The 144179-nt window shown below is 39.0% G+C and overlaps 1 protein-coding gene across 1 annotated transcript; it reads left to right on the top strand.

Annotated features, from left to right (window-relative positions):
- Nucleotides 1-44623: 44623 nt before the first annotated feature.
- On the top strand, nucleotides 44624-137359 carry LOC131402600 (phosphorylase b kinase regulatory subunit beta-like). The gene is given in 17 exon segments (XM_058537259.1): nucleotides 44624-44672; nucleotides 92655-92748; nucleotides 98185-98268; nucleotides 98748-98852; nucleotides 100003-100085; nucleotides 100283-100373; nucleotides 105458-105519; nucleotides 105604-105766; nucleotides 106890-106971; nucleotides 108887-108944; nucleotides 110057-110147; nucleotides 114191-114393; nucleotides 125563-125697; nucleotides 132762-132873; nucleotides 132875-132895; nucleotides 135596-135703; nucleotides 135817-137359. Coding segments are annotated over 17 exon segments (1530 nt in total). The 5' UTR covers nucleotides 44624-44664; the 3' UTR covers nucleotides 135847-137359.
- Nucleotides 137360-144179: the final 6820 nt, after the last annotated feature.

The raw sequence follows: 144179 nt of genomic DNA, 5'->3' as shown, positions 1-144179 counted from the left end.
GGCTGTCACAGTGGTCCTCCAGGGCGCAGGGTCTGGGAAGTCCCTCCTCAGGTTCCCTTCCTGCTGCCCTGCTCCTGGGAACATTCAGCATTGTTTGAGGAGGAGCTGAAGAAGATCCAGGACCACACTGTGTTGCAGGTGACGGAGGCTCAGCGCTGGGAGGACAGCTGGACATGCTCCATGCCACCGTCCAGGGCTTGTGCTGTGACCCCGTGTGAGCCCGCCACAGATAAAGGCTCCTCCTGTGTGGATCCAGCTTCTGTGGTTTACTCACTTACTGCTTCATTCACCCAGTCATTCCTTCACTCATTCCTTCACTCACTCACTCCTGCACTCATGTACTCATTCATGCATTCGTTCATTGTTTCACTCACTCATTCAGCCAATACGTTCTGGTCCCTGCCATGGGCCGAGCACTGTAACTTCACCAGTGAGTATGACCCCACGTGGTCCCTGCCCACCTGGAGCTCACATCCACTGTGTGACCTGAAAGAGGGCTGTCCCTCGGGTTAGCAGGGGTGATGAGCACCAGGAATCCGCTTCTGAAAGTAGAGGCCACCCATGCAAAGAAAAGAACGGAGAAAACCCATGCTTGGCACTTCATCGACAAAAAAAAATAATTAAAAGTTAAGAAAAATAAAGATATCCTACATTTAACAAAATGTGGGTTCTAATCACAAGTGTGCACTCATTCCTACAACCAATGAGAAGTAATCCAGAGTGGACTGGGTATTGTATCACATTCTTCCGGCCAATAACAGCATTTCAGTAAACATGTTCCAGGGCCTCATGATTTTCCTAAGGCCTCTGTGATCCTCCAACACTTAAATCTTTCTCCTTGGAAGCCTCTGTCCTGTCCCCCTCCTTGTCGAATGGCTCTTCCACTGTCCGGGGGCCTACCCTGCACGGCCACACGCGTCAGCGACTCTCCACGTTGTGTGGACAGGCTGCCCGCGTTCCTCCTGCAGCCTCGCGAGCTCCTGTTGCTTTGGCAAGGTTGGGGTTTTCCCTGGGTGATCAGCGGGCGTCCTTCTTTGCAGCGGTGTGCGTCTCCCCACGCTGCGTCTCCTCTGGCGACTCCGGGAGGCAGGCCTGTGTCCCCGTCTCACAGGTGAGGAAGCTCAAGTCCAGAAAGCTGGACAACCTGCTCCACGTCACAGCCAGCGTGCAGCCTCCGCAGAGTCTGGGCCCCAACGCAGACAAGGACATAGGGCGAGTGGTTTGTCTGCAGGTGAGGGAGGAGGCCCGAGGGAGGCCATGGGGAAGGGAGCCTGGAGGAGGAGCGCCAGGGCGGGGCCTGACGAGGGAGCACTGAGGTGAGCATCCATCCTAGTCCTGCTGGGAGACGAGATCCCACCCGGACTGGCTGTGTGCCCGTGGGTGGAGGGTTTACCCCGGGTCGTGAAGGCTTCTGTGCTGCAGGCTGGCACAGGCTCGCAGGAGAGGAAGCTCCCGCTGCAGGAGAGAGCCCTCAGGCAGTGGATGCAGGTGCTCCAGGGGGACACTGTGGGCCTGCCGGGGACTGGCTCCCGGGGACTGCAGGGACTCAAGTGGGCTGAGGGAACTGAAGGGCAGCAGCAGCAATGTCTGCAGCGGGGGTCTGCACACATGTCCCACACGTATGCCCCCAGAAAGGCTGCTCTGCATGGCATTTCTCCCCCCAGACGCGTAGTTGCCCCAAACCGCCCCTCCACTCCACACTCCCAACTCCTTTCCACTCGTCTCAGGTTACTAGAAATTCAGAATATTTTAGTTGGTGTTGGAGCCCAGAGACTTTTGTTTGTCCTGCCCATGTTCTAACATTGCTGGCTTTTTAAAGATCTCAGGGTTTTGACTCCAAAACAGCAAGATGATGAGGATCCCAGAGAGCTTTCTGGAAGCAAGACTTGATGCTTTGCAATACTGCCATCCCACCAGCTCTTCTCAAAATCCCTCCAGGACACAGACTCACAATCTTGGGTCCTCAGATTGCTGAAAGGATGCGCCTTCAGAAAGTGATCGGCGTGGGTCGGCAGGACGCACCGAATGGTTGAGTGAGGAATTCAGCCAATCCTCTTCCCGGAAAGCCATGATCACACCGGACGTGCTGTCAGAAAACAACCTCTGGGAAGAGACCGAAGACATACAACCAACTGAGGAGCATGTGAAGCTGAGGGAAGAACAGTGAGAGTCGTGGTGTTTTTGCCCAGGGCAGGTCCCGTCCCCACCCCCTCAGTGTGACGGCCCTGTGAGCGGCGCAAGCCTGAATGGGGGTGGCTTCACTGTCAGAGGTTGCCCACTTGATGTCGCCATGCGTGGGCAAAGCCCGGCCCCTAAGCATTTCTGGAAACAGTAGCCATCTCAGTGGCAAGCTGACGTGGAAGGTCAACTTTGCAGCCGCCTGAGGTTGGATCTAGAACAGAGCAGCGAATCAGCCAGGAAGGTGAGACGGACAACCACACAATGAGACAGACACAGCGGCCTTGATGGGCTGCACGTAACCCCAGGGGGTCTGGAAGGTGCTGTGCTTGTGCAGGCCTGTGCTCAATCAGGTGAGACCAGGAAGATGGGCATTGTGGGGATGCTTAGAGACCTGCCACCAGCCTAGGCCCTGCCCCCAGGGGTTGCTGCCTCCCAGGAAGTCCAAGTTGACTGAGGGGACAATGCCCAGCCCTGTCGAAGGTCCCTGTCCACTCTGGGGCTCCCATGGAGAGAGGCCTTCCCACCTGGAAACTTCTCCCCAGGTCTTCTTCAGAGGCTGAAACGAGGTGCTCTCAGAGCAGAGAAGACGGTGAGCAGTGAGGAGAGGCTCCTGAGGAGTCGGCCCTCCTGGGGAAGGAAGCAAATGAGCTGGGAGGGTGGAGTGGTCCCTGCCTGCTCTGGCCTCAGCCCCCTCAGTGTACATCTCCCTCCTGGAGGGGACAGGAGCCCAGGGAACCCGGGAGAGCACACCCGGGCCGCGATGAGCAACACTCCCAAGGAGGAGGATCTGAGCTCAACGCAGGATCAGCCCAGGTAGGAAGGGAGCCTTTCGCCACCAGGACACTCGAGTCAAGGTCAGCGTGCCCCTGCAGGGATGAGCTCCCTGCCTGTTCTATACGTCCCTGTGGACCACTGACTGCTTAGGGACTGGCTTCTGACCAGCAGACCCAGCACAAGTGACAGGACGACCCTTCCCAGATTCCATCACCGAGGCTGTCATTCTCTCTCACTCGCTCTCTTGTGTTCCCTCTTCCCTCTCCCCTTGCTCCCCTCTCTCAGTCTGTCTAACCCCTGGACCTGGGGACATACATGGACGTCCTGAGCTCCCCTATGCAGAGGCCCACGCAGAAGAAAACCAAGGGAGTGCCCTGGCCAACAGACAGAAAGGAGCCAGGCTCTCAGTGAAGCTGATCCTGACCGAGCCCACAGGAGTAAGCTTGACAGCACATCTCACCCTGGTCCAGCCTCAGTGGAGGCCACAGCCCCAACCTGGAAGTCGTCAGCTCTGTTGTGCAGGATTCCTGGTGTAACTCAGGACAAAGGCACCCTCAGCTGGCAGGATATTCAGCTGGGTATTATGGTGTGCCCAGGGAGCTGTTTGTAAGCTTAGATGTGTGACGGCTCCTGGAATGAAAAGCCCAAGGATAGAGGGGACTTGGCAGCATTAGTAACTGCGGATGCTTCTGGTTCCACTATCATAGGCTCAGCCTCTGGCTAGAGCAAACTTATACCTCTGTTTAAGAAACACACAATCATTAGCTCCTTTGAAATGAGAGTCAGCTTAAGTCAAGCAGAGAATGCAAGGTGGGCTGTTAAAGCTAGAAGGACCCTTAGTAATCACTGGGTCCAACCCCTTGGTAAGAGAGAATTATGGTTTGGCAATCTATGATCTCCTTTTCTCTGGGGACTTCTCACTGTGGTTATAGAGGCATCTGCCATGTTATTCCTTGAATGGAACCCTGATTACAGTTGATTGGTGCGAAGTGAGCCAATTAGAGTTTTTCTGTGGGAATTATGGAGCTGAAACATCTGTCCTCCTGTTGGGAGCTGGGCTTTATGACATTATACTTGGAAATTGTCCAGGGCTGCATAGTTTTCCCTCATGGGCCAGAGAGACAGAAGAAGTAATCCACATATAGAGAGAGGAGTTATGCAGATGTATAGCAAGGGACACGTCTGGGAGATGAAGAGAGAGTCTGCTGGGGACTCAGTGTGTCCTTAGAGCCAGTTGTTCCTGAGGCCAGACACATTCCTCTCACAGCTCTGGATTGCTGCCCTTGTCCCCATAAAACAGCTGAGGACCCCTGTGATAGGGCCCCCTATGTGTTTAAGCTGTTCCAGATCAGTTTCGGTCACTTGCAATCAAAACAGTCCAAACCAATAGGCTCCAAGTTTTAAAGAGGAGGAAAGTGATGCCGAGGAAGAAGGACGTATTTCACCATGTGACACCGGAGGCCCATTCTGTCCTGAGAGAAAGAGCGTTCTTGAAATCACAAAAGCATATGCCAAACTGTGGCTCATAATACTAAAGGCTGATTCAGAGGACTTGACAGTAAAAATTTCATCCAGAGAAAACCCATCTCTTCTGTCTGTTTTTGAGGGGGGGAGGGGAATCACAGGGAAACTGGCCTGACACGGAGGCTTCGACCTCCGTTCTGTCTGCCAGTCCCCCGTGGTCATCCCGCCGGCACAGGCTTTGGAGGAAGTGGAGTGGACCCTGGCGTTGTGGACGTGCATGTGGGGTCACCAAGAAGCTCGAGAGCCGATCAACACAGCACCTCTTTCACCCCCCAAAGCTGAGGCCCACGCCAAAAAGTGATTACAATTCTCTCCAGAATCAATTAAAAGAAAGCTATTTCCATTGTTCCCAGGCCCAAAATGGAAAACTGGGAAATTTCTTAGGTAGAGCCAAATGAATTTTTACAAAAGCTTTGAAGTATATTCATATTGCGAGGACACTTCTTATCAGCCAAAGGAAAATAGGCGCAGATCCTCTTAAAATAAAATGAAATTTATGGACACAGGATTATAGCTGCCCCAAGGTGCCAAAAATGCTATGTTTGTAGAACCCAAATCATTTAGACACCCTTCCAAATCCAAGTACTATGTTTTGCTTCCGATATTTATGCTGGACCTGTTACCCCACGCTCTCCGCTTCCTGCCTATGCAAAGTGACTGTGCATCAGGAAAGGCCATAATGTTTAAAATATTCTCAAGCAATTTCCTGCTTTATGGTAGGCATCCTCAGAAGTAAATGCCAGAAAGCCGTATAACAAATGCAAAATCCTTATGGTCTTCTGTGAAACTACTGCAGATGGGTAAACTGAGGCTAGTTGAAAACACTACACCTCAGTGGCTTAGCCAAGGAATAATAATGAAATCTGAAAACGTCGAATATATGTAGGAGCCTCTTTTGTGTCCTGTATAACACGCCCTAAGCTGGCCTCTGGCTTTAGCTGTGGCAGGTATCTCCTAAGTCGTTTTAGTGACCGCTTCAAGGACCCATCGCAGAGCTCCACCTGCCTTGTTAGGGTTCTTGGAGCCATACTCAGCCACAGGTGCCCCCAGCTAGGCTGGAACCAAGGCCTCCAGGGGTAACCCTCAAACAATTGCTGATAGGAGTTAAAAGATAAATTTCTCATCTTCTAGTCTTTTGAAGCAACAATACAGATGTGCATTTTATGTGATTTCCTAACAGAACTGAGCCTCAGTTGCCTACAGCAGTAACAATCTTAGCACACATTTTACTGGATTTTTCTCTTCTATATGACTCTCCCCATTCCTTCCTTGGAATCACCTCCCAAATAAACTGCCAGCACCCAAGTCCTTAACTGAGACTCCGCTTTTGCAGGATCCTAACTAAGGCAGTGTATAAATCTGTCTCCTTGTATTCATTAGCATATCATTTCAGACTAATTTCCTGCTCCTTGGTAAAATCCAGTTGCCCCAAAGACACACTTTCTTTATTATGTGCAGGTGCTCACTGTTTTGTTGCCTCCAAGTTCCAGGTGAAACTGTTCCGTACTCATAAAGGTCTCAAAATTCAACTGGCTAAGACTGTGCCACATGAACATTCGTCTGCTGCATGAACCATGACTCATGACCAATGGACATCCCATTGGTAATATTAACAGAAACAGCTACTTATTTAATGAGATCCTCCTCTGTGTCTTCTGCTCTATATATTTATTTGGAATGTCCCTGCAAGGTGGGCATTAACAATACCACTTTACAGATGATGTAGAGCCTTGCTTGGCCGATGAGTGGTAGCGCAGGCATCCAACCCAGATATGCATGGATCCAAAGTCCATGTTCTTTGTATGAATCTGGGATTTTTGAGTTTCCTCTACTTTCTTCTATAAACTTACCCTGTGTCCTATCTGGTTTTCAGTCGTTAGACCACCATTGGCCATTTGCCATAGTTAAGTGCACTAGAGAAGAGGAAATACCCTAACCTTTAGAGAGCTATTTGATACAGATCCGAGCTGACACGGACACCAAGGGATCTAAAACAGCATTGTGGCCTCTATTAGGGATTTATGCAGATCAGATGACAAATTGAATTTTGGCCCAAGTCCATCTGACAGTGTTTCCAATGGGTCCTCACACCTATCTTAAAGTTATTTTCCCAGTACACATATGCATAATCAGGATGGAGATCCTTAGCAGCTGGCAGAATCCTCATGTTGAGTCCCTGTTAATGTGGATTAAGAGATAGTATTGAAGGAAGGTCCAAGTGGAAGCCCTTAAAACTGTTCCTCCCTGGTCCTGGCCAAGATAGAATCATGACATCCCAGGAGGAATTGCATCACCCTCAAAGACTTTAAGAATGCAAAAGTGGTGGTCCCCATCATATCCTCATCTAGTTCACCTGTGTGAGTTTCAGCAAAAACCAGATAGGTTACAGCAGATGACAGTGAACTACCATAAACTTAACCAAATGATAGCTCTAATCATAGTTGCAATGCTTAATGTGGTATCTTACTGGAACAGATAAATATAGCCTTTGGTACTTGATATGCATTTATTGCATTTGTGAATGTGTTTTTTCAATCTCCATCCAAAAAGAGCTTCGAAAGCAGTTCACTTTTACATGACAAGGACAGCAATACACATTTCCCCATAGTCATCTTATTAGTAACTTATTTTAACTGGGGCTTGATAAATGTTTTTTGGGTAAATGAGTGGAAACACTGAACCCCAGAAGTATCCAAATTTCTAGAACTCAGGTCACTAGCTTGCTCTTGTCCTCAGGATCTATTTGTTTGCTCATCAGCTCAGCTTAAGAGAAAGATAGGACTTCACTTCAAAGTCCTTTCATTACAGAGTAATTATGGTTCAGGACATTTTTCTTTTCATTTTCTATTTTGACATAATTTTAGATGGAAAGGAAAGTTTTAAGAATAGTATGAAGAATCAAAACCACAATGAAATACCACTTCAAATGTACTAGGATGACTAAAATAAGAAAGAAAATAACAAGTGTTGGTGAGAATGTAGAGAAATTGGAACCCTCATACACTGTTGGTGGGAATGTGAAATAACACAGCCACTTTAGAAAACAGTCTGACAGTACCTCAAAAGGTTAAACATAGAGTTAGCATATGACCCAGCAGTTCCACCCCTAGGTATACACCCAGGAGAAATGACAACTTTGTCCACACAAAAACTTGTATATGAGTGTTCATAGAAGCATTATTCATAATAGACAAAAAGCAGAAACAATCCAAATTCCCATCAACTGATGAATGGCTAAACAGAATGTAATATATCCAAACAACAAACTATTATTTGGCAATAAAAAGAAATGCGTACTGATACGTGCTACAAATCTTGAAAACATCATGCTGAGTGAAAGAAGCCAGTCACAAAGGACTAGACATTGTATGATTCCATTTATATCCAATAACCAGAATAGGCAAATCTATAAAGACAAAAAGTAGATACATCTTTTGTGATAATGACAGCTTTGAAGAGTACAAGTCAGCTATTTGGTAGAAAATCTCTCAATTGAGTTTGTGTGATATTTCCTCATGATTATATTGAGGGGATGCGTTTTGGGCAGGAAGACCCCAGAAGGGCTATCGCATCCTTTTCAGTGCATCCTATTAAGAGGTGCATGACGTCAAGTTGTCCCATTACTGGTTGTGTTAATTCTGATCACTGGGTTAAGGAGTTGTCTACCAGGCTTCTTCACTGTGAATTTACTATTTTCCCTTTGTAATGATTAAGTATTTTACGGGGAGCTATTCTGAGGCTGTGTAAATAAACTTAGTATATGGCATTTTGGTTGTGGAAGCTGTTTGACGTCCTAGTCCAATCAGAAGGGAGGAAAGCTGGTCTGTCACAAACTCTTTACACCTGGCCCTTCTAGGAAGCAGGGCCAATTGGGCTCTGCACCACATTTAACCCTGCAAAAGAGTGGAATAAACACAACAAAAGGCCGCCTCTCCTCAGATAAGGGCTGGGCTTAAGAACTGGAAGACTGAGGAAGCTTTCTGCCTCCTTAGCCGCCGGGCACACACAGAGCTTGCCCTGCCTTCTTCCCACCTCCAGAGATCCCTTGCCCTTTTAGCAAATAACACAAACATGGGTGCTCACTCAGCAGGGACCCCGACTTTGACTACAGCAGACCAAGTAAAAATCATTGTCCCTGCAGTTAAACGCTTCTCTTCTAGATTGACAGAGATTGGAGGCTTGGCTGGTCACTTTGTCCTCTTGGTTTGTCCACCTTTAGGGAACCTCTTCCCCTGGTGAAGCCCTACACTTCCCTCAGCTCCTGGCCTAATGGGCATTTTCTCAGGGAGGACTTGCTGGACACTAGCGCCCCTCCAGGCAGGATTAGCTCTAGCTCCCCCTCATTTGTTCTCTCAACTCTTCCTTTCCCACTTGTACCTCCCCAGCAATGAACTAACTTCCAGTGTGATTGCCCAGCGGATGGCCAGCTCACTCCCCGGAACTGGCACTCCACAACGAGAACACTGTCTTGCTCCCTGCTGCAGCCCTTGTGCCAAGCACAGTGCCCACAAGTCAATGTTTGCAGATGGACGACGAATGAATAAGTGAATGACTGACAAGCACTTTGCCTTTCTTCCAGAATCAATTGCATGTTGTGGTAGGCTGAATAATGGTCCCCCTAGAGAGACCTAAGTCTTAATTCCTGGAAACTGTGAATGTTACTTTATATGGCTAACAGGGCTTTTCAGATGGGATCAAGTTAAGGCTCTTGAGATGGGGAGATTATCCTGGATTACCTGAGTGGGCCTGAAATACTCACAAGTGTCTTTATAAGAGGGAGAGAAGGGGATGTGAGGGTAGAAGCAGATGTTGGAGTGAGGCGGCCATGAGCCAAGGAATGTTGCAGCATCTCAAAACTGGAGCTGGGGGGCCGGCCCAGTGGCTTAGCGGTTGAGTGTTCGCGCTCCAAGTGGTCGAGCTCCACTACTGGCAGCCCAGGTTCGGATCCCGGGCGCTCACCGACGCACCGCTTGTCGGCCATGCTGAGGCCGTGTCCCACATACAGCAACTAGAAGGATGTGCAACTATGACATACAACTATCTACTGGGGCTTTGGGGAAAAAGAAAGGAGGAGGATTGGCAATAGATGTTAGCTCAGGGCCGGTCTTCATCAGCAAAAAGAGGAAGATTGGCATGGATGTTAGCTCAGGGCTGGTCTTCCTCACACACACACAAAAAAACAACAAACTGGAGGGGGCAGGGAATGGATTCTCCCCTGAAGCCTCAGAAGGAACCAGCCCCACTGATCCCTTATCTTAGCCCTTTAAGACCCATTTTGGACTTCTGACCTCCAGAACTGTAAAAGAATAAATCTGTATCATTTTAAGCCACTAAGTTTGTGGTAATTAGTTATAGCAGCAACAGGAAACTGATACACATGTCAAATATAACTGGGCAACTCACAGACATGCAACTAGTGTTGACATTGATGCTAATGTTAATGAGCCTGTCCTGTCTCTCTAAGATGCTCTTATTGGAGGTCAAAAATATATTTGACATTGTGATGATGCATCACATTATTAGCAAAGAATGAGCCCAGCAGAATTGCTAGAAAGAGAAAATAATCCATATGTGAGTAATATAGAGTTCAAAGAAATATTTTTTTAAGAACTTGTCTCAGCTTTCTTAACTCTGCTATTCAGAGGGAAGGCAGATCTAATTTACTAAAAGATAATATCAGGAATTCATAACTGCAGGTTTGTTAACTCCCACACAGGTACAGTGATCCTGTGATATAAGCGATACAAAGACTTCCCGGAATGCTATCAGATCCAGCCGGAAAGAAAAGAGCCTGTTAACTTTGTGCTAGGCTGGAGTTATGGAAGAGATTACGGATCTGTGTCTATGGCCAATCCAACGTGTGCTGTGCTCCGTGATTGGATCCATTTGCTATCTTCTTGGAATGAATCGGTAGGCACAGCTCATCTTGTGGAACCAGAAGGGAGGGTGTCTTTCAACAGAGCGAGGGAAAGGGGGTCAGTTCACAGACATTATCCGCAGTCCAGATAAGTTGCGGAGGCGTGACCCCTCAGGAGTGATCTTCGCTGACTCGAAAGTCTACGTAGCCGTGGTCTGAGAGGCCTAAGGGAGGCTTGGATAATTGAAATTTCTGTCCCTCCTTCCAGGAAAAGACGGTGTGAGGACTGAATGGATTGTGCTTTTGAAAACACTTGGTCGATGGGACCGCGAGCGAGAGACTCACGTTGCACTTCTGCCACTGGTGTGGGCTTGGGCTTTTCGGGATGGGGAGAGAGCGATCAGCCATCCGCCAGAAAGAAGGTCTCTGGGAAAGGGGCCTCTGGTCAGTGCTTTGGCGAGTGAGGTGCGCGGGGCGCAACATTTAAGGAGACACTGGCTCCCTGGTCGGGGCCTGGACTCTGGGGCCCAGGGGTAATGAGCAGCGTGGAGTTAGACTGCTTGCGCCCAAGGCCTGGCTCCATAGCCACCGGCTGAGTGACCTTGGGCAAGTTATTTGCGGGGCCCCAGCTACTTGTGAAAAATGGGCCTCATGATAGCAGCCGTCTCAGGGGGCCTCGGGGAGGTCAAATATCAGGTGCTTAGAGAAATATCTGGTATGTAGTGAGTGCTCAAATATTTTTAGTTACAATGACTTTGATTATCATTATCGTTAAGAGAAACGTGAGAGTATTTTAGACATTAAAACTTTGCAACCAACAAGAGGCAACAAAAGGAAGAGGACTGCACCCCCACAGTCATGGAGCCAGCTGAGCTTCCTGGAAAACGGGCAGAGGAAGATGCCCAGGAACCTGGGTGAAAAAGGATGAGTCTATCTCTTCACTCCTTTTATTCTACACCCCTCCCCGCCCCCACATTTGAAACCCAGTCACAAATGCCTTGTAATTTGCTGGGGTCTACCTTCCTTCCCAGCCATCAAGGGTTCTTCTTGGCTCTCCAATCCAGTGTTCTTAGAGCTTTACAATGCCTTTATTCTCCAGCCAGGGCGCTCTGCCTTTGAGATGTCATTACCCTGCGAGTAGCAGCTCCTGTGCCTACACAATGGGAGAGGCAATCAAGAGCACACAGATAAACCGTGGCTGCCAGCTCTACACGCTCAACAAGTCCTCTCTGTGGACAATTAGGGCCAAAAGATAAATATTGACACATAAGACTATTTCCTCATTTATTTTCTGTTGATTGTGTGGGCAATCTGATGGGGCAAAATTCCACTTTTCTGAAAACTAATTCTTGGCTAATAGAAACAAATAAAGTAAAGGCTTCATTTCCCATAATGGGTTGGGCAGGCCCATTGTGCTGAACTGCTAATCGGATTAAATGGACTCCTAGCTCTATTTGTAGCCACCAAGCTCCCTTGAACATTTTCCACATCTGAAGATTACCCATCATGGTGGATCTCTTGCTTTTGAAATCAAATGGAGAGAAGCAAGCAAAGGCTTGAAATTGCAGCAAAGCCCGATTCCAAGCAAAGTGCAGGATGAGGAAACATACATGCCCAACCCTTGCAATAAAGCAGACAAGCTGAGAAAGTCCTTCTAGCCAATGACTAGAAACCAATTTTCATCCTTATAAATATATATTTTTTCTTTTTTTAATTGAGGTAACATTGGTTTATAACATAAATTTCAGGTGTACATCATTATATTTCGATTTCTGTATAGACTACATCATGCTCACCACCTGAAGACTAATTACCATCGTACACTGCACACATTTTTCTAATTTTCTCTTTTAAAAAACCTGACAGTGACAGTCTTGAAAGTGTAAGCGTGCTTTGTGCATCTATGAGAAAACTAGAAGTCTTGCAAGAGTCGTTCTTATCCACCGTTCTGGGGGGCCATGCATCTGTCTGATTTTGCCAATTTATCTAGAAAATATTACAATTTAATCTGTGTTAATAAAAGACCAACAGAGTAACAACACCTGGGGTTTTATGTGTCTGGCTGGCTTCTATTAGCATTTAAATCTGCATCCATTACATTAGTTCCTTAAAACAAACACAAACATTTATGCGAGTGACAATTCAAGTTAGCCTTAGTCAGTCTTAAATAATGTCACTCAACTCGGCATTTGGACCGAAACCTGTGAATCATGAGGTATATTTTTGCTTACAGTCTGATAATTTTCAAAGCTATTGGCAACCTGGGAATTTTCCTTCCTTATCACCAGGGCTCAGCTAACTTCACTAAGACTAATCAGGCCAGGAATCATTCATTCAAGGATTGCACGATCATGTTTTTCTTTAGCTGTGACAGCTGCCTCAGCCACATTAGCAATGCAGATTAGCCAGCCTATTTAATAGGTTAATGCAGAACACGTGAAAATTGGGTTTAATCCCCAGTGAAATAATCTAACATTTTCACGTTTCTTGATGTTGGGATAGAGACATTGCTGGTGACTCAATTAGGTGTAATGTAGATCAAAGCAAATTTACCTTCTGGCTGAAACTTCCCAATAGTTTAGACAGAAGAATATAGCAAGGGTCCTTTACTAATTGGCGAATAACTGTAGGGAAAATTGCACTGGGAACATGTAGGATGTGATCAGAACTCTTTCGGCCTAGGACAGACAATTTGTGTATTTTGCAAACATCTGCATCTATCACTTTGCCGTGCCTCCAAATGATGCTGCAGCTTTGCGGGGATGCAAACACCTTGTACCAACCCATTCATCCTTCGGGCATAACTACCATAAATGGGAACACTCTCTCCCTCTCTTAATCTGCACCTTTTCCATCTCCTGTCCAGGAGTATCACAATTGTGTTCTGACTGGGCCTGCATTGTGAGGGGAGGAGAAAGAGAACGAGAGGGTGTCTAATGTTTTCATTCTGGCCAATAGCATATCAAATGCCCATCTCTTTCAATCATAAAGGGAAGGAAACAAAAAATTACATGCCCTCAGTTGCCAAATTATTTTTTGCCTTGACATCTTAATTCTTAATCCTTGTGTGTGGCAAATCAGTCTACTATAGGCAACCAATCAAGCAATTATTTCTAAATTATATTTGCCCAACTCACATTGATTGGCTATTCTTTTCTTATTGGGTTAGCTCATTAATTCTGAGCAGCTTGCTTATTATGCCTTCCTCATCATTTTCCTCCTGAGCCTATCTGCTCCAGCCAGCCTGCTGATGTTTCAAGACGCCATACAGGAGGAAAAAAAAAAACGACCAGTGATCTACGCATTGTCTCCTCTAGCAATTACAATTCACATTGCTGATTAACTTTGATGTGAAAACTAATGAGATAAGACAAGTTATCAAGGCGGACCTGATCATCATTCCATTTATACAGCATTTGCCACTGGTGAATGAGAAAAAAACTAATGAAGACGTATCTGACAGCAGGCTGAGCGGAGGCAGATTTTCGTTCGCCATCAGCAAGAGTTGTGCTCCCTTCTCATGGTCTATCTGAGACGCTTCAGAATTAGCTTAATAATGAAAACACTTCATCTAAATGGACACATGTTTACATTAAAATAACTACATGATAAATAGATGGCGGAGATTTTATGCCTTCTTGAGTCTAAACAACAAAGTAAAAATGTGTTCCAGTATTCACTAAATCATTCAGAGGAAAATTCAATTTAAGCTATTATACTTATCGCTGAGCGGGTGTCCCCTGTTTACAGGTAGCAAATGTCGGTTTTCAGAGGGCGGGGGAAGGGAAGCGATCTGGGCGGAACAGGAATGATTTACTTTGTGAAGATGGTAATGGGCAAATAAACAGAAGCACAATATTGGTGAAGCTAATGAACGTTGTTCACACGGTAATAACTTTGTGGTGGGGAGATCCACTGGAATGACATTTCTAGCTGTACATTTTTATAAGTTCTCTTCATTTTCCGACCTGAGACACTGGAGGTCTCTGCTTTCTCTTCATGTGTAAGTGTAGTTCCACTACCCTCTACATGTAACATGTATTACTTTTCAAAGAATAAATCCAAAGCATTTCTCTGCATAGATTCATAGTTTTTTTCCTAACAAATTAGCAAGGAAATGCAGATATTATGCAGGAAACGTAAATTTTCATTGGACACAGTTTTGGGGGTTTAGCATTAAATGTTAAGAAAAATATACATGTTATTAAATTGGTTAAATAGAGTGGTTACGTATGAGCTTCAATAAAATTCATAAGTATTCATATGGTTAAAAGGATTCTAACACATTTTTTAATCTCTGCAACATCTTTGTTATATTAGCCTTATAAGTATGAAAGGAAGTAGAACACTGATTATTTTTACAGATAACACTGCCTTCACAGTGAGTCATTTTGCTACTTTGGTAAATCATTCCCAAAAACATAAGAAAAGGAAAAATGTTCATTTTCCTAGAAAGAGCTTCCTTCTCTATAACATATACAAGTGTATTCTGTTTTTCATACATAAACATCATGGCATAATATTCCACTCAAACGTCATGGTTAAAACCAGAATGAAAAAGCAAAAATAAGTTGTGACATATCAAAGCATATCTTTAAAGGCTCCTTTTTTTGTTTTTAGTAGGCGGTAGTTTTTGTTTTCTTTAGTCAAATATGATTTGAAATATTTTAAGGCAACTGTCCACAAATATCATTTCCCGTTACATTTTTTAGACTTAAAAAAAGAAGAAATATAATAATATCAGCAACTATAATCAATTTCTCTCCCTTCCACTGTACTCATCCCCAGCCGTCACAAACAACAACAGCAAGAAAACAAAACAAAAAATTCACAAACCTACATTTCTTGAGGGGCCATACTAGAGAAACCTATTGCATCTGATGAAAGTTAATCACAAGTACTTTTTAAGGATGAGGAAACAAATTAGTACTCCAACGAGGGATTAAGTTTAAAAGCTCTTCTCAGAACCGAGGATAAATCCTATATATTAGAAGACACTGTAAAAGTACTTGCGTAAGAGCTAGAGGCACAAGTGGAAAGTTGACCCCCGAGATGGTGTGATGATGGAGTGCTAAGTTTATAAAATTCTCCCACAATGAATGGACCCTGTAAATACAGTGCCTACTAAACACAGAAGCAATTGTACTAGAAAACGGGTTTCCAATTTTGACTCAAGTGACAAAATTAAACCCATGTGAACAAGGGCTGACCCATTTCTTCTCTGGAACCCGTCTCCTCGCCCTCCCCTCCTGATGCACTGGCTTCTCTTTTAGCCCATCTCTTGAATTCTCTCCTGGCTATGTTTACCACTCAATTCTCATGTTAATTAGAGACATACACATCCTTATTAGTAACCCACGTTTTCATTAGCACAGCCCACCCGGCCAAATGAAAAACCCGGGAGTGTGTCTGCGTGTGAGCCAACAATGCAGAGATGGCCATATTCTTGAACACACATATTTAACATTCTTTCCTCCCTGGTGTAAATTTTCCCTTTCTATGTACCCTTATTACACTATCTCTAACATGGGTGGCAGATTCCTTTTTAGCCTATTTCTTTAACCTATTTTAATAAATAATTACAGGCAGCTACAGAATTTATTCATTCCAGAGGGCTACCTCCTTCACATTTTTTTCCAGAGGCACAGCTCAAGGAGACATGGTGATAATCAGGGGGCCTGGAATCCCGTCTACACAATGTCATTATGAGCTTCCATTTAAAATGAAAAATGTATATTACAGTTAAAAGCGATACAAGGTTAGCGCCTCTTCCCAGGGACTGTTTCACAACAAGGGACACTCTGGTTCCATATTCAGGAAAGGAGCTGGAGGAAAATGAAAGAAAATAGAAAGCACTACAAAATCTTTTTAAGATATTAACAAGCCCCTCATTGAGGGAAAAGAAAGACTCGTATCCTTTGTCTTTCCTACAACAGGGAATAATTATCTTTCATTGGGTTGTTTGAGAATTTTATTGCTAAACCAGTTAATCTACTTTGTTAGTGTAGTACTTGGGGCTTTATTTTTTTTCCTTTCATAAAAAAAAAAAAGAGATCTTATTTTATTTTTCACAATTTCTTCGATGTGCCCTAGGAGGTGTTATACTTTCCAGTGTATCGATTTAAATGCTCACAAAATAGGGTTTCCCTCTCAGGGCTGGAGTCCCATTCATCAGCCTTCAAGACCCTCATACTACAAACCTGGTTTTATAGCGCTGAGCCTGTAGCTGAATGTTTTTCTTCACTTCTTCAAAATGCCCCCGTAGAAGAGCACACTGGGTACATTTCACCCATCAACTTCACTTCTCCAAAATCAAGCTTTACCCCATCTTATTCAAGCAAACATTTAGAAGCATCTGAAACGGAAAACTTACTCCATAGCTTAGCTGCAGAGTGGGTTTGTAACATTTATCTTTGGAGGTCTGAAAATAAATTCCTTTAATAAGTGCTTGCTTGAAGTGTGTTGCTAAACAGTTCCTCCAATACATACCCTAAAATTTGTTAACTGAGCTCCCTCACCATAAATGATTTGATAATGGAAAAAAAAAAAAGCCTCGCTTTGAATTTATATATATTTCAGTCTTGACAAATGTTTTATTTAAAACAGTTACTGTGCACCTTTTGATTTGGAGTTTAAAGTAAATAATATTTGTACATCTGAAACATACTCAAGACAAATGAAAAGCCTCTAGATGCTTTTGTGTGAGATGTTGCAGGGCTCTACAATCTTAAAAGGACAACCTCAATTAAGCTCATTTTCATCTGGAAAAAAGTAGCAACTGAAAGCTGAATATATTAGATAATACATACTTGCCAAAGAGCATTCTCCTAGAGATTAAAAAAAAATTTTTTTACAGAAAGAAAGAAAAGGAAAAAAAAAGAGAAAAATATTTTGATAACCAACCCAAAGCTGGCCCTGAGTATCGCTCGATGCTAATTTTGTTTGAAACTGTTCAACTAACTCTGAATAGATATCCGTATTCAACAAAGACACAATTAATGGCAACGTTTCCTTCAGCCTCAAGACATCATAACAAGCTGCAAAGTACAAAAAGATTTTTATGGGAACTAATTTAAGGACAAAGGGTTGACCTCTCGCATTTCATTAACTAACCAGAGGGAGGAAAGGGAGAGTGGCCGTGCTCATCCTCGTTCATTTCAAGCAGCCAATTTCAAAATGCAAATTGCAATCTGCAGATGTTGGAGGCTGATATAGATATTTTTAAATATCATTTGCTCAATTTAAGGACATCAGACATTTGAATTTTGAGTAAAAATCAAAACCAATTTTGGGATTCGTTTTTGGTCGGGGAATGAATGTATTCATGGTGCATTGAAGGTCTTTAGGTTAGCTATGTTTTCAAGTGTCTAAAACTATTCTTGCAAACCATTAATTTTATATATTATTTCCAAAACCTTTTAATGGAGACGTTCCATTAAGCTCTACATTATTCCTGATTATTGTACCAAGTGAGAAGTGGTGTATTTTGAGTACAGAGTTGAGAAGGATAAAAGCAACCGTCCAAATCAGACACCTGATTCATGAATGTATTCAGAAATGATGTGCTCTGGACTCTGCAGTTTGCTTAAGGTGATACCTAAAATAAAATCTGAGAGGTTTGCCTTTACAAGACATTTACTGGGCATGAAAAAAGTTAAGTGCGTTACTCCTTTTAGAATTCTGACCTTTCCTACCTCCATTTTGGCTTTATTTTTTTTCTACAGCACTTTTCACTATCTGGCTTACTGTGTGTTTTATTTATTTATCTTTCTGTCTGTCCCCACTCTCCACTTACTAGAACATACGCTTCAGGAAAGCAAGGACTTTTAGCTGTTTTGACCACTGCTGAATCTCCAGTGTCTGTTCCTGTACTGTCCAATATGGTAGTCACTGGTCACATGTGGGCATTTAAATTTAATTTAAAATTTATTAATATTAAATAAAATTAAAAATTCAGTTCCTCAGTCACACTAGCCACATTTTATGTGCTCAACAATCACATGGGCTAGTGGCTCCTGTATCAGAATGTGCAGATATGGAACATTCCCATTGTGCATGGTACATAGTAGGATTTAATAAATATTTGTTGAAATTGAATTTGAAGGCCTGGAAAAGGCTATTTCCAGGGTTAAGAGATGTTCCCCTCATAGTCATGTGCTTAGATTGAGTCAGGAAAACATGGTTTACCAGAGAGTTCTCAGTGTGTTATCATATATTATTTCACATATTCCCTCAAAAAAGGTAGATGCGTGTTTTGTGGTTTTGCTGTGTTTTGTTTAGAGTAGAAAAGATCATTCAATTCACTTTATCATCTCTTCATATAGGATTTATGAGGTAGGTTCAAGAAGATAGCACCAATCTCATTTTCAGATGGGAAATGAAGGCTCCAGGAGAACCCGCCACCACGAGAGGTTGGAGAACATTGGAAGATGCCTGTCATGGGGCTCACGTCTTCTTGCTCAGACTGGAGTTTTCCTAACTAGTGCAGCCTTGCCCATGTGCACCTGTACATGTTTTGGGGAGGCACTTAGTGCTTCATTTAACTGAATTAAGCAATAACATTAAAAATAATTAAAATGGCTTGCACTCATTAATTATCATCATCACCACCACCATTTATTAAATTTGACTATGTGGTGGTCAATGTGTCGATTTTACACATATTCTCTCGTTTAGTCCTGACAATAGTCGTGTAATGTAGATTATGCTTTCCCAAATTTACACTCAAGGAAATGGAAGTTGTAAGGAGGGAGGGGTGAGGTGCAAGGAAGCCCTGTCATCCCATCTAGAAGAAGAGCATGAGGGACTTTGACCAGAACTGGGAGGGGCTGATAGCCACTCCTTGCGTTAGTGGCAAGAGTCTGCAGTCAAACTTACTCTGGTTAATATTTTCACTTCCTTTCACCTTAGGCCAGCTTGTCTTCCTTTCCCTTTATTGACTGGTCAATTTTATGGTACGATCAGACATACTGGTGTTGGATATGAGAAAAGACTAAAAAAGTACTTTTGGTGCCAAGATGTGGAAGAAAGCGAATATTCATTTGGAACCCTCTAAGGGTTTGTGGGTAGTGGTATACAGAGTATGATGCCCAGAGCACAAAAGAAGGGAGGCCAAAAGAGAATTAAGGCATCTTCCAGTTCTTCTACCTATGTTCCCACTGCTTGTTGTGGAGGCAGATTGTTAGGATGATGGGAAAACTTGAGTGGGGACAGTGGCACTTGCAATGGCAAGAGGGCTTTTGATTCATTTAAACCTTCACAAATGTATTCCCTTTGAGCTAGGCTCAAACTGTCCATGCTCCATCATACTAGAAGGCATTATAGCATCATTAGATCCAGATTAGTCTCTGTTTTCTTTACCATATTCTCAGTACCTCACAAGGGCAATGATTATAAAAAATGGGGGAAGGCAAAAATAGGGTGAGAACTCATTTAGAAATATAACTCTGAGGTCTTGAGTATCCAAACCCATACCCTTGACCAATGAACTGGACTTTTGGGTAGATATGGACAAAATGGATCCATAGATATGGGTATAGATATGGATAGATACAGAATGAATTGTCGTAAAAGTTACCTAGGAACATTTTCTCTTCATACCCAAAGGAAAAATTCAACCAGCAAAGGATGAGGGCTTGTGGGAACTTGGGATTCATGATTCCGGGGACCAAATCTCAGCTCCTGGAGATGTTAGCTTTTGGGATTGTTTCCAAATAAGGGCAGTAGAAAGGCTGAAATAATCTTGAGGACTCATAAAGAGGACAAATTGCAAAGTGGATGGACACGTGAGTGTGAATGTACATGCCCATGTGCACGCATACACACACACACACGCATACACGTAAATACCCACTTCTCCCATGGCCACATGTTCTAAGCTAAAAATTAGAACACCTTGTCATACCTGGTCAACAACCGATTTCCAGGCTGTTTGAGTGTGATTGACAGAGTAGGAAATAATGCTTGAATTTCTAGGTTGTGATAATGTTGGGAGCAGAATTTTAAAATCAAGGCAATCTCAGAAAATTGGGGATGTAGGGTTTCATAGATCCTATCCATTTGGGGGTTCATTTATACCTGGCTTTATTTCTAGTGAACTTGTGACTTCATGAATAGCAATTGACAAAATTTTTGCAAGAAAAAATATTAATAAGTATAATTAATAGGAAGTGTAATGACCCAATGGTCAAAATGAAATAAGCCTGAAAAAATAAAAATAAAAGTAAAAAGTTATCACAAGATGTAGGCTGAGTCCCGGAGAGAGTCAGTTGTGAAATATAAACCCAATCAAGAAGGAACAACAAAAACAAAACGGCCAAGTATCTAAAAGCCCATTTGGGGTTGTGTTTTAGGTGATATTCTGAAGTAGAAGGATTCCACTTTGGTTGAGGGTGCCACTGCTATGCTAGCTCAATGGGCAAGTTTATCATGTGTTTCTGTCCCGTTCGGCTTTGATCATCGCCAAGGCTTTCAGAAGTCATGCCACCTTCTCAAAGAATCTACCTTCTCCCTTCGCTCCAGACGTGTGCCGGGTTGTCCAAAGGTGGTGGCTTTCACAGAATGGGTCACGGAGGGCTGACAAGAATCTGGAGGACACAGAGAAGTTTTATTCCAAAGTAGGCAATGCGCGGCTGTCTCCTGGAAATAGGGGCTTACTGGATCGCTATGATGGGCCACAAGGACCATACCACATACCTGGCCCATTCCCTCAACTCTTCAGGCCTTGGCTGCAATCTAGCTCAGGGGGGTCCACCATCACCACACCAAATTTTAACTCCTCAACCCACTTTGGATCCCTCATTCTTTCTACTTTTTTCTTTTTTGCGAGGAAGACCGGCCCCAAGCTAACATCTATTGCCAATCTTCCTCCTTTTTTTCCCCAAAGCCCCAGTAGATAGTTATATGTCATAGTTGCACATCCTTCTAGTTGCTGTATGTGGGACGCCGTCTCAGCATGGCCGGAGAAGCGGTGCGTCGGTGCACGCCCGGGATCCAAACCCAGGCCTCCAGTAGCAGAGCATGCGCACTTAACCGCTAAGCCATGGGGCTGGTCCCTCTTTCTACTTTTATTCTTGGTATGTTTTACCCTCTAAGAGACTATGTACTTTATTTATTTCTGTTTGTCTACTTCCTGTCTTCCCTGCTGGGATGTAAACTCCACAGGGCAGAGATCTTTATCCATTTTGTTCATAGATACACCCCAGGTGCCTACAACAGTAACTGGCATATCCTAGGTACTCAATAAGTATTTGTTGAATGACTGGATAAACAAATTCCTTGTAACTCCCCGGAATGGCTTGTGGATGGTAAGCCTGTTCTGGAGTTCTCTCTTGGTTTCTTAGCCTCATGCTCTCTTGTCCCTTTGGTTTGTCCTTCCCTCTGTGTGATCAGATCATGGGCAACTTTTATCTTCTTTCCCAGGTCAGGAAAACTCTGCAAGTTATGCCTCTGAACTTTCTGTCACAGGCCATGACCATCAGTTCTCCTCTCTCCCTTCCTTCCTGTTATTCAGTAGGCAATATTTGTAGATCTGATTTAGAAGGACATGATTCCTCCCTAGGGACTGCAAGAAGATCCTGGGTTTCAAGTAAAAGATTTCAGTTATTAATACTATGGACTATTATCTCATCGCATTAGCTTTAGGCTACTCAGCCATAAGAAATAAAGAAATCTAGCCATTTATGACAGCATGGATGGACATTGAGGGTATTATGCAAAGTGAAATAAGTCAGAGGCAGAAGGTCAAATACCGTATGATCTCACTCATTAAGTAGTAGATAATAACAACAAACACGTAGAGACAGGGATTGGATTGGTGGTTACCAGAGGGGAAGTGCGGAGAGAGGAGGGCGAAAGGGATAATTTGGCACATACATTTGGTGATGGATTGTAATTAGTATTTGGGTGGTGAACATGAGAACATGACGGAATCCGTGCAGAAATAGAAGTATAATGAGGTACACCTGAAATTTATACAATGTTGTAAACCAATGTTACCACAATAAACAAACAAACAAACAAAAAACAGAAAAGATAAAGGAAATGTAGAAGAATTTCTACACAACGTTAACACATTTTAGTCAGAGACCATAAAAAACTATACATTATTTTAGTTCTTAGGCAGTATCTTAATTGGAATATGGAGGCAGATAGTTAGGCTTATCTGGTAGTAGAGTTTTACCAATTGATTTTCATAAAAGAATTAAAAAGCAAGGGAGTTGAATATAATTGCATAGACTGGATGACGCAGTATAAGTTGAGGTCGAGGATAGACAGGGAAGGAGATGAATGAAAGAAGGAATAGACTAGTGTGGAGAAAGCACAAGGATCAAGCCTGGTGTCTTGGCAAAGTTTAAGAACAAGGATGTTTGGAGTGATTGCACTTTTAAAAACCTGGAAGGACAAGTTTAGAAAGAAGAATGTCTGAATTTAATGGCAAGGAGTATGGTGTGGCCGTGGAAATAGGTGTTCAAATTGAAATGTTGATTATTGAAGGTAAGGGGTCAAGAAACTTAGAAGCCAAGGCAGTGGATATTGAAGTTATCCAGGACAATGGCAGAAACTGGGGAGGCACTCAAATTGTAAAAGCGTAACGGGAGTCACTCAGTAATTAGCAAGTGCCGAGGATAAGAAAGGGTGAAGGATGACACAGCTGGAGCTGGATGGCAGGATTCTCTGTGCAGGAATAATAGACAGGAAAGTGGGTTAATGAGTAAAAAGAATACTGACCCACCTTCAGACCTTAAGGCACATAGTCTACATGGAAGGGAATCTACTTAAGACAGATGCAGGTGAAGTAGCATCTCCAAAGGAGAATCAGATTTGAGGAAAATCAAGGAGCTGGAGGAGAGTTCAGTAAAGATGTGGCAGGAAATTCACAGGGCCGGGGGAACAGTTTTGGGGGAAGTGAAGCACAAAGAGGTTGGGTCTGGGCTGAGGAAACATGGAGTCATGTGGGAATGAGAGCATGGAAAATAATAAATGAAACATTTCAAACAATGATCAAGTGTGATAGGAATGAGATACACAGGGGGATTAGCAGGCCACAAGTTTTCTAGAAGAATTGGTTTTTGTACACCTTTGTAGTTGGGGAAGGAATCATGTCTTTCTAGAAGAAGACTTCAGACTCAATGCCAGCCCACCTAAGGAGGCAGACAACGGGGATTATTTTAGTTCTTAAACCTCTAACACATTGAATACTTTCCTTGTCCTGTGTCAATATTTTATAGTTAAAAAGATAAATTGTGAAATTTACTTGTAAATTTAATGTTTCTAAGTTTATATCTCTCTTCAGTAGTTCAAATGTGATGCTACAGTGGGAATAAAATTACATCCTAGATTTATTTGTCAACAAAACTAAACAAAAGAAGGACATTCAAAGAAGGCTAAGCAAACTTCTCCCACTAAATGTGTCCTGAGACAGCATTGAGGAATAGCAAGTGGTGTGCTCTTTGTGCCCATCAAGCACTCCATTAACTCTCCTCTCCCCTCCAGGTGCTGTGTTCCATCATCGCAAGGGTGTTGCACTAGCTCTACTTGGCCTCTTTTGCCTGGATGCTCCTTGAAGGACAGCAGCTCCTCCTCACCGTTAGGAACCTCAAAGTGGCCAACTATACCAGCACAAAAAGACTCAAGAAGAGGCTTCTGTATCCTTTTGGCTATGGGATCCCAGCTGTGATTGTGGCTGTGTCTGCAGGGCTCAACCCCCATGGATACGGCACACCTACACTGTGAGTGGGGTGCTGAACTCCTGCTGATGGGGAAATGTGTGTACACCTCTCTCCGCGGGAAACCAAGGGACAACAACAGGAAACTTTTTAAGACAATTATAATTATTAATATTGACATGCATAATATTAACAGCAGTGGTGCCAGCAGTTCTCACTTGCCGTTTCCTATGTCCAGGCTCCGTGGTAAACGCTTTGTATATAATATTCCATTTAATACTCAGTATCCGCATTTGAAGTAGGGCTTATTCCTGTGTCCCCACTTAACAGGGGAGGAAACAGAGACTCAGAGAGGTCGTGATTAGTTCTTGTTCAGTGAATTATGCCAGTATCAGATTTGCCTACTTCTGGAAGGTGTTCTCATTCAACTAAATTTTGCTGCATGCCTAAATAACTGTATTCACAACACGAAGCAAATTACTCATCTTCTTGGGCTTTTCCTCCTCTCATCAATATCAGAGAGTTAGGAGGAAATGGTTTATCATTTAAAGTGTAAGCAGGTGAGTTCCCTGAATTACCACTCAAGTGTAAACTATCATATAGATGGAATCATTAATTTCTGGGGTGTACAGAGTATTAGAGGTTATCTAAAATCTCATTCAGCCCCACCTCCCACGTACATTTTATACACGAAAAAGCAGCCTGAGTAGTGGTTGAAAATGTAATCATATTGAAATTCGGAGAAAGAAAACTCCTGTCTCAATACAAACAGAAATTAAATAAATTTCTCTGGATTAGTTACAGTGTTAGGAGGCCAATTCACTGATGTCAAGAAAGGTGCCTCTTCTTAAATCCTATCCACCCACGATAATGGCCTCAGCACTCTGAATACATGGTGCTTTCTAAATGTTTTAAAACTTAAAATTATTTTTTCTGATAAACGAGTATTTTTGTGTTGTTTTTAATCCCAAGTACGCTGTTAAATATATAGTGTTATGTGACAGTCTTTAGAAGCACTTGAAGTCCTCATCATTACTCTAAACATTCTTCGCACTCTGAGATTCTCCTCTGAATTAGCAAAAATCTGTGGATTCCTATTTCTATCTAACTATGTTGATAAACATTCTATTCTATTCTATTCAGAGCCTTTAATTATATTTGGGATTTCTTGTCTCCATTCTTGTGCTCTCTAGGTAATCTCTACATTAGTTCTCGCTGCAATTCTAATATATTTTGCATTCAGAATTTTCTTAAAATTTCATTGTGCTGTTCAAATTCAAAAACCAGCAAATGGTCTAGACCAAATTTACATCAAGTCAAACTGCCTATTACAATCTTTCCAGGTCCTTCATAACCCAGCCTCACTCCACTTATTCCCAGAATTTTTCACTCTACCTTACTGAATCGCCAGGCGACTACCTACCAGACATCATCCAACCACATTCCTGTCCCTCATGAACCTCGTGTGGCCGCTTTAGTTGAACACCTAATGCATCTCTAATTATGAATTATTTTGATGGGAAACATACTGCATACATTTTAGTATCCCTTAAGCATCTTACATTTATCCGAGGCAGTACTGAACAGTTCATATATATTTACTGATTCTTCTTTTTTCAGTTGCTGGTTCAACCTAACAGGAGGGTTTATCTGGAGTTTCATAGGTCCAGTCTCTGTGATCATCTTGGTGAGTATATAGTATATTTCTTTTCTCCTTAGGGTAAGATCAAAATAGATACCATAGGAACATGGTAAACTAATACACTAGCATCATTTAAAATTAAAGCATAGGGCCGGCCCGGTGGCTTGGCGGTTAAGCGCGCGTGCTACGCTACTGGCGGCCGGGGTTCGGATCCGGGCGCGCACCGAGGCACCGCTTCTCCGGCCACGCTGAGGCCACGTCCCACATACAGCAACTAGAAGGATGTGCAACTACGACATACAACTATCTACTGGGGCTTTGGGGGAAAAAAAAAGGAGGAAGATTGGCAATAGATGTTAGCTCAGAGCCGGTCTTCCTCAGCAAAAAGAGGAGGATTAGCACGGATGTTAGCTCAGGGCTGATCTCCCTCACAAAAAAAAAAAAATTAAAGCATATGTTTCAAGTGCCTGAATCTACAAGTCCACCTGAGCATTCAAATCTACTAAATATAAAACAGTGGATTAGGGGTTATTGAAAGATGTATATTAAAATTTCTTATTATGAATGTGAATGCACCAGTTTCTCCAGGAAATTCTGTTGATTTTGCTTTATATATTTTTGAAACTATGTTATTAGGTGCATTCAAGTTTAGAGTTTAACTTATAGATTGATGGTTGGTTTTATCAGTTTGGAACTTCTTGATCTCCAGTTTTCTCCCCAAAAGTCTATTTTGTATGATATGAATACACCTGCTAATTTTGGTTTGGTATTGCGTCATAGAATTTTTGTCGATCCCTTAAACTTTTGTCCTGTGTGTTTGTTTTATGGGTATCTCTTTTGAACAGCAGAAGCTTGGACTCAATTTTCAGAAAAACTGTGAATCTCTATTAATTTAAATTTTAAGCTATTCTATTTCATCAAACTTTATTATTCTTTGACTTCGCTAAAGTTATTCCTTAAGTGATAATTCTTAATTTTTGAGCAAATACATTTGACTTTGAGAACCTTAATACTTTTGCTATCTCCAGAACAATAAAAGTTCTTAAAATGCTTCAATTTGAGTCTAGTGTCTTATATGATGTTACTGTTCAGTATTTTTTTTCTACCCTGGTTACTATTGTTGTTTGATTATACTTTCTACAGTCTATGCTATTTAGAAACTTACTCAAATCTATTTCATTGCTTACCATTGCTTCTTAAATCCATCTCCTTCCTACTTATATTGGTTCTGTTAGCAAAATTCAGTCAATGGTACTTTCTAATTAGCAATATGTCTTTATTTTACCCTCACTCTTCAAGAAAGTTCAGCTATACACAATTCGAGGTGGACCATTTGAAGATCGTCCTTTGTGTTTCTGGCTTCAGCTGTTTCTGTTGAGGAGTTGGTTATCAGTATTCTTGTTATTCCATTTTAGACAATCCAATTCTTTGTGGTTGCTTTTAAGATCTCTTTGTCTTTGGTATTCTTAAATATTATTATTGTGTTCTAGTAGTAGATTTATTTTTATTTTTCCTCCTTGGAATTCTGTACTACTTGCATCTGTGAATGCATTGATTATTAATTCTAGAAAATTCTATGACCATTATTTCCTTGAATATTGACTCTCGTCAATTATCTCTCTTCTCTCCCTTTGGAAATTCTATTATTTAATATATGAATGAGAATTGGCAATGCAGTGCTATTTTAACAGAAAAACCCAGGGGCACCTCACCAAAACAAAGATTATGACTTGTTCATGCAAAGTTGGATGCGGTTCGGTGTCTCTCCTTGATAGCTCTCCTCTAATGATGTCTCAAGTATCTGGGATGCTTCCATCTTGTAACTGTACCATTTTGGAGTTTTCTCTTCCAGAGGACTTTTAAAAAATATGCTTTGCTACAGCAAAATATCATCAAAGGACAGATCCATGTTTGGAACAAGGAAGTCACTGCCCGTGAATCCTGTTGGCCTCTCTCAAGAGTCAGGCTGTCCCCCAGGACACTAGCTGCTCATGGGAATCATCAAGGGGAGTTTACACATTTCCAGAAATGCACAGAGATAGCTTTGCTATCATTTGATAGAATCCACATCTTCGTGTGCCTCTATATAACTATTTTATTTTTTAGTAGGCATTAATCTTTGAATCAAGGCTTTGTATATATATTGCACCTTGGTAGGAGCCAGCCTCAAATTTACACACACACCAATTTCTTTATAGGCACTACATAAGATTTTTATTAAGTCAGTGTAGCATACATTTAAAATTACATATTCACCAAAAGAAGTTAGAGAAAGCCAAATTAAAATTGCACTTAGGTATTTTTTCCTTGCAATGGTAGTTAAATTTGGGTCTCTTTTCTTTCAGAAACACAAAGAAAGACACCCAAGGGTCAACCCCTCTGCAGTTAAGTGACAAATTGTTAGCTGTAGGAAACAGTTACCTCTGAAAGATAATGCACTTATATTTTCAATTGCAATTTTATTGTATGTCATGATTTCTTTTTTCTTATCATACATACACCAATTTTTAAAAGGAGAGAGAATTTATTTGAAAATGTTCCAAAGTCAAATCTATGGTTTATAGATCTATCTCAATATTTCTCACTATTTTTATCTAATTATAGAATCATAACCCATGATAACAATGTTGAGGCTTTAGGAAAAGATTTAAAATATGATTCATATGTGTTTATCGAGATAGGAAATATCCACCAATCCATCCAGAGAGACTTTGGCCCAACCACCCAAACAAAAACCTCCAAAGGCTGATCCCACTTCTCCTCTTACCACACCAGGATCAGGTCCTCAGATCCATTCAAACTACAGCTTGGTGGTGTCCAGGCCTCAAAGACCCCCTCCACCTCCTCCTACATCCAGCCCACCACTCTAGTTTCCTGCCAACCACTGGCACCAGCACCTTCTCCCATTCAGACCGTGCTGCTCCCCCCACAACTCTCTCTGCCGGGAGCCACGTTCCACGTCCAGAGGCACAGTCCTGTGTCCAGCTTCTGGCGCTCATCTCAGTCCACTTCTGAGGCACCTCATTCACTTCTGCTGCAGCCCCATGTGCGCCATTGAGGTGCTGACTTTGAAGCCACAGGAAGTCCAGCATCTCATCCTTATTAAAGCTGCTGGGACAGCCTCTGCCTGAGAGAACATTCTGAGCTCCATCCTCCCATTTCCTCACCCCATTCCTCTGAATTATGGTGCCCCCCTTCCCACCAACATTTCCCCAGATTCAGCATGTTAAGTCAAGGGGCTTTGTGGAGCCTCTCCAGGTTGGGCAACAGCAGGTCCTGGGACTTGCTGGGTCACTGGAATGACCCAATACTGTATCTCTTTTTGAGGTGAGGAGAGGTGAGAGTTTGGTGTCAGGGGAGCCCATCCATAATTGATGTCCCTGAACTAGTCTGGCCTAGTTCTGGGTATCCTGATTGAATAGATACTGAGTGTTTTTTCCTCAGCATGAGTAGAGGTGTTAGTTCTATATGTACTAGGTTGCTGGCTCCTTCCTCGTGGCAGCCATGTTAAGTTTTACCTAGACATTTATGTGTAAACATTGCAACCATGTACCTTCTCTTTGTATTATTAAATATAAAATACCTCTATTCAGAATCTATTTTAGGGAGTGTGATGTACTTTGTAGATAAAATAAAAAGGCAAGGAATTGGAAATTAAACTAGTTGAAGTTAAACTGAGTGCTAAATTTTGGATTGAAAATAGATACCCAGATGTTACTTTTATATGATAAGCTAAATAAAAGAATAATCATTTTCTAACAGTTCCTTTAATTTAGATTAGACAAAAACAAAGTTTTATGCCCTTGAGTTTTGTCTTTACATAAAATAAGGTACTTGAGGACAATTCCCGGTCTGGTCAACCATCGTTTTTGCAATCAACACAGTGTTTACACTTAAGGGCCCCTGAAGTTACTCTCCATTGCGGTCCATTAGACCCTATTTCAGGTTGACAATGTCAAGACTGCATTGCTCCTTCACAATTCAGTTCCTTTGGTAGTTAGGTAGTTAATGACTTCCCATAGATGTAGGTGAAGCTTATAGGTCTCTTTTCCCTCAACCTAGGTATGAGATGATACACATTACAATGTGAGAAATAAAGCAAGCCTCAGACTGAATTTTGAAACTCAGCAAGCATTTATTAGCATGCAAACACCAGCACAGTCATACCACCTGTCTGTATTCCCCATAAAGTCCAGTTCCCTTTCTTTTTGGGTTCTCTGACAAGCAACTTGCATAGAAGGTTTACTCAAAGCAAAATGCAACAATATTATAGCAACAGAATTCAGGACCAGTGTGCCTGCAAAATATTTCTGGCCAATCCATGTACATTGTACAGCAGGCATTTCACCAATGCAAAATAATTAAAAAATAATAATTTCTAACATCCATTTTGTCAGTTAATAAATACTTTGGTGGCTGGAGATAGAGATCATTGAAACTAGAAGCAGCTACTTTTGAAGGGCTTTTGAATAGTCTTCCAGATGCTAACTCACTCTCCCTGGTGTATGTATTCTGCTTATAGTTTGCAGATTAAAGCTAATGTGTACATATATATCACACTGCCTATGGTGATGTATTTTAAGTAAAATAAATATAACATTCCATCCTAATACTTCAATATGTTTCCTTAAAAATAAAAACATCTTACATAACCAAAATGACATTATCACACCTAACAATATTTAATAATTTATTAATATTATGTAATACTCAGGCCATATTTAAATTTCTTTTATTGTCCCTTTCCAAGTGGTCTATTTGATTCAAGATCCAATCCCAACATGCTGTGTTAAATCCCTTGAGTCTCTTTCAGAGTTGCAGTACCTTTTGTGATGACATTCTGACTTGCTGAAGTTCCCCTAGTGGTCCTTTAGAATGTCTTATGTTGCTTGGTCCCTTTCTTGTGGTGGTGTTTTCCCTGTTCCTTCACACCCAGTAATCTGTGTAATCTAGGAGTCAAATCTAAAAGCTTTGTAAAATTCAATTTAAACATTTTTGTCAAAGTTAAACTCACAGGTCATGTTTAATACTTTACATTGTCTCAGATTGGGGGTCACAAATGTCTGGTAGTCCCACCAGTGGTGATATTAAATTTGGCCATAGGATTAAGGGGTTTTAAAGTCTGATTCTTCCATTGTAAAGTTATGTCTCTCTGCTTGTGACCAAAATTATTTGGTTGGAACTATGTGAATTGCCAGGTTCCCAGCAGCCATTTGCCTAATGCTGTTAACATGAATTGATAAGACTTAGCAGAATCAATAATCTCCTTAGGGCTTGAAATGTAGTTATATTTATAATTCTATCCCTTATTTCACAGTTGTTAGCTGAATTTCTTCTGTCAAGTAGACTTTCTCTTTTCAACTAGGGCTATTTAATTACTCTAGGCCTCAGTTTCTTCTGGAAAGTGAAAAAAACGTTAGCTCTTTCCTTTGCCTCTAGAGTTTGGAGGTAATTTACTGAGCAGATATCTGTCTCCAGAATTCTAATTGATTCTGCACAATGTGGCTGCTTTCTAATGCATGTCCTATAATTTATTTTTTTTATAATTCCCATTGTGCTTGTGCCAAAATGGCTATCTGGGAACAATTATTACGGTGTATTGCATTTCCTATTTGTTTCTTGTTGTTATGTAAAGTTCCCTTAGTAATCACTGCTCTTACTCTATTCATTGTATTCCTTGTAAGGATGTACTTGATTCATTTATTGTAATCTTTTCCTGCCAGGGTATTCCCATGGTGTTCCACAAGTTCTGTTGTGTTCAGATTATTTCATTTATAATGTATATTTGGTGCTGAATTGATTCCCACAAATTGGTCATGTTCCAATGCTAATATCCTGTTACTCACATTCTGCAATCACTAACACTCTCCTTGGGTACCTAAACAGATAATGGAACTCTCTTGCATGTGATCTCGGAAACAATTCATATGGCCAAAATTTGTTTAAGGATAAATACCAAAGATCTAGTACATCAGGCAGGAAATCCTCTCTTGAAAATTTTAGTTGGTTGTAAGACTGGCTTAGATTTGACAATACCTGGATTTGTTATTATGGGATCCCACTAATTCATCTTCTGGTGTTGTGCAGAACACTGAAATAATTTGATACAATAGTTAGGCCAGTGTAACACATGAAGTAGAGTGTGGTTTGAGAGATAAAGGACCCTGTGAAAGAAAATTACTTAACTCTCCATGTTGAAGAATTTTAAAATAAATTGCAGACAATGGAACAAAACCTCAATGAGAGGAGGGACCAGTGCTGAATCCCCAGAGTGAAGCCTCACACATAATGGAAACTGAACAAATGTTTCTTTTGTGTGTGTGTGTGTGTGTGTGAGGAAGACCAGCCCTGTGTTAACATCTGCCAATCCTCTTTTTTTTTTTTTTGCTGAGGAAGACTGGCCCTGGGCTAACGCCCGTGCCCATCTTCCTCCACTTTATATGGGACACCGCCACAGCGTGGCCTGCCAAGCGGTGTGTTGGTGCACGCCTGGGATCCGAACCGGCGAACCCAGGGCCGCCGCAGTGGAGCATGCGCACTTAACCGCTTGTGCCCCTGGGCTCGCCCCACAAATGTTTTTTGAATGAATTAATTTCAACTTGCTCATTTCTGTGGAAATCAAAGATCCTCTAAAGCAGCACAGATGAGAGTTGGAAAAATCTTCTTGTTGATCTCTCTCCACTGAGATTCTGTATTTTCTTCTATAGGAAAATGTGTCAAAGTTCTTTTGCCTTTCCTGTGGGCGTTTACAACACTAAAAGAAGACCTATTTCTTACCCTCCAATGTCAGTTTCTTACTGATATTATTACTAAATTTCAAGGTCACTTCAGAAATACTCGGCAGTAAAATAAAGGCACTACTTGAAGAAAACATCCTGATATCTGTCATTTCTCAGGTTCTGTTTCCCATATTTACATATCTAAAAACTCAGAAACGCAATTTTTTCTAATCACCTAGACATATTTAACCATGTATACTCACTAAAACTAGAGGAGACTGAAGTACCAATCACAATGTCAACAGAAATATATCTGCCAGTGGGACAGAGCGTTATTGACTAGTCCACATGGTTCCTCTCCTCCTTTTCCCCTACCAAAATCTACAGAAGGAGCTTCATGAGCAGGAAATTAGATGATTTTAATGGCATGTGCCACCATACCTGGTACCTGATATATCCATTTCCATGATAGTGGTTTGACTGCCAAATTATCACAAAGCTTTATGCTTGTCAGACCCCTTTGTCCTCTACAGAGTGCTAGAAGCCCAGCACTAGTCAAATTAGGCTCTTCAAATTCCCCTTTCATACATAACAAGCAGACTATTCCATTCATGTTTTTTTTTTTTTTTGAGGAAGATCAGCCCTGAGCTAACATCCATGCTAATACTTCTCTTTTTGCTGAGGAACACCGGCTCTGAGCTAACATCTGTTGCCAATCCTCCTCCTTTTTTTTTTCCCCAATGCCCCAGTAGATAGTTGTATGTCGTAGTTGCACATCCTTCTAGTTGCTGTATGTGGGACGCGGCCTCAGCATGGCCGGAGAAGCGGTGCGTCAGTGTGCGCCCAGGATCCGAACCCAGGCCGCCAGTAGCGGAGCGCGCGCACTTAACCGCTAAGCCACGGGGCCGGCCCTCCATTCTTGTTTATATATTCCTTTTTTTAAAAATAGCTAATGTTGGGGCCAGCCCCGTGGCCTGGTGGTTGAGTTTGGTGTGCCGTGCTTTGGCAGCCTAGGTTTGGTTCCTGGGCACAGACCTACACCACTCATAGGCGGACATGCTGTGGTTGTGAACCACATACAAAATAGAGGAAGAGTGGCATGCATGTTAGCTCAGGGTGAATCTTCCTCAGCAAAAAAAAAAAAAAAAAAAAAGTTAATGTCCATAAAATTGATTGGTTTTAAGCTTCCCAGTTATGACCATAACTAATCACTTAATCCTATCACCTCTGAGCTCTTACCTAGGTCGCTTTATTTGAATTTTAATTCTCTACCAAAAGATGTATAATCTTATCCTTTACTTTTTTCCCCCTGCTATATATAGAGAGAGCAGGGAATGCTGTTTTCCTCAACATTTTATTTTGAAATATTTCAAAATTACAGTAAGTTAAAAGAGTAGTACAATGAATTCTTGTGTATCTCTTACTTAGATTTGTAAGTTGCTAATAGTTTTCCAAACTAGCTTTATCTCCTTTCCCTCTCTCAATTTCTCTCTCTCCTCTTTAACACTACGAATTTTTTTCAATGCATAATAATTCAATAGCACTATTAATAGTTTGATGTCAAATTGTCCCAAATTTGAGCAGAGGGAGCCCCTTAAGACTATCTCCTTTATGCTTTTGACATGATCATATTCATCTGTTATATTTTAATTCCTCTTGATTTCATGTCTTAGAAGATTTCACCTTCAGGTTTGCTACTATTTTGCTTTCTCCCGCATGCATCTCCTACACATATGAATGATTTAGTAATTTGAAATAATTACTTGGTTTGTTCAATGTCTTTAGGGCAAGATTTTAAAATACATATATATATAAAATTTGATATTCTTATATTCCATGGTAAATTATGTCTTTTTAAGAAAAATTCTTCCTGTTAAGTTCGAAGACTAATATTGGAGATGGGAATAACGGACCTTAAATTGATGTTTGCTTCTTGGTGTAACTTTACCTGCAACATTCTACTCAACACCTCTTTCTTAGTGTTGACTGTCTTATGATATTATTTCTTATGGATTTTTAAATTAGATGAGTTGGAATTTAACATACCTTCAGAATTCTGAATCTGGCCAGAGATTCAAAAAATCAAAATACCATAGGGACTTTTAGATGAACAATCCAGTATTGTTCAGAAATGTTAAATTACAGGACTTCCTTAAAGATTTTTCCTGGTGTAAGAATACTTTAAAGTGCATACAATGTTCAATGCTTGCCATTTTTAATAGAATGGCTGATATGTATCACTTCTTAAGGAAACTATCACTTATTTATAGTTCTTTCTAAATATTTTCTATATGGGTCATTAATGTTTCCACTTTGAAATGGACAAAAATATTTTCCAGAACTGGGTTATTCTCATGACATAGAGATTTTAAAATCATTCATCTCATAAAATATTGTTTATTTCATAAAGCAAGATGTAGCTAAAAGGTGCAATGTTACTCTGAAGCTTTAAGGATAATTTCCCAAGCAATCCAGGCAGTCGCTTGCTCCAAAATCTCCCTAGGGGTAAAGAAGTTTTATTTCCATTACCAGCTCTTTTGTTAACCAACTTTATTGTGTTACCTTAGGCAAATTATTTGACCTCTTTGGGTTTACTTTCTGTATGTGAAAACCAAGAGAGTTTGGTTAGATGATTTCTAAAATCATCTTCAATTCTAAATTTCTGTGACTCTTTGGTAACAGATTTAAAATTTTATTATCTGAAGAGAGTAGTAAGAGAAGTACTTCCTTTTATTTGCAAATTCACCTGCAACAATCTTTTGCTAGATTGTATGGAGATAAGAGCCAGCAGCTGGGACCACAGAATGGCGGTAATTCACTTCTGCTAGCTCCTTCCTTATTTAGCCTTTTCTTACACATATTTTGCAAACACAAAATATTGCATATGCACAGCATTGCTGTGCTGAATAGTACAGACTCTGGTACAAATGTGGAGTAGAGGACAGATTGGAGATCAGGCGATAGTTCTTTTTTCCCTTCCAGAATTTTTAAATGCATTAAGGCTAGTTCACGCTACTGTCTCACATGGGAGCGACATTAGGACAAATGTGTTCCTTTGAGAGACATTGCTGGTTCTGTATTTCTGTGTTTCATCCTGCAATCCTATCTCTCTACCCCTCAAGTTTTACCATGTCCAATTATTTTCTAAGACATTGTAAAGGATTCAATACATTAATGACAATAGGCTTTCTCCTTGGAGCAGTGGCTCATTTGTTTTCAAATAAATTACTGGAGAAAATTTATTCAATTCAAAGGAGCAGTATTTCTTATGAACTTTCTGGAAAATATTCCTCAAAATGCTCCAACTTAGACATCCACTTACTGCTGGCTTAATGATCAAAAGGATCTGGAGAGCACAAAGCATTTTGAAGTTGAAGTGATTTAAATGCTTGTTCTGCCATATCCCTTGTTCTTGAATGTGTTCACTCACTTGCTGAATTTATAGAACCAATTTGGGAAAAGAACAATCTTTGTGCCTCCTCTGAAAAATTCCTTAAATTCCTTACAGTGAGAGTCAAAAGAAAATCTGAGTTGCTCTTAGTGAGACATTTCTTACATACTCAGCAGTAGTAAAAGTTTTGATTGTTCAGGTTTCAGAAAGAAAAATCACAAAATTTCCTTATCTCTTCTACCTTTAAAAACATAGTTTAGAGTACTGCACTAGATTAAAAAAAAAAAACAAAAAAATCCCACAATTAACTACAGGTTGAGTGCCGATTACATGAGCTCTATAATCAGACAGACCTGGATTCAAAGACTGGCTCAGATGTTTGCTAGCTCTCAGATTTTAGGTATTACCTTTAAGGAATCTGAATCTCAGTTTTTCATCTGTAAAAAGGGACTCAATGTTTAGTATTATAAATTTTAAACAAGATAGTACATGTAATATATTTAGCACAGCCCTTGGAACATATAAATGACCAGTAAAAATACCAACCATTATTAACTGGTTGGTAACCTTTTAATTTTATTTCTAAAAGTTGAGGGGTATTTTAAAAATGCAACTGGGGCCAGCCTGGTGGCTTAGTGGTTAATTTCTGCATGCTCTGCTTCAGCGTCCCAGGTTTGCTGGTTAGGATCCTGGGCATGGACCTACACCACTCATCAAGCCAAGCTGTGGCAGTGACCCACATACAAAATAGAGGAAGACTGGCACAGATGTTAGCTCAGGGCCAATGTTCCTCAACAACAACAAAAGCCACTAAAATACCGTTATAACTCCTCAAAGAAATGAAAGGTTCCTTGCTATCCTTAAATGCCCAGTCAGTGTTCGCATTTCCCCAATAGATTTATTCAAATTAGGATCAAAACAACACCCACACATTAAATTTGGTTGACATTTTTCTTTACAGTCTTCAATCTATTGGCTTCTCTCCTTGTTTTTTTTGTTTTTTCATTCTTTTCATTTGTTGAAGAAATCAGATCATTAGTTCTATAGTATTTCTCACATTCTTGTTTGTCTGGTTACAGCTGTCATAGTATTATTGAAAATGTAACTTAAAAAAATCTCAGGATTTAAAATTTAACACTACCCGGAAATTAAATAGTTAATTAAGCTAGACTCAACCAGATTGTAAATTCCATGAGGTCATGCTTTATTACTCTTTTGCATCCTAATGGGGCCTGATGATACAGTGCTAGGCTAATAATAAATACTTGTTATTTGATCAATTACTGAGAGAGATAATCCTGCATTTGACTCATATATGTTAACATTTATATTAGGGACGAAGCAAGAATTGGGAATTTAAGAATTAGGTCTTGCCATAATTTTGCTGTTTGTCACAAAAAAAGATCATTAAATATTTCTGAGCCTCACCTTACCAGTCTATAAAAGAGGGATGTTCTGCCTCATAGATTTGCTATGGGAATGAGAAAATGCATGAGTGGTAATATAAATTCTGGTTAAATAATAAGTGTTTTTCTTCTTGAATAAAAAGCATCAACACTGATATTTAATTTTAACGTCAGCATTTGAATAAAAGGCTGAATGGACTTGCTGATTGAAAAACCACCTTTATATTTAGAAAATGGAAAATGATTTTTCATACTCAGTTTCCATTTCTCTCATGGCCATTATAGTGCAGTTTTATATGCCACACTATAATTGGAGAGTGAACTTTCCCCTGATTCTCTCAGCAAGTGCAAATCCAGTTGAAATGATGATTGGCTTAGGTGACAAATGAGACAAAAGACTTTGGCTTATACACCCAGAGCTCCTGATTACACCAGGCTTGGAGCTCCTCCAAAAACAGTGAGGACTACTCTCCTGTCCAAATAAGGCAATCGAAGAATCATCAACTGATTCTTAATCAATGGCAAATTAAAATGAAACATCCATAGAAATAAATATGAATGCGTGTGAATACAAATGTCATTACAAAAAGTGTCATTCCAATGAATATTAAGGTAAATTTGTAATGAGGGTCATTTGAAGTAAAAACAATGTCATAATTTCAGTTTTAACAAAGGCTCAACAAATGCCTGGTGTCTGGGCACCTAACATATTTAATGGTTTGAAAAACAGCTTTTAAATTCTACTTAGCATTTATTTATGAAAATTTTGATTCACAATTAAGATATATATTGTGCTGGAAAAACTACAGTGAATGGCCAGGAGGCAACCTGGTTGCAGAATTGCAGGAATGTTGAACATACAAGGCCCCTCTGCTTGTGGATTTTAACTAGAGCTTTACATCTAACTCCTCTCATTGGTTTGGAGGGAAGGCCTTTTTAGTAAAGGAATAATGAGCCTCTCCTGCATGTACAAATAAGCCAGAGCAGTGGTCCTCATCCCAGGGAGACTATTTAAAAATACTAATATCTAGGGTTCACACGAGATCGATTACAAATCAGAATTTCTGGAGGGATGGTCCATGCATTTATTGCTGTTAGGTCAAAAAGCTAGAATTGGCTCCTTTTAATTTTGTCTTCAGTTAAAGATAGGAAGCTGGTGATAAAATTAATTTCGGGAAAACATATAACATTTGAAAATTACAATAGGTCAGGAAGGAAGCAAAATGAGGTGGCTGTTATATTCGTGCCCTCTGTGAGCACAATTACAGACCTCAGACTGAGCCACTGTGTAGGGTTTCAGCTCCTTGAAATTATTTCATGTGTTTATGCCTCTTTTTCTCATCTAGAGATTATTCTCTCCAAGATTAGTCAACTTTAAAGACTCTATAGACAATTTAGGTTTTCTAATGAGGTTTCTTTCTTGAGACAACTTTTATATGTGAAATATCTTAGGAAAATCATTTACTCAAAAAAATACTGATAAAAGATTTTTTTTTCCATGACTCACCATAATGAGTAGGCTTTCCGGTTAAAATAATCTGTTCCAAAATATCAATATGTTTTTGACAGATTTTTTTCCCTCAATAACTACTGAAAGAGTTTTAATGTGTAACCTGCTAGAAAGGAAGTTTTGTTTGGAAAATCTGTTTAATTTTCAAGAATGATTTATATTTGGGGGAGTGGAAGAAAAGGAAATGTTCTTAGTCCAACTTATTTCAAACTTCTCTAAGTTGTGGTTTTCTGGAAGTTAGCATATTTTTCCATTTATCCTACAGCTTTCATTAGTTTGACTCTCATAAGTCATTTATCTTACTGCCAGTATTAAAGTGAAAGGATGGATCAATTGATAAGGAAACACAATTTTTGAAGTTGGGAATTTTTGAACTTGAGAATTTTTGAAAAGACATGCAAATAAATATTCTATTAGTTTATTCTTTTGTGTTATTAGGTAATGATTAAGCTTCAATTGCTCTTTAAAAAATTATATAGCAATTAGTCCTTTTTCTTTTCTATTTCATTTACATTGTGTGCCCAACCATTTTTCATTATTGGTTTGGACTTAAACACAGTCTGTTAAAGGGATAAGACAGATGACTTCCCAAGGTCCTTCTAGACTTATATTTTGATAAACCTATGACTAAAATTAATCTTGGCCCCATCTTGGTGAGTTTAATTATTAATCTGCATAGCAGAGCTATAAGCACAACTTTGTCAGATTCAAACTATTAACAATATTTATAAAAATGGAACATTTATTGACTGCTTTGAACTCAGTGGCATCCGATCAGAAAATAGCTTCATCTATCACCAATGTCACACCTGATTTTTAGGCTTTCCCTTCTCCAGTATTTGATAGCATTTTTTTTTTTGGTGAGGAAGATGAGCCCTGAGCTAACATCTGTTGCCAATCCTTCTCTTTTTGCTGAGGAAGACTGGCCCTGAGCTAACATCCATGCCCATCTTCCTCTGCCACAGCATGGCTTGATAAGCGACGCATAGGTCTGTTCCCGGGATCCGAACCTGCGAACACTGGGCCGCAAAGCAGAGTGCATGAATTTAACCACTATGCCACGAGGCCGGCCCCCAGTATTTGATAGCCTTTTATACAGATCTTGTAGCTTGTTAGTCATTAACAGTTGTTAAAAAGTCCATTCTAAAGCAACAGTTTAATCTTGCTTCCAGTGTAAAGTTTTTTCCCTTTAGTTTCAGCCCTGACCCTGTTTTAAGATCAGTGATGTGGGCGGGGAGGGGGAGGTGTTAACTGTTCTTTCAATATCCTTACTTCAAATCCCCTTCCACTTCTCCGCTCACTCTGCTGTGCCTGGCTCTTCCAGCTTTCAAGTGGGGAGTGTGATGAGCAGTAAAGGGGTAGAAAGGGAGGCAGTAAGTACAGTGGTTAAGAGCATGGACTCTGGAATTAGATACCTGAGGTTAGAGCCTCTACCACTCACTGGCTTTGTGAGCTTGGTTATAATTCCATAGTGTCTCAGGTTCCTCATCTATGAAGTGCCAATAATGATTTTTTAATGACTATTTTAATAATGAGTTACGGTTGTGAGGATTGTATGAGTTCATTTATGTAAAGCATTTACTCGATCATTGTTAGTTGTTCTGCATATTCCTACTGGGTTTGCTATTACTGGGTACTGGTCTTTCTCCTGGGGCTGTGTTTCGGATGCAATTGCTCTCTACCTTGGCAGGTGTCCGTAGTTAGTTTTCTTTTGTGGGATGATTTGGTGGGTTTTCTGCCCTCCTCTCCCTCCACAGGCATCTCTGCACTGTAGTTTCCTGATGTTTGCAATGCACTTGCTGGCTGACACTTGCCAATATCCCTGTTCCGGCTCCTGCCCTAGCGCTAGACTCAGGAGGTTTTCTTCCATGGGCAGGCAGCAAAGATTGAACATGGGGAACCTCATGCACCCAGGCCCAGCTGGGGCGGGCTATTTCTCTTGCTGGTCTCTCTCTTGGCCCTGCCTTGCGGGCTGCCCCAGCTGCCTCTCACCTACAGATTCCTTGAGGGCCCTGAGTCTGGCCCCAGTCTGTATCTTCATGTATGCCTCCAAACACCTGGAGACAGATGTGAGAGCTTCCTAAAATACTCTCATAGAATGTGCCTACACATTTTTGCCATTCAGCAAACTTCCACCAGAGCAGTGAAATATCTCCTGCAGAAAACCATAATCTCTCTGGGTGATTCTCTTAGGGCTCCTGTTACTTGCGTCACTTTTAGGGGCAGCACACCACTCCCCTTTCCCACAGGACACCATGGCACTCTCTTCCTTCAATTCATTTCAAAGTCTCCTCTTCAGTGAGTCTCTATCCTTCCCCCTAAGTGGGCCACTGGGTGTGATGGTTGCAAGATCTCTTTGGCTCTGCCCTGAGGACGTGTTCAGAATGTAGGACGTTCATCAGGTTTTATCAGCTGTAGCTAACAAAGAGCAACCTATTTCACATCCTGCTGTAAGTGGTTCCGTCATACTTTCTGCTATTATTATTATTATTTTTTTTGTGTGAGGAAGATCAGCCCTGTGCTAACATCCATGCCAATCCTCCTCTTTTTGCTGAGGAAGACTGGCCCTGGGCTAACATCTGTGCTCATCTTCCTCCACTTTATATGGGACACCACCACAGCACCACCACTTGACTTGACAAGTGGTGCATCGGTTTGGGCCCGGGGTCCGAATCCAGGCCACCAGCAGCAGAGCGCGCGCACCTAACTGCTACGCCACAGGGCCAGCTCATCTTCTGTTATTATAAAGGCTGAATGATGTGGCAAATTAAATTCTAACATATCCGTGCTCCGACTGCCTGGAACCACATTTGTTTTTGCGTTGTTTATATTTACACAGATGTAAATAAGTGATTTCACTTGGCAAGATGTGATTCTTTTTATTATAGAACCTCTGCTATATGAGCAGAGGGAAATTATAAACTTTAAAAAGATCCCCTTAATCCCATGTACTTAAACATACATCATTCTTGTTAAATATAACTTAACAGTAGCTAATATAGTTAGGCTTGTCTTCGTTGTAAAAATCAAATATTTCATGCTGATAGCCATTATTTATAGTTTGAATCTAATGTTGTGATCATACCTCAGCCATGGTCAGAATAAACTAACCAGAGTGTGGTCATTTTTAATTTTAGTCATATGAGTTTCAAAATATAATTCTAGAGGAAAATTGAGAGGTCATCTGTCTAAGCTCAGTGCCGTCCAATAGAACGTTTTGTGAAAATGGAAATGTTCTGCACTGTCCAACACATGTGACTGCTGAGCACTGGAATTGTCACAATTGTGACCAAGGAACTGAATTTTTAATTATATTTAATTTTAATTCATTAAAATTTAAATTTAAATAGCCACATATGACTCATGGCTTCTGTATTGGACAACTCAGTTCTATCTTTATACAGATTTGGTTAAGTCTAAACTAAAAATTAAACAAGTCTTTTTTTTTTTCTTTCGTAAGACTGATTTTTGCCCATGGAAAATAAAAATAGAATTATTGAGTAACATGGAAATACATGTAGATTCCTCTGCCTTACATTACCTACTTTATCAAGCAGAATAATTTAAAGGAGAAAATCTGCACTGTCTTTTAACTATTAAAATGTTCCTAGGGGATGACATTTTAGTGTAATAAGCATAGAGGCAGCATTCCTTTAGGGATCTCCCATGACTCGTATTTGTGTAGAGATGTACAGTTCACAGCACATTATCTCATTTTTTTCCCCAGAAAGAATCCCTCTTGTTATTATCATTCTTATGGTAGAGGTGGGAGGCTGGGTATCCAGGAGCTAGAGTGACCTGCCAGGTGTCACGGCATGAGTGTGGGGGGAGAGTAGGGGAGGCTGGGCTCAGTTCACACAAAACGTTTCCTAAGGCCTCATTGTCTGTGGCAGGCACTGCTCTGTGTGAAGGATTCGGAGAGGAATAAAGTAAAGCTCTCCCGTCTTGGATGTTCTGGGTGCCCTCCTCTCTGTCTTCCGGTAGGAGGTTGGAGGGATGGGAGAGCGAGGCTGGCTCCTCTCTAGGGGGCTGTTAGCAGTGGTCTGCACCTGGGTGTCAGCAGCCCACCTCTCTTCCAAGCCTGTTGAGCCACTCTACCAGTGCCAGCTCCTCTGACTTGCACTTTGTCTCAAGGCTTGTCTGCATCCCGTCATATCTTGAAAACTCACCCCTTTCAAATAAGCCCTCCTCCTTGAATTATCTGGTGAATGTAATCTGCTTTTGGTTGGGACCCAGAGTGATATAGCCTCTCCTTCTCATTGAACTATTTCTCGTGGTGTATCTCCTCTCTCCTTGGCTTGGATGGAACATCACAAAAGGTATACTGAGACTAGCCTCACTGAGGCCTCTATTCCTGAATACCGGCTGATAAATGGAGTGCAACACTGTAGATTCCAGGGCTCCAAATGCCCAGGGTGCGGGGGGCCTCAACCCCACTGAAGATGATGCCTCTGTATCGAGCTGTGGTTTTAAATTGAGGCAGCATCCCTTGGTAAATCATTCCATTATGGTATACCTAACAGAAGAAATATTTAAATTCATCAGTGATCTGATAATGAATTCTGCTAACAGGTGTAACTTTGTGTATTGACTGGCCATAGAAGGATTTCATTTATAGAGTGGGTGCTCGGTAAATGACTTTGTGGATGACAAAGTTTAGATTTATTCTCAAGTTATGATGCATTACAAATACATATCAAGAAATGAACAGATATACTAATTAATTAAGAGGTCAATATATTAACATTATTTAATATATTATGTCCCAGATCGCATAATTATATTTTAACAGAGATTTATGAATCTTCACTTAGTATATCAAGAGGAGACAATTTTAGTCTCTCAAATAACGTCATTGAGGCGGCTGCCTATTTTATTCTAAATGATTCTTAGAGTATCTGCTATGTGCCAGACACTGTTGTGGGTACTAGGACTAAAGCAGTGACCAAGTAGATGCTGTCTGCATTTGGGGAGCTTATATTTTATTGGATCAGGTGTATACAAAAGGAATCATTTACAAATAATTGATGGATTGCAATTGTTGCATGGTAATATGGTTTTTGTTTCCTTTCCCTCTCCTCATCCCATACCCCCTCCTCCATGCTCCCTGGAGCCTGACTCATACTGAAACCAAGAAAACAGGGTTTTTGGAAATTTGAATCAAGAAGGAGACAAATATTCTTTGGCATAATAAAGTGCAGGAGACATACTAAAAGTGTGAATCTTGCTAGTGTGAAGAAGCTAATGGCTTTATATTGAGAATCTAAAAGACTGACCTCAGTGAAGATTTTTTTCCCTTCTCTTCTGCCTTCAGCAATGAAAATCTCTGGAACAATTTGGCAATGGAACATAAAGAAGCTGACAAAGAAGAGACCCAGTGAGAGACTATGAGGGTCTGGTTGAAGAGGGTGAGAGTGAGGAAAAAAGGCTATAAAGAGAATCATAGAGGCTGTGAGAGGAAGGAGGTAGAAAAGGGCCCTTGGCAGAAATATTGTTCTGCCTACATCTAGGTTGGCCATATGGGAATGCCATGAGTATCTAGAACACTGGAGGAGCTGGATATGGTAACCTGCTTTCAAGATAGTCCCCAGTGAGTCTAGCCCCCTGGTATTCATGTCCTTATGTGGTCTCCTCCCACACTGGAAAGGGCTGACCTGTGGAACTAAGAGAATATCGTGGAATGATTGAGTGTGTCTTGAGTCTGGGTCATGAGAGATGTGTGGCTTCTGCCTGGCTCTCTTGGCTCACTCTGTCGGGGAGAAGCCGGCTGCCATGTTGTGAAGACTCAAGCAGCTCTGTGGAGAGGCCCACAGGGGAGGAACTGAGGCCCCTCCAATAACCACGCAAACGAGCAATCTTGGAGGTGGAGCTTCCAGCCTCAGTCAAGCCTGCAAATGACTACAGCCTGGTCACGCTGATATCGTGACTGCTCAGGCTCTCATGAGACCCTGAGCAAGAAGCACCAGCTGGGCTTCTCTTGAATTCCTGACCCAATGACACTGTGAGTAATCAATCTATGTTGTTTTAAATCGCTGTGTATTAGGGTAATTAATTATGTGGCAAGAGATAACTAACATACTGAGAGATGAATGTGACAGAGTCCATTTCAAGTTTCCACTGCCTGATGGGTTCTGAGTGGAACTTGTTGCTCTAACCTGAGCTATTTGTTGGTTCTTTTGAATTCTGTGTGTCTGCTTGATTGGCTCAAAACAAGACTTTAGGACTATGAACTCTGCTACCCCACTCTTCCATAATAAAGGGTGTGGTGTTCAGGTTACTATTTTAAGTGCCGAAAGGAGAAACACAGGGTATGATGAAAGAATGTAACTCATTAACACAGTTTCTGTTTACTCGTAAGAGCACTACAGGTGTGAGAGGCTGAGTGATCTGAATAAAGCTGTGCTGTGTGCCTCTGTCAGAAGAGTCCTCAGCTTGACATTTTCCTGCTCTTAGTTCCTCAGGACCATTGACCTTTTCTTTTCTCTGTTAAAAAACATTTATTTTTAAAATCTATTTCTATTGTAATTTGGATCATATTTTTGCCTTTCTCCCCCTTTTAAAAACAACTTGGCTGCTCTCTCTTTTGATACTTGACTATTCTAAAACCCTCTCTCTGTATCCTACATTACAGCTTCATTTCAAAACCCAAATCCTTAAAATTGGCCTTGCTTAGCAAATTAACAATGACTTATGCCACAGTAGATACCTCGTTATGCTTTCTATTGTTTTGTGTAACAATTTGGCCATTGCATAAAAGGATATGTACCAATGATTTTGATAATTGAAATACCACCCCGAGTTTTCTTTTACGTGGAGAAAAGCCTGTTAAAATTAATTCATTAACAAAAACCCCATTGTATTCAGCAAGGCAATTTCAAGTAGAAAGATACCACTATCTCCCTTGCTCAGATGTTGCTATTTACATATTTAACATCCTGAACCAACTATGGAGATTTCAGTACTATTTAATCATTAGCATAAAGCAAGCCTGTGAACCAGATACATCTGCCTATCACTTTTATATATTTGACTCCTTTGCTCCTTTAACTTTGTCATCAGACTCTGAAATCTTCACTGGCTCTAGGCAGATTATATGAAGAATGTCAGCCTCTGGCGCCCTCTTGCTGAGAAATGCTCCTGGTGTTAGTCCTACTGGCAGCTCGGCTATAGTTTGTTTAGGGAAATCTGAAAGGATGAATCATTTTTCCATTTATTTGTGCAACGTGATTTGAATTCCTGAAACAATGTGACTCACTTCTTGCTCAGTTATAGGACTGAGTAACTGAGATAAATTCCTATTAAAGCAAATGTAAGACATTAAAAAAAAAACTTCTCAATAAAGCAATTAAATTCCTATTAAACTTTCGATTTGTTGGATACCATCATATGTTGGTATGATCACTTGTGTTACATGTATACATGATCACTTGTATTGGTAATAATTAATTGCCAAAATACCATTGACTAAATTGACTAAAGGGGAGCCGTCCATTCCGCATTTGTTATAGGTCCAGGATCCGGATCCGCCATTGCCAGGAAGTGTGTTCCTGTAGGATGGGTCATCAGACACCATCCAGTAATTCATCCTGGTGCCCATTCCTTCCCTGGCATCCCCCAGACAGTGATCTCCCTTGCCTGTTCTCTGCTGACATGTTATTTTCTTTCCTGAGGTCAGGAACAAATAATTGAGCGATCGTTGAACACTTACCATGAGCTGGAGTCTGAGAAATGGTAGCAGGACAGCACAGTGCATGTATAACCCGTGCCTACACTACACAAAGCTAGCAATAAAATTAGGCTAGCAACACATGGATTATTTCTCTGTGGAACCTCCAGCTGCCTCCAGGTATCCCCATCCCAACTATTTCTGGGAGTTCCCATAAATTCCCATAAGTGCTCCCATTCAGCTCACTCAGCCGCCGGGCAAACATTTTCCTTCCTTTATGCCAGACTCTGGGGGTATGTAGGCTGCCTGGTGCTGCCTGTCAGCGTGGGTGTAGGCTGCTGATGAACGTGTGGCTGTGAGGATGTTGCCCCTGCCACGTTGAGGCGAGCTGAGGTCACTGGGGCTTTGCTCTGTGGCTGGAAATGTCCCCAACACTGCTGGTGTGTTGGAGCTCAGGTTATGCCAAGGCTTCACTCTGTACTTTGATTTCTTAAGTCTGCACTGGCTTCTTCTCCAAGTGGGGAAAATTCCTACCTTTGTTTCATTGTCTCTCAAAGGTTCCAAAGCAGTGCTGATTTGGGTGCCCAATATTTCTCAGACCTCTGAGCTAGGCAGCTCTCCTCCATTTCTGTAAATGCTCCTCCCCTCAGGATCTGGCCCAGGTCCCTGGAGGGAGGGAAGGTGGGGCCCTAGGAGGAAGGGGAAGTCATAGAACAAGATGAGCCACACTCGCCTGATATTAGGCACTGATTGTGACGAGCCACACTCGCCTAATGTTACTCCTCTCACTCTTTACCCAGGACATTTTTAATAGAAGAAACAATGAGCTTCAGTTCTCTTTCTTTCTTTGCCTAAAGGCACCCGCCACCACCACCACCCCCGCCCCGCCCCTCGATTCCTTGTGGCTCTGATTTATCTGTTTGCCAGAAATGCTCAGACATGTCTGAGTCTAGGAAGAATGCAACTTAGGCTCAAGGGGGGTTCTCTCCATATTCATTAGTGGTGCCAAAGGTGATAGTGGGTGGTGGTGCCAGGTTAAGGGAAAGGAACATCTTTAGGTGGAAAATGCTGGCAGTCCTCATGCTTCTAAACTATTCTAGCAGTTGGTCTTGAAGGGAGAATACATCTCATGGAAACTCTGAGTATAGTTTCAAACGTTCTTGAATGTACCACGAGAGCATAATACTAAAAATTAGGTGCTCTAACACTATTCTGTTTCATTAAGTATTTCTACTGTGTAATGTGCTCAGCAAACCTTATGCAGAATTATTATGGAAAGCTCATTGTTTACAAATATTAAGGTTGCAAAAGACTGAAGAGTCACATGCCTATAATAAGTAAATAGGTGTTATCTAAAGAGAGATTAGCTTGACTAGCCAGAAATCTGCATAAAGACTTTTTTGTTTCTTCTATGTCTCTTGGTAATTATATTAAAATGCTCCTAGCACCTCCTCACCTCTGCCTCTAGCATTTTATGGTGTGATAATACAAACCTACCTCCTTCTGATATTTACAGTTAGGTACCTTGAAGGCAGTATTGCTCAGTGGAGGCAGCCTGCCTGATTTTGAATTCAGGTGTCCACTCTTTCTAGCTGAATCACCTTGACAAGTGGCCTTAGTCCGCTAAGCCTCAATTTCCTTATATATGAAATGGGATAGATAATACTGGTAGTACCTACTCATAGGTTGCAAGATTTCACTTAGATTAATAAAAGCTAGGACAGTACAGGACAGGTAGTAAAAGCTTGATAAACTTTTGTTCTTACTAAAACGAAATAAATGTTTTCTCACTAAAGTAAGTTTTTGTATGCCAGTTATTCCTCAATAAGGCTGTTCATAAAAGTGAGAGAAGAAAAAGTTAAATGAAAATTGTGTTACTAAAAGAAAATGCTAGCTTGACGCCTGAGAATTTTGAGACTTTTTTCAAAGGAAGGTAAAGTTCTGGGACAGACAGACAGGAGGGCTGTGCTTCCCGCAGCTCTTTGTGGAGGAAGGAGCGCCTGGGGACGCCATGAATTGGGGTCATAAAGTAATCCTTTGTGATGAATTGGAATCACCCCCTTACTCTGTTTTATCTGGGCCAGTACTGTCCAAAAGGTAGCCACTAGCCACATGTGGCCGTTTAGCACTTGAAATGTGGCTAATCTGAACTGAGATGTGGTGTCAGGATAAAATACACATGAGATACTATAGTCAATAACACTGTATTGCATATTTGAAGGTTGCTAAGAGAATAGATCTTAAAAGTCCTTATCACAAGGAAAAAAAATTATAACTGTGTGTAGTGACAGATGTTGACTTTTGTGGTGATCATTTTGCAATATATACAAATATCGAATCATTATGTTGTACACCTGAAACTAATATAATGTTATATGTCAATTATACCTCAATTAAAAAAATACATACCAGATTTTAGAGATTTAGTGTAAAAAAATGTAAAATAGTTTATTTGAAATTTTAAAATATTGATTACATGGTGAAATAATAATATTTTGGATATTTTTTAAAGGAAATATTTTATGAAAATTTATTTTTATCTGTTTCTTTTTACTTTTTAAACTGTGGCTGCTGGAAAATTTGAAATTATATATTTAGCTTGAATTATAGTTCTATAGGACAGTGCTACGATCCAGATACGTTTGTGCCTTTTCTTGGTGACCCAGGGATACACAGAAAGGACACAACTTCTGGAAGAAATGATACTGAGGCAGGTTACCTTTTTAATGTCACACCATTCCCATTATGTTTGTAAAATTTTTATATATCCAATACTCAAAAGACTGAACTCTGGATTCAGACATCATGGCTTCAAACCCAGACACCATCACTGAATATCTGTATGATCTTGGACAAATGTCTGAATCTCAGGGGTTTTTTTCCCCGTGAACCGTAGGGTGATATTAATACCCAGGTCTACAAACTCAGATGTGCAAGAAATACACATTTATTTTTCCATAACTGAAATTAATATCTATTATGAATGCCCAATCCATCTATTGGTGGGAACAATCTCAGTCGTTTCAGGAGTCACTTTGATACTGAACCTCTCAATCTCCAGTTCGTGTGCCCGATGCCCAGCAAGCCAAATACTGAGACATCAGTGCTTGGAGATGGAGAAAGATTTATTTGAATTGGCCGAAACGAGTAGGTGGGAGCCTGGGTTTGCTCAAATCCCCCTGCCCAAGAACAGAAAGCAGGGGGTTTTATAGAGCTAAAGGGCTGGGCAGGAGGAGCTTCAGGGAAGAAGGGCTCACTCCCAATACGCCCGGGGGCAATCTGACTTCTGGGCTCCACCAGCTGCTGAGGGCCAGCCATCTTGTGATCACAACCTCCCCAAAGACATTCTCTTTGTTCTGCAAAACAAGCTCATAAATCCTCTAGAAAACAAGCTCACAAATCCTCGAGACCCCTGAATCACCCCTCAAATTAAACAGGAAAAAATAGCAAATTGGCTTAACATGTACAGTATCCCTCAGGTACCTGGCTTCAACTTCCCCCTATATATTGAAATGTTCTTTTTCCTCTAAGTGGTGCTAAGGTAAGGCAGGGAGAGCACATGATCCTGGGTGTCATCATCTATCCCTGCTGGCATCAGCTGGGACATTCTCTCGCTGGGCTGGGGTTTAGTCACCAAGGCTGCTGTTTTTCCCTCATCCCAACTGCAAGGCCTTTTTGGGTACCCTATTTCTCTCTTCCACGTCAGACCCATTTTAGGATTTATGGAAAATGGTTATCCAGTTACAAAATGCCTCTTAATGCAGGTAGGTGCATTAAGAGGAATTAACAAGATGATCCATGTCAAGTGCTTAGCACAATGCCTGAACAAATTAAGCACCTAATAAAGGTAATTATTATTGTTAATGTTGATGCTGCTGTTCTTGTTCTCAGCCAATGTATGTTGGGTTTCCGTAGATCTAGTTGCCAGAAAAGAGGTGGGTGAGGTTACCATTTTCTTTTGCTCCTTTTTCAGTCACTAAGAGTGAGGAGAGAAACTAGATACACGTGGGGGGGGGGGGTGGGGACGGGACGGGACGGAGGCGGGAAACAAGACAAAACAAAACATTGGTCTCCGGTTACTCTTTGATGCTGATCAAGAGATTCGCAGCTAGGATTGGTGTTGGGAAGATATGTGCGGGTAGTGGGGTGAAGACTGGTAGATCTAACGTCGGAGGGTGCCATCTAATGGTAGAAATAACAATATCATAATTAAGCATCTCTGATATGCCAGTAACGTGATAGGTGGTGTGGAGCATTAGTCCATGCATTTGAAGTGAAATTTAGTCCATGCATTTGAAGAACTTACAACTGGATAAAAAAAAAATATGTGTCATGTTTCTAAAATGAGAGATGATGCTGGGTTGGAAGGCTGACTGTTTCTGTGTGGTCTCATATGGTGGTGATACCTTGGTGGGGATGTCCAAGCTCACGGTTAATGCTACAACTTCAGATAAACTCAATTTGTCAGTGCACTTTGAGCTAACTGGGATATCAGCAACTTATTCTTTCAAAAGAAGCTAACAAGTACTCAGAATGTTGATGTATTAATGTATAGTGGGGATATTCCTTTCAAGCGACGAGAACGTTCATGTAAAATTTAGCAACAGCTAATATCCAGTACAAGATAAAATGAATATTTTTTCAATTTTCATTAGTATTCATTTATTGATACATTCATTTTGTCGTCTGGTGGGTACTAGCTGACAATAAAATTTTACTTTAAATGTACAAAAGAATTCTTTAGCATTGAAAATTTTATCTACTAATTACATTTTTTAATATGCAGATTGGGAAAAAACTTCCAATATTAAGATTTTAGTAGTTAAAATATCTCAGATCAGCGTGAGGGAAACCGTTGTTTTATAAGACGCTAGTTTGAAAACCACTGCTACAAATTTTGAATGCCTTATTATCTTGATGCTTCCCTTCTATGCACTCACATTCATTAAGGGGTTAAGACTTGGTCTGATCTTTGGATGAGGTATTAGATTGGATTAGAATAAAGAAGTAGGACATAAGAGCTGGAGAGTGAAGAAAGTGCAGGAGAATGACGTCAGACAGACCTTTTACTAGAATGTAGAGGAGGATCAAGTGAGAGACTAACAGGAGAAAATGTTTGGAGGCTAGAACTGATAGGCTATATGGCCCTACTGTCTTGTATTAAATTGCACAGTGGCATGAGAGCGTGATATTTGTTGGAAGAAATGTAAACTAAAAGGCTCATAAATCTCCTAATAAGAATATTGGCATTTGGAGTGATAATTTCCACTTAACAATGGGATTTTGCTAAGATGTTAAATATGACATGTCATCTAATAAAATTTATTTAAAGATTTTTCCACCCCACAAACTCTATTTTCAAAATGTTAAAGTTATGGATGACAAAGGGGGCTTATTTTGTATTTAACTTCTGTCAGCACCTGTTAAAAGTCACTTTACAAGCAGTTCTTCGAGACACTGTTTAGAGAATCAGCTATTCTGAACTATGATGTGAACTATAAATATGTTTGATTTTAAACCCCCTTTGCCTCTCAAAGCTGTCTTTTTTGATGATAATTTAAGATGATGATTTAATAGGCTCTTTGAGGCAAAAGGTAGCATATGCCATTAACACATCTAGTGTAGAACTATTATCAAATCTTCTTGTTTCAATATTTCGTCCCCCATCTTCTATGAATCTCATTTTTTAACATCAAATTGAGTTACAGAATATTAGAACTGTAAGGGATCTAGGTTCACATAGTTGTGATCTCTTGGTTTTTCTGGAATTCTCTAAGGGATTGGAGGAATTATAATTCAAAGTAGTCTGTTTTTTCTAGCTGGTTCGTAGGGACTGGGCCAGTCTCATAACTTTGGCCAAAATCTCAACATTCTGCTATTTCTACAGTCAAACCCTTTTGTGTTCTTCTGACATCTTGTTTGTTTCACATAGTGACGCAAAAAGTGATTTCTTTATCTGGTCCCTTTTTATTAATTTGGATACTTAGTTTCGTAGAATCCATCATCCTACAAAAGAATAGAATATGGTATATATATTTTCATGTCATGACTTAAGTAAATGTAGCAATGCTGGTTCCTACCTTCGCTGTGTGTTCATCAGTGTGATGGTTAGTTGGATGTGTCGACTTGACTAGGCCACAGTACCCAGATATTTGATCAAAAACTAGTCTAGATGTTGCTGTGAAGGCACTTTATGATGAGAGCAACATTTAAATCAGTAGACTTAGAGTAAAGCAGATTACCCTCCAAAATGTGAGTGGCCTCACCCGTCACTATTGAAGGCCTTAAGGGAGAAAAGACCAACTTCCCAAGGAAGAGAGAATTCTGCGTGCAGTCTGCCTTCAGACTCCGGCTGCAACATCAACTCTTTCCTGGGCCTCCAGCCTGCAGGCCTAGACTGGCAGAAAAACAAATCTTGCAGATTTCATGCTTGCCAGCCTCTACAATTGGGTGAGCCAATTCCTTATAATAAATTTCTCTCTCTCGCTCTCTCTATTCTGTTTCTCAGGAGAACCCTGGCCAATACATTCAGTCAATCAGGATTAATGATCTACTCTGGCCAAAATTCATCTCTAATCCTACGTGTCAGAGTTTAAAGTGAAAGTAAGAGACTAGAGTCACATTTTATAGATGAGTGAATCAGTCTTCATGAGTAAAGAGAAGAAAAATGGAAATCCAGAAACAAAAAGAATTTACTTAACATGGTTTTATTATTGTCCAATAGCTCAATCCCTCAAATAGAAGATTTTACTGTATTAGAGATTGGTTACCATTGGGAGCAGATCCAGGTTTTGCTTGCATAGTTTGGGGAGCATTCTTTAAGAAGAGAATACAAAAGTACTACTACCTAATCAAGTATGAAGGTGAATATTTATTTAGGTTGAGAAGAGGAATCATAACAATTTACAAAAGTTTAAAAGCTGACCAATACTGTAAACAGAACAAATCCACAAAGAAAACATGTACTTGTTATTAATGAATTGCCCGATATACCTGTACATTACTTTTTTCCCCTTTATAGTTTTTTGGTGTGTATTTTTGGTTTCACTTCAGAATAAAAAGACAATTTAGTCCATAAATTTCAAACTGTGTTTCTCTTCTACTCCAACAAATTTCCATGCTAGACACTGTAAGATACATTCATGTGGCCTGCACCTTCACAATGTGTGAGTGTGCATAATCTTAATTGGAAAGAAGTATTTCTGAAGGTCTTTCCTATGCTGAGATCACGGGCATAACAATTATACATCGATGTGACCATAAGCCATTTAAGTACGTCCCACAATACCCAAACTAAATGTATTCCTCACTTAACTTTTCCTTACCAGAGTCTAAAAATGCCACAGCCGTTCCAATGCTACCCTACATGAGAGGACGTGTGATGGAGGGGAATTCAAAGTGGAAAGAGACAAAGGTCCTAAGATAAGATAAAATATCCTCATTTTATAGATTTTACGAAAACATACGATTATGTGACCATGGTCTTGGAAAGGCCCTGGGTAAATAAGAGACCCCAAAGCCTAAGCCTCTGACTACCATAGTTATATGACATTCTTCTCTTTTCCCACTTCTAAATAATTTTTCAAAGAATCACTTATTAATGTAAATTTATTAATATATTTTCATGCTACTGGGATTAATGTGTGAAATTTTCTATAATTAACTGTAAATATTTATACTGTGAGTGTGGGAAATACACATGAATAGGAAATGAAATATCTTTAAATCATAAATTTGCAATGAATATTTTAGAGCAGTGTAATTGAATCTTGCTTATAATTACGGTAGACATATAATAATAGCTCTTTTCAAAGAAAAGAGCTATTATTTTTCACCCTCAGAAGAACAGAGGAAAGGAACAAGAAAAAAGTGAAACAGGCCAGCTTTTATCAGGGGAGGCTGACTTCAGAAACAAAATATGTATTGGAGCCATTCGTAGTCAGAATTGATTTCAAAATGAAATTACCATTGGCTTTCAAATGGAAATTTCAGGGAGAAAACGTTAATAAAAATGTAACGGGTATAATGACAATCCTAATGATGATGACGTTGTGTGTGTGTTGTTAGATGAATGATTAGCATAATCTGTGACACTTTTTTTAGTCCATAAAGAGGTAGATGGAAATTGGTACTTATAGGATCATAATTGATTCACTCTTCCCTAGCTCATTAAAATGACTTTGCCATTATTTCTCAGTTCTCATCGTGTGATAGGGCCATGCATATATGGCGCAGAGAATCAGACTGACAGGAACTTTGTCAGTTCCAATTCTGCTTTCATTATTCACAGGACTAAAGACTCTCTCTATAAAATCAGTTATTTGGCATCTTCTCATTGATTCTGAAAGAGGTTTGTACATGAATATGCATAGGAATCTGTGGCAGGCTGGTGCATTGGTGGCCCCCCAAAAACTATGCCTCTCAGTACTAATGCCCTTGTGTAGCTCCCTTCCACAAGGGCTCTGGGCTTGGCTGTGTAACTGGCTGTGGTCAACGGACATTAGCAAATGTGACACAGTAGGGTTTGTTGAGGGCTTGCTCATTCAAGTTGTCCTCTTAGAAAACTCCATTTTGGAACCTAGATATCATAGCGTAAGGAAGTCCAGACTATATTGCTAGAGAGAGACACCATGTGGAATGGCCCTGGAGGATGAGACACATGTGAAGAGAGAGGCCAGTTGGAAGAAGACCAGGGTTCCCCAGCCTAGTTTCCAGTTGAACATAGCCGTACGGAGACGTCAGCTGACACTACATGGAATAGAACCACCAGACAACCCACAGAAATGTGAAAAACAGTACATCATTGTGGTTTTAAACCAATGAGTTTTGGTTTGTAAAGCAGCAATAATTAATGGAAACAGGATTATAGAAAGATTTTTTAAACCATCTCACTTGTATAGGAAAATCTGAAAGTGATTTGAATGAGAATTATAGAGACTTATAAAGTTGAATGCCCATAAAAATGACATTTATTTTGCACTTTACATATATAGCATTGTAATTTTAATAGCTAACATTTATTAAGTACTGACTATGTGTTAGTCATTACGCTAAGCAGTTTATATTTATCAGTTTATATTTATTAATTTTTAAAATCTATACAACAACCCTATGGGATAAGCACTGTATTTGTCCCCATGTTACAGATGAGACCTCATTGATGATAAATATTTTACCTAAAGTTTCACAGCTACCATACAGTGTGTGGAAGATACACAAAAGTATTATAAAATGCAGCCTGTACAAGCAATGGAATGTGCAGTCTTTAAAAAGGTCTACACCTATGAAATTACTATGAGATGATACTATTATAATGTATTGAACAGGGTGGTGTTAGTTAAAAGATCATAGTATTTTGAATCAGAATGACACAGATTTAAATGGTGGCTCTGCCACCAGCTTTGTGACCTTAAATAATTTATGTAAACTCTAAGCCTTGGTTTCCGTATCTATAAAATAGAGATTAAAAAATATCTCTTCCATGGCTGTTGAGAGTGTAACCTGGGCCGTGGAGCCAGCTTGTACCAACTTCTGCTGATCGTGCTCATGTTTTTCCAGATCATGTTCAGGGGCATCATTTGGGCAGCTTAAAATCAGCGTTGGTGGGAGTATTAACACCATGAAAATGTTAAAATCTCATCAGCCAAAGACTTCCAGCCTGTAGTCTGGCAAAATCTGACTTATTGACTGACGCACAGCAAGGGAGTGCAGTCGGAGGAACTGTGCTGGGTCACCTGACCAAGGGGGAGGAGAGGACGGGTCTATAAATGTTGGGTGCCTGCTGGAGGATTCCAAGGAGGGCCTATGGGAGGGGAGATCCATTCTGGGTTGGTTGCTGTTTCTGAGACAGGATTAGAGAACTGGGGATTAACGAGGGGTTGTGTGCCTCCATGAGGGTAGGAAGGTTTAGCAATTGGGAATCCAATTGTGAATAGCAAAGGGCGTCTGGGAGTGTCATTGGTGAGAAAGTAGTGATCACTCATAAAGGGGGCGTTATGACATTTTACACCCACCGAACCTTGGGATAAGCCATTTGTCCTCTTAACTTTGCAGCTGACTTTGTATGTTTGTCCTTCCAGCCTGATTCACAGCAGGGCTGACTTTTGTTTTTCAGTCCACGTTGATTTTTACTCTTACTGTCTCAGAAGGTCTTTCAAAAACCAGCAAACACTACAAATCAGGGCTTTTTATTTTTTCTGGAAACCCAGTTGTTAAACATTTACCAGCATATCACTACTTGCTTGTTCTCATATTTCTGTCCTTCATGGGAGATTCCTCTTTTTTTAAGATTCAGTGAACACAGTCAAGTCCCAAATGTATAACTAATGAAAGTCTAATATCCTCCCTAGGTATTTCTTAGAATCTCCAAGGAATAATTATGTTGCACAAATCCAGCCTATGAATTACTTACCCATTTCAGGGTTTCTCTGAGAATGTGTGAAGATTCTTGTCATAACTTCCTGACTAAAAAATGCTTAATAAAACATTTCTCCTCATAACATAGGAAGCCTTTCCTTTAAGAAAAAAATTCTATTTTTCACCTTAGTTTATAAGATTCTTAAAATCACTGAAAAATCCAGACTTTCTAGCTTCAACAAATTGGCACAGTGACTATATAGGTGAAAATGGGAATGGTTGAGTTATGCTTATTTGATTTTGTCCAGAACTTCTCTAACTGTACAAAGTGAATACAAGTTAGTCTACCTGTATAGGTGATATTGATGTGGAAATGACCATATCCAATGTATTTGTTCAAAGATGCAGATGCAATTGTTAGGCAAAATACAAACATCCACCAAAGAACTTTAGAGCACAATGTTTCAAAATGAAAAATTATTTCTCTTCTTTTCCCCTCAAACATTATACATTTTGGAAGGAAAACAAGTTGTCTCTATAATGGGTAGAAATTAAGGTAAAGAAGAACTATGACTCAGTGGAAGATGCACAGACTGTTGGAGTTGAAAGGGACCTTAAAGATCATCTTAAAATATTTGGATTACAAACTTGCTTCAGAATCTGAAGCCATGGATCTTCTTCCCAGAAAAAGGTATATGCCCTACCATGTGCACACATATGTATCACCATCACAGAATTTCAGTGTTCTTTGATCCCTTCAAACCCATTAATATATTCCAATCTAACGGAAAAATCTGGATCCGGTCTGTCCATTTTCCTTCATTTTATTCATCAAGTTATCCAGCCAAGGTGATGTATAGAAATAGTGGTAGATCTAGGATTACAAGTAATAACACTTGCCTTAATAGGCCGCCACCCATGTCTTCTCTCATCTTCTGCTTTCTCCCCTACCCCATCAGGAGACAGCTAACCTGCTTAGCTTCCAAGTCGCGTGACAGGAAATGGGGCTGAATAGGCCATACAGTAGGGTGGTTCAAAGCAGAGGTTTTGGAGTTGGGCAGTCTAGGCTCAAGGCCTGGCTTTGCTTCAGACTTTAGGTACAGTTCAACCTTTCTAACCTTCCATTTAATCATTGTAATGTGGAGAAAATAATTGAATCAAAGAATTATTGTCAAGATTGAGTGAGAATAATACATACAAACTGCTTAGTGCTTGTGTCTTCAAAAACTGGAGAAACAGACAGGCAGACACAGAGAACCACAACGCCCTGGAGCAGAAACCTATGAGCAGAAACCTCCTTGGGACTCAGTGTGGGGTGAGAAAACCTAAATGGTAACTGACGAATTGCTGGAGGCTCAGACAAGTCTGAAATGTACCACCTCCCGGGGGCCAGTCTTAAGGGGCCACGCCCACCTTTTCATGAGCTTTTCCTCCAGGAGCTCTACCGGGTTCTCACAGTGAAGATTGGAGAAAAATCCTATTTTGAAACATTTTGAAACACACCAGAGCATTCTGTTCTTCTTAAGAAGGCCTGCCCTGTGACCTCAATTCTCTGATGCGTCTAAGAAGAATTGCTGATGTTCAGTTTTTTCAGCTTCTTGCTTGTGATGCTGGAGTGATGACTTCCAAGCTCTTTACGTGCTGCACCGGAAAACGTGAGCCCTTTACAAGTCTTTTGATGGACATGTTTTTAGTTCTCTTGGGTAAATACCTAGAAGTGGAATTGCTTAATGAAGATTTTTAGTGTTCCTTTTTTTGGCAATGCATAATTATGACTATACTTAAGTATTGTATTTCAATTTTTTCTTGAAATCCACCAAGTAAATATGAATGTATAATTGGGCAATCGTTCTTAAAAAAACTACATTATCGTAGCATATCATTGTTTTGTTGTCAGCTTTGAGATGTGCTGCTAGAAATTGAATATTGAAGAGAGAAGGTCTCACCAAGGAACTTTATTGATTGTTTTTCTTTTTTTATGCTTTATCAAGAAGCCTCTTGTCTGTCCTTGGGTGATAGGCTAGTCATCAGTGAAGGTTGGAATGTATTCCTTTTCCTACCTGCCCCTCCATACCTATCCTTCTGACAAGGGCAGAGAAGTCTTAGCGTTCTAAGATCTGGGCATTGACTGTGGGAGTTTCAAGTGAGTTACCAGGAGCAGAGACTGGACCCACCTAGCAGCTCAGCCCAGGGCTGATGACCAGGTCAGGGTACCCCACCACCTGGGTATGAGTGCAGCATCTTCCCTAAACACCACATGGGGATAGTCCTGGGACCCTGATAAAGCTCTAGGGAATAACTGAGAACTCAGGGGACTGGGGGAGGGCCTCAGTCACCCATGATTTAGGGATAGAATTGGAGCCTTTTTTTTTTTTTTTTGGTGAGGAAGATTGGCCCTGAGCGAACATCTGCCAATCCTCCTCTTTTTTTTTGCTGAGGAAGACTGGCCCCGGCCTAACATCCACACCCATCTTCCTCTACTTTATGTGGGATGCCGCCACAGCATGGCATGACAAGCGGTACGTCGGTGCACACCCAGGATCCGAACCGGTGAACCCTGGGCCACTGCAGCAGAGCGCACGCACCTAACCGCTTGCGCCACCAGGCTGGCCCCTGGAGCCTATCTTTGTATCCCAAGCTAGTGACAAAGGGCATTTATGCCTGTTACATAACTAGTACTGATAAATGAAACAAATGTAGCAAATTATTTATATTAGAAAAGTTAACATATTAATATTATTCAAGTTATCCTTTTATATCCTTTATATCACTTTTACTTGTTTTTGTTCTACTATTTTTATAACAAGAGTATAGATCTGAGTGTCTTTGGGAATAATTTTGAATGTTAATTAATGGGAACTTTTATATTTTGCAGTTATGTTTATAAAATAATTTAAAATTTTAATGTAAGCAAAAATAAGTATATTCTGGATCATCTGATTGATCATTTATATCTGGGAATGGCCCTGTGATTTCTGTGGAGTGTGCATTTATTTTTATGACTTATGTTTTACCCAGTAACGGCCAAATGACATCACGATGTGCTGTATGGATGAAATTTTCACAGTAGTTTAAATTGGGAAAAGTGACTGGAGAATTGTCTTCTTACGTGTGTGATCGTATCATATTAACATTGCAAAAAATCGTATTGTAAAAATCTGTAATTTATTTACCCACCACTTGGAGAATTCTCTTTGTACTAAGAGTAATAATAAATATACAAAAGACTTTTTAATTAAATAGAGATTTTTACTTTTTAGTGTTGAATGTCAGCACTAGGTAATTGATTGATTCATCAAAAAATGATTGATAGTTTGAAAGAAATACACTATTTAAAAATAAGAGAACACAGAGGATTTTTAGGGCAGTGAAAATAATCTGTATGATATCACAATGATGGATATATGTCATTATACATCTGTCTAAACCCATAGAATGTGCAACACCAAGAGTGAACCTTAAGGTAAACTATGGACTTTGGGTGATTATGATGTGTCATGTAGGTTCATCTTTTCAGTAAAAAATGTACCATTCTGGGGTGTAGTGGTTAAGTGTGCACGCTCCACTGTGGCGGCCTGGGGTTTGGATCCCGGGCGCACACCGATGCACTGCTTGTCAAGCCGTGCTATGGCAGCGTCCCATATAAAGTAGAGGAAGATGGGCACAGATGTTAGCCCAGGGCCAGTCTCTCTCAGCAAAAAGAGGAGGATTGGCGACAGATGTTAGCTCAGGGCTAATCTTCCTCACACACACACAAAAAAAAACAAAGTACCATTCAGGTGAGAGAGGTTGATAATGGGGGAGGCTATGAATATGTGGGGGACGAGGTATATGAGAAATCTCTGTACCTCCCTCTCAGTTTTGTTGTAAACCTAAAACTGGTCTAAAAAAATAAAGTCTTTAAAAAATTTAAAACTTCCCCCTGCAAAAAATGACAATAATAACTCAAATGAGGGATCATCATGCTTAAAATCAAAAGAATCAAGTTGAGCATTAGTTATCTATTGCTGCATAACAAATTACCACAACCACAGCAGCTTTAAACAACCCACATTTATTATCTAACAGTTTCTGTGGGTCAGGAGTCTGAGCAGGTCTTTGATGTGTCCTCTGCTTAGGGTTTCACAAGGCTTTAGTCAATGCTTCTGCTTGACTACGTCTCATCTGGAGGCTTGACTGGGGAAGAGTTCATTTCCAGGCTCGCTCAGGTTGCTCACAGAGTTCATTTACTTGCAGTTGTAAGAGTCACGGCAACTTGTTTCTTTAAAGCCAGCAGTAGAGAGAGAGAGTCTCTGGCAAGATGGAATCCTATATGACATACTGTAACTGTGGTAGTGATGTCCCAGCACCTTTGCCGTATTCTTTTGGTTAGAAGAGAGTCACAGGTCCCACACTCAAGGGAAGGGGATTATACAAGGGTGTAATACCAGGAGGTGGGTGTCTGAGGCCACCTACAAGTCTGTCCGTCCCACAATAAATGAAGTGTAAAACTTGCAAATAATCTATTAACCCCAACAAGTGTCATTTATGTTCAGCAAAGCAATATCATCTATCATAAAACTAATATAATTAATAAAGTTTTTTTTTTTGTGATGAAGATCAGCCCTGTGCTAACATCTGCCAATCCTCCTCTTTTTTTGCTGAGGAAGACTGGCCCTGAGCTAACATCCGTGCCCATCTTCCTCCACTTTATATGGGACGCTGCCACAGCATGGCTTGCCAAGCGGTGCGTCCGTGTGTGCCCGGGATCCGAACTGGCGAACCCCGGGCCACTGCAGTGGAGTGCGCGCACTTAACCGCTTGCGCCACCGGGCGGGCCCCTAAGATAGTTTTATCACTGGTAATACGTGAGAATTTTTCTTCTTTAAAGAGAGATCTGTGTATTACTTAATCTAACCTGAAGAAACACTGTTTTCTTCAGAAGAAAAAGTTCTGTTACTGGGATGATCTATATAGTTATTCTTTAAATTAGCACCTATATAAAAATATTAGTTTTCTAGGGCTGCTGTAACAAAGTATGAACAAACTTGGTGGCTTAAAACAACAGATTTATTCTTTCAAAGTTCTGGAGGCTAGAAATCTGAAAGCGAGGGCCATGCTCCCTCTGAAGGCTCTAGGGTAGGATCTTTCCTAGATTTTGGTGGTTGCTGGAAATCCTTGGCATCCCTTGGCTTGTAGGGGCATCACTCCAATCTCTGCCTCTGTTGTCACCTGGCATTCTCCCTGTATGTTTCTGTGTGTCTTCTTTTCTTATAAGGACACTGGTCATATTGGATTATAGGGCTGATCTCTACTCCAGTATGACATAAGTTTCACTTAATTACACCTGCAACAACCTTGTTTCCAAATAAGGTCACATTCTGAGGTGCTGAGAAGGATATGAATATTAGGGGGACACTATTCTACTCAGACAACCCCTATAGTTTAGTAGTACTGGCACCACACGGTAGACCATTTCTGAAATAACTCTCAATGATCCCCACCTCCTGCTGTTCACCCCTTGTATGATCCCCTCATCTTTTGTGTGAACTGGATCTAGTGGCTTTCTTCTAACAAATAGAACAGACAAAAGAGGTGTCACTTTGAGATTAGGTTGTAAAAGTCTGTGATTTCGATCTTTCTTGCAGACTCTCCCTTTGGCTCTTCTTACTCGCTTGCTCTGATAAAGCAAGCTGTCATGTGGTGAGCTACCCTATGGAGATGCCTGCATGATAAAGAGCTGAAGACGGCATCTGGCCAACAGTCAGTGAGCAACTGAGGCCCTTAATCCGAGAGCTGGAGAGGACTAAATTCTGCCAACAGCCCCTCTCGAGCTTAGAAATAGTTCCACCACCAGTCATGTTTTAAGGTGACTGCAGACCCAGTTGACAGCTTGATTGCCTTCCAAGGTGATACTTGTGAGAGATCCAGAGCTGAAGGATCCAGCTAAGCTGTGCCTCGATTCCTGATTTGCAGAAATAGTGAGATAATACTGTTATATGGCACTCAATTTTGGGGTAATTTGTTACACTTCAATAGCTAACTAATATTCACCATTTCTTCTGTATCATTCTCAACAAATACAATAAAACTTGAGGCTACGTTTTACATTTTCTTTTATTTAAAAAAGTCAAGCAAGTACGGTCTAGTGTAGCTTAATATAGCATATCACTAACAGTGTCACTGTAAGCTTTCTATGGATGATTTAATAATAGATGAAATTCTTGCCTGTTATGAACTCTGAAGAAATTCCCAGGGATTTGATCATTAAGGTTTAATTAGAGTTGATGGGATTAATTATTATAGTCATATCAACAACATAATTGTGCTGTGTGTTTGCTTTTAACTGAAGTGCTGGTGTTTTTGTTCTGGACATCTGAAATAAATGGAAATTTATTTCAGTTTGGCCGTTTAGATTAGTTGAGTATTGGGCCAGCCCCATGGCTTAGCGGTTAAGTGCGCGCGCTCCGCTGCTGGCGGCCTGGGTTCGGATCCCGGGCGAGCACCGACGCACCGCTTCTCCGGCCATGCTGAGGCCGCGTCCCACATACAGCAACTAGAAGGATGTGCAACTATGACATACAACTATCTACTGGGGCTTTGGGGGAAAAATAAATAAATAAATAAAAATTAGATTAGTTGAGTATGGTTTTATTATTGTCTTCTGGTGGTTGGGTTTCTAATGAAACAATTAGCCATTCGACATACCACTCTTCTGTTTCTGTTTATTCTGAAAGAACCAGAAAAGCTAATTTTTTTAGCCAAGAAAAATTTTTTTTCTGTTTTCAATCCAAAGGCTACATAAACCTGCAATATAAAGCCTTGGGAAAAGGAGAATTGGATATAAATGAGTTCCATTTTGATTGTCTTCAATTATTCCATTGATATTAATACCTTTGAATGTAAAGACAATGGTAATGAATCTAGTGGTACACTAGGATGTTGAAAATAATTTTAAAGAAATTTCATTATAATTTTCCATTAATTGAATCATTAAAACTCTGTGCCATCAATTTTCCCTTTAAGTAATAAAGCATTGATTATTTAATTTTGAAAAATTTTAAGCATTTCTTTGGCCAATTAACCCAGATTTTTATGAATAATTTATTCAGAACATCTCTTTAAATAAGTGTCTGTAGCATTATTAGTTGAATTACTTCGTTTAATATTGAACTTGAATAGATTCTCAACCCATGGGTTGAGGTCCAAATATAAATGGACTTAGGAGAAGTCTTGTAGAATCGGGAGGAGAAAACTGAGAAGGATTCCTTGAATTTATATGGTGAGTTTTCTTTTAATTCAAAGCATTTTTTAACCTATCTAATCTTTTGTGAGACAGGTATTAATATGCAACTGGTTTATTATTACAACAAATTAATATAAGAACTAGAACTAAACAGCTGACATGACCCAACCCAAAATTGGTTGTGCCCATAATGGCAATTATCACATTTTTTCATCCTATTAGAGCCTTCCCAAGAGCTCCTATGACCTTCAATGTCATATTTCAATTTTATACCCATTGCAACAAAATAAATAAAATGTTGTTCCATTAATATTTATAATTTCTTTGAGACTGAATATTCTAGATATTTTAATTGCAATCAAATGGAAATTTCAGTGACACTACAGAAATAAGCTAATATTATATCCTATAGGTATATTATTTTTATATATAAAAAATAGGCCAATTTTTAATTTTCTGTTAAGTGTAATGCCCAAATAATAGTTATTACCTGTATTGCTTCTGTAAGCAAAGACAGACTAATCTCATTGGCCAAGTTGATTCATATGCCTATTCTCAGAGGTGAAGTGGTTGGGGGACTGGTAAGATGAGACCCACTCCTATCACAAGGACTGAAAGGGGTTAGGGGAGATCCTCCAAAGGAAGGTTGGGCTGCTGTGAGCAGGAGTGGAGAGGCAGTCAGGCAAGAACAATAGATCTCTACTGCAGGGCAGTAGAGGTTTACGTGCCTCTCGTATCAGGAAACAGGAAACGGGGCTGCAGATATAGAAACACAAAGACACTTGCTGAACATGCTGTTAAAGCCTCAGTGTGGGGAGTGGCAGGAAGCTGGCTGTGAGACTGACGACGGGAGAGCGGCTGTTGCGACGGGACAGTTCATCTTAATCAAAGACGAAAGCGAATTCGCCACATCAAGACCCCGCGTGTCAGTAACACATCTATCAATGTACAGAAGATGTCACATCCGACTGAAAGCAACTGAAGTTACATTACACCTCTTAAGAAATAAAAGCGGAGGGCGGGCTATTCCATGTTGAAATCACACCCACAATTATTCATTACTTAGATAATAACGACACATTTAGAACTTGTTCAGAGAGCAATTAACAAGCTGACTGTTCAGCCACATCCTAATCTATTTTATATAATGTGAATAAAACTAGTCAAACAGAAAAATTGATTAAGTGGGAAGCTCCTTTCTTCTCAGTTCTATTATGGTATTTATATGAATAAGTGGCTAAGAGGGTATAAAGCATCTGTATAGGAGTGTGTGTGTGTGTGTGTGTGTATCCATTATTGGTCTAGTTTTGTGATATATGTACTTCCATAATTAATAAAAATAAATAGAACTAAATATGAGCACAATTATAAATCTCATATATGTAATAGCACACTGAATAGTTGTTAAAGACTTTAAAATTTATAAGGAATGATTCATTTAAGAGATTCAAGAATAGTTTAATCAGCAGTTTGGATTGGTTGAGTGCCATAAAGAAGCAAAACATATCAAAATAGAGGCTGGCCCGGTGGCGCAGTGGTTAAGTGTGCACTCTCCGCTTCGGTGGCACGGGGTTTGCAGGTTCAGATCCGGGGCGTGCACTGAAGTGTTGCTTGTCAAGCCATGCTGTGGCGGCATCCCATATAAAGTAGAGGAAGATGGGCATGGATGTTAGCCCAAGGCCAATCTTCCTCAGCAAAAAGAGGAGGATTGGCATTGGATGCTAGCTCAGGGCCAGTCTTCCTCACACACACACACACACAAAATTAAAATAAGTTTTTTCCACTATCTTTTGCTTTAATTTTTTTAAAGCAAAAATATTGACTGCAAATATAGAAAACAGCGTCTACTAAAAGACTAGGGGAATTGTGAAATTTGGTACATGTTAATTTCCTGCCAATTTTCAGAATTATGTTCCTGAATTTTAATGGGCACGACAGAACTGGATTTGGTAAGATCAAGGTCTTATAGAAATTTGGAAATCAACAGAAATTTGATAAATGTTGCAGAATATAACAAAATATACATACAAATATAAAAATTATAATAAAAGGTTAAAAAGCATCTGCTTTCAAAGCAAACCATGGTGAAAAACCTGCACCAACAGATAATTCTTTTCCTGGATCATTTTCTTCAAGAAGCTTGCTGTGATGTTTTGATTTGTTGTGGCAGGTTCTTTCCTAAGTTTTTAAATCAAGCTCACTGCACCTCTATTCAAAGTACGTTGATCTGTTACCTACCACGTCCTGGGCATATTACATACATTTCCCAAAGAAGCGAGAAGAATTCAGACCTGCCTAACTCCAAACCCCATTTATAGTTTCTCAATCTGCTGTGATGCCTCACCTGTCACACATGTTGTGGGGTGTCATGGTTGTACCGCCCTGTTCCTGATGATACTCTGTTCACTCCTCCCTATCATGCATAGGGCCCCCATGGATCACTTTCAGCCACCTGATCTCTGGCCCCCTACATGGTTCCCAAAACTACAACATGAATCATGCTTCCTAATACTGAATCACCCTGGCTCCTTTAGTCTCACAGGAATCAGAAAACCTGTGTTAGTATTTCAGTTCTCTCATACTCGCTATGTGATCTTGGACAAATGGCTTAAGCTGTTAGTGCCTCAATCTTCATTCTTTTAATTCTTTTTTTTTTTATTGTGGTAACATTGGTTTATAACATTGTATAAATTTAAGGTGTATATCATTATACTTCTATTTCTGCATAGATTACATTATGTTCACCACCCAAATACTAATTATAATCCATCACCACACATATGTGCTCAATCCTCATTCTTTATTTCTCTCATTCACCCATGAGATTCTCTGACCCCTTCTCCCAGCTTTGTGGAATTTCTGATGATACCAATGAATTTGAACTCATTTTAAATTATCATGTATTTTCTGTCATTTTGTAATTCTTGTGTATTAGGTATGACTTTGCTCTGCAATTCTTGGGGAACAATAGACAACATTCTTTTTTTTTTTTTTTTTTACAACTTGAATGTGGATTTGAGCCCCCTACTTTTAGTCTAATATTTTTTTTTGTAGGGGATTGGTAGACAACTACCTCTCTTTAGGGTTGTGCAAATATTCGAGTGCGTGAAAAACGGAAGAAGACCCTGGTCCTTAGTCCATTGTGTTGGTTTTCATTTAATATTCCTTCTATCAAGTGCTGCTGTTGGAAAGAGCTGCTTCTCTACCATTATTCAGGCATGCTGCTCCAGAAGGACTCAGATGCCTTCACACAGGTTTTCTGTACTGACTTCAGGCTTCGTCACAGAGACTCTTTTCTCTGTGATGAAGAATCTCAGGACTTAGAGGCCAGGCTTCCACAGATGTCCAAAGGCTTTCAGTCCTCCCTAGTATCTGCCATTAGGACCGAGGGTTTGTGAATGTGCACCAGATATGAAAACCATAAAGTCCTCCTGTGCCTTCACTAGTCTCTCAGAAGCTATTCTTTCTTTTCTAGGATGAGCAATTTTCTAAAATTACTCCAAGCACAGCCTTCTTCCCCTCTCCCCACTGGGATTACTCAACCTAGTAACCACAGGTGCTTTGAGTCCCAAACAAAAGCCTAAAAAGGAGTTGTCTCCTGGATGCCAGACAATCTCCGTTTCTGCCTCTGAAACCCAAAGCTGTGAACAAGCCTGAACACTAAAGGAAATGGGAGTACAATGCTGGAAGTCCCTATTTCTAAGGGTCTGGGTAACTGTAATGAAATTAAAGTTGCATTTCCTGTGAGAGTCTCATAGAGGAGTGGGAATAAGACAGAAATTATTATCTCAATAAATTTTCCTGTAACATTGTTCTTCATGTATATTTTAGAAGGGTGTCAACTTAAAAATCTGGAGCAGGGATGGTGAATGCATGACTTTTGCAGCCACTGCTTTCTGTCTCATCTATGGCTGACATAGCTAATTAATCATTTCTACCAATGGTCTACACTTGCTTGTTAATTCTCAACATAATGGGTAAGACAGCCAGTACTAATGAATTTGAATCAGAAATTGAGATTCAAATACGCTTACCATCTGTTCCCTAAAGATTGTATAATGTGGAAAATTCTGGAATGTAACTATGATGCCAATGGGGTGGAGTGGAGTGGAAAGATGAAGGGTGGGGGAGAAGGAGAGAAGATTCAGAGAGGTCATATGGAGCAAGTACTCCATGGGAGCCCACCTTGAACCTGGAATTTGCTCTTTAGCCTTTGTTGTGAGCACCTGTGAATTGTGAGTCCATTCAAGAACAACCAGGTTTTGTGAGACAGATACATTCTAAAGAAACTGATTTATTAATCTCACAAATCACTTGGTTAAAAACGAAATTGCTAGATGAGAAGTCTGGAAAATACATGTTTAGTGGTCTACCTATTCTTTTACTGCAACAGAGACTTCATGTGAAATAAAATTAATATCAGAAAGTTAATAAAAATATTTAAAGAAAATAAAAAAGAGATGGATATTCCTAAAGCATAATGCCTTCAGGATAAGATAGTGTCATGGACCCATCTCTAAAATAGGAACATATGTGATGAACAGACCAGTGAACTAATGTTGTGGAAGGCTGGTATATTAGGGTTCTCCAGAGAAACAGAACCAATGGGTCATATATATAAAAAATAGATTAATGATGAGAAATTGGCTCACGTGATTACAGAGGCTGACAAGTCCCAAGATCTGCAGGGTGATCAGCAAGCTGGAGACCCGGGAGAGCTGATGCTGTAGTTCCAGTCTGAGGCTGAGGCCGGCAGGCGTTAGACCCAGGAAGAGCCGATGTTTCAGTTCGAGTCTGAAGGCGGGAAAAAGTTGAAGCCCAGCTTGAAGGCAGTCAGGTAGAGGAATTGTCTCTTCCCAGGGGAGGGTCATCATTTTTGTTCTCAGGCCTTCAACAGATTGGATGAGCCTGGCCCACTCACATTGGGGAGGGCAATGTGCTTTACTCAGACCAATTTAAATGTTAATCTCACCCCAGAACACTCACAGAAACTCCCAGAATAATGTTTGACCAAATATCTGGGCACCCAGTAGCCCAGTCAATTTGACACATAAAGTTAACCATCACACCTAGGAACTCTGTTTCCTGAAAGGGCTGAACTAGAGACAAAGGAATTTTTACCTTTTGGGTCTAGTTTTTAAAAATGTCATACAGACTGCAGGTTATTTTTTTTTTGTATTTATTTTTTTGTTTCCCTGAAAGGATTTTAATAGACTATTAAAATGCTAGATAAAATGCTATTAAAATGCTAGATTCACTAACATTACAATTACAAATGTTATTTCAGTGTGTTACTTATCCAGATAACTAATACTAATTTAATAAAAGCATATTCAATTCTAGTTCAGAAGATGACATTATCTAACCTAATTCCAAGAGGCAGCCTATTCAAAGCCTACAAACACCATTGCATTAATCATAGGTTTGCAACTTATTTACTTTATCCCATGTACATCTATCTAATTGATGTTATTTAATGTGTGTCAGAAATCCACACACAGACACTTGTATACACTCATTTAAATCTTGCAGTGAATTTTAAAGTAAAATTCCCCTGTAGAACTTTCCATGTATCTGTATTACTCCTTTATGACCATTTTTTCTTTTCTCCAATTTATTTGAATGTCAATTGAAAACTAACGTCAAGTACTTGGTAAGCATGACTAAGAGTTTTGGCTCTTTTTCCCCTTTATTTTCTAATGTGAAAGACAAGCAGCTGAGAGAAAACAGAACCAAATTTGGTTGGTGCTGATACCAAATTTCAACTATTTATACTCCACAGCTACCAACTAAACTTACTTTTAAGAAAATATTAACAACCTTAGCCACAATCTAAATTTGATTGTATCAGCAAACCTCATAAACTCTGAAATCACAACTAATTATAACAAGAGTTAAATCTAGTTTAGTGGGCATGTGAACATATAAAATAACAAAAATCACAAGATAACCGTTACTTTTTCCAATTCATTTCTGGAAAATGCATTATAAACACATTGCTTTTTCCCACAGGAACCTAAAATTGCAATTGCATTCCTGCTCAGTTACTCACCATCAAATAAGTCAAGATTGTAACTAGCAACATATTATAAAAGCAAAGATAAAATGATAAGCCTACAATAAACTTATTAATCAAATTATTTTATAAGTGCAATAAAATTAGAAAAATGTCTTCTCTGTATTTTTTGAGATTCTGCTCAAAAAATTCTACTCAACTTTAAAATGTTGGTAAGTCATTTAAAATTTAAAACACACACACACACCACACTAGAGTGGTCAAAGGAAACATATATACAACCCTATTGGGTGTCATTTTGTAACTTTCCTTGCAGTTCAACCTTCGACTTGAAAAAACAAACTGATACTGAACAAAGTTAAATAACTTGTCGAACATTACACAGCAAGTCAGAGTAAGAGTTGGGACTAAAATTCAGTCCTTCTAAATTTAGCTAATGTTCCTTCTATGTCAGGAAGGGAACACTTAGAGATACACTTTAAAAAATGGGTAAGACTGTGAGAAGAGAGAGCGTTCTGGGCTGAAGGAACCCCCAGAGCAGGGCCTCACGTATCGTGCAATCAGTGAAACCAGGCGATTTCTGAAATGTGGCAGGAAAATGAACTTGAGCTTATGAATGAGCAGAACCAACCATTCATTTGCTTTCCACAGGCGGTGCCGCAGAAGAGGAGCAAGACAGGTTAAGGGCGATGAATTATGACCGCTGCTCACGACTCCTGCTGCGTGGTCTTTGTAATTCATTTATTCAAATGCATTTGTTTAATAGCTGCTATATTCTACATACTGTGGGGAATATCAATGTAAAGACATGTTTTCTGACATTCAGAAATGGAAAAAACATAAAAAGTAAAGTTAACACACATTTGATATAGATAGAATCAAGATGCTAACTACAACAGCAACAAAACAGTTTACCAGTAATGTTGATCGCCTTCTTAGAATGTAGCTGGGCTTTGGGGACTGATTGGAATGGAGCAGGCAGCTTAAAAACTGTCCCGTGAAGTTTTACTGCTGGCTTGTTTCTGATCAATTTCCTTGTAGCAAGTAGAGACATTTTAAATTATGCTGTTAACCTTACTGTATGCTTGATATTATGTTTGTCGATTTAAAATTTAGACAGTGCAGCATTTAAACACTTAAAGGCATCATTGAGCACTTCAGTCATGGTGGGTGGAAGAGAGTTCCCATCTTACTCTTCTTCTCTTTGTTCTATCATTAGGCCTCTTCTCTACACTCACTTCAACCATGATGGACAGCTTTGAAAGGGAAATATTCAAAGAGGATTTGTTCAAGGGGAGACAGGCAGCCCCCCTAAGTCATATACAAACCGTGGCACAACACAGGACTTTCTTTAGCATAGCTGAGAGGTCTTCCTGCTGCTTTTCTTTCCCTCCTGAGCCTGGAGAAGATTTGTTAGACCTACCTTCTCTGGAAACCATAGACTAGACTAATTAGGTAAAGGTTATGGGAAATGAAGTTCAGGTGTCAATTAGGCAGACTTGAATAAGCAAAGTCTTGATTGTATTGGACAAAAAAGAAAATTGTGTCTGGTACTGTTTCCCAGTTGACAATTAAAATTATTCACATTTTCCACTATATCTTCCAAACACCCTCTATTTTTAACAAGAGGAATTTTTCTTTTTCTATTTTTAACAGGCTTTTCTACTATAATAGACCCTACTTCATAATTACTGAGTTTGTGCTACTATCTATTCATGTATTGGTTTTAGATAAACATAGACATACAGTAATTATCTTTTTTTAGGTAAATGACTAATAGTTCCATTTATGTTTTCTGATATATGAGAAATGTTGATTTTCTCTGATGCAAATCCTAGGTTTGCATGTGAATTGACCACATGCCGTATCCTTTTGTACATACGTAATACTGAAGTGTCCTCATTAGATGATCTTTTCTCTGTCTGGGATTAATATAACATAGTGATTTGAATCCTGGCTCTGCCTCTTGCTAGCTGTGACCTTAGGCCAGTTACTTAACATCCACGTGCCTCAATTTCTCCAATTAAAAATGGGGATGATATGTGCAACTATGACATCCAACTATCTACTGGGGCTTTGGGGAAAAAAATGAGGAGGATTGGCAATAGATGTTAGCTGAGAGCTGGTCTTCCTCAGCAAAAAGAGGAGGATTAGCATGGATGTTAGCTCAGGGCTGATCTTCCTCACAAAAAAAAAAAAAATGGGGATGATAGTAATAACAATTTCTCATAAATTTTTATAGGAATTAAGTGAGTTAACATTATAAAACATCTAAACAGTGCCAGACACATAAGTGCCATATGCATGTTTGTTAAATAAATAAAATACTTTTCCCTATTTTACATGTATATGCAAATACCTTTCTAACTCCAAATTTCTTTTCAACTAATAGACTATTTACCTTCTTTTCCTTCTCTTCTTCTTCCCACTATTCTCATATTAGGCTTTAGAGGAGAATAAAATAAGAAATTACCTGGAAAGATTGGCCTGTGTGTGCCACCTTTTCAAACCTGAAAATACAGATCGTATCAGCATACTTTGGAAGTATGTAACAGAAAATTCAGTTCAATCCCACTAGTTTAAATTGGCTCACAAAGTAACATAGAAAGGCAGGATGGGTTTCAGGGCTGGCTTAACACCATGAGTACAACTCCTTTTCTTTGCAGTTTCCTTGGTTTTGTTCCTTCTAGAGTGATGGGATTTCCTTAGGCTGATTTGCCTCTTGGTGGTAAAATGCCTTTTAGAGGTTCTAGGCTCCATATAATGGAGAAGATGCAAGTATTCTATTTTGCTTCTAAAAGCTAAGAAGCTTCTTATCAGAAACATCCAGAAAACCCTCCTTCATGACTCATTGGTCCTTATTAGGTTACAAGCTAATTCCTGAACCAATTTTTGAGGCTAGGGGACTACCACAAACTAATTGGATTAGCTGAACCAATCTCTAGCATGGGGAATGGGATTACTTTTAGATAAGTAAGGCCCAACTCTGGTGCCGGGGTCCATCAAATTTCTTTTAAAAACATTGGTAATTGGGGCCAGCCCTGTGGCTTGGTGGTTAGGTGCGCACACTCTGCTGCTGGCGGCCTGGATTCAGATCCCTGGCGAGCACGGACACACCGCTTGTCAGGCCATGCTGTGGCGGCATCCCATATAAAGAGGAGGAAGATGGGCACAGATGTTAGCTCAGGGCTGGTCTTCCTCAGCAAAAGAGGAGGATTGGCATGGATGTTAGCTCAGGGCCGTCCTTCCTCAGACACACACAAACACAATAAATAAATAAATAAATAAATTTAAAAACATTGGTGATGGTGCGAGGAGTAGATGCCTAAGCAAGAGTGGGATTGTGTTAGAAAAGAGGAAGGAGGAATAGATACCGTGTAGACAACCATGGTGTCTACTACACAGGTTATGTTCTCTAGAGGAGGAGATTAGAAATGCATCAGTGTCAGTAACAGATGTTGAAACGAGGAAACAGTTGTGGCTAGTGCATCTTCAAATTCCATCAAGTGGTCTTTTAACTTATACACATCTTTTTTGGGATTTGGTTATTAAGAACCAGGCATAATCAAGACAACATAATTAACCTTGTCTGTCCATGGTGCTGACTTTGGCATCAGAGCTACACAAATCTAACTGTAGTTTCTGGGTTTATTTTTTCAAAAAATTTAATCACAGTTTTGAGTGTTTTTATGTTAAAATAATTTTAAACTTGTAGAAAATTTGCAAGAATAGTACAATGAACTTTTTTTCTCTGAACCATTTGAAAGCAAGTTACTGACATAATGCCCATTACGCTCCAATACTTAATGTGTAATTGCAAAAGCAAGGACATGCTCCCACCTAAATACCATATAATCATCAAAATCAGGAAATTAACATTGCTACATTACTTCTAGATGGTTGCCTACCCCCTCATGTTTTGGCAGTTGTCCCAATAATATGCTTTATAGCAAAAAGATCCAGTCAAGGACCACATGTTGCATTTAATTGTCATTTCTTTTTAATCTCCTTCAATCTTGAATCTCAGTCATCCTTGACTTTCATGACCTTTACAGGCCAATTATTTGGTAGAATACTCCTCAATTTGGGTAGGTCTGATGTTTCCTTAGATTCAGATTATGTTATGTGGCAGGAATATCACAGAAACACAGAAGCGATGGTGTGTTCTTTTTATTGCATCCTATCAGGTGGTCTATGATTTTAATTTGTTCCATCATTGGTGATATTCAGTTTGAATCTTTGATTGAGGTGGTCTCTATAAGGTTTGTCCATTCAAAAGTTACTTGATTCTCTTTATAATTAATAAGTATTTGGGGAGAGTTTCTATGCAGAGGGTAGATTAGACTTCAGGACTAGCTTAATGCCATAATTATCTTTTTCTTTTTGCAATTTCTCTGGTTCTTTTAATATGTAAATATCTTATTCTTTGTCAAACTTTCACCCATTAATTTTAGTATCCATTGATATATTTTGGCTGAATTAATGGTATTATTATGATAATGGTTGCTAAATATTTGATTTTTCTGATTTAAGCATTCCTTCTATATTTACTAGTTTCCATTATAGTATAAGATTCTCTTCTCCCTATTTATTTATTTATTTTTATTTATATGGATTCACAAACTCCTATTTTATAAAATGGGCTGTAATTTGTTATTATTTATTTTGATGCTCGCACTGTTCTTGATTTGGTCAGTGGAAGTTCCTTTATATTGGCTTCTGTGTCAGTTTGACGTGTCCTTTTCATTCACTGAGTACTTTATTACTTTCTGGCTCAAAAAGATGTTCCAGACTCATCTTGTACTTTCCCAACTCCAGCCCCAGAATCAGACATTTCTCTAATGGGTGCTGCTTCTTTTAATGGAGAATGGTTTTAGAAACCAAGATTTGATTGCTAGATGTGCTCATTGTTATTGGGGTATCACTGTTCCTGGGATCTTTCAGTAGTCAGAGTAGAGAAAATATTTAAGTACAAACCAATATTTTGTTTCTCAATTCAGCATACCCCAAATCTAATTTTAGCTTTGTTAGAAGGATAATTCTCTTAATCATGTAGAGGATATTGGAATAACACACAAAATGCTTCCATGAAATGTCCAACTATTATTTTCATTTTTTTTTTTTGTGGTGAGGAAGATTAGTCCTGAGCTAACATCTGTTGCCAATACTCTTCTTTTTGCTGAGGAAGATTGGCCCTGGGCTAACATCTGTGCCCATCTTCCTCTACTTTATATGGGATGCCACCACAACATGGCTTGATAAGCTGTGCATAGGTCCGCCCCTGGGATTCGAACCTGTGAACCCTGGGCTGTTGAAGCGGAGCGTACAAACTTAACCACTACACCACTGGGCCAGCCCCAACTACTATTATTTTCTAATGGCTGCTATAACAAGTTACCAGAAACTTGGTGGTTTAAATAACGCAAATGTATTCTCTTACAGTTATGGAATCCAGAAGTACAAATCACTGGGCTAAGTCAAGATGTCGGCAGGGCTGATTCCTTCTGGAGGCTGTGGGGGGAGAATCTGTTTCCCTTTTCTAGAGGCCACCTGTATTCTTTGGCTCGTGGCCCATTCCTCCGTCTTCAAAGCTCATGCCTCTAATCTCTGCTTCCCTCTTCCAGTCTCTGCGTCTGGCTTGCTCTCTTTCTGCTCTGACTCCTCCTGCTTCACTCTTATTAGGACCCTTGTTGGCCTACCCAGATAATCGCCTCATCTCAAAATTCTTAATTTAATCACACCCACAAAGTTCCTTTTACCACGTAGGGTGGCATATTCACAAGTTCCAGGAATTAGGACATGAACGTCTTTGGAACCACTACCACACCAACACTCAGCTAATCAGTTTCAACTTTCTAACTACTTGTGTATAATAAATTTCACTTTTGAATTGCATTAATCAGGACACTTTCATTTGCAAGTGTTATTAAAAAAAACTCAATTTGGCTTAGACAAAAAAAGGGGCTTTATTGGTTCCCCTAAATGAAAGTCGCAGGGCTATGTTCCATAGACCCTGTTGTATCCAAGGGGTCAAAGATGTTGACAGGAATTTTTCTCTCCATCTTGCAGCTCTGCTTTCTTTTGTGTTTATTCTCAGCCCGGCTCTCATCTTCTGTGGGCAGGATGGCCTCTAGTAGCTCCTGGATTTATTCTTCCATTTTGGAACCCCAGGACATAGACAGATTTTTCCCCCTATAGTGTCAATAAAATCTAGTTAGTGAGTTTCATTGATCCAATTTTAATGGGACTCTGTAAATCAAAATGTTACCTGCTCTTACTGAAACTGCAACCATTTCGTATATTTTTAGTTTATTTACCACTTGATATATTATTAGCTTATTTGTTTATTTAAGGTTTGTCTCAACTTCTCCTCTTTTGCTCTATCCCCCTCCTTCTTTTTTCCTTCCCTTCTTTTTCAATATTCTCCTAATTTCAAAAAGAATCAGACAGTATACCTGTATAATTTTTGTTGTTTTTTAAGTTTCTCTTTTAACATTTTTTACTTGTTTTTGGAGATAAAACTAATTTAGCAATAAAATATGATTGTAAGGTTTATTGCAGTTGATAATTTAATTATTTAATGACTTATTAATTAACTAATTTGTTAATTATTAAATTTAATAAATTAGTTTTTGTTAAAATTATTTTTATAAAAATGCATTTAAGTAAATTGTTTAAAAAGTCCATTTCTTATCGTGTGTTAGTGAACCCTGAGGTAAGAAAAAAATGCATGGTTGCTAAAGATATTTAGAAATAAAAATATATGAAAAATATGTTTATATTAAAGAGGTTAAAAGCATCATATGCTGTTAGCAGTTTCTGTGGTGTTGATTTCTTTGGTTTTTGTGTTGCTGTTTTCTTTTGTTTCTATAATTGAAATATTTATGATGTGTAAATAGATTTGGGCCACCTGCTGATTTGAATAAATTAGATATAGTATCTTTACTTCTAGCTCTTTTTCAGGATTTTCTAGTATCAAATATCCTATTTTTTAAAAAAATAATTTTATTTATTTATTCCCCCCCCAAAGCCCCAGTAGATAGTTGTATGTCACAGCTGCACATCCTTCTAGTTGCTGTATGTGGGACGCGGCCTCAGCATGGCCGGAGAAGCGGTGCGTCGGTGTGCGCCCAGGATCCGAACCCGGCCAGCAGCGGAGTGTGTGCACTTAACTGCTAAGCCACGGGGCTGGCCCCTCAAATATCCTATTTATTTTCAGGAATAAGCACATGTCAAATTCAAACAAACCCAAGCTTATGTGAGTAATAAAACACACATTTTTAAAACTCAACTTTTCATAAAGTAAGCTTTCTTAACCTCTTCTAATATTCTTTTTTTTTTAATTTCAAAATCTGTATTGAACTTTTAATTTAATTTAACCACACCTTTTAAGTGTTTTAATGCTTCTTTAATCAGAATCTTTACTCCTTTGAGGGAGAGGGAAAGAGAAATGGACACATAGATGGAGCTTAATCAATACCTTTAGACTGATTGATATGCATATTATAAAGCTGAAGTCTGTTACTTAACAATGCCTCTTTAATTGAAGATCCATAACAAGAACTTGCCTTTTTCCTATTGTGGATATCCAATTGTTATTTGACAGACTGTGACTGTCATACTTGATGCATTGTAGTCTACAGATGCTATTATATTTTGCCTAATAAAAATAACACTTTTCTTTTGGTTTAGTGTAGAATCATTATATTGAAATAGTGGGACACAGAGGGAGTGTGCAATCACGAGGCAGCTTAATTTTCATCTCCCATTATTCTATACTACTTTTTCTGTGGGGCCAATTCTCCTCTTGCTCCATGGATAAACTTAAAGCTGGTTTCATAACTTTTCAGGTTACTTTTTGGTCCTGCGGACAATCTCAGGTCATTCAAATATTTATTTGCATGAAATAGAATTTTTAAGTTCATTGAAGTTAAAGATTCTCCCCTTCTTTAGATTGGCCACCAGCTGTGGAAAGAGGGGCCTAGTTAGCGTCTTTATTTCTCCACAGAGTGCTTCTCCTCCTTCCCCACTCTTGAGGTTGCCTCTCACTCTTTTTCTAGAGTTGAAAGAGGTGTGGGGAAGGCAGATATATTTATGGACACTACTTGTCTGGCACTGATTTGTGTTGGTTTCCTCTGGCCATGGCAGATGTGTAAAGTCAACTTTTACTGGCAAAAGTGTTCTGTGTGCCCTTTGGAGAGCACTGCACCTTCCCTCCTCCATCATTGGAGATACTGCACCTACCTTTCCCTGATGCTGAGGAATACATTTTCTGGCTGACTGTGTATAGCTCCTCCTTTAATTCTTACGAATTTAGAGGGTTTACTCCCTGCTGGATTATCTCATGTAGGAAAGCAATCTTCTTGAGCAGGACAACACCCAGGCCAATTGTCTCTTGTGTCAGGTACACATCGACTACAATGGAACAATCTCTCTTGATTCAGTCTTCAGAGAGATAGGCCAGCCATGGTCAGCCACCAGGCCAGGCAGATTTATCAGGCGTGAGTCTGATATCAGGCAGGTGTGATCTCCAAATTCCAGAGCAAATATCTCAAGCTTTCTGACTACGCCATCAATGCCCCTCTCCACAGGCTTCAGGGTGGTGTTAGTGCATGCATAGTGGGCCACAGCAACCTCCTTCCTCCTCCTAATCTCTTCTAATCTTTGCCTTCCCTTTTCTCTTCAATCTCATTTTTTTTTTTGGCTGGAGGTGACAGATTGGCTAAGGGGTCTGTGTGACCCCACATGATCCTGGGATGGGGGAGCAAAACAGTTTCTCAGATGCCTTATTTGCATATCCAAATCCTGCTTAGGATTTGATCCTGCTTTAACCTCCCTTTGGAATGTAGGACTGGTGCCATCTATTCTCCAAATCTGAGTTATCGAGTGCTATTTAAATCCTGTCACATTCAAAGAATCACTTACTAGTTACGAACATGATCCACTGCATTTTCCTGTTCAGGGGCCAGTTATTTGACAGCTGAAATGTGATGTGGGAAAATCTAAGTTATGATCGGGTTTTTTCTGCCTATTTGACTACTGAGTATTAAATTTTGTTTGTTTGTTTGTTTTGTTTTGTTTTGCTGAGGAAGATCAGCCCTGAGCTAACATCTGTTGCCAAGCCTCCTATTTTTGCTGAGGAAGATTGGCCCTGAGCTAACATCTGTGCCCATCTTCTTCCCTTTTATATGTGGGATGCCGCCACAGCCTGGCTTGGTAAGTGGTGAGTAGGTCCGCACTCGGGATCTGAACCCATGAACCCCGGGGCTGCTGAAGCGGAATGCGGGAACTTAACTCACCACCAGGCTGGCCCCCTGACTATTAAATTTTTGTTGCTCCAGTTCCTTCATTCATAATATTCCTACTTATCTCCTGGTGAGATTACAAGAATTATAGTAGTGTAAAGTGCCTGGAACTAATGTGGGGGAATCTAGTAGTTATCTGACATACATCCCATCATTTTTCTGCCAGGCAGCTATTATACAAGTGCTAACAAGTGATAATAATCTGTATCTTGTCAATGGAGAAATTGAGGCTAAAATGAATACTATTTTGGAATAACAGTGTATTAAACTTGGAATTTGGTTCCTAGAGCACTTACTTTCCAAAGTAGCTACAAAAGATCTGTAGGAGAAGAGAAAGAATAGCTTCATCCTCGAGTAAATATTTTTTACATCAAGTAGTCTGCTCGAATTTTAAGGCATTTGCAAAATAAGTGCTTGATCAAGTTCATTCTGCTCAACAATTAGCCTTATTGGTACTGTGGTTTCATTCATCAACAGTTTGTAAATAACAACAAAAACAGCTTGTTTAAAAAATCTTAAAATGCACAATTGTTAGCAATATTTATTAATGGACTACTAGGAAGCTGCAAAGAAAAATTGTCATTTTAACCATTACTTGAGTGAAAGGGGCAAATAGAATTATCGATGTACACTTGACTCCAAGATCAAGATAATCGCTTTTAAAAAAAAATATCTAGGTTAATATGTTGTGAAATTTGTACATTATTATTTCTAGAATTTGTCATTTTGTATCAAACATTTACATCTGTATACCTTTTAAGTGAGCCATTGTAACTGTAGAAATTTTTCCTTAAAAAAATAGTCAGATAAGTATGATGTGTGTGTGTGAGTTATTGCATTATTTTTTTAGTATAAAAAACCAGAAGGCTAAATGTCCATGGCTAGAGATTGAATAATAACCAGAATTTATGATATGATAAATATATATAATACAATATTATACAACCACTAAAAAGTGATGTATATCTTTATTTATTCACACTTAAATTGCTTCTCAATATATTGTTAATTGGGGAAATGTCTACAATGGATGTGGATAATATTATTCCATTATTGTAAAAAATAATATGAATATTTTTATACATACCTAGAAAATTCTGGAAGCATATGCACTTAAATTTTTGTAGTGGTTGCTTCTGAGTGGTGGAGTTCATCTACATATATATTTCTTTAATTGGGACTGAGCATTATGCTAGGAACTGGGGATACAGTGTAGAAAAAGAGGAAATTGTTGCTCTCAGAGTTTATATTCTAGATACTAAACCGAATAAAAGTAAACTAATTAAAATTATTACAGACTGAGGCAGAGAGTATTTTATACAGGCAATAGCTGTATCTTATAAATTTTGATATGTTCTATTTTAATTATTTCACAATATTTTGTTATTTCTCTTTTGATGTATTCAGGAACTGTGAGATATTGAGAACTGTGCTATTTAGTTTCCAAGTATTTGGGGATTTCCAGATATCTTTCTGTTATTGAATTCAAATTGAATTTCACTGTGGTCATAGAATATACTTTCTATAACTTGATTCACAGCTTTTTAAAATGATAAGTAGTAGATGGGAATTAATCCTATTGATTCAGCCTATTTTCTTCTTAAAACCTTCCCTAACTCTTCTGGCCTTCTTGCCAGCTTGCTTTCTTCTCTTAAATCATCAACAAATGTTTATTCTTTTCCCAGTGTTCATTCACCCAAGTAAATGGCTATATGTCCCTTTGGGGAAAGGCCTGGGAAAATCATCACCAGTATATAATGCAGGGTCTTCTTCCTAGGGGCCTGGCCATCTTTTCAGCCAATGGGTTCCAATTCTGATCCTGAAAATCAGCTCAGGTCTGGAAAATGAGCAAAAGATTGTAAATTTTTATTGGAGCAATCACCTTCAATGTGATGTGCTGTTCCTCCATTCTTGCTCCCCTCTCCCTAACATTAGAGACGTTAACAACACCTTGGTTGGCTGGCTGTCTATTTTGCTTTTTGGTTCACCATTCTCTATTTCCCCCCCACCCCAATGCCCCAGTAGACAGTTTGTATGTCATAGCTGCACATCCTTCTAGTTGCTGCATGTGGGACGTGGCCTCAGCATGGCTGGAGAAGAGGTGCGTCGGTGCGCGCTCGGATCCGAACCCGGGCCACCAGCAGCAGAGCGTGCGCACTTAACCGCTAAGCCACGGGGCTGGCCCTCAACCATTCTCTATTAACTGTCTCAACTCCTTGCAGGTCCAGTGGCCTTGGCTACCCCTCTGACCTTGCTGGTCCTCGTAGTAATTGTAGCCTTGTGGGTCCAGCAGTTGAGCATCACACCACCTGATCTCAATTACTTCAGGATCCCATCATCTCCTCAGATAAAACTAGCCCAGTTCCGTGAAGGTCTTTCCTGCCACCATACCTGGTCTGCGAGGAGAGCTGCCACTGAACTTTTCAGTGGTGCGGGCGCCCCTCTCACCAGCACATTCCTGATGGCCTTGGTGAACAGTGTGGACTCTGGGCCCTCCCATGGAACATAATCCTCTGGTAGTTCTTCTGCCCTCACATATTATTCCACTTCTCCCAGTGTCTCTATTCCTTTCTCTATTTTCTGCTAGGACAAATCAGGCATTTCCGCTTTGTTGACAGTGGCTGTCATTTTTTCCAGCCCTCTAAGAGTCATCCCAGCAGTGAATTGGCCTGGAGCCATTGCTAAGGTGCTAAATCCTGTGTCCCAAGAAAATGCCCCCATATCACTGAATTATTGCTTTTCCAGTCTTATAGTCTTCCTTCACTTGATCAAATACCTTCAAAACCCTGTGCTAGGAGTTCTCCCTTAGCTCCTGCTGGCAAATGCTGACTAATTCTTGCAACTCTTTAGGTATATCATCTCTTTCCTCTCTTATCTGATCCATTATGTATCCCATCCGGTTCTGCTGGGTTTTACCTCTGGTAGTTATCAGCCTGGTAGATCAAATAGGAAGTTCCTGAGAGGAGCACATAATGCTTTGTGAGGGAGAGGCCTCTGCAGCATGTTCTAGCAAGGCAGAAGTGATAGCTCTTATTAGGGAAGTGTGGACCACTTGTGTAAATCTGTAGGTCTCAGGGGTTGCAGAGTCAACATCCTCAGGGGCATCCATTCGGGATGTTTAAGGGCCTTAGGTTTTCCTACCAGGAAGCTGACTTTTACATAACACACCTGCCTTGGCTGAGCATTCCTACATCTCTGGGACTCTAAGACTAACAATTAAGTCTTTAGCTTACCGCTCAGCTATGTCTGTCTGCCCTTCTTCTATTTGAGATAAGGACATCCTGTGGGTTATTAGAGAGGACATAGTGCTTTCACATTTAACCCTTAACGGCTTGTTAACATCCCTTAGTCTCTCATTATCCTTCTGCAGTGTGTCAAAACAACTTGGCAATGACTAGGATCATTTTTCAAATGCCTATCATTGCACATGGCATAGCATTCTCCTCCACCGGGACATTTCCCCAGGTTTCTACAGTTGAAATTTTAACATTTGTGCTGCCACCTTGTGTCAAGGACAATCCGTGCCCACTCTACTAACCAGATGACATCCTATTCAACTGCCAGGTAGCAGGGTAACCAACCCAAATTTTGATCTTACTGCCTTTATCTTGGTTTACTCTTGGTACAGCTGAGCTTAGTTTGAGTCATCCAGGAAACAGACACCGAGATAGGGTTAAATGTAGAAGAAATTCATTAATTAGGGAAATGCCTGGCCTCCAGCATGGCCTCAATAAAACTGTGATGGTTTCAGAGCGCTGCTGGGGCCCTGAGTGAACTGACGCAGTTACACTGCCTGCAGGCAGAGATCTGAGAGGCCCATTCTCATGGCCATCGCGTATGCCAAATGCTAGAAGAAATAAGTTCTGGACATATTTTTATTTTGAAAGCTATACAAGTGATACTAATATATATGTCTAACTTAGATACAATGGTGAATAATGAAATGAAGAAGGTTCAAAGGTAGAAAAAAGTTAATCTTGGGTGACATCGATATTTTAGGGATGGTAAATTAGGAGTCACATGGAAAAAAAGAAGTGGCCAGAAAAGTCAGATCAAAACCAGAATAAAGTGGCCTCCAGCTATTTCTCTTCATCTCCATCACCCCCGGCCTATTTTCAACCATCATCGTCTTTACTTGAACTATTACAGTAGCCTCCTACGTGGCCTGTCCACACTATCCAACCTACCAATGTTTTCTCCTGACTGTAGCCAGGGTGGTCTTTAGTGAACTATTTATATCACGTCCTTCCTCAGTTTTCATCCTTTCTGCTTAGGGTAAAATCTAAAGTCTTAAAAATGGTCTGCATTACCTAGTTTCTACCTACCTTTCCAGCTCACCTTCTGCTATGCTCACCCCTGCTATCTATATTCCAATCACAATAGCTATCCTTTAATTCTTTGATTCACTTCCCTTGTGCCCTGGAGTCTTTATATATGTTGTTGTTTTTGTCTTGAAAGCTTTCTTTTCCTTTTCCATTCCATCCTCCTCCAACACAAAAGCCAAGGAAGGAAAGAGTATCAATAAGACGACAGCAATCAATTTTTTGTCAAAACCAGCTCAAAAGTCCAGTCATTCAAAACTGAGAAATTCCCATTGGGATTATTGATAAAAATGTCACTGGTTAAGTGGGCAATAATTATTTCAATGGCATAGAAGAAGTAGAAGGCACAGGGGAGTGGGCTGAAGGATAAATAAGAGGTCAGAAAGTGGAGACAATTATTATAGACTGTCTTTGAGAAGGTTAACTGAGAAGAGATAGAATGGTGTCTATCTAAGTAGGACATAGGGTCAAGAAAAGTTTGGTTTATTCGTTTGGTATTTGAGAGACTTGGGATAGTCACATATATATATCAGAGGAAAAAATCCAGTAGAAATGGAGATATGAAGAGAAATAAGAATAGGGTATCATTGATTAAGTACAATTCCTGGGAAGTAGGATTGGATAGGATCTAAAATAAAGATGAAGGATTTGCCTTGGGAGAAAGGCACCTACCCTTTCTGTTACCAAATTTGCGAAGAATCAGCCCAGACTTGGATTTTTTTCATGTCTTCTCCCTCTTCTCCCTCTTAACAGGAATCCTGGCATCTGTCTAAGAGCAAAAGGTTTGGTTCAACATACAGGTGGCACAACTTTGGGAAAGTCACTTAATACTCTGAGGCATGATTTTCTCATTTCTCATTACTCTACACATGTTTTAGGGTAATTTTGATGACCACGTGAGTGGTCTTTTGATGTAAAAACTCTTTTGAGAGCTATATAAATAAAGGGCAATATTATGACCATTGTCACTTCAGATGAGGGGGAAACTCTTATTTGCATTTCCTAGATAATTGATTTCCTAGATAATTGATTACTTTTGCCACCTCTCTTGATGAAGGTCTTTCTTCATTCTTAATGGGAGAAACATAGTTAAGAGAGAATAGTTTATAGGTCTCTAGAAAAAAACTACAAATTTGTAATCTGTGTGTGGTACAGAGCAGTTGGGCAAAATTGGCCTTTATATATCCAATTTTCTCACTAATAACAATTGATAGTGGGAAAAGACAAGTTTACAGATTTTTTAAATAGACTGTATTTTTTGGAGCAAGAGTTCACAGTAAAAGTGATGAGAAGGTGTAGAGATTTTCCATGTATTCCTTGTCCTGACATATGCATAGCCTCTTCCATTATCAACATCCTCTACCAGAGTGGTGCATTTGTTACAATTGATGAACCTATATCAACACATCATTATCACGCAAAGTCCATAGTTTACATTAGGGTTCACTCTTGGTGTTGTACATGCTGTGGGTTTTGGCAAATGTATAATGACATGCATCCACCATTGTAGTATCACACTGAATAGTTTCACTCCTGTAAAAATCCTCTGTGCTCAGGTTTATGCATTTTATATATAACTTGCTGGCACAGTTGTATCCTTCCTAGCTTCATAAGATCTCTGCCAAAGATGTTCTTGAAAACATTCAAGATTTACACTGAACATAGCTTCTTTTGGAGGGCTGCACACCAGTTTTTGCAGGGCCAGCCCCAGCATACAACAAACCCTGAGTCTTGCAGATGGGAGAGGAAAACCCTTCACCGCCTCATCTCATTGGAATTGTCTCCTCATTTTAAATTTTTGTTTCTGAGTTCCATACTTGCCTAGCACTCCCTCTATTGACAGAATTCATGAATTTCACATTTTCCCTGGGTTTGATTTTTTTCAATGGCCTTGTCCTGTGATTCCTTCTACTTGTCCTAGGGATGTAATGTTTACCCAACATCTTCATACCAAAAGAGAACTTATAATATGAATTAATACAGTGGTTTTCAGAGTTTTAAAAACAATGTAACTCTTTATTCAAACAAAATGTCAACACATAAAACTGACAAAATCATGAGATAGCTCTGTAAAAGAAGACGTACGGGAGAGGTAGAGACTCACCCACGCACCTCGTCTTCCAGGAAGTTTATAAGATCCTGTTCCAGAGGCTGCAGGATTCCATGGACGATGAAAATTTCTGCACTAGCTTATACTAACATGGTTATTTCATCACATGAATTAATGTATAGTGCTCCTAATTGAGAAATTAACATTTGTCTTATAAAGGGTCTCTTGGAAAGAATACAATGAAACTAATTAGAGAACATTTTAGACAGTGGTAAAAATATTTTAAGGCTGGTGGGCTATACCATTTAGCTTTTTTCAGTGTTTGTAAGATTGCTCTATCCCTTCAAAGAATTTGAGGACCTCCTTTTCTTGTTTAATTTTAAAATCAGATGGAGAAAGGAGATACTATTTCTTACTTCGATATCATAAGCCCTTCGTCTCCCAATAGTTTTTCTCTGATTGTGATTCTCTGCTTTGGTGTAGTAGACAGAGAATTAGATTTAGAGCTTGGAGACATGAGTTTAAGTCTTGGTTCTTCTATATGGTCCACAACTTCTGTCTAAGCTTCAGGGTTTTTTCTAAGTTGGGGAAGATTATGACTACATCCCCTGCTCCCCCAAAATGGGAAAGTCATATCTACAAATGCATGACTTTAGTGAGAGTGACTTAGAACAATGTACAAATAGGACAAGAAGTCTGATTTTCACTGTTAATCACAGAACAACGTTCATGCAAACATACACATACTCACACACATGCACAAATGCACGCACACATATGCATACGCCATCTTTCCAACACATTTTTACCACTGCCTATTCAGAGTGACCAGAGAGGGGTAACTTCAGATTTGATGCATCTCAAGAAGCACAATTTTTAAGGCTCTTTTATATGTGGAAAGAAAACTAGATTAGACATATCTACTTGGCTCATATCATGTTGACCAATTGATATCCAGGGAAGTTAATACCTGGATAGGTGGGTATTAGGATGGGATTCCTTTAATTAATATACACCCACCAGTCCATTCAGTAAAACCTACTTAGTGCAGCTGGTAGACAGAAAGGCCAGCAAGTGAGGCAGTTTCTCATATTTGACTCCTGTTTGTTTTGAAGTGACAACTTGAATGGCCAGCTGATATTCTACAGGGCCACTTTCATCCTGTAGCTTGTTGTGTATCCATTTTAATCAGTAGAGTCTTCAGGAAACGTGTGGAAATCATCTCAGTGGCACCTGCACTTTGCCTCATTCTCCTTCCGCACTGAAACTTCAGCCTGTTTTTACTGGCAGTGGAATACACTTGTTAATCTCTGCAAATGAAACAATTACATGTTTCAGGTTTGTTCTTCAACATCTTTACACTTTTCTTTTTTACATCTTTTTAAACAATAGCTATTACTAAAGTTACAATTATATTTTGATACATAATGCTTTGCACATCTCACATGATTATTGAGAAGATGGGGTGAAATATGGTCTGAGGAAGTGCTGTTGACCTAAGTAATCAGAGGGTGTGGAATTGGCAGCACGAGTGGGCAAAATATAGAATGATGGGTCAGAACTGAAAAGAAAATGACAGGGGGTTCATAGATGAGAAATGAGGTCTAGAAAAATTGAGATTCAGGAAGGCAAAGCACATCATGGAAATATAATAACATGTTGAAAAGAATGTGAATCTTTATAGACAGATAGGCCTTGTTTTGACTTTCTCTTCTGCCACTTATTATCTGTATGACCTTGGGCAATTAACATCCCTTGGTCTTAGGCTCTTTGACCAATATGGTGAAATGGGGATATCTATCTCAGAGTACTACTGTAAAAAATAAATGAGATAATACTTTATAAATATGTGCTTGTAAGTGAGTAGACACTCAATAAACACTAGTGTGGTAGCCAGCCTCTGAGATGGCACCCAATGACCCCACCTCCTGGTATTCACACGCTGGTGCAGTTCCTTCCTACACTGTGCCTGTGTTGGTCTGTGTGACAATCAAATACAGCAGAAGCGTCACTTCTGAGATTAAGTGATAAAAAGATTGCAGTTTCCATTTGAGGTTCTCTGTCTCTCTTGGTATTACTTGCCATGGCGGAAGCCACGTTGTGTGCAGTCCCAGAGAGGCCTAGGTGGCGAGGAACTGAAGCTTCCTGCCGATAGCTCTCTGCTTGAGCTTGGAAGCAGATCCTCCTGACCCAGTCAAGCCTCGGATAACTGCAGCCCCACCTGACACTCCGACTGCAGCCTGATGGAGAGACGATGAGCCAGAACCACTGAGCTAAGCTGCTGCCCACCCAAACTGTGAGATAATAAATACTTCTCTTTTAAGTCACTAAGTTTGGGTTAATTTGTTAAGCAGCAATCAATAACTAATACGTCTAGCTATATTTTGTTAGGATTTTTTTTTTTTGGTGAGGAAGACTAGCTCTGAGCTAACATCTGTTGCCAATCCTCCTCTTTTTTTTTTTTTTTTTTTTGCTGAGGAAGATTGGCCTTGGGCCAACATCTGTGCCCATCTTCCTCTACTTTACATGTGGGACGCCTGCCACAGCATGGCTTGATAAGCGGTGCACAGGTACACACCTGGGATCCGAATCTGTGAACCCCAGGCTGCTGAAGCAGTGTGCACGAACTTGACTACTACGCCCCTGGGCTGGCCCCATCTAGCTATTATTTTGAAGATCTGGGAAGTGAGGTTTAAAATGTAAACTAAGTTGGGGCTAGTGTGGGAGTGAGAATTTTAAGTGGATTCGGGAGTGAGAAGGAAATTTAAGCCCTGGTGTCCTAAGCCAGTTTGCAGTTTGTCATCTAGTGGAGGACTCTGAGGCAGGCCTTCCCAGCAGCTATGCTGTGACTGGGTGTGGCTATTTGGAGATATTGATTCTTCTCAGTCCTTGGGTGGTTTGGTGAGGTCTGGGGATGCTGGGTTCTTGGGGCCGGTCACCTCTGGTCTTGAGAAGGTTTCTTTCTTTATGCCTGGGTGCCATGCAGTATTATCATTTTCTATATGTGCCATCACGTGAAAACAGTCACACAGCACTGTCATTTACAAAGCTAGCCTCTTTGCTTTGAGTACAGAGATATGAGACAGACAATTTTATATAAAATGTGAATTGTGAAGGTTGGTCTAAGTCAGAAATTTTAAATCTGGGGTCCTCTGGTCCCCTAAGATCTATAAATGGGATTCAGAGATTCCATAAGCAACACAAAATTTTATGCATAATTGTGTGTGTCTGTTGCTGTGCCATCATGTGTGTTGATGCATTTTTCAGAGGACAAGTTTTATTCCTTTTAGCAGATTTTCAAAGAAGTCTGTAAACCAAAAGAGATTAAAGAGCACCAGATTACATGTTCGCCAAGGCCCTTTCCAGCTCTTAAATTTCTAGAATTCTAGATCTAATAGAATTGGGCTGTAGGAGATCTCTATCTGATTCAAGGTTATGCAGGGCACCTATAATTCTAGGATGGACCCTTTGGGACCAATTTTTGGGCTTGTTATGTTTTCTCATAATGTGAGATTAAGAGCATGAGCTGTGGATCCATACCACATGGGTTTGAACCTTCACTGAGTGACCTTGGGGAAGTGGCTCAATCTCTCTGTGCATCAGTTTCCTTAATGATACTAGCAGTTTTATCCTATGCAGGATAGCTGTGATGATTACGTGAGTTATCCCATGTCAAGTGCTTAGGACTGTGCCTGCCTAGCACATACTTGGTGCTCAATAACGTTTGTCATGATTATTATTATTGCTCCTGCCCCTGAATCCAAACTTCCTCCTAGCAGCTTGAATGCTTGGAACCAAGCTCAGATTAGGTCTTCCTGTATCCACAGCAGAACTGGGTTCTTGTGGCCCAGAGCTGCAACTCTGCTGTCCATGTCCCTTCTCTTGCTTGAGGAGATATGTCCCTAGAAGATGAGTGTCTCTGGGAGTTATCTGTTCATCTCGCCCTGACTTGGCAAGGACAGGTAGAGGCTGTTGTTCATCTCTATGGGTCTCAGATGTCTTCCATGTAAAATGAAAGGGCTGAACTATACGACTTCTAAGGTCTCTTTCAGTCATAATAATACATGAATTTATGAATAATAGAAAGAATGCACAAGTAAGTGACATTAGGGTGAAGTGGAGTGAAGGGTTACCAGTCCAATTGCATTTTCAAGCTTTAAAAAATTGCTCTGAACATTTAGATAAAAACTTGTCTTCCAAGGGTGTCTAGATATATATTACGTATGAAACAAATCTAGTTTCTGGAAAAATGAGAAATTTCTTAATAATTATGTTATTAAAATTTTATTCTAATTTGATACTAAATTCCATGTTCTGTGTCATGAGGATGTATCTATATCTATATATACACACTTCATCTAAATATATCTGTATGCAGCCACTATGTCAAATAAAAATGAAGTCATTATTCATGAACAAATTTAATTTGCTTTAAAACATTAATAATATTAAAATTAATATTTTCATCCAATAGTCTTACTTTTAATGTTTTTCTTTTTAAAAAGTAAAGCAACTGTTGTGGAAATGAAAGACTCAAATTGCTGAAAGTGCGGTAGAACCAATAATTAAAGTTTTAGGAAGGCAATTAAAGGATTCTAAGTAAAAAGGAATACTTCAGATTAAAGAGAGAGTTTCACCTTTCCTCTTGTCCGTATTATGGTTTAAAAAAAATAATGCCTCAAAACTGCCAGCAGAGGTCCTCAGTCCCATAGTTTATCAATTGTATTTACTGAACAATCTCTCTCCTCGTTGTATATAACAAACTGATTTCAAGGACTCATTTGTTTACTTCAAATAACTAATCATAATGAATGGCCTACAGGTTTAAACTATTAATGCAAAAGAATACATTTATATTAAAAATGCAATTAATATGTACAACAGTGCATAATGTGTTGGAAAACATACAGACATAAAAGAACTAGAGAATAAAAGTGCAAGTTACATGTTTTTAAATTGATGGTTTTTAGAAAAATTCAGCAGATAAAGGTGCAGAATGGTGAGGAAAAGAGTCAACTATTATGTGTGGGTATAATTTTTTTTTAATCTTTTCAGTTTTGTTCTTTTCTTGGTTTGAATTATTCTACTTCTGGGAGAAAAATAAAAGGATTCATATAGGATCTCCTCTAGGTAAAAATTCTGAATATTCTATATTTTTTTCATTAAAGATGAATTTTAAAGAGGAAATAAAACAATCAGATATAGAAATAAGTAGTGGGAGGTTATTCTATCTGAAATAATTAGATAAGGCTTTTTGAGTTGCCAGGCTTCCTCATCTCTGTTTCTTTTTTGGCTTTACACTGAGATATCCCTGTAAATTCTTTCAAAAAGAAGCAGTTAATAAGGTGACTGCCAGAGAAACTTGGGTATGCGTCTTGATAGAGCTTATTAGCTCCCTGGTGTTGCATTAGGGGTTAGTTGACAATATATGTGCAAAATATCAAAACTTTACATTTGATCATAAGAAGACAATTAAATTTCAAGGCAATGGCCAAGGCTCAGTCTCTCTGGGCCTCAGTTTCCTAATCTAATCTTCCTAATCAACTTCCTAATGCCTGGGGTGTGGTTGTGGTTATGGAGGGCCTGATTCAGGGAGTGGAGGCAGAAGGGTGTAACTAAATGATCTGACATAGACATAAATGCTAGGCAGATTAAGTAGGTATTATCTCATGGCCAAGAAGTAATATAATGGAAGTTAGATAAAGAAAAAGGAAAGATTCTAAAGAATGAAATTATGATAATCTCAAAGTAAAAGAAAAGAGAAAGACATTTCTGAGTCTTTTCATTCTTTTTAATTCTTCTTGAGTTTGCTTACGTTTTCTTTTTTTCTGATATTCTCTGCTCCCTACCTTTTTTTGTGGCCCCTGGCTGCCTTGAGAATTAGAGTCTTTTGAAATCAAACTAGAGACAAGCTAATGGAATATGGGAGACATTCTTAGCTTTTCTCAAGAGTTGATCTAGAAGACTCTATCTATGAAAACTAAACAGCCTTTTAATATTTTTTTTAAGGCTTCTGCAGAGAAGGGGTGGGTGGCACTTAATTAAATTCATGGTAGCTTCTAGAGCAAGTAAACATCTTTGGAGAAGGACTTGTTTATCTTCCTTCCTTCTATACCTTAACCAGCAAGAATGAACTGAGTGAGAAAGAATAACCAAAAGGAATGCTATTGTCATTTTTAATTTGTTTGTTGAGTGTGACTGTCCACTTTCTTTCTAAAAAGCAGGCTCTCAGATATTCTCAGTGCTACACAGAATGATTTGAGTAACTAATTTTCACGTGCATGATAATAAAATAGGCATAGACATGCATAGAGGTTTTCAGAGCTAGTTATCAAAGGCTTTGGTATACATAAAGATGTTTGGGGTATATGTAGTGTTTTATTAATTCAAATGTTGCATGTACATAGCACAGCATCTTTCCAGTGCATTAAAAATGCTGTTCAAGTGTATACATTTTATTAATCTGTCTTTTCCTTTCTCATAAAATTCTTTAAGTGCTACTCTTTGTTTGAGGCATTCCATTATACCCAATATTTCTACGAACCACCTCTGAATAGTAATAACTATCTCTAAAATATTTGTTGACAAAGTAAAATTATTATATAACATATTGCGAAGAGTTATAAGGAAACTCATAAACATATCTGTTTTATATACAAATTAGATCTTAAGAGCATATCCAACCATATTATAGAACCCTTAAAATAACATTTTGTTAGACTCAAGCTTTTATGTATTGTTTTGCAATTATACTCATATGCATTCTTAAATTCTCTCCATATAGAAAATGAATCTGTAAATTTCATGATTCACATTGGTAAATTATACTTTAATTCTTGGCTGTTATCCTAGTTTGGTGTTTTTCTGTGCCTTGATGAAGTTGTGGATTCCAGGGCAGATGGCATATTGCTGATATTAGCAAATTAATCATGTGCTCCAAGTTAGCATAGTCTCTTCCATTTTCTCCTCCTCCTTCACCATTTTCCAAACTATAAATGCATTGCTTAAAAATGTCTCTCTCTTTTTTTCCCCATGTTCCTTAGCCTTCAAGTTTTCCTCAACACGTATGGTATTCCGACTCAAACTCCTCAGCAGGTAGAACCTATTCAAATATGGGCTCAGCAGGAGCTCGTGAAGGTAAGTGATTCTGCCTCTTTCTGTCTACTTGTGGGAGTCCTGGAGCGTGATGACTAGACTTAGCTTACAGTCGGAAGGCATAGTTCATCTGATGCTGAGACAGGGTCACTAATCCAAAAGTCTTTCTACTTATCTTGAGAAACCTACTTTATCAGACATTTTTACTGAATAAACAGCTGCATTGTGGTGTATACATTATATTCATAGGTCTCATTGATTTTAACTCCTTGCTAAAATCTATTACTAACCTAGACTGAGCACTTAAATAACAAATTAGCCTTAATTTTAGTAGTTGTGTGTAAAATGAAGCTTTCCATTTGATTTGATTATTTTCCCTTTTATTAACTGTTAAAGAAACCTTCTTATCTAAATATTTATGTATTGGTAATAACTGCTTCCCTTTTTCCCTTGCCTTACTATTTGGAGTCTGAAGTAATTGCTACCCCTTCGGTTTGCTGAGTCTCAGAGTACTTATAAAGTAACATCTGCGTTTGTCTTTGATGCAGTTACATACCTATTTGGAGTGGATTAAAAGGTGACTTTTGAGGCCTTTGCATGCACTGCTCTGCAGGTGGATGCAGAAGTGCCTGTGTTAGGAATATTCCTGCTCATTAGGGATGGAAAATTGTTGACTTGCACTGGTTATTTATAAAGTACCACTTTTATTTGGTAATTATTCAATACAGGAACAAACTCCGCAGTGTTTGGTGGAGTTGTTTATAGTCGTCTCTCTCAACTGATCAAGATTAAGTCGATTAGATTGACATAAATGTGTGTGGTCAAAGCCCTGATGCTATGACAAAGAATGAAAGCTTAGAAAAGTGAGGTGCACATTGCATGGGAAAGTGCAAGGCCTTAGAGTTGCTGCCAGTCAGACTGGACCTTACCCATTGGCAACAAAACCAGAACCTGGGTGTCAGGTCACCCAGAGCACCAGCTCTTCAAGAGCCCTTAAACCTCCTCTAACAAATTTAGAGCTCTTTTTTTTTCCCAATTAGAGAGATAAGGCTAAAAATGCAAGAATCCCTGGCGTGTGTAACACTTTAAAATCACACCAAGATATAAATGATGGAAAGCTGGTTTTTATGGTAGAAAAGGGTAAATGAGACCAAGAAGGAACTGATGAGCCACAAGATAAGAAAAGGAGGCAGCATGGGAGGGGCACAAATCTAAGGCTCTAACACTAAGCACTTATCCTTCAGGTGCAGGCTGTATTTGCTGATATACTTTTAGGGTCTCTCACTGAAAGCTGCAGAAAATGAAAACAAAGGTTATTATTCTTTATTCTTATTATTGATAAACATGCTCTCATGAAAAAACAGAAAAAATCTGTTTTTTCAGGCCTAATTTATAGTAGCAACTTTTTTTTATTATTATTATTGAGGTCTTACTGGCTTATAACATTGTGTAAATTTCAGGTGTACATCATTATATTTCATTTTCTGTATAGACTGCGTCATGCTCACCACCAATAGTCTAGTTTTTATCCGTCATCATACATGTGTGCTCCTTTATCCCTTTCGCCCTCCCCCACCCCCTCCTCTTTAGCAACCTTTTTTGTTGGTGAGTTTGTATTCTACCAGACAACATGCAGTCAAGATTTAAAAGACCAACATGGGGCCAGCCTGGTGGCGCAAGCAGTTAAGTGTGTGCGCTCTGCTGCAGCGGCCCGGGGTTTGCCGGTTCAGACCCCGGGCGCACACCGACGCACCGCTTGTCAGGCCATGCTGTGGCGGCGTCCCATATAAAGTGGAGGAAGATGGGCATGGATGTTAGCCCAGAGCCAGTCTTCCTCAGCAAAAAGAGGAGGATTGGCAGATGTTAGCACACGGCTGATCTCCTCACAATCAATCAATCAATCAATAAAAAAAAACAAAAACCCAATATGGCTCCAAATGACTTGAATGTGACATTTTATTCATTCATTTATCAGTGAACACCTCCTATGTGCAGAGCACTATGTGCGGCACTCAGATAAAATGACTCTGTCCCTGTTCTCGGTGTCTAGTTGTATGATAGAAAAAATAGTTTATTACAGTCCACTTTGATATATGCTATAACGTACATTTGTACAAGGTTCTGTGGAATCACAGAGGCGGTAGGAAGCATTTCTTTACAGAGTAAGGTGAAGACTTATAACATGTTCCTGATTTATTTTATATTTTGTTGTTTTAAAGATGGTGTTAACCAATGATTTACAGTTTGGGTGTGTGGCATGGCTAAAAACACAGATTTGTGACCAAGAGCTCAGCTTCCCGGTACACGTGTCGGGGCGGAAGAGTCTCTGTGGCTACAGTCTCTGTGTTCCAAGCTAGCTGCTCTTTGGGAGTCATCCCCTAAGATATACTGCCTAGTATACTGCTTCTCATAAGTCTACCTTTTAAAAGTGTTCCCTCAAATCTTAGTTAATCACATATTCTTACGCCAGTGGCTCATTCTGTTCTGAGAAGCTGCACCCGTCTCCATCCCACTGAAGAGAATGTGAGGGCCGACAGCGAAGAGCAGGGCTTTTACTGTGTGTGGTTAATGTTTCATGATGTGGTAACTGTGGTGTGATCTGCCTCATGCGAGATCTGAATAAATGCAGATCTGGAATGAAGTATTTCTGTACTTCTGGGTGGTTTGGTCCCTACTGTATGTTTCAGTGCATTAAATGGTGTGAATGTGTTCAATGTGGGGACAGTATTATCTGCACCCTGAAATGCAGGGGGCATTCCATATCTGATTACTTAATTGTCATAGACTTGCTGTACCATGGTTCAGAAATTTAAGGAAAATCCTTTTACTAATAGAGTAGTATTTAATAGAGTAGTATTTAAAGGAATACTACTAATAGAGTAGTATTATATACTACTACTACTATATTATATTATAATACTACTAATAGAGTAGTATTTAATAGAGTAGTATTTAAAGGAAAACTACCTAGATGAGTACGTTTTAACTTGTGCATGGTTGATTAATACAATCACTTGTCTGAAAGAAGTCTAAAGACATACATGTATTTCTGAAAAATTGAAAATATTTGAGGGAAAGGGGGTTCCATCTAGTGTTATGTACTGTAGATTCAGGGAAGCTATACAAATGATGCTTATAGAGTACTCTTTCTGGGCAGTTGACTTTGTCTGAAACTACTGCTGTTCCAGAATCAATATTCACACGGCACGTGTGGCTCAGGAGGACATTCAGTTCATTCATTCCTCCATCAAGCTATATGGTAGGCACAGTGCCGACTCAGGGGATGCTGTTCTCTAGGAACATATAGTGCAGAAGGATAAGGAAACACAGAGCTAACTCTGACATAGACGTGTGCGCCTTCACAGAATGAACAGAGAGCTTTGGTGATGACAGTAATTTTGTATATGATCAGGTTGATATTTGAAACCAGTTCAAATCATAATCAGTAGATTGTGTAGAGACAGTTGATTTGATTTTCCATTTAGGAAAATTTAGGTTAGATTTCTACCTCTCATCAAATACAAAAATAAATTCTAGATAGATTAAAAATTTAAAAATTTTTTAAAAAAATGATTTAAATATAAAATCACTAGAAGAAAAAATAGGAGAACAGTTTATAACTGTTGGGAGGGGAAGTCCATTCTTAGAATAATACCAGTGTCAAAAAATCATTAAGGAAATGATTGACAAATTTAACTAAACATAGCTGAAGATAGCATAAGCAACCTAGCACATCAAAGATGCTTTAGAAATTTCCTAGTAGAAAAATGTTTAGATTGAAATACCATGTGCTGAAATGATGTTTGACGTACTATGCAGTTCTTCTCACATTTCATAACAGCGTTGAAGATGAGCAAACTGGGAAAAATATTTGATACAAAGGATAATATTCTTAATATACCAAGGTCTCTTACAAATCAAAAAAAATAACAAATACCCAGTAGAGAAGGAAACAAATGAAAGAAGTTATAGAACATACAAATAGCCATTAAATATATGGGAAAATAGTCAACCACAAAATATTTGAATACAGTAGTTTAAAACTAAAATGAAGTATCATTTTGACCCAAGAGAGTGACAAAAAGGACTTATGCACTGTTAATGTCAGTATAAATTGGTCCATTACTTCTAGAGGGTGACCAACTTGGCATTACGTTTCAAAGAGAATGTATATCAAAGAGAAAAAATAATATTGTACTGTTCAAAGGTGTTTACTGAATTAGTTTTGAGATAAAATATTGGGAGCTGCCTTCACCGGGGAATAGGTGTTAAACAGGATAAAGAGGCTTCTTGACTGGATTAAGTGCTCAGCTCTGGCACTGAATAACTTGTAGTTCATTCCAAGTCTTTCTGCTTTTACCTTACAGAAATTCTAAGTTTCTGCTCCACAGTGGCACCTTTCCCTTTTTCTGATACTTCTACAGATATTTTTCCAGTCTTTATATTTCTTCAATCATTTCAACATTGAAATGTAGAGTAAATGCATGGGCTCAATTTACCATCTTGAAACTGAAACACCACAGTATTAAGTTTAAAAAAATGGAACACCAAATAGATTATGCAGTATATGAACCCATTCATGTAAATATTTAACTATGTACTTTTAAAAATCTGTAACCCTGGGGCCGGCCCGGTGGCGCAAGCGGCTAAGTGCGCGCACTCTGCTGCGGCGGCCCGGGGTTCGCCGGTTCGGATCCCGGGCGCGCACCGACGCACCACTTGGCAAGCCATGCTGTGGCGGCGTCCCATATAAAGTAGAGAAGGATGGGCACGGATGTTAGCCCAGGGCCAGTCTTCCTCAGCAAAAAGAGGAGGATTGGCAGATGTTAGCTCAGGGCCGATCTTCCTCAAAAAAAAAAAAAAAATCTGTAACCCTATCTTATACTTTGGTGTTTCTTAGGGATCACACAATAAATTACGTTCCTTTCAACATACACGAAGTGAAATAGTAGTTGCCTAAGGGGTTGTGAGAGTAAATAGGACCATTCACCTGTAGCATACGGCTTAAATTTTTCATAAAATTCCTCTGATCAGAAAAATCAATAAAGACAATTTCCATTTGGTGGGAAATACTTGAGGGTGGGAATCTATTAGGAGATGTGTGGCCCTGTTTTTTTAAAACTTGAAATAGCCAGATTTTTTATCACACAGAAAGCGTTTGTCTCTGTATTCTTTTGTGAATCAGACAGAGCTGTGCAAGTTGTACATTTATGATAGCATAAGAACAATATCAAATTTTAGGATGTTGCTAAGTGGATCTGCAGAAGCTTTGCTCTTAAATCTCTCAGGGCCCCAGAATCTAAGTGGACATCATTGGCTAGCTTGTTTTCCTACAAGTTCACTGAATAAGATTTCCCTGGCCTCTTTTTCTCTAGAAAGATCAGAAATTAGCAGGGCAATAGTCAGGGGGGAAAAGGGGCAACAAAAGAACAGCATGGATTCTTGCCTGACTCTGATTCACAAATTTATATCTTACAGGCTTATTTCCATCTGGGTATCAGTGAAAAGTTAGGACTCTCCGGAAGGCCAGATAGGCCCATTGGCTGCCTCGGGACATCAAAGGTGCTCATGCATTTTCCTTGTAGAGCAGTGTTCAGGTTATAATACCACGGACTGAAATGATGTTTGACCTGCTATGCATCCATGCTCACATTTCATTCTATACTTGGGCTAATTACCTGAATTATTATTTTCTACAAGTAAATCTTATTATTTGTCTTGTATGATATTACAGAAGTCTTCTAGGAATGAATAAGCATCTCACTGCTATGTTATTTTTAAGCGTTGTAAGATATTTGACTATAACAGTATTTACTCAAACAGAGGCTTTTTCCATCATAGTAGAGGTGGACTACTTTAAGTTTATTAGCATACTGATCCAATCAAGAAACTTTAAACTTTCTTAATATTATGTGAATTTCACAACATATTATTTGCTTATTCAAGATTAAACATCAGTTTTAATTTTTATTAGGACTTAAGCTTTACCTTTGCCTTTGGTCTGTTTTGTATTTATTTATTTTTTTAATTATCTCTTACAGATTTATCGCATTTTAGGAAAGACTGTGGTTTGTTATCCTATCATCTTCAACCTAAGTGATTTCTACATGTCTCAAGATGTTTTACTGCTGATAGATGATATAAAGGTCAGAGCACCTTTTTGCTGAAATGGGATGACTTTGTTTCTACTGATTTTATCCTATGTTGTTAACTTGAGTGCTCCTGGGCATCTGTGACACTGGGTTAACACAGTGTACAATGTGAAAGTAAAACATCTGCTTTGGGAGAAAGAGTTAAATTACTTGTAGCATTATAATAACAGACAGAGTCTGTTTTATATAAAGTTGTATGACTTTGCTTGATATACCTTTCTACAAATGGAAGGAAAGGATCTAGTTTGTAAAAGCAGAGCGGGAACAGTTTTGGAAACCATGTTCATACGACAGCAATAGTATATCTCTTTTTGAACAAAAATTGAGTTAGCAAAATGATTTTATTTGTGAAGAATGCCAAGTAAAACCTCAGCTAACTCATAACGCTCAGTCAGTTAAAATCTCCTCTACCCCCTTTTCCGTTTGCAGAGTAGAGAAGCTTAGAGTCATGGTTCAGAGCATGAAGTCTGGAGCCAGATTGCATTTGCTTAATCTTGGCTGCACTATTTACCAGCTGTGTGATCTTGGGCAAGTTACTTGACTTCTCTGTGTCCCTGTTTTCTTATCTGTATAACTGAATAATAATAGGGCTGTTCTGAGGATTAAATGACTTAAGATATGCACTCAGAGTAGTGCCTGGCACATGGTGAAGTGTTATGTGAGTCTTTGGTATGATGATGATGATGACAGCAATAGAAATTGAGTCAAATCGAGAACTCTCTGCACATTTCTGATGGTCTGTATAGATTCAGTCCAATCTCTTCTACCCACTGTAATATAAATCCGCAGTAATGTGGAGTGAGAATTAATCTTCTGAATAATAACCCTGGGTTGATTTTTCCTCCCTGGGACCATTTATTAGGCCACCAACAAAAAAGCAGCCTTAAAATATGTATGATCTGATTAATTTTAAGAACAAAGTGTAAGATCAGAAGGGTTTCTATCTTAACTTGTATGTATTCGTTCCTTTATACTTGTATGTATCAGAACATTTCTGCCCCTAGGTAGTTTATATTATCCAGGGTTTGATTGTGAATTGTCTTGATATATGAGTTTTGTTGGCTCTTTGCCACTAAAGGTTAAGTATCCTGATCAGCTCATGTACTGTGCTATTACATCCTACTTCATTCTTATGTTTTCATAGAATGCACTACAGTTCATTAAGCAATATTGGAAAATGCATGGACGTCCCATTTTCCTTGTTCTCATCCGGGAAGACAATATAAGGTAGGTTGATGAAAGAAATGAGGTCTCACCGCCATTAACACTGTGAACCTTTTGGAAGCAGGGCCTCCTAGTATTTTTTGTCTCCCTCTCAGTGTGTGGCAGAGTGCTTTGCATATGTACAGTGGCACTTAGTATTAGCTTATTTACTTCTCATTGTTATTAATGTGCACGTTTTGTTTATCTGTTTATATTTTTAGAGGTAGCCGATTCAACCCCATATTAGATATGCTGGCAGCCTTCAAAAAAGGAATGGTTGGAGGAGTCAAAGTTCCTGTTGATCGTCTACAGGTAATCTTCTGAATTTCAGGGTTTCTGTTTTCAGGACAATTAATCTACAGATACAGCTGTTTTTAAATATATGTTCTATTTAAGATTTTTGTCGTAAGGTTTTATTCTGTACCTACCTTCCTATTCCTGTTGTCACCACCCTGTTTATCTGACTCCTCCAGTCAGATTCTTGAACAATTGCAGTCGTTTCCTAACCAGAATCTTAGACTTTAATAGCTCATCTCTAACCTCAGTTTTGCATTTGAGGAAGTTGGAGTCCAGAGTGGTGAAGTGACTGGCTGTATAATCTTGGGCTGGTAGGTAGAGATCAGGTAGCCTGACTCTGGTCCAGTGCTCTTGTCCCTGCTCCGTAGTAACATCCAACCTGGAGATAATCCTTCTTCCATCTAGAACCTCACAGCGTTATCTTCACAGCTGCTGATAACAGAAGCCCTTTGTGGTTCCCTGTTAGCCATAACAGCTTCTCTGCCCACAGTTATCTCCTACTAAACACTCTTTGTCCTTCTGCCAATACAAATTAATTAACTGTATTCTGAACTTTGTGAGGTTCTGCCCCTCTGCTCATGCTGTTTCCTTCTTTCAAGATCTCTGGGCTTTGAAGTCTTACCAAAGTTTAAGGGCCAGTTCTACAATATCACCCAGACCAGGCACGACACTTCTCTTCTTTAACATCTTTTTATGACCTTTAACATAAACTACTCAGATTGTAGACCATCATGGACTTAAATGCCTTATTTCCTATAAAAAATTGTGATCATCCCATACAATCTTTCATGTAGTAGGTGTTTGATATTGAGTAAGACAGAGGAAAATTTATATAGAGAGACTTACGTAGTGATGTTATAAATGGCATGTTTGTATACTCATTTACTAGTGCTTGTATTTTGCATATTTGATTGATTTTTATCTAAGCTTTTTATCTTTTCCCCCTTATTTTCTATTGCTTTGCCTTTTTGTAATGCTTCCTGGGGCAATTTCTTTGATATTTATCATGCAGCTCCTCTATTAAGTTTTGTATTTTGGCTATCATGTTTTCAATTTTCCCTTTTCATAGTATCGTGTTCTTATTTTCTGGATGTTATATTTTATCTTATATTTCTGAGAATATTAACTAGACAGTTTTTGAAATTTTCTTCTCCACATTATCTCCTTCAGGTTTATTTTCTCTATTTTTGGGGGGTTAGTCTTTCATGTTGGAGGCATATGTCAGATGTGTGGTAATCTTTAGCTATCCATTCATTTTTAAGAGTGAAAGAGTAAAAAGTTTATTGGAAGTTGTGTGTTTGGGAATAAGGATTCTTGTCATGAATTCATTTATAATTATAAGGTGGTCTGGTGGCAAGGGCCCTTTTTGTTGGGGGAAACCCCAGTGCCAATATCTGGAGATTTTTTTCTCCTGGACTCTTTAGTTTCCCCAGAAAATGAACATCTAACCTCCAACCTGAAGGGCATACATTTTGCTTCCATGTCCTGAGAACAAGATGGAGGAAGGGAGCCAGGGGGTCCCACTGTGCTGTATTACAGTCTTTCACTTAATCCATTGTTTAATCTTTATATCTCCTGCTCTCTGCTGTGCCCTATACTCATGAGTACAGAATCTTTAATCAGAGAATAATCCTCTTTTCATCTTGCAAAACTGAAACTCTACACCCACCAAACAACAACCCCTCCTCCCCCCACCCCAGCCTCTATCTTCTCTTGAATATAGCAATGAAAATGGCACCTATATGTTTCTTTTGGATTTTCTTTCAAGCCCTTTCAAATTTCTTTGGCCCATGATCCACAGTCTCACTCGTCACTGGGCCTCAGCCTCACTTCCCAGCTTCATCAGCCAGGACGTCTTTCCACGCAGGTCATTCTCAGCCCTGCCCTCCCCTCCCCAAGTATACTGCATACTTGAAAATATCGGAATGTAATTGGAATTTTTTTCCTGCTGATGCTGTTACTCTATTCTAGAGTTGCCTTTTTCTTTTTTTTTCCTTCTAGAGTTGACTTCTTCTTTTTTTTTTCCCTTCTCTCTAAGTCATACTTTAATTTTATAACTTAGGTCAATGTCACCTCTTTAGTGAAGTCTGCAAGACTGAAATTAATTTCTCCTTCCACTGTCCTTCTATGGCATTTTACTTGAACCTTTGCTGTAGCTCTTATTTTATTTTATTTATGTATTTTTTTGTGAGGAAGATCAGCCCTTAGCTAACATCCGTGCTAATCCTCCTCTTTTTGCTGAGGAAAACCGGCTCTGAGCTAACATCTATTGCCAATCCTCCTTCTTTTTTTTTTTTCCCCAAAGCCCCAGTGGATAGTTGTATGTCATAGTTGCACATCCTTCTAGTTGCTGTATGTGGGACGCGGCCTCAGCATGGCCGGAGAAGCAGTGCGTTGGTGCACGCCCGAGATCCGAACCCGGGCCGCCAGTAGCGGAGCGCACACTTAACCGCTAAGCCACGGGGCTGGCCCTGTAGCTCTTATTTTAGGCGTAGCTAGTTTCTTATGTCTGCTTCTCTCTGTGGATTGAAAACTCTTTCAGGCCAAGCTTTATTCATCTCTGTATTCCCAGAGTAATCTGCTCACTATTATTCTCTCTGTAGACAATGTGTAAATATTGGTTCATTGACTCAACAAACATTTATTGAGCTCCCTCTAGGCACTGGGGATATAGTGGTAAAAAAAATATGCAAGGTACTTGATCTCATGGGACTTATTCTAGTGGGGGAGCCAAACTGAAAACAAAGCCAGGTAGGGATGCAGAATGATGGGATAGAGTGCAGTCGGAGGTGGGATGTTCAGTTGGAAAGGACCTGATGGGATATAATTGAGTATCACAGAGCAGGATAACTTTTTGAATATTATATTGCATTTGCCACATATATTACAATATTAAGTTATTTAACTACCATCAGGACTAAGGTATTAATGCCTAGCAAATTTTTTTATGAAACTAATTTAGGAGCCTCTGCAACCAATTGAATTTTTTTTTTATCGAAAGCTCTAGAGACTATTAATGGAATTTAGCATTTGTCTATTAACTCAGATTAAACATTTACTTTATGGACTGAATTAGGATATAAGTGGGTAGGCTAATAAAAATAGAAAATATTAAATCAAAAATTTTTTATGTTTTCGATATTAGCTATTGGCTTTGAGAATTAAATAATTCTTGATTCTTCTCTTTCTTTCATGCCCGACATTACAATTCTATTATCAAATCCGGTTTTCTCTATCCTCAGATTATATCCAGAGTCTAACCATTTCCCATCACTTCTAGCACTAACATCATGATCCAAGCTACCGTCATCTCTTACCTAGATTTTTATACTAGTTGCCTAAATTCCTACTGGCCATAAGCCAGTGGTCTTTGTACTGTCCATGGCATGGACCTTCTTCTCTGACCTCATCTTTCTACCACTCTCCCTCTGTCTACCCTGCTTCAACCACACTGTCCTCCTTACTGCTCCTAAAACATACCAAGCATGGTACTGCCTCAGAGCCTTTGCACTTGCTGTTCCTCAGCCCTGCGTACTCTTCCCTCAGATCCATATCATTGACTACAGTCCTTCCTTCAGTCTCTACTTACATTTCTCCCTATTAGAGAAGTCTTTTCTGATCACCTATATAAAATGGCAAATCTGCCTCCTCCTACTCCCCTGCCCCAGCACTCCCCATCCCCTACCTTTCCTATTTCTACTTGCACTTATCATCATTTTATATAACATATTTAGGTTTCTGTTTGTTTGTTTATTGTCTGCTTCCTACACACACCTAAGGTCGATTTCAAGAGGGCAAGAATTTTGTGTATTTTGTACACGCTGTATCCTCAATACCCAGTATAGTGCCTGGCATATGGTAGGTGTTCAATAAATATTTGTCTAAATATTCATCTAAATTAGTTAACTAGAAAGCAGGATGTGTAGATGTGAGCCTCCATCTTAGGAAGTATCACTCAACAGACTTTTATCGTGCTCAGCACTGCTCTCCACCCAGGCACAGACTGCACTCAGACCCTGGCTGTGGCTGGGCCACATAAGAATGTGCGCGTCAGTTGCATGTTTGGCCTTTCTCCCTCAGACTCTGCAAGGAGGCTTTAGCATGATGGCTAGTAACACTTCCATCCTGTGATTTGGAGTGGGTATTTGTTGATGATCCATTTGGTTTACGGGTTTCCACTCGAGGAGCAGGCAGCACAGCTCTGGTGGTTAGCCGACAAGAGCAGCATTCCCTGTGTCCTGTTGCTTCACATTTGAAACGAACAGTGAGAAAACAGAGAAAGTAATATATGTAAGGCAATTTTGATTGAAGAATTGCCTTATTTTTAAAATAATAATTTATGGCCTGTTTTTTATGTAGTACATTTCTCAATTTTATCTGACAATTCATCAGATAATTAGAAGTGACACATATTGCTAAAAATCATTGTGGGTTATCATTCATTTAGACTTTTCACCATGAACCACTAACAAACAAAAAGTGTGTTTGAATTTGGTCTCATTTGGTACGATCAACCTATAATCAGGAAGTAATGCAAAATAAAATGACCAAATATTGGTTGCCAGGATGTAGAGAAGCCCTGGCCTAGATAGTCAACATCTTCATGATCCTGAAAGATGGAGACTTGGCAGTATCCCATCATTGAATGACCCTGAAATATATTATAGTAGCAGAATAGAAAGTGCAATTTCACATTGTCTTTTCCCAAAACAATTTTAGTATTTCATATTTTTTGAATTTCAAACTATTTTTCAACATTTTGATGGGTACTGAATTTTAATTCCAGCTTAAAAATAAATACCCACAATTCTAAGAACAGAGAGAAAATACAGTTCATCTCACATTCACTTTCCTATTTATTATGACTCATGAACTTATAGCTTGATGTGTATGTTCTACTTCAGGGAGTTTTTTTGTATGTGAAAACCTGTCTGATTTTAGAATGCTCGTTTAAGAACTTACTTAAGAATTATGTATATTTTATAAGTAGACTCTTCTTTTTGAAGCATTATGTACTTACAGACAAGTTGATGCACAGATCCTAAGGGTATGGCTTGATGAATTTAAGAGTTGTGAATCTTTTCTCAATCACATTTCAGACGCTGATATCTGGAGCTGTGGTGGAACAGCTTGACTTCCTACGAATCAGTGACACAGAACAGTAAGTCCCTTTGAGTTATTACTATGTTTCTTGAGATTACATTAGAAATGCAGGAAATCTGAAACTTCTTCTTTTAAATACTAGGCTTCTGGAATGTAAGAGTTTTGAGGAATTAGAACTTCCCAGACATTCAAAAGTCATACGACAAAGCAGCGCGGCCAGTGCTCCTGAACTGGAACAGCAGTCGGATGTCGTGGTTACTGAATGGAAAAACAAACCCACCCATGAGATTCTTCAAAAGCTGAATGTGAGGAAGATGCAGTTCCCACATGGCCCTGAGTGAGGCTGGCAGAGCAGGAACTCACAGGGGCAAGCCGTGTTTCTTTTTGTCCTCTCAGAGAAGGTAGCAATCAGCCTGGAGGTGGATGGCCTATCTATACCCAGGGCAATAAAGAGAGGTTGTTCTCTCTAACATTAGCGAGGGTGTTTTACAGATGCTGAAGGAGTGGGGATGAGTCGGGTTGTCTTGGGTATGAAAGTATTGTATGGACCATTAAAGAAGTTAAATCAGTGATAGTTGCCTTTGGGATTTCCATATTTCTCGCTCAGTGCCTTTTTCCCAGCCTGGATCCTCTCTCCTGACCCGTATTTAGGACTAATACTTGCTTTAAGTCTCGGCAGTCACTGAGGAAAGCAAGTCTATGACCACGTCCATGTGAACATTATGTTAGCAACCTAATAGTGTACCTTCCCTAAGGTTATTTGCATTTTAGAAGAGGAGGGGTGGGGGTAGTAGTACTTATCCAAGGAAATGAAATTCTAAGCACGGTGATGTCTTGTTGGGCCATACAAATTTGAGTATATAGGCTAAATATATATCCTGCCAGACATCCTCAGTCTTTGTTATTGATCGATATTATCTATAGATCTGCATAAGCATAAAGATGATATAGAGGCATAAAGCACATAGCACAGTGCCCTAACATATAATAAGCACTCTACACATGTCCCCTCCTTTCATCCATCTCTTCACAATGGGTGGATAGCAACATGGTCTCCCGTTTATGATTAAGTAAAGTCAAGAAGGGAGTGGTTAAATGAAGTGGCCAAATCTCTCAGAGAGTGGCAGAATCAATATTAAGGCTTGTAGACACCATATTTTCTATCTATTGCTTATCTTGTTTCCTGGAAAATTTGATATACCTCAGGAAGCCAGCTTGTCTACCCTCTGTCTTCAAGATATCTAGGATAAATATTTGTATAATGTCATCTTATGCTTGTTGAGTATATCAGTGACATTTTATCTTTCCTCAGTTCCAAAGCAGAATATTTCCTCTCTGCATCATGTGGTTTCATGAATAGTTACCCCTGTGATTAGTAACTTTTGTACCCATTCCATTCCAGTTATTCACAGTGATTTATTTTTTCAGGACTGCAATTGTTTGGCTAGCCAAGCCATCCTGCTGGGTATACTAGTCAAAAGAGAAGGCCCCAACTTCATCACAAAAAAAGGTAAGAGTTCATGTCTAAGAGAACCTTCTTAAATAATAAGACCTCTCTATTCTTGAACATATATCAAATATGCATAATGAACATCCACTAAAATGTTACAAGTTATTTTCTCCTTCATTAAGCCCTTTTTTTTTTTTTTTTGCTTTTAAATGGAAAATGTTCATTCATACCCCTAGAGTGGAATAGACTGATGTCTGAACTCCTAATTGCCTTTGTGCAGTGATGCTTGATTGTTTTTCTGATTGTCTGAATGGAGTTGGAGCCTGGATTCTGCTTGTGACTGTTAACCTCTGATAACTCCATAGTTGTTTATCCCCAGTTTCTGTCTCTAGTTTTATTTTCTGTGTGTTTTCAAAAACAGTATTGAATCATTATAGCTATGAAGATTAGCTCCCTCATGGTCTGCAGCAGTCGTTTGGAATGGAACATGGTGTTTAATAGAACAGTGCTTTAAAGATTGTTAACAAAAATAAATTGTTGCTAATCGTATCCATGTCCACTCTGCATTAAGGATGAAACCCAATTATTCCTGAAATCCACACTTGTATATTGAGTCACTACTCTAAGGAAGTCTTGAATTCTACATCATGGTCTGCTTCTGGCATGTTATAATACAGAATAATGTAGAATACATTTCAAGTACTTAACATCTAGCTACTTGAAGTTTTTGGCTCATCTGAAAGTCTTCTGTCCAGAGAGGCATGTTGATTTGGTTAGAATTGGAAATTGAGCCAGCATTCTAAACAGCAATGTAATTAATAAGATTTATAGTTTTGATAGTAAACTAAACAATATTATTTATTCAAATAAGGTCTACTTAGTTTTTGCATTATTATAGCTAAGAGATAACCTTCTTGTGTATTACACATGTGAATTGAATAGTTTTAATTCTGTTAACTGATTAAAGGCAGAAGAACTCTAAGCAAATTTCCAATAGAATCTCTCATGTTTGTAATTAGTCTTGAAACTATAAGTATAAGCAGAATCCCAATTATATTGAGGACATTCATTGAAATTTATACTTTAACTAAAACAATAGGATTTTTAAAAAGCAAACATTTCATTAGGAACCTAGAATTCAGAATGGTTATTTTAGTAGTGCTTTAAGATAAAACAAAATTTATATAAAATACTTTACAATGAAAATGCTGAGAGATATTTTTAAACCATTTTTCTAAACTTGGGGATAATACTCATCTTTTACTTAGATATTTGAAAGACTTTAAATGTTTTAAATCTGTAAAACTTTATGATACATTGAAAATCGTAAACATCTAACAGAATCTGAATATAATTTTATCCAATTTGTTATAAAGCTATAAAAATAAGTTCAGGGGAAAATGATAAAGATCTTGTTCTTTACCCTTGTTTCTTTTTTGGTGCTTTGTCCTGTCACATTGTTAATTTATTAACAAACCAGTCATGAGGCCAGGTCGCATGTAAATCGCTGCCAAAGAATGAAGCCCAGTGATGTCTTTTGAGCACTGGGGTATGTTAGCGTGATCATGCATGTAACAGTCTCCATAAAATTTTGTTGAACAAACAAATCAAGAATCATATATATTCAGAGTCTACAGTATTTGTTCAATTTTTTATTTTCTGCAGTAAATTAAAATAACATTTTTATTTGTTAAAAACTTAGCTTGCATATTAATTAAGAAAAGAATAAATTTCCACAAGTAGAGTACTCACCAAAATCATATACTCAAACTAAATAGTAACTAGGGCTGGGGACATTCACATTATATATACAGGTTACATAATATGTCAGGTAGTTCAGAATGTTAATGGATGGATGTATCAGCTCTAGTGGAACAAAATGAAAATTCAAGGGTGATTTTTTTTAAAGGAGAATAAATGTTATGCATTTAATTAAAAGCTTTTTTCAACAAAGACTCTATTATCCAATGTCTAGGTACCATTTCTGATCACATTGAGAGAGTCTATAGAAGAGCTGGCAGCAAAAAGCTTTGGTTCGTATTAGTGTCCTTGTCATTATGTTTTATTTTTTGTGTTGTCATATTTAATAGCCTAAAGATGATGGACCAATCTTAAAGATAATTATTCATCCTAATTTTTACTTTTAAACTCCGAGGTAATGGCACAGTGACTCTGTCTACTTTCTAAGGATCTTATCATGGCTCTCTCAAGATATTTAAAAAATGTCTGGGAATAAAGACTTCTATTGGAATAGAACCTGGAGAGTATTCACTGGAACCATATGTTAATGACTCTTTCCTACCCTGCACCCGCTCTGTCCCAGCAAGGTGCTTTAGGTTCTAATTTGTATTCAGGAAACCTGTTCTGTTATAGAAGGCCATGAAAAGAGACCAATGGTTCATTTAATCATAAGCAAAAAATAATATACTTAGAAGGTAGTTCTCTTACCATTTAAGTTGACTGAATCCCAGTGACTGTAGTTGCTTCATAAATAACTGATATGTTCCGCAAAGGTAGTCTCTTCCTAGAGATTGAAAAAAAATTATGTAGGTTGCGATAAAATTGTTGAAATTCACAATTGGATAGTTATGCCTAAATGCATGGTCTTCTGCACTTGAAAGCAGTTCTAACAGTTTTACTAGCAGAATCTAATATTTTGAAAGTAAGAGTATATATATTTTTTAAATGACCCATTATTATCTAATTTTGAAAAAAAAGTCTGAAACAGTGTAATAAGAAACTCCCTTAACCTCAGTGAGCCTCAGGTTTCTAATCTCTGAAGTAAGAGGATTAGACAAAATAATCTCTTATTTTTGTTTCAACTCTAAGATTTATAGTAATACCATTCCAACCTAGAAGAAATAATGTAATCATCCTGTGGTTAAATCTCAAATTTTCACTGTAAATTCTTAGCACAGTAAGGCACGGAAGCTGATAGATGTTTTTCAGCCAGTAAATTTCAAATGTCGTCTATAATCATATTTTTGTCTAAGCAAACCTATTTTTGCTTTATGTATTATATTTGCATTTTAGATAAATCATTAACGAGCAGACATTTAGAGTGATGTTATGTTTAAAAGAACAGACTCCTGGAAGTTTTATTCACTGTATTTTCCCTTTTATGGCTTTCCACTGACACACCCAGGTTGGCGGTGCGCTATGGGGCTGCATTCACCCAGAAATTTTCTTCCTCTATAGCCCCACACATTACTACTTTTCTGGTACATGGGAAACAGGTAACATGCACAGAATGTGGAAACTCAAGCTGCTTGAAACATGTGGGCTTATTTGCATTGTGAGGGTTAAACGTGTTTTTTGGTCTCACAGTGTGTGGGTGAAACCTTGTCTAAAAGAAGGAAGTGTTTGTTCCACTAACTTTACCAGATATTGACTGAATTTTCTACTAGTCCTTCTATGTTGAGATTACGGAATATAAATGTTTTTTATAGGTCAGCTTCCGTGGATATCCTGAAATATAAGGAAACAGTTTTAAACCTACATTTTTATTGTATTTTCTCCATCTAAAAGTTCCACACGAATTTTTACTTTTGAGGGGAAAAAATGTCTTATGTGTTGCATGTGCTGCGCTTCAAAAAAATCTGTTCTCCCTACAGTCTGAGACTTTCAGAAATGTAAAAATAGCAGTGTGAATTCTTTCTTCCAACATTTTGGGTTTATCAAGAAAAAAAATATTGGTATTTCATTGTATCACTTCTTAAAATTGAATATGAGTGAGTTCCCTAATCCAGGGATTTGGTTATCTAGACACCAAAAGAAACATGATTTAAAGTGGTTATAGAAAAAGATGTCATGTACCAGTGACAGACTTAATGAATTTTTTAACGCAAAATCAGAATATTCAGTTCCTCCTCCGGTCCCACTCCCCATGAAAGGGATAGTTAGGCTCTATTTTCTTTCCTTATAAATTGATAATGGCATGAATAATGCTGGTGGCAGAGGTGAGGATGAGGGACCCCTCCCTAATTCTGGAGTTTTCTGCTGCAGGGTCCACTGTCTTCAGCTCAGTGTTTCCTCCACATTATTACATGAGGACCTAATTGAGTATGTTCTTAAGTCTCCCCATTCAGGGCCCCTATTCATTCATCGTCTTTTAGATTTGTCACCCTCTGGCCTGCTTTCTTCTTGACCCCAGGTCGGTTGTGCGCCGTGCAGCAAGTCTTTTAAGTCAAGTAGTGGACAGTCTGGCCCCACCCGTTACTAATGTTTTAGTGCAGGGCAAACAGGCAAGTATCGGATTTTCAGACTCTTACTCGGTCACAGTCACAAAGGTTTCTGGGTGAGACCCTGGCTTTAAATCTGGCAGCGTCAGTGTATTGGCCTCTCACAGGCACGTTAGCAGCGGCTCAGGCGTTTCTACAAAAGGCTCCTTTTCCAAGCAAAATTTAGTCTTAAAGATGCGCAGATACTAAATAGACCATCCCTTTTTCCTGCTGCACCTTAGAGCTTTAATTTTCAACTCCTCTATTAACTTGAGATCAGTGAAGATGCTAATTAAGCAAATGGACTAATACTTACTGAAGTACTCCAGACATGTATAGGAGCAAAGACGGGTCACTAGTGAAGGGCACATTTCCCTCCTGCTCCACATGAGATTCCTCACCCCCTTAGAAATGCACTGACTCCCCAGATCCCTAACCCCCTGGGCCGCCTCTCCCTCGCGCTCCTCCCCTCACACCAAGGCCAGCTCTTGTCTGCTCCTCCTTGCAGAGCCATCTCCACCTGGCAGTTCTTCTCTCCTCTGGGTTCTCCCAACAGGCCTGTGACACGTCTCACGATCTGCCCTGGGTCCCAGTTCATTTGGATGTGTGTCTCTCACCCCAGGGTACGCTGTGGACCCCTGGCAGTCAGGGCCCAGGTCTTGTCCAGCACCGGTCCCAGTATGCCCAGCACGAGGCCTTGGAATAGGCACTTGGTGAATGTGTGTTGGATTGAGCCTGTGCATGTGTGTATGCAGAGTGGGGTGTGGCTGTCATTTTTTGTTTTGTTTTCTATAAGCTCTAATTACCTGGCTGAGTCATCATTTGGTTGGAATGAAAACCTGTTTGCTTTCTTTCTCTTCTTCAGGAATATGTGTGCTTTACTGTGTCTTCCTAACAGATAAGCTAGGGATCTAATAAGCTTTAATAACATGAAATACTTTAACCCTCTTTAATGGAATCAACCCATTGCTCATATTTCAGGGCTCTTAATTCATTAAAAGGGAAAGTATTTCATCCTGATATCCAGCTTTTGAAATGTTAGAATAAGCTATTTATTTTATCCTGTAATATTTAATTATAATGAAAAAATGATTATACTAATAAAAAACTCCTGAGAAAAAGTTAAATCATTTTCACATGTTATTTTCTGTTTTCTGCAAATTATTAAAAGGTAGAATTTTCATCCTCATTCATCAGCTAAATAGACCAGAGCACAGGAGGTCACTTACCCAGTACCTTTTCTCGCTACAGTCCTTACCTCCAGCTGCAGAGTGTTGTATTGGTGCCCTGGATGAGCCACCTCTGAAAGAAAGTAAATAGGCTCTAGGAAGCTGTTGTTTCTTGGATTTTAGGCCCCTGTAGTATGTTTGAAAATATAGTGAATTCTACCACGTATGATCATATGAGAAGGCTTTGGAGATCTTTGGGGTCTCTGGCACCTGACACTTGGGGAGGGAGTAGGTTAGAGTTGTCATGTCCATTGTGTACACTATCTAGAGGGGCTTGCAGCCTGTGATCTCGAGACTCTGCTCCCCACATCCTGGAAGCCTTGGAGCCTGTCCTGAGGCTGTGGCTGGACAATTGCCCATCAGACTAGCACATCTCCCAAGAAGACAGTCACTTAGGGAGCTGGGTAGGCCTGGGAGGCTGACAGCGCTGCTTCAGGTGCATGAAGTCCATTCACTGACTGCGTCTTACCCCTTTACAAAAAAGAAACGAGAATGGAGCATTCAAAGTTTGCATTTGCTCATTAATGAAATGCCACCCTGAGAATTGAAGTAATATTGTTCCTGCAAAGCACTTTCAGATCACCTCAAGCTCTCTGGAATGAAAGAGTGGTTTAGAAATGCCACCCTGAGAATTGAAGTAATAGTGTTCCTGCAAAGCACTTTCAGATCACCTCAAGCTCTCTGGAATGAAAGAGTGGTTTAGAAATGCCACCCTGAGAATTGAAGTAATATTGTTCCTGCAAAGCACTTTCAGATCACCTCAAGCTCTCTGGAATGAAAGAGTGGTTTAGTCATCATTGCTTTCAGAGTCAATGATGTGTCTTCTGTTTGTTTTCTTCTTTACACACTGACATGTTAATAAAAGTAATTGCACTTGGACTAACAGGTTGGTACCACTTGATATAATAAACCAGTAGTTCTCAATTTTCACTCCTTCACAAAACGAGGGCAAAAGACCCCATGTTCTGCTCTCTCCCCTCATCTCCGAAAACACAAGGGCCCTTTGATCTGCTCTTCTTTTTCCTGCTTCTTATAAACATGTACTGTACATGGAAGAGAGAGGGAGAGAGAGAAGAGAGATTATGAGGAGGAAGGAAGGGCCAGAGACTCTTCTGGGAGGCAAAATCTAAGGACAGAGGAGAGGGAGAGACCGGGGTATTCCTCTTGCCAGCTTCAGCTGCCCTTGCTGCTTCGAATGTTCGTTGCCATTTCCCTCTGTGCTTCCTTGTTTCCCAGGCTCATAGGAGCGCGTTTCTTCTCCTCCACAGGTGAGAGATACATCAACAAGCATTTTAGCACCCCCTAGGTGCCTAGCACTATGCCAGGAAAAGTGGGGCTACACTACAACTATGTGACCTCACGCTTGCCTTTGAAAACCTCACAGTGTTGTTAAAGAACAGAAAGTTTCACATGAGAAACTATAAAAGAAGCAAAAAATATACTCTCAAATACTAAATTGTGTAGACTGTGCAGTAAAGTATTTAATGTATTCTGGTTTCTCTGGGGAGTTTCTACTACTAAAGTTATTCAGAATAATTTTACCTTAATAGTTATTTATATTCCTTTCCTGCTTTTATCTACTCACCTCCACTCCCCTAACTGGGACCCTCACCTGCCCTTATATTTTAGACCAGACTCTGAACCATCATGAACTCCAGTGGGAGTCGTGCTTTGAAAGCCATTTTAATAAATAGCAGGAGCAGTTATTCTACCTAATTCCCTAGCTTGCACAGAGTCATTTCAGCCTGCCAGTCATCCTGAGCCTTGAATTTCTTTCTTTTATCTTTTAGCAGCTAGGAAGTTTTTCCAATAAAATTCTGCCACTTGTAGGTGACTCTGCGTGCCTTTGGGCATGAAGAAGAGGTGATCTCTAATCCTTTGTCTCCAAGAGTGATTAAGAACATCATCTATTACGAGTGTAATACCCACGATGAGAGGGAAGCGGTCCTTCAGCAAGAGCTGGTCATCCATATTGGTTGGGTCATCTCCGATAACCCTGAGTTATTCAGTGGCATGCTGAAAAGACGAATTGGGTGAGTAAAGTGCTCTGTGTTTGCATAAAGAGGACGGTTCAAGCTGTCCCCTAACAGGTCTCAGCCTCTCCGGGTGACGTGCTGCCCCAGGTCTGGTAGGTATTAAGGAAAGTGTGTCTTTTCCCTAAGTCACAGGTGGTGTCTGGAGAAATGAAGAAATGAATACCAGTGCCCGGAAAGAATCCTCCTGTCTGGTTAACACCCATGTTGGATGTGGTGAAGTAACTCGGTCTCTGGTAAAATCAAACTCCAGGGATTTTAAACAGCCGTGTCATGTTAAAAACAAACAAACAAACAAACAAACAAAAAAACCACTAAGCATAATACTTGTAAAAATTCCTGTAAATAAAGTGGATAAGCCTTAAGAATGATTTTTCAGTAAAAAGAGTGTCAGGAGGACACACAGATAAAAATTTGATCCTTTTAAGAATATTCTGCTGTGTCCATATTCTACCAGAGTCTATTTTTAATCATAAAAATCATAAGTGTTCTGTTTGGAGAAGAAATTCAAAGTAAGGCTCTTGTGATCTTGAATTTTCTTAATCAAGAGTTTTGTGAGACCATGTGGTCAGGCGAGTTGACCCAACTTGGGCATTCAGGAGAGCTTCTCATCTCAGTGACCTAGGACAGATGACTGACCCTCTGCCCTCACTTTCATCCCAGCCCATTGTTTTCTGTGACATGAAATGAGATAGTCTGTCTAAAAAGCCTGTCACAACCAAATAAAGTGTACATGTTTCTTTTCTTTTTTAAATATATTTTTGATTGTACAAGTGTCACGTGAATATGTTCTAATTGTAAAAGAGTGAAACGATACCTGAGCATATAGAGTAAACTAACATGTGGTCATTGGGGTGTTCCTCAAGTGTTTGGAAAGAAGATATAGTCTCTGTTGGGCACAAATACGGGTGAATGTGTGTGAATGTGAGTAAGTATCACTTGCTAATTGTACAATGGGATCATCAGTATCTTTACTATTTCTGTTCTGCCTGATCCTCGATTGCCGATCAAGTCTTAAAATTTTCTCATTATATTTATAGATGTTAGTTTCTCTTTGCATTTTTGTCAGTTTTGCTTTATATATTTTAAAGCTTCCCTTTTGTCCATGTTATTTTATAGTTTTTATCACTATATCTGTGTGTCATTTATTGCTTTGCAACTTGAATTCTTAAAAAATTTTTTTTAATTTCAAACATCTGCAAAATAGAGATATAGAGATATATCTGCATATAGAGAATAGTGTAGTAAAGCCCTGTGTGCCCATACTGTCACCCAGCTCCACCACTGTCATCATATGACAATCTTATTTCACTCCTCCCCCCACACACATACCCTCTAGATTTAAAGCAAACCCATCGTGTCATTTAATCTGTAAATACTTCAGTGTGTATGTCTAAAAGTTAAGGCCTTTTTATATAACCATGAGACCATTACAATGCATAAAATATAACAACTGAATTATTTTCTGTCTGATATTACTGCCGTGCCTGCTTTCTTTTTCCGTCATTATTAGCTTGGTATACTGTCTTCCATCCCTTTACCTTCAATGTTCTTTTTTCATTTTGTATAGGTATATATTATATACTCAGCATTTATGCTGTATTTATTTTCAATCCACTCTGAGGTTATCTTTTTTTTTTTGAGGAAGACCAGCCCTGAGCTAACATCTGTCGCCAATCCTCCTGTTTTTGTTAAGGAAGATTGGCCCTGGGCTAACATCCGTGCCCAGCTTCCTCTACTTTATATGGGACGCCGCCACAGCATGGCTTGACAAGCAGTTCCTCGGTGCATGGCTGGGATCCGAAGCTGCAAACCCCAGGCTGCCACAGCGGAGCGCGCGCACCTAATCGCTGCACCACTGGGCCGGCCTCCTCAGATTATCTTTTAATAGAAATATATATTTTACATTTGTGCCATTTCTTATTATTTTGACTTATTCCTGCCATTTTATTTTATGTTTTCTATTTACCATGCTTTCTTGTTACTTTTTTCCTTTCTTCTTTATTGTTGGATTGATTTTCTTTTCATTTCTTAGTTTTAATTTTGCATGTGAGTATGAAGCACTTTATGAAAAATGATTACCCGTTTTTTTCCTTCAAAAAATTACATATAAAAAACTAGTTGCTTATTTGGCAGTATCTGCATACCTCTTGTTTCTACAACTCTCATTTTAGGAATTTGGACGTGTTTTACAGCAATCTTCATTTCAGCATTGTCTGAAATAGTGAAACACTGGGAACAACCCAGATATCCATCAGTAGGAAACAGTTTAAATAAATTGTTATAGCCATACAGTAAAATGCTGTGCAACCATTACAAGAAACAAGATGAAGTCTATATACTGACAGTTATAAATGTCCAAGATAAATTAAGTGAAAAAAGTGAGTTGCAAATGTATTGTTCCATTTTTTATAAAAGAACAATAATAATACTGTACATCTATATGTGCAATACATGTGTGGAAAAATATCTGAAAAATATACATAAATGGAATCAGTTATTTTCCCTAGGAGATTTCTACTTTATAAGTTATATTTTTCAGTTTTAGTTGAGATTATTTTTTAAACTATTTGCCTGATTTCAGTGGCAGTCATGCATCACTTAACGACAGAGATACGTTCTGAGAAACGTATCATTAGGCAGTTTGGTCATTGTGCAAACATAGAGTGTACTCACACAAACCTGGATGGTATAGCCTACTACACATCTAGGCTGTATGGTACTAATCTTATGGGACCACTGTCCTAAATGAGATCTGTCATTGACCAAAATGTCATTATGCGGCACATGACTGTATCGTATATTTCAGGTGAATTTCCTATTCTTTATCTTCTCTTTCTTTTGATCGAGAAGTGAATTCACTCTGCCTAGAACTTTACCTTCATTTTTATCCCTTAAAATTGCTCTTTTCAAAGATTTAGAAGTATTCGAATCAATTATAAGAACTTTGAATTGTACCGTGATTTGTTTGATCTCTGATCTAATATTTTCAACTCCAGCCTCTTGACTACATATGAGGATACAGAAATGGGTCTTCCATGTGAGTTGTCTCTAAATGAAAAGGAATATGATTCTCCATATCCATCCAGGGTATTAAAAGTACTCTGTTGTCACAGACTCAGGCATTTCTCTGAGGCTAACTGAGAAGTGTAGGTTATAACTCTTCCAAAGTACATTCTTTGTAGTAAACGTTCTATTCAGGAGAGCCTCTTTGTGATAGTCATCCTTGCAGAGGTTTAAACAAAGCCTTAGATTAAAAGTTAACAGTTTCTCAGTATTTTACAATGCTGTGTTTTTCAGCCCCTTGTAGTTTTTCCTTTACTACTTATTCAGCATTTTAGGCTGATTTATGTTCCCTCAAAAATCCAGTGTAATTTTCTTTCTTGAATTCAAATCTGACCTGAAGCTTCCTTCTCTTCGAATGAAGTATGTTTAGTTTCTTCTAAAAATAGTTTTCTTCCCTTTTTTGTATCTGCTACTCTATATGTTCAGTGCCTTCCATGAGAAATAATAAACTCTTTTCCTTAAACTGTGTTCACCCAAAATAAAAATGCCAGGACAGCAACATGTGACTTTATTTAACGAAAGCAAAAACCTCCTGATGAAGAAATTTGCCATGAAACTTTAATTATTCACTGTCCTGAAACTTATCCTGGAAGTAATTGTGGCATTATGTTCCCATTGTGAGTATTAACAGTGTCCCTGCCCAACTCATTATGTGTATTTCCTCTTATGCAGGAAGGTCAGCTCTAAACACTGGAACCTTTTTGGTTGGGGAAGAGTCTAATTTTTTTTAATAAGGAGTAATGTATTTAAGACATTTACTTCTGGTAAGGCTAGGGACTAGATCTTATCTTCCTGTCTGTATCAGGGTCTGGCTCACAGCAGTTGCTCAATAAAATTTGCCAGATTGTTTAATACATAGGTTGTAAGCAGGTTCAGGTAGCTTGCCTTGAGCTAGTGATAGGGAATTTAGGAAAAACAAAAGACAGCATGTCTTGTACTCATTAGAGAAAGAAATAAAGGACTTTTAATTTTGATGAATGCACTTGATTTGTACAAGTCATGACCTTCAGGAAATGATCGAGTTAAACAGGGCCTTCTTTATATGAAAATCCAGTCATACATGAAGAAGATAAAAGGATGTGGCACTTTTTTCCATTCGTTTATTAATGGAATAGTGCAGATAATCATATCAGAGTATGCAAGTTGTCTTATAAATGGAACCTCTCTGAGCAGCATTCCCAGTAAGGATCTCAGGGGGTACACATATGAACAACCACGAACACATGGTTATTACACTCAGAAGTTTACTCTGGGAGACTATTTCCTCCTCCTTTTCCTCCATCAGCATAACCACAATTATTATTTATTGAACACCTATTATATGCTAGGCAATGTGCTGAAAATGCTTCACATATATTATCTCATTTACTCTGTACAACAGCTTTGAGGTAGGCACTAGGACTCTCATTTTAAAGTAAACAAACTGAGATTCAGAGAGCTCAGATGGCCTGTCTTAGTCAAACCAGTAAATGAAAGAACTGGGGTTTATACCAGGTCTGCCTGACTTTGGAGTACTTTGTACGTACTTTGTACGTGTCCGTTCACTTGTGTATACTGCTGCTGTTTTCTCAGGTAAACAGGCCTTACTGTTTATTTCTAAAACTTTATGACCTTTGTGGTGCCTTCTACATGATGTCAACTTATAACCTGTTTTGTATTCAAGTATTCGTGTAGCACCTATGATGTGCATTGGCTCCCGGTGTTTTTTTTGTCTTGTGTTTGTCAGTCCTCCAGTCTAGGATCAGCATTGTACGGTGCAAGGCACACTGGGGAGCCTGAGTAGTTACAAGTTAACAAACAAAGGGAAATGAGATTTTGCCCCTTTTATTCATCATGAGACCACGGAAATGGGGATAATTTGGACCTGATTCTAAGTTGGCCCCTTGCACACTGCAAGATATATATTAAGATACTATGAAAATTCAGTGAAGTTAAGTAACTTGCCCAAGGTCACAAGACTGAGAACCAGGATTTAGACCCAGGGTGAATGACTCCAGAGTTCATGCTGCCCCACCCCCTCTTTCAGCTCCCTTCTGTCAAATAGGGAGGCTTTCCCTGCTCTGGCCTCCTCGTTGGGTCATGGGGATTCTGGGTAAGGAATGTGAAGATGTTTTCCAAAGGATAATGCTTCAGCAGTATTGCTGTGACATTCGATAGTTTGAGCTCCTGTCTTGTGGCTTTTGGAGAACGAGTACCTCTGGGGATTTCTTTTCCACACCACAAATCCCAAGAAGGAGGAACCTCCCCCCATTCCAGCAAACACACACGCAGTCACTCTTGTCTTCCAGTCCTAGGCTTGCAAAGACCCTCTGCTCCCACAAGAGACGTTCATCCTGGAGGCATCTCTTTCCGCTGTGGTTGTGTCTCATTTAGGGCCCAGTGGAATGATCCCCAAGCATTTCATACAGAAACCTTAATTCAAAACCCTTTTGGATTCTCTGACGTGGTCTTTCCCCTCCATCGCCTGGTGGGACCTCATAAGATGCATGTCCTTACACCTGTGCCCACAGCGCTCCTCCACCACGCTAACAAAGAGGTGTTGGAACCCTGTTTCTACTCTACAGATGTTGGACAGTTTCAGAGAAATGCCGTTATCCTGCCCGTGGGGCTTATGATAGTGTCCCTCTGAAAAGGAGAAAGATATTTTTGTATCTTTTTAATGTATTTTTATTGCATTTCATCCTTAATAAATTTTACTCAGACCTCAGCTCCTTAAGTGAATGGCTTCCTTGCATGTTAGTCTACTGCCAGCAGCAAACACATACTCAGTATGTTTCTTTATAAAATTTACCTTGAATTAGTCCCTGGAAGGTTTTAGTTTGCTTAAAATTGATGAGCAGATTATTCATTTATAGAGTCCTTGAATGTCAAATTTCTTATACATTGTTAAACTTGTTGCTCTAGAAAGTTACCCCTTTGTGTATTGTAGTGATTGTAGCATGATTTTAAAAGAAAGGAGGGAGGAGATTTATAGAAAACATTCTTTTTTTACTTCCTTATAGGTTAAAGCATTTTAGACTTATTTATATCTGACTTTTTACTGTTGTTTCCCTCTTTTAAATGTTGATTATGAGTAAAGAGATTGATACCTCAGTCAGCTTTTAACACTATGTTCCTCCTGAAATGCCAACATTCACTAGGCTGAATGGACATAAGAAGTAAGAACTTTTGTCTTAGTTGTGGTACATCTTGCCCAGAATTCCCTTGCACTATGTATACTTTTATCTCTGTTTTAACCTCTCTCTCTGAGGTTTTTGGATTTTTAAAATTTATTTATTTACATCACCCACTGCCTCAGTTGCTTTAAACCAATACGACCACGTGTCTTTTCGATTTTTCAAAGGTTAATCCTGCCAATGCAATTTCTTCAACATTCCTGTTATCAGGCACTCCAGCGAGTGAAATTGACCTGCTCACAGGAATGGAATTCTAGTCTGATAATGATGTGATTTTCCGTCTCATTATTGATTTGTGCTCCAGCTCGCATGTTGAAATAGATCAAGTTCCTGACAGGCCCATTGCTGTAAAGACCGCCAATCAACTGTTTTCTGCACTGGGTCTGTCAGTCAGGCCTTAGTGGGAGATAACCCCTGAGGGTATATGTTATCAAGCCTTTTTCATCTCTGCTTTCCATACTTCCAGGACATCCTCTGTTAGGAATTATGATCCAGCCGTGTCTTGTCTTCTAATACCCACAACTTCATCTGTGGATCACACATCCAATGCTTAGAGAAGGCCTGTGTTACAGGTACTATGACTATAACATTGCTTGTGCAGTAAAGGAAAGAGGAGATCACTGCAGCCCTGAGTTCATGAGCGTGGTTTGATACTCATTCAAAGGTCTTTGCTTTTGACATTTGATGTGAGGTAAGGAAGTGAGGTGATGGGGCTCTCATACCTCTATTCTGTTGTGATTAGATCAGGGGTAGAGTGGGGGACTCGTTCTCTGGTTACCAAACAGGAAGCTCAGTTTGCCTTATCAAATTGTCTCCCTCTCTGTATTAATATGAATCAAGCAAGAAAGTCCCTTCTTGCAGCTTTCACATCCCCTATTATATGGCTTAGTAAAATGCTTCCACAGAGAGTTATTCATTCACTTGTTTAACAGCAAACTTGGCAAATACTTCTTGGTACCTTGAAATAGCCTCAAAATGATTACTAAAAAAATTGTGTCTTGCTTGGATCAGTTATTCTTTATGGCATTTTTTCAGAAAATGACAGCCGTTCTGGTTTATGAATGATGTCAGATTTCGGTCTACTTTATTTTATATTTGACTGCTTGATTAGGGCATGTTGGAAAGAAAAATGCCAGTACCTACACAATATGCTTCCTAACCTCATAAGGATAAGCTTATTCCCAGGACTGCGTAGGAATGCTAGTACCCCTCTTCAGACTCTTTGAGCAGCGCTGAGGACTTCATCGTCCTCAAGTCAAACCATGATACATACAATGGTTGATCTGGTCATTCCTGTGTATCTGCCACTTTCTCATTTGCTTATTGGCAAGTCGAGCACATCCCTGGTTCTTTAGACAGACTGAATTTATAAGGCTCTGGTCCAAGGATAACCTTCATTCTTTTGACCTTCCACATTTGCTTGCTTTCTGTCTTTCCCCATTTTGCACTAAGGGCTTTTCCATTGGAATTGTCAAACCAGGTTTGGTGACTTTGTCGTTGGGAATGAGAGTAAGAAGTCAGATTTTCCCATGCAAAGGAATTAATGCCCTTTTGTATTAGTAGTTCTAAAAACGGATAAAATGTCTTTGACTTTCTTAACTGTGGTAATACTCTTCGTAACTTACTTTCTCTAAGTCTCTACGACTGCTGTATAGTATAGTATAGTTTATGTCTAAGGCTATTTTGCTGTTTTTATTTCAGTTTTTTGAAGAATTCCAAGCTAAAAAGATTAGTTTGGCAATACTTTTGAATGAATAAATGTATTTTAATAATCTGATAAGTTATATTCATTTGTGCTTGAATGAATGAAAAACAGTTATATTTCTTGGGTTGCTGTTGAGTACAGTGTTTTCTATAATTTGCTCAAAGAATTGCTGAGATTTTATAGACAGAAGGAAGAAGCCTGAGGGGAAATTTTTAAATCTCCCACTATCTTTCTTTATGATACTAAAGATTTTAAAAGCTAAATGTAATACACGATGCTTAGTTTTAATAACTCAGGTTTGGGAGGACTTTAAAAAGTAAGCATTTTAAAAATGAGAAAGTGACTTATTTTAGAAGAAGATGCCTCCTGAAGTCAAACAGATGTGGCACTTGATTAATTAACTCCAAGACTTGAGTTAAAAAATTGTATTACCTTCCTCCACCCTGAGTCTGAGAAGTCAAATAAAGGGAGTTTGCTAACATTTTAATGACTCTATGATTTCAAAAGCCTTTTAACATAGTCTTATTTGTTCCTCAAAATAATTCCATAAAATGAGCTGAACAAGTAATAGTAACATTCCCATTTGAAAAATAACTTGCCAATGGGGCATAGTTGGTAAGTGACTGAATTGGTATTCAAGTCTTTTATTGTTTTTGCTTTTCATTATGAAAATTTTTAAATGTGTAATAATATAATAATTTGGTAAATTCTCATATGCCCATTATGTAAATGGGTATAAGCAGTGGTTAGTAATTTACATTTGCCATATTTGCTTCATTGTTTTTTGCTGTAGATTATAAAGCAAATTCCAGACATTATGACTTTTACCCCTCAATATTTTAGTAAGTATATATCTCTAAAAAGGGACTTTTTCTTAATAATCACAATACCATTATTACACCCAAGAAAATTAGCAATAATTCCTTAATAACACCTGATACTCAATTCTTATTCAGATTTCTCTGGTTGTCCCAAAATGATTTTTTAAAAAAAATCAGGATCCCAAACAAGGCCCACACATGGTGTTAGTTGTTATGTCTCTTAAGTCACTTTTAATCTAGAACATTACTCCCTACCCCCTCTTTTCTTTTCATGCCATTGGCTTATTGAGGAGACCGAAAGGCAATTCTTTAGATTTTAATTTGATATTCCTTCTATTATACTAAGCTGCCTTGAATATTAATTTTAAATGTTAAAGAAAGAAAATAATAAATAGACGACAACTCTGTCTAACCTGTAAAATTAAAAATAGAATTTTTTTATTTAAAGAGAGGTCCGTGGAGCAGTTTATTATAATTGAAATGTTTCTTTAACAGCTAATTTCATAAGCAACTTTAACATCAAAGCATCCAAGGTAACTGTATCCTGGTGATTTTTATGCTTGTGTATAACATCCTGACTAAATATAGTTAATAATAATGTGGATGAACAATTAAGAAATTCTAGTCTTTGGCAATAACATAGGTTTAGTCTAGTTTTTCTTTTTCAACTGATTAGAGAAACGCAAATTGTAAATCTTAATTTTGTCATGTGTTCTGTTGTTACACGTCATCAGGAAGCTCACAAACGTTTATTTTGGTGTTTGCAAGTACTTTGTCATCTTAATGTTCTTGCCAATGAGCAACTATTAAATATTTAGTATGTACTATCAATGGTAATAGTAACGATAATACATTTTAAAGATTATGTTCCATTCTTGTGTCTCTCTCATGCCTCTGTAATCTATCTCAGTGTTCTTCAACACATAATCGGCAGGCAGGGGTGTCTGGTTGATATCACCTCTGGCTCAACTGGGAAGGCTTAACATTTTTCTTACCTTCTTTTCCACTGAGAGACATTCAAGTCATCCCATGAGATGCATCACTGTTGTTCTGCAAACTAGCCTTGGCAGAAAGAAGGACTTTAATCTTTTGATTATATCCACCTACCTTTTTAATCTCTGTACCTGCAGTAGCCTTGTGCGTTGTCATTCAAATAAGTGTATCAAGAGGAAGATAGTGATATATTTGAGTGCAGTAAGTTAGCCACTTTAAATCTTAGTTGCTGTTAACTAGACTTTTCTACCAGTGGGCTGGCTACACAGCCCCTGTTTGAGAGACAAAGCAGCATGGATGAATGAAGGCACATTCTTTCCAGATGCTGAGCTACACTGTCTCTGTTTGTTGTTCAGTGTTCACCCAAGGCTTTAAGGATAACGCATTGGAATCGGCTGTGTACAACTAATTCCCTAGCTTTCCCTAATGGTGTGCAGAGTTCTGGTTCCCTAAGGCACAGTATTATTTTCAGGGTTTTCTTTGGTTTCATAACTAGTTTATCTAAGTCTTTCTTCAGAATAGAGTAAATGAAAGAAATGAGATGAAACTGTAAAAATACTTATTGAAAGCTTCTCAAATTAAAAAATAAAATTACTTGCACATAAAGTAATTAATATTTTAGAAATTTCTAGGCATATAACTATACCACCTTGGAAAATACCAGGCACACAAATAGTGTTCCATAAATGCTTGCCTAAATAATTATATTAAAGCTTTTTCTGTAATAAAAAATTATTTTATGAACAGCAATTAAATATCTATTAAAGAATAGATTCTTTAAGAATAGGTACGTGAACGGCATTTAAATATCCGTAAAGAAGATTCTTCTGAAATCTGTTGGTTGAAGTGTGTTCCCTAGCATACTAGTATAATTCAGTTATAGCTAACTGTGCCCCTGTATTTCCAAGCCAGATACTTCTCCTCTAGCCCCTCCAATCGCAAGGGAACGACTGCAAAGTAAAAGAAAGACGTGAAAATGTCTTATCCTTCCTGGGAAAGGAACATTGATATAATAGCATATCTCAGCCTATTTCTTAAAATGATTTGTTTTTATCCTGTTTGCTTTTCACATATTCTAGTATTAAGAAAATAATGGTGTGGCGGCTATTTGTGTGCAGTATACTATCATATCGAATTGGTAGAATCTCATTTGATAAGAACTTGATTATTAACCTATTTTCATGTTTACTACCTAACCACATATGCAAGAGCAGGCCTCATTTTTAAGAGTCTAATCGTGTCACATAACCTTGATGGAAATAATTATATCAATGGTTCAGGAAATTCAAATGGCCTTTTCTTCATTCCCCTTTGGATGGGTCAGTGCTGTTAAGGGCGTTGCTGGGAGAAGCACAAGGTGATTTTATTTCAAGAGTTGTTGATTCATGCTTCCCCTGTTTTGTTTCAGGTGGATCATCCATGCTATGGAATATGAACTACAGATCCGTGGCAGAAACAAGCCAGCCACAGACTTATATCAGCTGTCACCTAGTGAAGTTAAACAGCTTCTGTTGGATATTCTCCAGCCTCAACAGAATGGAAGGTAATGAGGGCCTTTGTTACCTGTAGGACGCTCTGGATTTATTGTAACATCATAACTCATATATATATATATATGAAATTAATAAGATATTAATAAGAAATAAAATACAGCAGAGTATCAGAGTTCACTCTACTAGATGGACAGTGTGCACAGAGATACTAATTAAAATACCTGTCTTCAGTTGTGATTTTGTGTTGATTTGAATTTTATACTTTTTTCAGTTATAGTTTACAAACATTTCTTGATGTAGCACTTCATACCACTTTGTTTAGTTCTCTTTCTGAACCTTTGTAGCACTCACCATCTCCTCCTAACATTTTGGCATAAAAGTTTGGGTTTAGTAACATTATTTAAATATGTTGCCTGTTACTCTGTCTCCCTAAATAGACTGTCAGCTTTTTCAGGGCGAAACCCTTTTGTAGACTTAACTTACGCTAACCTTAGAATGAGAACAAGGCAAATACTTGTGGATTGTCTTGAACTGAAGAATATTTTTTATTACAGAAAAAGCTTTAATATAATTATGTAGGCAAGCATTTATTGAGCACTATTTGTGTGCCTAATATTTTCCAAGGTAGTATAGTTATGTGCTTAGAAATGCCTAGAAAAGAAGTCTTCTACAAAAGTAGATTTGAGCAAATGGAAATTCATCCTTGTTTTTACATAGGAGAACTCAATTTTTTATTATAAAGATGTCAGTTATAAATGTAATGCAATTCGATTAAAATTCCAACAAGCTGTTTTATGGAGTTAGACAAGTTAATACTAGACTTGGTATGCAAAAACAAACATGCAGGAATAACCAGAAAAACATAAAAAAAGGACTTGCCCCAACAGACAGTACAACATACTATAAAGCCTCTATAGTTAAAACATTGTGGAGCTGGTACATGAACAGATGGATAGACCAGTTGAATGGAGTAGAAAGTCCAGAAACAGATCCCAAGCACATATAGAAATCTAATGTATGATAAAGATGACATCTCAAATCACTGGAATTTTTAAATGACTAGTGATGGGACAGCTGGATAGCCATTTGGAAAAAGGTAAGATCAAATCCATACTTTATACCATATACAAAAATAAACTCCAAAGAGATTAGCAATCTAAATGTAAAAAATGAAACTGTAATAGCTCTAAAAGAAAACATGGGTAAATTCCTCTTCAACCTTGCTTTGGGAAAGGCTTTCTGACTATGACTCAAACCCAGGGGCAATAAAAGATTAATAAGACTACATAAAAATTAAAAACATTTTGCATTGCAAAAAGTAGACAATATCAAAAGGCAACTGGGAAACTGGAACGAAATGCTACAAAGAGCTAATATCCAAGAATTCTTAAAAACTGAGAGACAAAGAACCAAAAACCCAAGAGATAAATGGGGAAAAAAGATGAGTAATCAATTCATTTAAAACAAAAAAAAGGACCTTAAATATTTGAAAAAATGTTCAAACTAACTCATAATTAGAGAAATGTAAATTGAAACATGTTGAGATACCTTTCTTATCTGTCAGACTGGCAAAAGTTAAACAGTATGACAAACGTTTGCTGAGCTGTGAGGAAACTGACGTTCTTACATAAGCTGATGGGTATAACCCGTCTGGATGGGAATTTGGCAGCATCTAAAAAAAATCTACTTGTGCATTTACACTTTGACTCAGCAATCCTACTTTTAGGAATATGCCCTGGAGATGTGCCTCCAACAATATGAAAATATATACACACAAGGTTATTCATTGCATCATTGTTTATAATTGCACATTTTGGAATGCCCATAACCTAAATCTCCATACATAGGAGATTATTTGATTAAACTGTGGTACATCCACATGATGGAGTACTGTGCAGCTGTTAAAAAAGAATGAGCGTGGTCTCTATGAACTGATATAGAGTAATTTCTAGGCTGTTTTGTTAAATGAAGACAGCAAAGTACAAAAAAACATCTATAGTGTACTACTCTTCATGTAAGAAAGAAAGGGATATCTGCTCATTTGTGCCAAAGAACTGTAGGAAGGATAAATCAGAAACTAATAAGATTGGTTACCTTCAGGGGGTGGGTGAGAACAGGGTGAAAAGAATGGAGAAATAGGTACAGGGCAATAAGATTGAGCAGGAGAGCATACAGTATACTATCGCTGAGTATAGCTTTTAGTATAGCTCTGACTGCTAAACTATGGTAATGTTTTATATACCAAAAAACATAAATAATTAATTAAAATTAATCCAGATGTGGAAGGAAACCAAAGTAGAATACAAACAGTAACAAATGGACCTAACCGTATTGCAAATGAGTAGTATTCTCACACTGAAGGGGATGGGGAAGAAAAGAATTAACCAGAATACCTTTGGAAGACATCAACTGGATACTGTAATGCTAAAGAAAAAAAGAAGTACACACAAATACTCTACTCTAGTTAACAATTTTTTTCACAGAGGTAGGTATTAGCAATTCTGAAATTGCTTTATATATATATATATATATATATATATTTACACTAAGATTGAATAAATAAGTAAATACATTGTGGGTAATGAGAGACAGATTTCTCCTTGTCGGAGAATGTATTTATAAATAAGGAAAAGGGAAAGGCTAGACTATTGTGTGGTGTTGCATTGGAATTGGAAATATCCGTGTGGATTCATGGTTTTTACATGGAAAGATACATAAATAAATGTGGATGTCTATGTATATATGAGTGTACATCCATATCTTGCCTAGCTCTATCCACTGAGAGGACCTAGAAGCAATGAAACCTCAACAGCAATGAGCAAACCTAGTGCCCAGATATTGATTTCTAAATAGCATTCTCTAATAAAAGGAACCAGCATTCCTTGGAAAAATGGTTGATTCCAGAGCTGGGGCAGGAAAAATACAAGATGAGCCTGGAGTATCTTATGGTACCAGAAAGTAAGAAAGTGCTGCAAAAAACTACAGAGTTGTGTTAGAAAGATACTGGAGACAACTTGAAGGAGGCTCAATGGTCAAAGCTGGGACAATTTGAGCAGAAAACTAAATAATGATAATATTGGATTATAACCCATAGAATGAATATCCATGAGTCCATGCTGATATAAATGGATAAATGGGAGAGAAGGGACTCTCCTTACAGTAGAATTTTAATTAATAAGTGTAAATGCAATGGTGATAATAAAAAATCTCCATTAGACAAATACAACAGTAATAATCGTTGCAGGCAAAAAGCGTCAATGGATGCTAAATTTAGTGGGTGGAAGTATGATGAGAAATGAAAAATTTGCACAATTTCCAAGTATTTCCACTCAAGATACTTTCTGGTTGCAAAAGGAAAAATAGCAAAAAAAAAAAAAAAAAGATTGAGGAACTGTCACAGATTAGAGGAGCCTAAGGAGACATGGAAACTAACTTCAGTGCAGGGTACTAGCTTGGATTCGGGACCAAAACTAGGACATTAGTGGTAAAATTGGAAAAATCTGACTAAGGTCCATAGATTAATATTGTGTCAACGTTCATTTCCTGGTTTCAGTAGTTACTATTGGTTCTGTAAGATGACAAAAGCAGAGGAAGCTGAGTAAAGAGTATGCAGGAACTTTATGAGGTATTTTTTTGACATTTCTGTAAGTCTAAAATTTTTCAAAATAAAAAGCCAAAAAATAAAAATAAAAGAGAGGTCTTCTAAAATAATTCTCTACCTCCATTATGAGTATTCACACATTTCTATTTTTTATGTTGTTCTAAGCAAACATCTCCCTTTTATAGGATTAACCATGACTTCATAGAACTCTGAAAACATCTTTTGAAGGGAATAGGAAAAAAGATCAAATGCAGAGTGTAGGGTATTTGGTTTGCACACCCATTATTCAAAGTAAAACATCACCAAGGAACCCGTACACCTTTGGACTTCTTCTCTTTAGCATAGCACTGAACCCAGCCACGAGAGTCTGGGTCTACCAAAGAAACTGTACATCCAGAAAAGATGCTGCTCTCTCTTATGTAGTGTTAAAACGTCATTGGTCCTCTTTCACAAGAACAAAAATGTCTTTTTCTGAGGTATGTGCCTATTCTATACCCATTTTTTTTAGAGTTTTTATCATAAATGGATGTTGGATCTTGTCAAATACTTTCTCTGCATCTGTTGAGATGATCATATGATTTTTATTCTTCATTTTGTTAATGTGGTGTATCATGTTGATTGATTTGCAGATGTCGAACCATCCCTCCATCGCTGGAATAAATCCCACTTGATCATTGTGTATGATCCTTTTAATGTATTGTTGTATTCAGTTTGCTAATATTTTGTTGAGGATTTTTGCGTCTATGTTCATCAGCGATATTGGCCTGTAATTTTCTTTTTTTGTATTGTCCTTGTCTGATTTTGGAATCAGGGTAATGTAGGCCTCATAAAATGAGTTACGTAGTGTCCCCTCCTCTTCAATTTTTGGAAAAGTTTGAAAAATAGGTATTTAATCTTCTTTGAATGTTTGCTAGAATTCACCAGAGAAGCCATCTCGTCCTGGACTTCTGTTTTTGGGGTAGGTTTTTGATTACTGTTTCAATCTCTTTACTAGTGATCAGTCTATTCAGATTCTCTATTTCTTCTTGATTCAATTTTGGAAGGTTGTATGATTCTAAGAATTTATCCATTTCTTCTAGGTTTTCCAATTTGTTGGCTTATAGCTTTTCAGAGTAATCTCTTATAATCCTTTGTATTTCTGTCTTATTCGTTGTAATTTCTTCTCTTTCATTTCTAATTTTATTTATTTGAGCATTCTCTCTTTTTGTCTTAGTGTGTCTAGCTAAAGAGTTGTTAATTTTTTTTCAAAGGGTTGTTTTTTTCAAAAGGTGGTTGGTTTTTTCAAAGGGTTTTTTCAAGGGTTGTTAATTTTTTACAAAGAGATAGCTCTTAGTTTCATTGATTTTTTTTCTGTTGTTTTTTAGTGTCTATTTCATTTATTTCCAATCTGATTTTTATTATTTCCTTTCTCCTACTGACTTTGAGCTTCATTTGTTCTTCTTTTTCTAGTTCCTTTAGGTATGATGTTAGGCTGTTGGAGATTTTTCTTGTTTCTTGAGATGGGCCTGTCTTACTGTAAACTTCTTTCTTTGTACCACTTTTGCTGCATCCCATAGATTTTGATATGTCTTATTCCACTTCTGAGTATTTATCTAAAGAATATGAAGACACTAATTTGAAAAGATATATGCAACCCTATGTTCATTGCAGCGCTATTTACAATAGCCAGGTGGAAACAACCTAAGTAGGAAATAGGAATTATTAATATATTAATTATAGGAAGTAACCTAAGGGACAATCAAATGGATAAAGAAAATGTGGTGTATATATGTATACAATGGAATACTATTCAGCCATAGAAAAAAGATGAAGTCTTGCCATTTGCAACAATATGGATAGACTTTGACACTATTATGCTGAGTGATATAAGTCAGAAGGAGAAAAATACTATATGATCTCACTCATATGTGGAGTATAAAAAAAACAAACAAATGAACAAACAAAACAAAAACAAACACATAGATACAGAGGACAGGTTGTTGGTAGTTACCAGAAGGGAAGAGGAGTGGGAGGAGGGTAAAATAGCTAAAGGGGGTCAATTGTATGGTGATGGATGGAATCTAGACTTTTGGTAGTGGGCACACTGTAGTATATACAGAGGTTGAATTACAATGTTGTACACCCGAAACATATAATGTTACCTGGTTAAAAAAACAATGTTACCTCAATTTAAAAAAAGGAAAAAAATTTTCTTTTTTTGTTTACTGTATCCTGCATAGCTATTTTCATACCTAGAAATATTGTTGGTCACGACATGTCTACTTTGTGGTTGATGACACATTTCACTCTGCTGCCTGTTTTAATACCAAGTATAAAAAAAATGTGTATTTGTTCCTACCTTCAGCTTTTGGAAGAATATACTACTATGTCATTTGTGTGTTCTTTTCAAATTATGCAAATTCTACATCTTTAGCAGTTTGTGAATGAAGTAAGTACTATATCTTTAAGATTTAATACTTAATTGATAAAATAAGAGATCTAGAATTTTGGCTTATCACGTTCTGATTATTATGACTTGAAAGATTTTGTAGCTGATTTTTTAGCGTTGGTACTTTGACCATATTTAAATAGAAAACTAAATATAAGGTTTAAAATTAAAATATAAAGTTTAAAATGCAGTAGTCCCCCCTTATCCATAGTTTTGCTTTTTATGGTTTCAGTTACCATGTTCAACCGAGGTCCAAAAACATTAAATGGAAAATTCCAGAAATAAACAGTTCATAAATATCACAGGGCTCATATTCGAGTAATTCCTGTTTACCTTAATAATGGCCCCAAAGCTCAAGAGTAGTGATGCTGACAGTTTATTACAGTATGTTGTTGTAATTGTTCTATTTCATTATTAGTTATTGTTGTTAATCTCTTACTGTGCCTAATTTATAAATTAAACTTTACCATAAGTGTGTATGTCTAGGAAAAAACATAGTATGTACAGGGTTCAGTGCTATCTGGTTTCAGGCCTCCACTGGGGGGTCTTGGAACGTATCCTCCACAGATAAGAGGGGACTGCTGTAAGGTAATTTCATTAGATACGTAATACTTTTTTGAGCATTCATTCACTTATCAAATGTTTATTAAGCACCTTTCTGGGAGAGGTGTAGAGGAGGATCAACCTATGTGATGATGTCCATGCCTTCACAGAGCTTACGTTTTATTGTATGGAAGAACCCCGTCAACTTACTTTGAAGTTGGCTGCTCCTGTGATTTTAGATGGAGCTGCTTTGTGTGTTAGAAAGGCATTTCATCACATAGTGAGCAGTCTTACAGGTTACTAGAGAATAACGTTTTGCCTATTACAGTTTTTAAAACCTCGAGGATTTTTCCTTTCCTGCAAGCTCTGTTTTCGTTATGAAATATTTAGTAATTTCTGTAACACATGGTAGATATGCATCATTGATGAATTTTGGCTTTTATTGCTCACCCTGTTGGAACAATTAATCCATATTGAAAGCCCTGCTTTCTACCAGAACAAGCTTCTTTTTCAACTATGAGCCATGTTCTTTTGGTCTACAGATGTTGGATGAACAGGCGTCAGATCGATGGGTCTTTGAATAGAACTCCCCCCGGGTTCTATGACCGAGTGTGGCAGATCCTGGAGCGCACACCCAATGGCATCATCGTGAAGCATCGGGAAGCATTTGCCACAGGTACAGCCTTACCGTGTTTCCTTCAGTGAAAGGACTTCTAAAGGGACCTAAGGGAGGAGAGAATTCTTCCCCCTCCGCGTTGCAAATAACCTTTCTGCTTATTCCATTTTCTAAGAGTGTTTAAAGAAGGAGTGTCCAGATACCTGAAGGAGGAAATACTAGAAAATAAGAACGCTAATCAATTGGCTTGGAAATATTTTTTCCCAATCTCAGTTACTTTTATTTTCTAATTTTAATGTCCCTCTATACAAAGGCTTGCTTTACCAAATGGGTATTTTACTTAAAAGTTGTATTTGATCAAAAATTTTTTGGATTATTACATTCAGATATTTCAAGGAAGCTCTCTGTTTAAAGGAACCACATGGCCAAACCTTTTTCCAAGCAAGCTGTCCTTCTTTTGTTTACTTATTAGTGAATTTGGGGTTTCTTATATTGGCGTTACCATGAATGGTAGTATTCCTTCACCGCCAAGTGCTAGTGGGCCAGTGCTGGGGACCTCACAGACGGTAAAATAGATATTCAAACGACGGAAATAAATCAGGCCTAAGAAGCAAGGTGACTTAGTGATGCTGTGGATAAGGATTCATACTACTTATGAATTGCACTGAATGTGAAAAATGCAGTAACTTTTTAGGTCATTAGACAATCACTTATTTTACTTGAAATGTAACTTCCCTTTCGTCCAACTGAATTAGTGCTCCCTCCTTCAGATGGTTTCCCAAGTTATATAAACTAACCTGCTTCTTTGATTTGATTATTTTATTTAATCCTGACATCTAAATCATTCTGCTTATACACAAACATGAATAATTAGGCCTTTTGGAAATGGAGTATTATATCTGTCTCTAGTGTTGAAACATCAACAAAATTATTTTTGCTGAAGGTCTTTATACAAACAAAGTATTCTTAAATACACACACCCATACTCATTTTGTTTATATGTACATGGAGTGTTTCTGGAAGGACCCACAAGAAATTGGGACAAGGAAGTGTGGTCTGGGGGGCAGGGTGAGCTTTTCATTGAAAACCCTTTTAACTTTTCAAATTTTGAACTTTGTGAATCTATTGTTTATTCAAAAAAAGGAATAAGAACTTTTTGAAAGTCTTCTTTATACTGCTCACAAACTGTGAGTGGGTTTCTTTGGTTTCCCGTGTAGGTGCTCCAGCCCTGTCCCAGAGGCTCTGTGACCATTGTCGGGGCAGCACTGTCTCCTGCCAGCGGAGAACGGGCCTCCGTGGTTCAAGTCCTGCTGCTTCTGCATACAGTAGACTAGGGCAACCTTTTGTTAGCTTCTTTCCCAGCCCCCTGTAGGCCCTACCAGATTTTCATTTAATTGTCTGATTGCCTGGGCCGCTTCCATTTGGTATCCTCTCTTTGCTAACAACAACAATATGTGTTAAGTATTTTTATGGGCCAGGCGCTTTTCCAGGTGCTCCTTTAATCCTCACAACAATTTTGAGGTAGGGACTTTATTATTCCTGTTTGACAGATGAGGAAACTGAAGCACAGCTAGGTGATTTTCCCAAGGTCACACACCTAGGAGTAGCTGACCCCGAGCGTGCCCCCCCCGCCCCCGCCAGCCATTTGACTTCTGAGCCTTTTCTCTGAACTTCTGTGCTGCACTGTCCACCCTGAGTCTTTTCTGAGGGTGGGAACTAAGGCAAGCTTGATGTCTCTTCTCTAGGTTTAACTATCATAGTTGCATAGTAACTAGGTTGACTTTTCAAATGAGATATGTTAAAAGGAAATTGATGTGAAAGCATGAAAGAGTCCTTATTTCCTTCTGTAACCCCATTAATCCCGTTGCTGGACATCTAAATAATTATAATTACTGTGTTCAGCAACTGGGCTTCATTTTCCCCATATTAGTATATGTCGGATTGTATTGAATATAGAATACAGTAGATGGACCATATTGAATATAGGGCTGAGGCATTATTATACCAGGCAGATTAACTTTGCTGTCATTTGATTGAAAAGGGATGTTCCTGCTGGGTCCCATTTTGAATAGTAAGTGGATACACAGTGTTCTGAGGCTATGATTAAGTTCACTGTAAATCATCATTGTGGTAAAAGCAAATAGGCATGACTCATCTCCTCTGCATCTCTGGTAATAATCCCGGTGACTCCATCTGCTTTCCACCACACAAGCCTCACATTTCAAGCCTTCTCTTCCATTCTTTGAGGGTTATCCACCCTTCGTTTTGCTTTTTTCTGTGTTTACTTGCCATTTCTTCACATGATGTTGTTTTTGCTTATTTGTATGCATTTTAATGCTGCCAGTTCAGAAAGCACCTGCCACAGAAATGATGTAAATTCAATAGCAAATGACTTACATGCTAAAGTGACAGCAAGCATAACTTCTTGTGTTAATTCTGACAGCAACATGTACTCTCTTTGTTGTCTCCAGTTTTGGCTCTTCCCTTTGTGTATTGAAGTGGCTTTCTAATATAGCCCCTTTCTCTGAAAAACATTAGTATAGTGAACATAACTACTAAAAACAGAAGGTTGAATTTATCACAATAGTCAGCTGGTTGGCTTCAGTAGTTTGACATATATAAAATCCACGCATATAGCTGCAAATGCTCTCTAAGGTTTTATAGAAACTGAAAAAGTTTATTCATTAGAAAATGAAATTCCTTTAAGTGGGAAGCAGAGTATAACCATGCAGCATGTTAATGTTGAGTTATTTTTTTCAGCAACCAACCCTGTCGGATATGACCATGTATGAGATGAATTTCTCCCTCCTGGTGGAAGACATGTTGGGAAATATTGACCAGCCGAAGTACAGACAGATCGTTGTGGAGGTTTGTATTTAGAAATTCAGATGCTGAAGAAGTGCTTTCTGTCTGCTCCCTGAAAGCTAGTATAAAGGAGAGACCAGAAATTCCCCTCCTCACCTAACCCGAATCTCCTCCAGTTGAGTCCTGGAGAAGACGCCTGTCCTTGACCCACATCAAGGACACGAGCAGTTCCGGCATCTCACATCCTCCAGGGTGGAACGGCCGGCTGTCCAGCTGCTCCAGCTCCACACTCGCCCCTCAGCAGCAAGTGCATCAACAACACCGTAACAGAGAGGAAGTGACCTTTTTCTATGTTTTATTCTAATCTTTTTTCTGTTTACATAAATAATGCATGACTATTGTAGAAGGTTTTAGTAGTTCAGAAAATTGTAGAAGAGAAAGCAAAAAAATCTCTCCACACCCACTAGCAGTAAATCTGCACTGTTGATCTTTTGAGGGACGTCTGTCCAAACATCTCTCTGTGAACAGAGAAGACACATAATTTTGTGCTGTATCGTCATTGCTCTGTATAAAGTTACATGATAAGATACACACACGTGCTTGCACGTGCTCTTTTGCCATTTTAAAACATTATACCAAATGCACAGAGAATCCCCCAAATGAATGGACTTAACATACAGCTCATCTTCACTTTGTCTTTCTCTGAGAATGTCTCCATCAGACTTTGTTTTTCTTGAGGGTGGGTAATGTGCCATAGATGCAGAAGCTCTCAGTGCCTGCTGAACTAGATGTGGCACCATCTGAAACCCAGCATGTCTGGATTTCAGTCAGAGCTGAATGAGTGTCAGCTTTATCTCTGAGATGCCAGGATTTGGAAACAGTATCAGCCAATCCGTTTCATAACATGTGGGAGTGAGGCAGAGACTGGGGTCAGGAAGAGAGAGGGTTAGTAGAAAGGTGAATGCCTTCCTTGTGCTTTTAGCCTTTTGGTGTCTAGTGCCCAGCATCTGGGACCTAGAGTGGACATAGAAGTTCTTCTTGTTGACCAAAATGAGGTCATTCCCTTTGTGGAAGAAATTTTCCTTTAGAACTAGAGCAAAACTTTGTATTCTCCTGGCTAAAGCCCTGCTCCAAGGTATCCCACATTGTGACTCTTGGATTTTTCTGAAACTGTTACCTTTAGTTCTTTCAGGTTCTGTTGGAAGCATTTCGATCAAGTACAGTCAAGGCGATTCCCAAATTGGGAATTATGAGGTCTTGTTCCTGTTCCATGTACAAAGTAGGAGCCATAATCATCATCAGAAAGTCTTTACCAAGCATTGTATACTCAGACACAATGTTTGCATATAACAGTTTGTCACCTAAAATGAACGTTGTTGCAACTTAGGGTAAATGTATGGGATAGCCAGACACTAGGATGATGCATTAAACTAAGATAGTTTATACAGACCAATTAGTACTCATGTCGTAAAGAGATCAGAGTTAAGTGTATTTTTTAAAGCATAACCATCTCCTGAGAAACTACTATGATGTCACAGATGATACCCATTTTGGGGTGCTGGGCTCCACGTCATTTGATCGTGAGCCTGAATCCAGAGTCTCCACTGTACTGACCTTCCTTCCCTGGCTTGTTGCTTGCCACCTCTTCTGGGGCAGCCTCTGCTCTACTGGACACTGGTTTTTGGTGTCTTGCCAACAAGGATTACTGCCCAAAGGCCGGGAAGAGTTCAGACACTTTGGGTGAATAGGGCAACTATGTACTATAGATAGGAGTAGGGAAGTCATTTTTCTAAGTTATTAGTTTTATTTAAGTGACTAAAAGCACTTCTGTACAGCTGCTGGGATACACACAATGAAAAAGTGCAGTTTCCAAGCAGAACTTATGCTACTAATTTGCAAGATGAGGAAGATTCCATCCATAGCTGATCCTGAAGTCTACTGTCGTAGAGAACACACTATGGAATACGAGGATCATCTCTCAGTCTGAATGAAGAATGGAAACGTGTCCTGGCTCATATGGTTCATATAATTTGCTTTCAACGTTTGTCTCTTCTGGTTACTGATGGTTGTGTCCACTGTGCTGGAAAGGAACCCTGAGCGAGAGTTTCAAGACAAAGTAGATCTGGACAAACTGGTGAAAGAAGCGTTTCATGAATTTCAGAAAGATGAGAGTCGACTAAAGGAAATTGAACAACAAGTGAGTAGAGAAAATAGCTTTTTGTAGAATTTTTTCTTTGTCTCAATTCTTCAAAATATCCCTAGTCTCTTACCATTTAACTATAAAATAGATTTACAGAGTGCAAAATAGAGTTCTTGAGGGGCAGGGCAAAGTCTGACTTATTTGAAGAATTATTCTTTTTAGTTAATTACTAGCCAATTCAGCTATAAGGTTTTGAATAAAAAGAAATCTAGGAAGAGATAAATTTCCTTTATATAGTTAGCAGTTAAAATGTGTTTTACCAGAGAGAAGCCATAGATTCCAGAAGGGTATAAAATTAAATTCTAGGGAGGAAAGGAATACGTAACAGGCTACATTGGTGCTGTGTACTACCTAATGTAGTCCCTTCCAGGCTCTCTGTTTAATATTTTATGCTCATCTGTAAAGGGTCCCTAAGTAAATAAAAATTATCAGCAAAGATGGGCCGGTCCTGTGGCTTAGCGGTTACAGTGAGTGCACTCCGCTGCTGGCGGCCCGGGTTCGGATTCCGGGCGCGCACCGACGCACTGCTTCTCCGGCCATGCTGAGGCCGCGTCCCACATACAGCAACTAGAAGGATGTGCAACTATGACATACAACTATCTGCTGGGGCTTTGGCGGCGGGGGGCGGGGGGAAGGAGGAGGATTGGCAATAGATGTTAGCTCAGGGCTGATCTTCCTCACGAAAAAAAAAAAATTATCAGCAAAGAGGAGAATACTAAAAATGCCTGTCTTTGTTTTATATGCTGAGAAGATGCCTCAGGAAAATGAAAGAAAAGCTCAAGAAGCTCATATTTTCTATGAGGAAATCTTGTTGTGAATTTATTTTTCCCGCTAGGCTGACACTGATTTTACTTATCAACTCTTTACAAACAAAAAAATCAAACAACTTGCTTACTGTTTTCCTTTGTAGGATGACATGACTTCCTTTTACAACACTCCCCCACTGGGAAAAAGAGGAACATGCAGCTACTTGGCAAAGGTTGTGATGACTTTGCTGCTGGAAGGAGAAGTGAAGCCGAGCAGTGACGACCTATGTCTGGTTAGCTAGTGAGGAGGTGTCAGAGGCTCTGTTGAGACAGTCTTTAGAAGTGTGTTAAGTGTTGTGTTGCAGCTTAATCAGGGTAGCCATTAATGTATGGACTGCTCATGCTGGTGAGGTGGTTGCCACGCCCTTGGCAGAGTTATTGGACCTCTTGCATGCCATAGCCAATTTAATGGTAAGAAATTCTTTTAATCAAGTGAAAAAAGTTCTCAGGATTATGCCAATAATCTTTACTGAATGAGAGAAATAGTTTATTAATTGAAAATTCAATATTGCATGTTTTATGATCAAATAGCTCATCAAAATGATTCTTTGCTCTTTGCACTAAATTCCCACCTGCCATTAAAATGAAATTTGCCAATTACTACTACTAGTAGTAATGCAGACTGGGAATGAAAAGATATTGAAAGAATGGTGAACTTTTTCTAGTGGCATTGTCATGCTAGAAGAAATATTAATATACATCATAACGGCAAAATCAGCCAGCTGATATTTTTATTCTCAGAAACTGCATTATTGATAATATTTTAGTATACAGGGCTATTGTACAATTTTTACTTTGTAAACATGACTGTGGTTTATTTGTGCTTACTGTAGAGGTTGGACTAAAGTACAGTGTAATAAATCTATACCTGATCAAACATTTTCTTTGAGCTTTTATAAAAATAGGATATCTGTAGGATTGTTCAGAAGTATGGACGGGTAACCTAGTTTATACTAGTAAAAACAAAATTAAAAGTCATTAAATTTTATTTCTGAATTAATAAATATATCTGGACACATTTCTTTGTTCTCTGGTTCACAATATTGAGTTTATTATTCCTGAATATTTTCATTTAATTGATCTGGAGATGGAATAGAAGAGAATCTATGATATCTACCATTATACGTGTTTTGCTATCAAATTTACTTAAGCAACCTTTAATAAAAATAGAAAGTAGATTACGGCCAGCCCCGTAGCTTAGCGGTTAGGTGCGCATGCTCCACTGCTGGCAGCCCGGGTTCGGATCCCGGGCGTGCACCGACGCACTGCTTCTCCGGCCATGCTGAGGCCGCGTCCCACATACAGCAACTAGAAGGATGTGCAGCTATGACACACAACTATCCACTGGGCTTTGGGGGAAAAATAAATAAATAAATAAAACGATAAAAATAGAAAGGAGATTAAACATTTAAATTTTATTAATTTATTTCATTACTGAATGTTCCAGTGCAGCCCGTTAGTTTGAGCCCTGGCCCCAAGGAGAGTCATTTTTCTGGCCAATCTTATTATGGAGTTTCACCTGAGAAGTTAGACTTGTCACATAAAAAATGCAGCCCATTGCAGAGTCTTGAAAGGGTTTGAGAAAGAAAGGACAGTGGCTTCAGTAACAAGTCAGAGTGACATCAAATAAATGGATGCATCAGCACAGGGAAGAGTCTGAAGACTCGGGCATATTTCTCACAACTGTGAGGCACACTGCTTAAATCCTGCGTAAGAAATCGTGTTTACACTGGTTGGCAAAATTGGGAAGAATCTGACCTAAGGAGAGGAGTATGACAGAGAAGATAATTACTTGACTTGGAATATTTAGAGAGTTTATGGAAAGATGATAATGAAGCCAGTTTATAAAACAAGCATGAAAAAACCTTGAACATGAAGCCCACGGAGAGAGAATTGAGGATAACACATCATAGTTGGGGAAACTGGAAAGAAAGAAAGAAAATCCTTGAACTAGTTAATATTTGCTGAAATCTGGAGGAAAGTAAACTGTGTTGTACTTTTAAGAATTAAAAAAAAATGTCTGATTAGCTGGGCAAAGTTGCCAGAAATCTGCCACTGTCTTAGTTGAAATCAGACTTCATTTGCAAATGTATATTTCCTGAATGAGTGTTAGCTTCCTGCTTCAGTGTTACATGTACAGAATTCTGAAGTTTCCCATGCTACTAAAGGCATTCAGAGTCTGTGACATACTTATCGACTTTGTGTTTTGATGAAATTCAAAATTTATTTTTCTGAAAGATATATTAGGATCAGTAAATCTTGATGTTCACCTCTACAAAAGGTGTAGATGTCTGTTTTCTAATTAGAAAAGCAAAAATAATAAGAATTAGAACACAGAACTCATATGAATTTTAGAAGTCCCGTTTGGCCTACAGAGCCAAATGTTTTAACAGCTGTACAGGAGACTGACTGAAAATATTAGCACATTTATCCAGCCATGACAAGATTTAAATCTGATTTAAAGCTTACTCTATCACGGTGGCAGATTCACTGTGTAAGTTTATTGTACAAGCAACATCTGTTGGAAACTCCTGACTGAATATCAAATTCAACTACATTTCCAGAGCATCATTTTAAGAAACATGGTGTTTTCCAGATTTCTTTTCATTTTATTTAAGTCTGAAAAAAGTCATATTTCAATTTTTAAAAATCAGAGTGTGGGATCATCTTGATGTCATCTTCAATATGTGATAAGCCTGCAATGCCTTATGGACACCAAATAACGCTTATAGACTATCTGAATAAATGTAACTTTTCCCCAGAACTCTGAGTAGATTGAGACGTGCTTTTAGCCCTTCATGATCATGCATATGAAATAGATGTCCTATAAAAGTGGACGAGTCAACACAATGTGAAAACATAGTTGTAACAGCACAGAGAGACCACATTTAAATCAAGGAGAGGCTGGAAGTAGCAGGGTATTGTGCAGCCGGATCATAAAACTACTCTGTCTCGGAAACTGGAAACATAAATGAAAAATGAGCGAGGAAGTATCAGCAGACAACTCCAGCAGCATTCCCACAAAGGAAGCGGCACGGCCTCGTAGCATAAACTGAAGAGCAGCAGGAAGACAAAAGACTCGTTGGACTTTGTCTTTGGCTCCTGTGCTCTAACCTCCCAGAAGCTGTGCCGGGCGAGGACAAGGTCAGGAGGTAAATTATGAAAAACCTAATGCATCTCAGGGGATCAGATAAGCGTTGGGTCAACATCGAGGGGAAAAAGAGAGAAAATGTCCTTCCACAGTGGGTGTTCTTCCCCCTCCACACATACCACCATTCCACGCTATTCTCCAGCAGGGCTATGCCAGCCCACATGACGTTGGTGTGAAGTAGAAAAAGGCCCCCTTTCTGGGCACACTCAGCCCACTGGGCACAAGGTTTAGCACCTTTGTGCAAAGAAAAAGTCCTTTCTCTGAGCAGATACAACGCATACCAGGACACATGGCTCAGAGAGCCAGGCATAAACTGGATTTCAGCCCTCTGTTGCCCGCTCAACTGGGCACTTTTGTGCAGTGCAGAAACCGCCGACTGCCAAAGGGGTGCTCCCCAAGGAAGGGAACGGCTATTGGGAATGGGCATTTTGATCTTTCATCTGGAGGGAGGCAGATAAAGAGGAAGGGTAACCACGGTCCCCCGGAACCGGTTATCTCCAACAATAGATGGTCTAGGAGCTGGTACCCCAGACCTTTGTCTCCTTGCCTGAGAGGGGCCTTATGGGCAGTGATGAGTGGATTAGATGCCTGCCCTTTTTTTTCCTGTATGTAGTTTTCTTTTAATACTATGAGACCCGAATTCACTCTGCCTAGTCAAGGACATGTCCTGTTTCCAAGGACAGTGCCTTACAGTATGATATTGTTCTTCCAAACAGGGTAATCTTTGGCACTTACTTACTTATTGCCTGAGAGGGAGGGACTCAGCTGGAAACAGATAAGAGAGAACAAAAGAGTTCATATTGGGAAGAGGTTCAGAAGACCACCCACACTGTATCAGGGCACCCACAAAGTGGCTGTGCCAGTCATGAGAAAGATGGAAAGAAACTGCCTGTAAACTATGTAAAAATACCACAGGAAAAAAAAATAGATACTGAACTTGGTCTGAAAATAAATTTACTTTAGGAAATAGAACATCCTCCACAACAAATGCCCTGTACTCTGAAAGAAATTAAAGAGAAAAGGAATCAATAAAGAAAAAATCAAAGACAAGATAAGACAATACAATAAGATAGAAAAATAGAGCTAAGGAAACAAGTTTCATAAATTAGAAACAGCAAAGAACAAAAGATACACAGCTAAAAGCTGAACTGCTGACACACAGGGAAAGCTTGAGATCATTCAGTCAAACACTGAGTGTCCACTCTAAGCCAGACACTGTTCTGGCACAGCAATGGGAAAAAAGGACAAATTCCCTCTCCTCCTGGAGCTTATGTTCTAGTTGGGTTGGGGGCGTGGGGTGACACGTAGTAATAAATGCTGTGAAGAAAAATAAGACAGGATGGGGGGCAAGGAGTGACAAAGGTCATTGGGTTTCCTGTGGTTGTGGAAAGGCCTCTGATATGGTGATATTTCATCAGAGAATCACAGTGAATGTAGATGGAAAGGAACAGAGAAAACATAAAGAAAATTGGTATCCATAGGTAGAGAAGGCTACGATTAGCATAGAAAAAACAATTCAAAGATATGATAAAAGTTCTCCCTAAATAAGAAAGAGCTAAATCTGCAGATAAAGAGAACATATTATATTCCAGAAAAATTTGATACAGAATGAGCAACATTGAAACACTTTGGAGAAATTACTTAGAGAAGTTTGGACCAAAGATACCCATCATCTCCTAGGGCTCAACGCTCCTCACCAGTTCAAGGTCACACAATAAGTATGACATAAGATTTTTTCCCAATCAGTTACAAAGGTAAATGAAGAATTCTTAAATATGCAGCAACTCAGGAATCATAAGAACTGTGAACCTTTCTTGAAAATAATATTTGACTAAATCCAATCAACCAAGAGAATCAATGTGAAGAATGTAGTAATGGAGAAAACATAATACATAAGAACTATTTATGAACGATTAGTCCATTAAAATATAAAGTTAATAGTAACAACAATGCAATTTACAGTTACAGAAAAGAATGTGAAGATGACTTGAAAGAAAAACTTTACAATTTAAAATACTGTAACTAAGGGACTGGGACAAAAATCCTAGAGCTTGATGACAAAGCTCGGTGGGCGCTGGGAAGGAAGTGTAAGTGAGCTAATTCCCTTGTCTTTCACCGCAAGAAGTCAATATTTACTTCACTTTTTAAAGTTAGTAAATCAAGAAATAAAGTTTTTTAAAGTTTACCATTTGAAATACAAAAGTAATTTTAAATTACGGGAAGGTCCGGGAGTGGGAGGGTGCGGGGAGGATGTTCGGAAAACTGACCGTATAGCACAAGATAGAAGATGAAAGAAAAATGACAGCCTCCACATCCATTATAACTATGACTTTCCACTTTAATATCAGACAACACTGAATTAAAAGTGAAAAGGCATCAAAT

The sequence above is a fragment of the Diceros bicornis genome, unplaced genomic scaffold (genome assembly GCF_020826845.1).
Source record: "Diceros bicornis minor isolate mBicDic1 unplaced genomic scaffold, mDicBic1.mat.cur scaffold_181_ctg1, whole genome shotgun sequence".
NCBI classification, from domain to species: Eukaryota; Metazoa; Chordata; class Mammalia; order Perissodactyla; family Rhinocerotidae; genus Diceros; species Diceros bicornis.
This window is presented reverse-complemented; position numbering and strand designations above follow the sequence as displayed.